At 37.6% G+C, this 139,050-nt stretch overlaps 6 protein-coding genes across 19 annotated transcripts; 3 read left to right on the top strand and 3 right to left on the bottom strand.

Annotated features, from left to right (window-relative positions):
- Positions 1-18,999: 18,999 nt before the first annotated feature.
- On the bottom strand, positions 19,000-31,454 carry LOC109016706 (GEM-like protein 4). Of its 2 annotated transcripts, XR_004801749.1 has the most exons (5): positions 31,196-31,454; positions 31,032-31,112; positions 30,412-30,686; positions 30,066-30,318; positions 19,000-19,009 (listed from the first exon to the last, which is right to left on the bottom strand). XR_004801749.1 is itself a non-coding variant. In XM_035691141.1 (4 exons), exons 1-4 carry the CDS (start codon positions 31,320-31,322, stop codon positions 30,142-30,144), a joined length of 660 nt encoding a protein of 219 aa, XP_035547034.1. In that variant the 5' UTR covers positions 31,323-31,454; the 3' UTR covers positions 29,949-30,141. The 2 variants fall into 2 exon arrangements, 1 of the variants encoding a protein (XP_035547034.1); XM_035691141.1 differs by lacking the exon at positions 19,000-19,009 and having other exon boundaries at positions 29,949-30,318.
- Positions 31,455-34,976: 3,522 nt separating this feature from the next.
- Positions 34,977-41,517, bottom strand: LOC108981184 (transcription factor SRM1-like). Of its 2 annotated transcripts, XM_035690994.1 has the most exons (4): positions 41,258-41,517; positions 40,822-41,023; positions 38,877-39,633; positions 34,977-35,896 (listed from the first exon to the last, which is right to left on the bottom strand). In XM_035690994.1, the coding sequence occupies exons 3-4, from the start codon at positions 39,257-39,259 to the stop codon at positions 35,395-35,397; spliced, it is 885 nt and encodes a 294-aa protein (XP_035546887.1). In that variant the 5' UTR covers positions 39,260-39,633; positions 40,822-41,023; positions 41,258-41,517; the 3' UTR covers positions 34,977-35,394. The 2 variants fall into 2 exon arrangements, with proteins under 2 accessions (XP_035546887.1, XP_018807816.1); XM_018952271.2 differs by lacking the exons at positions 40,822-41,023; positions 41,258-41,517 and adding an exon at positions 39,821-40,181.
- Positions 41,518-45,355: 3,838 nt separating this feature from the next.
- Positions 45,356-55,760, top strand: LOC108993286 (reticulocalbin-2). Its single transcript, XM_018968151.2, has 7 exons — positions 45,356-46,236; positions 46,952-47,054; positions 47,158-47,223; positions 53,372-53,545; positions 53,634-53,730; positions 55,085-55,222; positions 55,391-55,760. The coding sequence occupies exons 1-6, from the start codon at positions 45,678-45,680 to the stop codon at positions 55,208-55,210; spliced, it is 1,125 nt and encodes a 374-aa protein (XP_018823696.1). The 5' UTR covers positions 45,356-45,677; the 3' UTR covers positions 55,211-55,222; positions 55,391-55,760.
- Positions 55,761-72,888: 17,128 nt separating this feature from the next.
- LOC108993292 (probable protein arginine N-methyltransferase 6) lies at positions 72,889-98,748 on the top strand. Of its 2 annotated transcripts, XM_018968155.2 has the most exons (13): positions 72,890-73,245; positions 79,884-79,949; positions 80,421-80,489; positions 81,506-81,541; positions 82,694-82,759; positions 94,395-94,463; positions 94,644-94,721; positions 94,901-94,979; positions 95,768-95,862; positions 96,541-96,625; positions 97,453-97,649; positions 98,249-98,367; positions 98,462-98,748. In XM_018968155.2, exons 1-13 carry the CDS (start codon positions 72,973-72,975, stop codon positions 98,502-98,504), a joined length of 1,275 nt encoding a protein of 424 aa, XP_018823700.1. In that variant the 5' UTR covers positions 72,890-72,972; the 3' UTR covers positions 98,505-98,748. The 2 variants fall into 2 exon arrangements, with proteins under 2 accessions (XP_018823701.1, XP_018823700.1); XM_018968156.2 differs by lacking the exon at positions 79,884-79,949 and having other exon boundaries at positions 72,889-73,245.
- A 4,421-nt stretch (positions 98,749-103,169) lies between these two features.
- LOC108980914 (protein ASPARTIC PROTEASE IN GUARD CELL 2-like) lies at positions 103,170-105,154 on the top strand. Its single transcript, XM_018951975.2, has one exon. It carries the CDS (start codon positions 103,365-103,367, stop codon positions 104,865-104,867), a length of 1,503 nt encoding a protein of 500 aa, XP_018807520.1. The 5' UTR covers positions 103,170-103,364; the 3' UTR covers positions 104,868-105,154.
- Positions 105,155-105,212: 58 nt separating this feature from the next.
- Positions 105,213-126,435, bottom strand: LOC108980913 (helicase-like transcription factor CHR28). 11 transcript variants are annotated; one of them, XM_035691155.1, is made up of 16 exons: positions 126,264-126,434; positions 125,741-125,939; positions 125,033-125,199; positions 124,728-124,933; positions 124,445-124,635; positions 124,001-124,366; positions 122,964-123,035; positions 122,807-122,884; positions 121,806-122,715; positions 120,462-120,592; positions 114,868-115,089; positions 113,493-114,056; positions 112,968-113,177; positions 106,402-107,164; positions 105,800-106,106; positions 105,213-105,719 (listed from the first exon to the last, which is right to left on the bottom strand). In XM_035691155.1, exons 3-14 carry the CDS (start codon positions 125,140-125,142, stop codon positions 107,060-107,062), a joined length of 3,165 nt encoding a protein of 1,054 aa, XP_035547048.1. In that variant the 5' UTR covers positions 125,143-125,199; positions 125,741-125,939; positions 126,264-126,434; the 3' UTR covers positions 105,213-105,719; positions 105,800-106,106; positions 106,402-107,059. The 11 variants fall into 11 exon arrangements, with proteins under 11 accessions (XP_035547048.1, XP_035547049.1, XP_035547050.1 ...); XM_035691156.1 differs by having other exon boundaries at positions 124,481-124,635; XM_035691157.1 differs by having other exon boundaries at positions 124,613-124,635; positions 126,264-126,433.
- Positions 126,436-139,050: the final 12,615 nt, after the last annotated feature.

Genomic DNA, 139,050 nt, shown 5'->3' with positions numbered 1-139,050 from the left:
CCTTCTCAAAATTGCCTTGGAATTTTGGAGCCATGCTCAAGTGACTCACTTTGGTGAGCTTTTTGTCGATGCCAGATACATCATGCAAGAACCTCTCCGATAAACATGATTAGGAGCACAATTAAAGTACCGTAACTCTAGTTTTATCTGCTTCTCAAATGCCACCTATTCTAATTTGGTTTCTGACCGACAAGTCAACCTACAGAAGTTGGGAAATGGAAAGACTTGACATGGGATTTTTGATTCCATGATGTTTGGTTTTGTTTTGTTGATTTTTCGAGGTGGGCGTGGCAGTAGTGCTCATGTAGTACTCCTCGTCCTGTATGACATTGATACGTTAAAAGCTTTGTTAGAGCTCTCATCTAAAATGTAGGCAAAATTAAAAGCTCTGTCAGCTGATCTCAGCTACCTATGTTCTAGAGGTTGGCTTCTTGAATTGTTCTATGGGTATTAAATGGCCCTGCCTTCTCATTTTGCACTTCAATGGGATTGGATATTATTTTTGATCTGCAGATATGTCAGGAAAAGTTGATCAGATTGAAATAAAATGATTTCTGTACTTAACGAGGCCTTAGTTATACGTGATATTACAACTAAAAACATAAAGCAATTGAAGAGACAAATTGTAAGAGCTAGGCAAAGCCAAAGCTAAAATTTGGCTGAAACTGATGTTTTGGCTTAAAACCAAAATCATTCAAGTATAACTCCATATTGGTCTAGGTAAAATTAAGTTAAAATAATAATATAATATTATTTTTTTAATAATAATTTTTTTAATATTTTGCTATTACACTAAGCATATGTTAATTAATAATTTAGAAATTATTAAATTATTAACTAACATATGATTAGTGTTAACATTAGAATGCAAACAATCAAAAATTTGAAAATTAAATATGTTAATTAATAATTTAAAAATTATTAAATTATTAATTAATATATGCTTAGTGTTAACATTAGAATGCAAACAATCAAAAGTTTGGAAATTAAATATGGATTTGATATGTGAACAGTGACTAACTCACTACAAGAGATTGGGTTTTTTGACACAAATAATTTTGTCTCTAAAAATTCAATTTTCGTCTCAAAATATTTTTGGAGATGAAAAAATTGTCTCTATTTTGTCATGAAAAGCCAGTCTCAAAGGTTTTTGTCTCAAAAAATAATTTTTAAGGAAGAAATTGGGCAGAACCATTCGAAATCGTTTGAATGGGGTTTTTTTTTAGACGAACCATTTTTGTCTCAAAAACCCGTTCGAATGGAATCCTATCATTTTGAACTACAAGAAATTTTGATTCGAACTAATGACCATATTTAATCATGTTCGCACAGACGGAGTGTTCGAATAGATTTTATGTGTTCGAACTAATAAATTTTTCAAATGATTTATATTCGAACGTAAATTCTATCCATTCAAACAAACTTTTTATTTTCAGAACTTCTGTCCGTTCGAATGGAATTTTGCATATTAATGCTGTTCAAACAAATATTTTATTCTTCGAACTGTCATACGGACTACATTTCTCAGTTGTCATTTGAATGAGTTAGATTTTATTCAAATGAGTCTTTTTTTGTTCGCATGGATTTATAAATGATAATTTACTATTCGAACTAATTATTTACCATTTGAACGGTATTAATCATACAAAATAGAATTTCATTAAAAATATCATACTAATATTACACAAATTTTAATTCAAACATCACAATTGTTCAAATATTTTGGAACATCATACTAGAAATACAATTAAAGAAAAAATAAATTTTAAGATTGTGGTGGTGGCATAGAGTTTTGAAACATTATTGACTGCCACTGTTTAAACATTTTTTGGTTATTCAACTATAGCCTCTTCTACATGTTCTCTTCTAGTCTTGCCTCAAAATTCATTGTTTGATCTAATCGGCTCAGCAACTTTTTTTCCTTAGATCTCAATCGTTCTATCTCAAGTGTTGTTTCCTCTAATTCCTTAGTCTTGTTGTCATTCGATTTGACTTTAGAAGAGGACGTTGAGGATAGCTTCACGCAACGTTCTAAGCCCCTCAATATCCAGAACGTGATCTAAGAAACTGAGAAAGGATTTGAGCTTCGTTGACAAATGATTCATCAAATAGATCCGCAGCAGTTTCCTTAAGAGATATCATCTTGCCTAAAAAAAAATTAAAGTCAGTATAAATAACAAAAATATTATTAGACAATGAAATTAAAGAAACTTAAATTTACATAATTTGCCTCTGCTTTGTAACTATATTATATTGTTAGATATAATTACCTTGATCTAATTATAATTATGATATTTTGTAATCATTGTCCTTAATTTTATGGATTAAATTTAGCGTAATTCATTTTCAGAGAAAGAAGTGGGCCACGTCAGGGCAATCCTCTAGTAAAGAAGTCTAAGAGAGGACTGTTTTGTTGGAGCGGCATGTGAATATAGATGATTTTAAGGATCTTTTGTGGGAGAGACATTTTCTCACATCTATCTTTCTCGATCATGGTTGGACACTGATCATCGACCATAAGGACGAAGGGGCGGACAAGATCGTTTCCTACATCAATATTGCATCTAAATTCTATAGAGAATTTGGTCGTGCCAGCCAGGATGATGATGCATACACATTCTCCGTCCAGGGCATCTCAGTATGATTTTCAGTTGATGAAGTTGCCGATTTTCTTGGTATCCCTCGACTGCCAATTGCATATCCTAGAGTGGTGCCTAGGGAATCTACACCTGCAGGTGATAATGAGATTGCTGAGGATGAGGATAATGTTGTAGTAGGTGAGATCGATGGTCTCACTGATCATGAGGTTCGTCAGTTGGTTGTGGGTCCAGATGATCCTTCCCATGATGGGAGCAAAAGCATTAAACATGTGGACTTATCTAGTTTTTTCAAGATCATGAACATTATAATAGCCAACAATATTAATCTGCGACTGTACAAGACTGATGTTAGCATGGACCGAGCACGATTTATATTATGGGTCGCTCGTGAGGTGCCTATCGACCTAGCGAGATATATATTTGCTAGGATTCGATCAGAGACAACCTATATTACGACAAATATATTGACGTTTGGAGTCCTACTCACACGATTTCTTTTGGCAAAGGGAGTCAAGTCAGATGTGTTTGAGCTTGTACGGGAGCCGATTGGACCGATCAATTCCACGACCTTGTCTTGTAGTACGAGACACTTCAGATTTTGTATTCGTGCACCCACTACAGAGACGATTGACACTCAGGGAGATGTATAGGACTTATCGGGTAATGCATTTACACAGGATGCATCACACACTGCTACTTGTGAAGAGATTACAGATATTGTGCGTGCAGAGATACGCGCACAGGCATCAGAGATCATTGATGCAGTTCGGGTCGCTCTCGCAGAGACTGAGTCGAAGCTCATGTCTCAAGTGACAGATATTGAGACACGTATTGCTGGAGTCGAGGCAGTGCTACACGATCTAGCCTGGTAGTGTATATCTTTTATTTACATTAAATGTAGTTTTTTGTATGGACAATCATGACTATTTATATTTTGTATAATTAATTTAAATATTCAAATAGTCATACATTATATTTTTAGGATACAATTAATGTATGGTTTTTATTTTTAGTGTTTGCTAGCTTGTTTATTGTTAAATATCATGTTTTTTTTTGTCATTTGACTTACCACTCATGATAATATAAAAAATGACATTATCTTTAAATATTTATTTAACTAAAAATCTTATTTAACATAAAAGAAATTACTAAAATATTTTTATATTAATTACATAAAATTAATTTATGAATTTGTAAATATTTTATGTTCCGTTCAAACAGGTTTAAGAAAATCCCTGCCAATTTTAATTTAATTTCCCACCAAATTATCCATTCGAATACATAAACGTTGTGTTCGAACAAAATATGTGTAGTTCGAACAATCTTGCAACCTTCCTGCCAAATTTTCCCACCAAATCTTTTCCGTTCGAATAAACTAATTGTGGTTCGAACGATTTTGAACTTTTTTCGGCAAAATAAATTACTTCACTGCCAAGATTATTATTTGAACAGATTATAAATCATTTGAACATACATTAATTCCCTGTTCGAACAGATTTTTTGTCATTCGAACAGTTTTGACTTTTTGAGATGACCTAATTCGTCACAGAAGATCTAGTTGAAACAGATATTTAGCCATTCTAACTTTTTATAAAGTCATCCATGTTTTCAGACTGAATTTAAACTTCATCTCCAATATTTACCTTTAAGGACGAAATTTAGTTCATCCCTAAAACTAAAATTTGTTGTAGTGTAGCCAAGTTTAGACTTCAATTTCTATTTATTGTAGCTTAAAGTTTTACTTAAAAGACTTTATCTAGTCCAATGCAGTTCATTTAAGTATAACTTAGTTATATTTTAGACTTCTTTAGCATCTGGCTAGTCTAATGCTAGTACTAATTTTCAATCTAGCTAGCTATCTTGAAGAAGCATTATATGATTAATGGTAGGATTCTTGGGCAATATATTTGCGTGCAAAGCAGGTTGAGGTTGAGGTTGATCTCCAATTGTTTGATCGGATATATGTCCGTCCTCGATCTAGCTGTCTAGTAGGAGTAGTTCCTTGTCCAAGCTGCATGCATGGACGAAGAGGTTGCCTTAGTAGTCGCGGTCAGAACAAAACTACGTTTCCAAATTAACTTCTTACAACAGAAAAGAAAAATGATCTTCTCCATCGTACCGTGACGTGATGAAGTTTATCTTCTTGGGATCTTGAGAAGGGGAGAGGAGCCGCTAGTTTTTCTTTCCATATACGAAGCGCATGCGCGCAGTTGGTAGAGATTGATCATCAAGATGCAGATGTTAAAAAGGGCAAGAGTTCGAAGGATTAAGAAATTGTTCGAATCATGTACGTAATTATATATCAAAGTCTTAAAAACCATTTGCAGATAATGTTTGATTACTTTTATGTTAAAAATTATACTAAAATGGTAATAACTTTTTTGAAACAGATCGAATACTTTGGATGAATTAGCTATATATATGTTTATCTATTCCATCTGCTTTTCCGGGTGATGATCGATGTGACCTCTTGATCTAGAGATCAAGGAGATGCCTGCCAGCGACTAGTTAGGAAGTCGTTGAATTTTCATCCCCTGTTTTGTTGATATAGAAAGGCACCAAATTACAACGTACGTACAGGCTACGGAATGATCAGAGACTACTACTACGTCTGTGAGATCCAATTCGATCCAAGAAGCGAGATATCTATCAATCTATCTATCTATAACAGTCATATATATGCATGCGAATCAAATTCCCTCTCCTACTCCCTACGTTAAAGTTTCATTTATCTCAACTAATTATTATAAATTTTTTAACTTTATACGGACCCACGAAACCTACCTCTCATGTCTGGTGATTATTGCTACCACTCAAGCATTAATGGCATCCATGCATGCTCCAAGCTGTCTATTCCAATTTTCCAATCACAACAACAAATACTTGGGCGGTGGGTCTTGCTCATGAAGTCGAATTCATTTATGCATGCATGATCCCATATATAAATCTGTTTGGCCAAATCATTTATTTTATAAAAAAAAAAATACCTACCCTTTTTTATGCATGCACAAATATCGATGATAATTGAACAGAATATACCTTAAACAAGCAAGCATGCATAAATACACGTACAATATACAAACCACCCCCGGCCCCCCTTGAATGGATCGGACTTCCAAATCAGCCAACTCTCTGATTAACTTACTGTTTAGATATTGAATTGTGTCAAAAGAGGAATTGAATTCTTTATAAATAATAATGAGTTAAAATAATATAGTGAGTTTTATAAAATTTATTTAAGATAAATTTAAATATATTTAAATATTAAGATGAATTTAGATATATTTATAAAAAATTAAAAATAATTATGAATCATACGTATAAAAAGATATTAAGTTAAAAAAAATTATAAATTACAGATATAAAAATATTTTGAATTGAGTGATATTTAGATCCTATTTAGACTAAGCTTAAAATTCAATATCTTTCAATATTTTGCAAATGGGCCCGAGAGTACTACTTAGATCATATATAGCTAGGCATCTATATTGCCACATGCGACATGTCACATGACAGGATCAGCGAGGCAGCCCCACAGACCAAGTCTGAACGCACTTTGAAGCTTGAACACGACCAAGCCGTAGGTACACTACGTATATATATATATATATAGATGTCACGTATTACAGAACCGATCAAAACTTGTGCTCCACGCTTTGCTAGCTTACCCTATGAACTTAATTCTCTGGTCCGAGATCCAAGTTGCAAGTAAACCTTATAATACATTAATTAATATTCTGCATAAAAGAAAAGAAAAAAAAAACGAGAAAACTTGCAACCATTTATGATTCGTTTGATTCTTAAACTCATATCAATTTATTGTTATAATTTTTTTAAATTTTAATATAAAGTATAATAAATAATTTAATTTTTTAAAATTTTAAAATAATAATAATATTAAAAAATAATATTTTATTATTTAAATTCAATTCAATTTAATTTAATTCAACCTCTAAACGCAAACTAGTCTAAACACGTTAGATGTATATATAAGAACTTTCCCATCGTTTCAAACCACATTGTATGCACCGGCCATTACCCAATGGCCAATTCCATAAGATCCGGGTCTCCGCCTACACTTATGCATGTACGCGCGTATACCTGCTCCCAATGACGTTGGCCTCTTTCATTCTCGCTCATGATCATCTTTTATTTCCTAACAATTATCTTTTTTTTTTTTTTTTTTTCTCCTACTCGGTTGATTAATCTTAATGGAACGGTTGAGATGATGCCAATTACGTTGACATTTGACATGGAATGGGTCGTAATAAATGGCGTACCAAACCACTGGACAAGTAGTGCCACATGTACGTTCAACACGTAAACCTCGTTCAAAGTGATCACTAGGACGGAGACGGTGGCTAGACCAGACCGCCTACTTTTTTTTTTCTTCTATTATATATTTTTATCATTCCCCTAAATTATTATTTAGACATATATATGGATTTACAGTTGTTTGGTATGTTTGATGGTACCGGCAACGCAGTTTAGGCCACATTGAAGAAGACCTTTTGTGAGTTAATAGATATATATATCAATACGGCACGCATAGCATGAAGACTTGTGATATAACTTAAATACTTTTCTTATCATCTCGACCTTTTTTTCTTAGAAAAATAAAAAGAAAAGATCATCATGTATGTCACTCTATACGTACGTGTAACTTACTGGGATTCTGTATGTACCAATTATAATCCAGAGCATGCCTTTCATGATCTTTGATCATATATGATATATCATGTTAAACAATTAATTAAGCTGCTAGCTAGCTAGTTTAATTTGATGGACCCCCGTACGTGAAGCTTGTTAATTTTCTTAGAGGAGCTAGCTTCGCACGCAAAAGATCATTACCAGATATCTTTCTTCTTCTTTTTTTCTTGAAGAGGTTAACCCGTGCGTGATATTTATGGCGCCGCATATATATAAGATATATGCCATTATTGTTATTATTGTCTGCAAATAATTTAGGGTTCAAATCACCATGGTACTTATATATAGGTTTAAGTGATCGATCATGATAAGCTTAATTCCTCATGACTGCCTGCAGATCAATATGCATGGATGCATATATGATCACACACACACACACACACATATATATATATATATTTATATATGTAGTAATTATCTATAATTAATAATTTTCCATGCATGCAGTCAACATGTGCCACCAGATTTTCAATAATTCACAAGTAGTAGTATACGAGGCAGGTAAATATTTTCAGGGAATATCGTTCCAAACTTGACCAAAAGCAAAGAAAAATGGAATAAGAGAGAAAAATTCGGGCAAGTTAAGTCTAAGAGCCGGCACCAAATTCTTGTACAACTGAAAGATCATATATTTTTCAAAGCGTTGACATTCGATAATTCAATAGTCGTTGGTGTTACCTTAGCGTGCACTTTACTCTCCTAATTCCCAGCAGCTTCCTCCTCTTTTACAATGCCAAACACCGAACTTCTCCTATTTCCCCCATGCATAAACACACACACACACACACACAATATATTATATATATATATGTATATGTAAGACCACGCCCTATTGTTTCACTACTTTGAAGATCTCTTTCCTTAAACCTCTCTATCTCTAGCTAACTCACCAATTAGCATACTCTCCAATGGCTTCTTCTTCTTCTTCTTCTTCTAAATCTTCAAATCTTCAGCGCAATACTCTTTGTCTCATCCTTGTTTTCCTTGTTATTAATGGATCCTGCACTGCAACAAGACCTGGCGTAACAATAACGGTGGACAGTACGAGCTGGCCTCTCAAGGAAAAGCACAGGACCGGTTTTCAATACCACGGCCAGGTATTCAGCTTCTTCCCCAAAGGGACACCTCTGCCGCCTTCCGGGCCCTCTAAGAGGCACAACTCGGTGGTGGACTCTACGCAGAATTGAGAAAATTAAAACATGTTATTCTTCTTTCTTTAATTATTTAGTGTTCCACCATTCTATAGTTTTATATTTTTGTCTTTTTATTTTTTGGGTTTTCTTGGAGCTGTTTAAAATTAGGACGCGAAGTTTTGTATCCGATCGATGTGAAGCAGATCGGCAGAGATCATCATACGATCTTCAAGGAGTCAATTTCTTGTTTCTACTCTGATGTTAAGTTATACTGTATATAGAGAAACTTCTTCTTTTGTGAACAAGTTAAATTCATTATTTCATATCATGGGTTTGATTAATACTTCTATACCATTAAGATGTATCATTAGGTTTATATATGGCACTGATCAAATTGATTTAATGTCAATGTGATAGTGATATATATCTCTTTGCATATATATTTACGGTTCAATGTGCAACAAGAGGGAGATCTTGAGCAAACCTCAAGGAGTACTCTCTCTCTCTCTCTCTCTCTCTCTCTCTCCTTCCTTTTGACTTTGGAGATCATGGCTTAATTAAAGCAGCAGGCCGGCGTCCGTTTCATACTACTCATGTATAAGAAATCCCATATATAGTACAATTAATGTTAATTGTTCAACATGCATGCCTGCCTGAATTTGGGGAGGATTGGCCCTCTCATTTTGAGTCTTCTTTGGTTAATTTATTCATAAATATGTTATATGTTCCACACCAAATCTGTTTTTTTTTTTTTTTCTTTTCCAGCTTCCGTTTGTTCTCCGGCCTTAGCTTTATGGTTAGAGTAAATTAATCGGACTGGTATATTTAATATTTCCCAGATAGATCATTACATACGGTGAGCCATATATATATGAGTAGTAGTCTGTCTACATTTGGCTGATCAATCATGATCTCTCTTTGATCCTTAATTTGGAGCCTGCATATATGTTGCAATATTTCCCCAGTTTAATTAATTAATGGCATTTAATAGCTAGCTAGGATGCCAACTGTAAATGGATCGACTGATCTATATTTTTTTAATTTTGTCATGAACAAGTACATATATCATTAATCTTGTAACTGTATAAAGGTTGACGACTACGTACATAAAATATATAATAAAGACGAATTTAGTAAACGCATGCACAGTCATACATGAAATTCATGCCTCCAAAAGTCTCCAAATTAAATTAATTACTTATCTTGTGCAAGTCATGTCCCCCAATTGCTTTCAACTTCTGTAATATTCAAATCGATTTTTTATTTTTTCTAAATATTTCATGCACGCATATTTGTCAGCTTTGACCATCTCGCTCAGACGCCTTAAATTTCCAATTACCTAATAAAATATTAATGTAATAAAGAAAGAGGATTAATGGGCTAATAATATTAATTAATAAAATCATGTGCAGGCCGCTGCCAGTTTTGCAGAAATTCTATGGTAGTAGTTTAAAGGAACAAGTGACATATATATATATACGTACGTGTCTCGATAATGCCATCATGTTGTCATGTAGCCAACCAGGGACTTGCAAACGGGACCCACAATATGCACCCCTTCCACGCACATGAGGTGTATATAAATTCAACCATAATCTGTCAATTAAGGGAAATAATAAAAATACGAGGTCATACGATTGATGCAGTAGTACCATAATGTCATCATGTAGGCCTTAATAGACAACAAGCCAGATGGGATTATGTGGGATTGGTACTATTAGATCATGATACTGCCCATTGATCTCTTGCTAGCTAATTAAAAAAAGCTTTAGATCTTAGAGTGGAATCTGAACAATTGGTTCTTTCTTCTCATCAATGTAATGCATGGTTATCCTGTATTAATGCTACACTGATGTATGAAATTGTTAGTTAAAAAATAATAATAATAATACCATAATGTCGGTCGGCCAAAATGGCAGAAAAAGATTCTGTCATATCGTTTTGTTGACTTTCTTAATTGTATGTAAAATCTGCTGCATGCATGCATGCTGGGTCGAATTAAACATATATATATATATATATATATATATATATATATATATATATACCGACGGCTGAACAAAAATAGTTTGAAATTTTGATTAGCTAACCAATTAAAGAGAGACACATATTCATACCATCCCGGTTTTTCTTACGTACATTAATTAATTAATGTCATGCATGCCCTGATCATCGATCATCCTTGCCTGTACGTTTCGTGGTAATTGCTAGTTAGATATGATCAATCTCCGTTAGGTCCCAGAATTAATATTATTGAGTGGGCAAGTGTACATTTCGTGCCTATTATTTTCAGCTAGCTGTTACTTACCTATATATATATATATATACATATATATATAGAAACACATTGATGACTAGGCCGATATATATGTTTTGAGCTGCTAAATTATACTGAAAGAGGAATTAGCTTGAATTGTGAGAATATCGACAAGTTTTAGGTTTGGAATTATACCATTTTTTTACACACACACACACACACACATATAGCTAACCAACTACATTACTAACGCTAAAATTAGAAGGCCTGGGAAAAAAATGCAAGGCTATAACAAAATGAAACACGCACGTATGATATTCTCATGATCATGATCTCTAGTTTTGCTATATGGACCACAAAAACACCATCAGATAAATTCTCTGGACAAAGTACTATATACTAACATTATCTTGAATTAATTAATGTTGGAAATTGTCAGTTTTGATGGGAAATCGAAATCCCAAGAACTACTCCAACTCTGGAAAGTGAACAAAAATAATTGATATAATTATATAGTGTTGTACACGGTACCTTTTTTTTTTTTTTAATCCTTTATTAATTATTTCAAGAAATTAAGTGATATATAATATTAATTAATTAGAAATTTCGTATTGCTGAATGCTGGATTGAAAATGATCTCATGTCTTTGGGATTCGATCTTAGACTTCTGATCACCTGATCACGTGGATTACGTACATGTTGTACGATATTTTGTAAAATTTTTGAATCAAATGATCAAGAGTTGACAAAAAAAAAAAAAAGAAAGTAAAGTAATTGGTAGTACTACTCTTGGCCATGGGAGGCAGTACACAATCATGGTCTTTGGAAAATATTAACTCTTAGCTATAGGCTAAGTTGTTGATCCCTAGCTAGACCCTAAATCTAGTGATCCAGATCATGACAGCTCCGATCGATCCTGCATCCATTGCTGAGTTTATTCACAAATTGCATTGGATTTTCCTGATCATGTGGAAGTCTGAGAGTACTCCAGCTCATTGCATGCATGTTAATTATTACGTACTGATATATATATATATGCATCCCATCATATAAATATTAATGTTTAGCTAGGTCCAGATCAATATAAATATTGATCGGTCCATCGATCCTCTATATATATATATGGTTTTAATTAGAGTTCGCATTATTATTGAGGCAAAACAAAGACATTTAAGACAGATTATTGAGGCAAGAACGTGTTAGAGATATATGTTCTGATAAACCTCCTAACAAACCATCAGATGAGGATAAGCTTAAGGAATACAAAACTGTTGCTGTTACTTAAACTTATCCTCTGTTATGTTCACTTATCCTTTGTTATTCAAATATTAGTTACGTGACTTATCCATATGTTGTAATTCAAAACTTTGTAATCCTCTATATATACATAATCAATACAAGGTGCCTGGTATCAATTTTGAACCAGCTTTGCTTTTATTTTAACTTGGTATCAGAGCATTTTTGCTCACGCACTTTGATCCTATATGGCCCCATCTAATTCTTATGTTGTTTCTTCCTTTGTTATTCCAAACATTACCCCTTTGGTTTCTGTCAAACTAGATGGAACCAATTATTTGAATTGGACTACTCAATTCATTCCTGTTCTTAGAAGTCATGACTTACTAAGTATTGTTGATGGCTCTGAAGTCTGTCCTCCTCAATTTCTGGTTGATTCCACTGGGACATCTACTTCTGATCTAAATCCAGATTATCTGATTTGGCAGAAGAAAGATCAATTCATTTTGGCATGGTTAAATGCCACTCTCAGTGAGAAAACACTTTCCACAGTTTATGGACTTACAACGTCCAAAATGGTTTGGAATGCATTAGCTAGCAGGTTTGCCCCTCAATCTCGATCTCGTATTTCCCATCTCAAAAGACAACTCCAAACTTTACAGCAAGGTTCCAAAACTTGTTCTAATTATCTGTTGCTAGCCAAAAGCTGGTCTGATCAGCTTACAGCAGTAGGGAAACCTGTTGATGAGGAGGACTTGATCACCTATGTGATTGGAGGTCTAAACTCCACCTATAATCCTTTTATCACCTCTCTCAGTTTTGCAACACGAGATAATCCCATTTCCTTTGATGATTTCCAAACTGAATTGCTCAACTATGAGCAATTACTTGACTCTCAAAACAAAACACTTCCCACTGATGGCACTCAGTTTGCATTCTTCACCCACAAACCAAAGTTCCACCATGGAAAAAAACACAAGTTCTCTCATCAGCAAGGTAAATCATCAAGTTATTCTAGACCTTCTCCTAATTCCAATTCTGGCTATCAATCAGCCAAACCTCAGTCTTCTAGTGGTCCATTCTCATCCAGCAAATTTCCACCATGTCAGATATGTGGCAAACCCAATCATCAGGCTCTTGATTGCTACCATAGAATGGATTTTTCATACCAAGGTAGACACCCACCATCACAGTTGGCAGCTATGGCAGCACATACTCTTGTTGAACAAGAAATTGAACAGCCTTGGTACCTTGACAGTGGTGCTAATAATCATATTACAGCTGAGCTAGAGAATTTGACCCTACAGCAGCAGCCTTATAAAGGCACTGACAAAGTTACAGTAGGCAATGGAGGAGGTCTGCACATCACCAACACTGGTTCCTCTATGCTTCTCAACTCTAAAACTAAATTCTTTTTGAACAATATCTTACATTGTCCTAAAGCATCTTCTAATCTACTCTCCATCCAAAAGTTTTGTAGCGACAATAATTGCTACTTTGTTCTCACTGCTTCTCATTTTTTTGTGAAGGACATACAGACCAAGGAAATTCTTCTTCAAGGGCAGAGTGAAGCAGGTCTATACCCTATGTATCTCAAGCAGTTGAAAAACAACAAATCACTTCCAAAAACTGCTCTTGTTTCCTCATTTACTGCATTGCAAGGTGTCAAAGCTCCAATTCAGATTTGGCACTCGAGATTGGGTCATGCTTCTGAGTCAACTGTCTCTAGAATAATTCGAAAATCTATGTTACCTGTTTCTGGTTCCATAAAACTTCTTCATGTCTGTGAGTCATGTCAAGTAGCTAAGAGTCACAAGCTTTCTTTTTCTGAGTCCAATAGCAGATCCACATTTCCTCTTGAGTTAATACATTCTGATGTTTGGATCTCACCAGTTTCTTCAGTTAGTGGCTGTAAACTTTGATAAGCTTAAGGAATACAATGCTCTACTAGCTAATCAAACTTGGACCTTATGTCCTCGGCCTGGTCATAAACAAGTTGTGAGAAACAAGTGGGTGTTTAAGATTAAACAAAAATCAGATGGGAGTATTGATCGATACAAGGCTAGATTAGTGGCAAAAGGCTTTGATCAAATTGATGGAGTTGATTTTACTGAAACTTTTAGTCCTGTTATTAAACCTGCCACAATCAGACTAGTATTGGCTCTAGCTGTGCACCATGACTGGTTTATACGCCAACTTGACATCTCTAATGCATTTCTTCATGGGTACCTTGAAGAAGAGGTGTATATGGAGCAGCCTCAAGGGTTTAAGGACCCTGAATTTTCAGATCATGTATGCAGGTTGAACAAGTCCATCTATGGACTTGAACAAGCTCCTCGAGCTTGGTTCTTGAGGCTGTCCCAAGCACTATTGGCACTCGGGTTCATTGGCTCAACTGTTGACACCTCTCTATTTACCTTTCATCACAACAACATCTCAGTCTTGGTGCTTATTTATGTTGATGACATAATTGTTACAAGCAATTCTTCCTCTTATATTGATGCTCTTATTACTAATCTTGGGTATGAGTTTGCTGTTAAAGATCTTGGCCCACTCTCTTATTTTTTGGGCATTCAAGTTACACAGACTTCTGATGGCCTCCATCTCAATCAAGGGAAATATGCTACTGATTTATTACATCGCACCAAAATGGCTGGTGCTAAACCAGCTCCTTCACCATGCAACTCAGGTGCAAAACTCTCTAAATTTTCAGGTGATCCATTATCAGATCCCTTTGAATACCGCACTTTGGTGGGAGCTCTACAATATCTGACACTCACAAGGCCAGATATCTCATTTAGTGTGAACCAATTATGTCAATTCCTCCACTGCCCCACTACAGATCACCTTGTTGCGGCTAAACGAGTGTTGAGGTACCTTAAGGGTACATTACATTTTGGTCTTCAGTTCAGTAAAGGCACCCTTCACCTTAATGGTTTTTGTGACTCTGATTGGGCGGGATGTCCTGATGACAGGAAATCCACCTCTGGCTACTGCATCTATCTTGGACCCTGTCTAATATCTTGGTCTGCTAAGAAGCAACCAGTCATAGCAAGATCGAGCACTGAAGCTGAATATAGGTCTATGGCTTTTACAGTGGCTGAACTTTACTGGATTAGAATGTTATTTCAAGAACTCCATATTCCACTTACCAATGCTCCCTGTCTCTGGGTGGATAATATTGGTGCTTTGGCTCTTTCTTCTAATCCAGTTTTCCATGCTCGCACTAAGCATATAGAGGTGGATTATCACTTCATTCGGGAAAAAATTTTCAACAAGGATATTCAGGCCAAATATATCTCTACTGCTGAACAACCATCTGATATATTCACTAAGGGCTTAACTTCATCACGCTTCCTATTTCTTCGTGACAAGCTAATGGTTCGTGACCTTCCCATCACCTTGAAGGGGGATGTTAGAGATATATGTTCTGATAAACCTCCTAACAAACCATCAGATGAGGATAAGCTTAAGGAATACAAAACTGTTGCTGTTACTTAAACTTATCCTCTGTTATGTTCACTTATCCTTTGTTATTCAAATATTAGTTACGTGACTTATCCATATGTTGTAATTCAAAACTTTGTAATCCTTTATATATACATAATCAATACAAGGTGCCTGGTATCAATTTTGAACCAGCTTTGCTTTTATTTTAACTGAACGATCATTTAGGATAAAAATAGATTTATCTTTATAAAAAATAATTATTTTTATAAGAAATAATTGTCAATAAATAAATATATTTTTTTTTGTAGTGTCAATATATATATATATATGTATATAATGTAATTAGCTAAATTAATAAATAAAAAAAAAACAAGTGAATATGTCTTTTCAATAATGATCACGTTCATAATTTTGTTGTCATGTACCGGTCGGTCTGCCTTTCCACATTTAGACGTATGCACGCATGCACCGGCCACGTTTATTTGCAAATTAAGGGAATGAAATAATATTCTTTCAAAGTTTCCGGCTGCAGGTGAAAGAAAAACTCTATCAATACATGGAGTAGTAGTCTGAATGCTGGAGATTTATCCCTGCACCGAACAAAAAGCCATCATTCCTGGGAAAACAGGCCGTACGTGAAAACAGCCTCAGCAGCTTCATGTTTAGAGAAGAACAAGAATAATACATACATTAATGCATTGCATGATCAAGCAGGCCAGCAGCTTCCAGTTCATCGTGAGCCAGCTTTTTTCTCCTTAAATATTCGATCGTACGTACGTACGTACGTAGGCCAGGCCAAGAACGAAAACACGTTCAAATCACGTGGACGTACAGAAAATGCACGGACGATATATCTACACTCGATCGATCTCCTTCACATGAATAATTCAGACTTTAAACTAATTGCGTGATCAGAGTCATCATGATCACTACTAGCATGCATGCATTGGTTGCTATATAATTATCTAGTACTCTATTGTGCAAATAGTAGTTTTTGTTATTTTTTTATTATTTTTTTTGTCAAGTCCGTTAAATTTTATTTTTTTAAAAGGTTATTAAAATTTTTGATCATTTGACATGTAACTCTATTATAAAATTTAATAAAGGATCATATTTTACTAAAAAGTCTTTAAGACTCTTAACCATTTGAAACGTAGCTCACTTGTAAAATTTAATGAAAGATTATATTTTATCAAAAGACCCTTAATAGCCCTGCGGCGTACATGAATTTATATCTCTTTTTCATGTCCTTTTTGTTATGATAATGTACTCATTTTCATTTCTTTTGTTTCAATTTTTTTAAAATAAAAAATTAATAATGTTTTATTATTATATAGAGAGTAAATAAATAATCTAATATGGATGGAGACCAATGTTCATACTTTGCTGAAGTTTAAATTTTTTTTAATTTTTATTTTTTATCTTTCTAACCTTATATTTACTTTTTCCAAATAAATAAGTTACTGACTTTATCAAGATTAAAGAGTGCAGCTGAGCATATAATGCCCACGGTTCCACCTGATAGAAATGCAGCAATCACATGAGGCCATCGTGTTATACATTCACGTTCTGTTATGCTTTCTGTTATTTTCATTCTATTTGTAGTAGTCTATAAATAGCAAGTATACTGCCAATGCAGAACAGAGTATTTTCCAATACAACCAATTGTTTCTTCTTTGATTTCCGTAATTTCCTTATCTTCTTCATCTTTCATTTCTGCATTTAATGCTTTCGGCATTACTGTTAATATGGTATCATGAGCCAGGACAGAAACACCTCTAAACAAAGATAACAATATGTTCTCCAATCCAGAAAATAACCCACACCACCCTGCCAGTCCCTTTTATATCCAACCCGGTGAAGGAGCCTCTTCTCCATTGGTTCCTGATCTTCTTACAACTGAAAACTATGTCACCTGGGCAAGGACCATGCGCCGAGCTTTGAACATCAAAAACAAATTAGGTTTCATCGATGGCAAGATTCCTAAACCATCCACTGATTCTGATCCACTATATACTGCTTGGGAACGTTGCAATGATATGGTGATAGCTTGGATTCAACATTCCGTTGGTTTTGAACATCGAGCAAGCATTGCTCATGCAAACATTGCAGCAGCTGTTTGGAATGATCTACGTGAGCGTTTTTCAATCCAAAATGCTCCACGAATTTTTCAGCTTACTAAATCGATCTCAGCACTTACTCAAGATGAGGAATCGATTAGTCAATATTATAACAAACTCAAAAGTTTCTGGGATGAGCTAGAAATATACGAACCTATGCCATCCTGTACATGTGGAGCTTTGAAGACTCTGCTGGACTACACTCACCGAAGCAAGGTTATGCAGTTTCTCAATGGACTGCATGAATCATTTGATGCCATTCGTGCTCAGATATTACTCCATGATCCTCTCCCAGCATTAAATCGTGTTTTGTCTCTTATACAACAAGAAGAGAGGCGACGTCAACTTAATCTACCACCTGCACCTCTTGCAATGGCAGCAAGAGGACCTGATCAACGCAACCATTCCACTTCACGTAAAGATAAATTGTTCTGTACTCATTGCAACATCCAAGGCCACTCGTTGGAACGATGCTTCAAAGCAAATCCTGATCTTCCTGTGTGCTCTCACTGTCGCATACCAGGACATACCAGAGAAAAATGCTACAAGCTCCATGGATTTCCTCCAGGTTACAAAAACAATTCCAAAATTAAATCACATGCTAATCAATCTTCTCTTGAACAGGAATCAATCAGCAATGGATCATCAATCACTCAAGAGCAGTACACTCGTCTCCTTGCCTTACTTCAATCTCCTCAGCCCTCAGTTCCTACATCCGCTGCAAATCACACTTGTTCAGATTCATCCTCTTCTGGAATCTCTCCCGTTTCTGGTACCACTTGTCATAATTCCACAAACACATCACACACCATCTCAAAATCCACTCACTCATGGATCATAGATACTGGAGCTACAGATCACATGATCTGTACTCCTGCTCTATTTACTCATAATATCACCCTTATTTCACACACAATCAAGTTACCAAACGGCACCACTACACCTGCCACACACGTTGGTGACATTCATCTGTCTGATCAACTTATTCTCAAAAATGTGCTCTATGTGCCTGCTTTTTCACTTAACTTACTCTCTGTCAAATCCTTATCAGTTCATTCCCATTGTTGTCTTATTTTTTCTTCTACTTTTTGCTACATTCAGGACCTTTCCTCTTGGAAGACGATTGGCATGGGGACACTGCATAATGGACTCTATCATCTTCAAAATATCAAGCCAGATCCCACGGCTTTACATTCTTTTTTTTCAATTTTCTGTTCAAGCTACGTTAACACTGTAAATGCTTCAAAATTTGATGAATTCACATTATGGCATTACAGACTTGGGCATAGTTCCATGACACAGCATGTGTTGAGTGATATTCACAATTCTGATTCAAAATCCATAATTCCTTCAACCACTATTTGTGAAATTTGTCCACTTGCAAAACAACGCCAGCTACCTTTTCCTCAATCCCATACCACAGCCTCTAGTCCATTTGAATTAATTTCTGTTGATATTTGGGGACCTAATCCAATCCAAGCATACAATAATGTCAAATATTTTCTCACAATCGTGGATCAATTTACTAGATGCACCTGGATCTATTTACTCCAAAATAAATCCGAGGCTCGTATATCTGTTCAAAACTTCTTTTCTCTTGTGACCACCCAATTCAATACACAGATCAAAACTATCAGATCTGATAATGGTGCCGAGTTCAATATGCCCTCATTCTATGCTTCCAAAGGAACATTACATCAACTCACTTGTGTGGCCACTCCTCAGCAAAATGCTCTTGTTGAGCGCAAACATCAACACATCTTAAACATTGCAAGAGCCTTGAAGTTTCAATCTGGTCTACCTATGAAATACTGGACTGAATTCATCAACACTGCTGTGTACTTAATCAATCGCACTCCATCTCCAAATCTTCAAGGAAAGTCTCCATTTGAAATGCTCTATAACAAGAAACCATCATATCTTCACCTCAAAACTTTTGGATGTCTTTGTTTCGCTTCAACATTGACACATGGACGTTCCAAGTTTGATGCTCGGGCCACAAAATGTTTGTTTCTTGGTTATCCCTATGGGGTTAAAGGATACAAACTCCTTGACATCACCACAAACCATGTATTCCTTTCTCGCAATGTCATCTTTCATGAAGATATCTTTCCCTTGAAGCAAACCAAAACTCAAGAATTGCAAGTCTTATCTCCTAATTCTTCACCTACGGCATTTTTTGAAGCCAACCATCAAACACCTTCCACGCAACTCAATCCTACACCCCTCATTTCCAACCAAAATTTTCGTGACACCTCTCCAATTCACCCATCCCCACCAATTCCTGATTCAGTATCTTCTACTCTCCCACTTGATAATCAAAATCTTGCATCAAATCCATTACCCTTGCGTCGATCAAACAGAACTCGAACTGCTCCTAGTTACCTCAAAGAGTTTCATTGCAATGCATTATCTCCATCCTCTTCTGAGTTGAAAGCTACTGAATCAAGCAAAAGCAAAGGTACGCACATCCTGTTTCCTCTTTCTTCTGTGTTATCCTATGACTCTTTATCACCATCATTCAAAGCTTTTACAGCCTCCATTTCCATTCACACCGAACCAACATCACATATCCAAGCTCTTAAAGATCCCATTTGGTGTAAGACAATGGATCAAGAGCTCACTGCTTTAGAGCTAAATGAGACATGGTCCATTGTTGATTTACCTCAAAACAAGAAGCCGATTGATTGCAGATGGGTGTATCGATACAAGTTCAAAGCTGACGGCTCCATTGAACGTGCCAAAGCAAGATTAGTTGCAAAGGGCTTTACTCAGCGTGAGGGAGTTGATTTTCATGACACTTTCTCACCGGTTGCTAAAATGGTATCCATCCGAACTCTTCTTGCTGTGGCTGCCATGAAAGGATGGGATTTACAACAATTAGACGTGAACAACGCCTTTTTATATGGAGAGCTCAATGAAGAACTATATATGCGACCTCCACCTGGTCTTGCTTTGCCCCATGCAAACAAAGTGTGCAAATTACATAAGAGTATCTATGGTCTGCGACAGGCATCTCGTCAGTGGAACACAAAGCTTTCATCCACTCTTGCAGAATTTGGTTTCATGCAGTCTAAATCTGACTACAGTCTATTCACCAAACGCACGGTCTCATCCTTCACAGCCTTGTTGATCTACGTTGACGACATTATTCTTATGAGTTCAGATCATAACTCAGCTAATGAAGTCAAGCAATTCTTGTCCACTAAATTCAAAATAAAGGATCTGGGTGCACTCAAATTTTTTCTTGGCATGGAGATAGCTAGATCACGGGCTGGAATCAAGATTTGCCAACGCAAATACACCTTGGATATTTTATCTGAAACATGTATGCTTGCTGCCAAGCCTTCGCCTATACCAATGGAGCCAAATATCAAGCTTCAAAAAGAAGAAGGAGCAGTCTTTCATGATCCAACTCTGTATAGGAAGATAGTTGGGAAGTTACTCTATCTGACTAATACAAGACCAGACATCAGTTACAGTGTAAATTTTCTAAGTCAGTTCATGGAAGCCCCACGGATACCACACTATGATGCTCTTCTTAAAGTCATTCGGTACCTCAAAAATGCACCAGGCCAAGGACTTTTTTACTCAACCAATTCGCCATTGACACTTACAGCTTACTCAGATGCCAATTGGGCCAACTGTCTTGACACTCGGCGATCAACTACTGGTTTCTGCATATTTCTTGGTCAATCTCTCATTGCCTGGAAATCCAAAAAGCAGAACACAATCTCACGATCTTCGGCTGAATCCGAATATAGAGCCATGGCTGCTGTTGTTTGCGAGCTCACATGGCTGCGATACTTTCTCAATGACCTCTGCATTCCAATTCATGATCCAGCTACTCTATTTTGTGATAACTTGGCTGCATTGCACATAGCTGCTAACCCGGTATTCCATGAACGCACCAAGCACATCGAACTAGATTGTCATCTAGTTCGAGATAAGATTTCAGCTGGCCAAATAATTACTGCACATGTCCCTTCTTCTGATCAGTTGGCTGATCTTCTTACCAAACCAGTGCACTCTCCAGCACTTGCTCGATGTCTGTCCAAGATGGGAGTTTTGAATATTTATTCTCCATCTTGCGGGGGGGCTATCAAGATTAAAGAGTGCAGCTGAGCATATAATGCCCACGGTTCCACCTGATAGAAATGCAGCAATCACATGAGGCCATCGTGTTATACATTCACGTTCTGTTATGCTTTCTGTTATTTTCATTCTATTTGTAGTAGTCTATAAATAGCAAGTATACTGCCAATGCAGAACAGAGTATTTTCCAATACAACCAATTGTTTCTTCTTTGATTTCCGTAATTTCCTTATCTTCTTCATCTTTCATTTCTGCATTTAATGCTTTCGGCATTACTGTTAATAGACTTTGTATATATACACACATTATATCTTCTTACCCAACGGCCACCGTGCATGGAATTAATAACGATAAATTCAATGTGTTAATTATTTGGAAGCTTCAATTAACTAATCATTTATAAGATTATGGAAGAAGAATGAAGCTCATTGTAATTTGTAGCATGCAAATATTTCCAACTTCAATTCCATTTCATCTCCAATCGGGATTGAGTTAGAATTCGTAACTTTGTCTCACCATCTTCCTATATTCTATCGAGGTAGTGTCTCTCTCTCTCTCTATAATTAGTGTGATTTTTGGAATTTATTTTGTATATGCTTGGAATAGTTATTTTCCATTCTATTTTGCTGTTGTTTTGTTCTAATATTCTCTGTTCAAGTTTTGATCCGTGTAGTAGCATTTTTTTTTTTCTACAGAATTTTTTCTTTTTGGTGACTCTGATTGTATTCTGAACTTCAACATCAAGAAGGCAGACTGGAATAAGAGTTGGAGTACTCCAAACTTGACACTAACAGTACCAGAGGTCGGAGTACTATCATGGATTCCTGCGTAGTGCTCCATCGAACAGAACAGAACTTAAGCCATCCACCAACATTAAAAAAGGCTTCCCATTATAATTCAACTCTTAAAACTTATCACCAAGGGGCCATGCATTGTCAGTACTGCTGTCGTATTTATATATAAATTAATATATGGTTGGTTAATCTATATATGAACCAACCACAACATCGAATGGTAAACAATTTAATACTACTGCCTGCATTCTCCTCGATCGAGGGCCGGGGCTTGGTTTTATGGTGGTGATATTTACGTGGACTAGAACCTCTCTCTAAAAGATGTTTGGCTGCCGATGAGATTGGGATGGGATCATGGGATGTAAATGTTTCTTTGTTCATGTGTGCTGGAAATTCGAGCATGGAGACAATGCATGAGTGCAATGTTCTCAACCCCATATATTTTGCATGCTTTTATTATTATTATACTATTTTTTCAAAAACGCATTCCCAGAAGTTAATTTGATAGAAAATTTAATTCCATATCACGCACTACAACAAATGAGTTTTTTTCATGAATTCTTTTTCCAAGATATACGATCGCGGCAAATAGTAAGTTTATGACACGAAAATTGGTCATGGGAAAAAATACAAGTGTTTGGCTACGAGATCACATCGGTGAGTCTAACTTTGTGGGAAAACGACTTTTTTTTCCACAAAATAAAAGTTTTTTGCAGCGATTATAAGTCGCCGAAAATAAATTTACCAAAAATATCTCTCTTTCGTGGGTTATAAGTCTTGGCCTTATTAGTTTTTTCCGGCGACATTATCTCGCCGCAAAAAACTAATACACGAATTTTTTTTGGTCGTGGGTTATTAGTTTTTTTGACAAGATTTTGATCTTTTTGTGGCAACGCTTGTCCGCCGCAAATATACTAACTATTTTAATTCATGTTATTAGTATTTGCGGTAGTGTTATGAGCTTTTCCGACGATAAAAACCTACCGTAAATACTAATAAAATTAAATCCCCTGCTCCTTTCTTCCCCTCCCCTTTCTCCCCCCTCCCCCCAAAAATACACGCGCGATACTCTCTCTCTCTCTCTCTGCTACTGTCGAGCCTCTCCTCCTTGTTGCGCCTTCGCGAACGGCTCCCCTTGCTGTCGAGCCATCATGGGTTTTTCCCCGCAGCCCCTCACCCTTTCGTCGATTCTCTCTCTCTCTCTCTCTCTCTGCTACTGCCGAGCCTCTCCTACTTGCTGCGCCTCCGCGAACAGCTCCCTTTGCTGTCGAGTCTCGTCGATTCTCTCTCTCTCTCTCTACTACTGCCGAGCCTCTCCTCCTTGCTGCGCCTCCGCGAACGGCTCCCCTTGCTGTTGAGCCATCACGGGTTTTTCCCCGTAGCCCCTCACCCTCTCGTCGATTCTCTCTCTCTCTCTCTCTCTCTCTCTCTCTCTCTCTCTCTCTCTCTCTCTCTCTCTCTCTCTCTCTCTCTCTCTCTCTCTCTCTCTCTCTCTCTCCATCTTGGATCCTAGCAGATTCGTGCACCTCCGTCGTCTCCAACCATGGCCATGGCCACCCTTAGCCGCCCTATGGTTCCGCCAGTCTCCAACTGTCGCTCCACCCCAGCTCCCACATCTCTCTCCTTCGCACAATCTCTTTCGCTGGTCTCCACCGCACACCCCCACGGTTTTCTAATTATAGTGGCCTTCCCCGCCGCCGTGAGCCACCATCACCACCTCCAGCCAAGACGCAGCACCACCACGAGCAACCCATGGACGCAGCAGCACCTCCCGCACACCTGCTTCGCTGTCCAGCCCTTAAGCATGGTAAAAATCCTACCTTTGTGTCTCAAGTGCATTATTCTAGTGTATATAGACGTGTATGGCTGGTACACTGCATTGCCAAAACAGAGAATTATAGGTATGGAAGTATTCATTGTGATGTGATTTTATTAAAGGAAATGATGAAAGTATGTGTAATCTAATCATGTAAACTTGCCTGTTGATAAAATGTGGTTCTATTGGAATCATCCTTTAAACTTCTCGTCGTAGACTGACGATCTCTTTTATGGAGGCTTTTTTTAGGTGGGTTGCACTTTCAATTTTGGGGATATAAGAATTAACATACGTACCTATATTTGTGTGTTTTTGTCATTCATTTGCTTGTATACCTTGTCCAGTCCAGTGTTGCAATTTTGGGGATTTAAGAGCAATTTGGTTTTTTTACTCTGAAATTTCTTGTAAAATTTGGATCATAGTAAATGATGATCTTTGAATCTGTGCTTGTGAAACATTATTAACATGACAAGAGTTGCCACTACTATATTATATACTGATTCCTTTGTTATTTTATATGTGGTCACTGCTTTTGCTCTTCTTGTGGCGTTGGATTTGGATTCGTTTTGCATTCTTTTCCATCCCCAACTCCCTTAGGAGAAACAAAGAGGAAGTTTGAAAGTGTGTACACAGGAGGTACCATGGATACTCCCAACTCTGGCAAAGTTGTTCAATACTGGCATTGTTGTGGGTCTGAAGATCCCTTTGACCCTGGATGCATTGCGTCTCCTCATTCCTCCTATTTTGACTGATGAAGTTAATTAAGATCTGGTTCACTTCTTTTACCCAAGATTCTGGACTCGTTCCTAACTTCTATGATATGTTTGTCATACATATTGTTCATGTGTATTTTCTGACTCAGGCCTTTAATTCTTTACTATTTTATTATCTTCACCTAAATGAGATTTATCTCATTCACAGAGGACCCTGTGCCGGGATAATCTTATTCTAGCTTGTAAGGCTAAGCTTGAATATGGTAATAATTTCAGAGTATTGTAACATCCACTCATTTCATCAATGCCTTCATTAAAATTTTAACTAACCAAGTAGAATACGCAGTCATTTTTATGGTCTACCCACAGGCTAACCTCCACTAGATCATAGGCTAGACAGTGTTTTTCCACTGTCTTAATTTGTTATTTTTCCCTTCTAGCTGTGGTGCCTTTTACTTGATCTGTCACGAATAATTGAAACTATTCCATTCATATCTGTTCCATTTCAAAGGTTTTTCAATTTTGAGGTTCTAAGCGACAAGGGAAAAGTCTATAAGGAGATTAGGGTAGTGGAAAATCATGTCACTACTTCAGATTTATCATAGTGGTGTTTCATATTTTTTATCGAGACAGTAAATCTGCGATTTTGGGGCATCTAAAGAGTGGAATGTGTTAAGTTAGGATGTTGAGTCTTAATTTCAGCTAATTACACTCTGATGTGACCTTGAATGCGATGTGCTAAAGCCACCATCTTTGGGGAGAAGTAATGTTATCTGGTTGTAGGAGCTACTCTTGGACTGGCTTCTTATTGTTTTCTTCTTTTCACTTGCCTCAAATCTGCTGTTGTACGTGTTTCATTTATGTTTTCATCATGTGTGACTTGCAGGAATCTCATACTTGCCATCTTTCTGGTGCTGTGTCACTGTGTAATCCTTTCAATTTGGTCATAGCAGACGAGGACTTCCATAAGGGCTTTAACAATGTCTATGACAAAGCTCAATAAAGCACGTTCGCATACCTTTGCTTTGCATTCAGGTAACTAACTTCTTTAACACTACATTTCTATAAGCATATATCTGGAACCTCAACCGTAACATAGAGCATGTGCATTTCTGGTAGATCATTTTTATTTTTTGTTTTGCTTTTCCATCTTTTCGTGCATGTATAAATTTTGGTGATCAATTTTCTAATAGACAAATACAAAACTCATGCACTTGCATGATTGAGAACCTATGACCTCACCCTATGTTAAATCTTGAATATTTAATATATCTATTTCTATTCTCTTTCTATCTGTGTTGATATTTCTTTTTAAACCATGCCCCACTATTTTATGTATTGCACTTCTCTTTCATATTTTTGTTTTTATGAACGTTTAATTTGGCTGCACTGATTAGAAGCAATCATATTTGTGCATTATTTTATGGTTTTGAAGTGGATTTATTTTTTGTTTGTTGGTTGGGCGATAGCCTATTTAGATTGCAATGGAGTGGATGGAATAAAGTGGCTTTACTAGTTGATGTTTAAGCATGGAATGGAGTTGGGATGGAGATGAATTGTTTTGAAGTGTTGGGATTAAGTGATGGAGTTGTAGTGAGTTTATAAAGTATGATGATGATGTTGGTTTAATAGAGAAATTTGTGTATATTAAATGTATTGGGTATGGATTAAACTTGTAAAAACAAATGAGTGCTTTGAATGAATTGTATGATTGTGGAGCCATGAATTGTAACTTATAAAGTTTTGTGGTTGTGTGGTGTATGTGTATAAATTGTATGAACAGTTTCCTCTCTTGGGTTCTCATTAGAACTTTTTCTTATGAATATTAGCACAATTTTACATGTTTTTTTAAATTATTATTAGCATGAATTTGGATCTCCAAAGTTCAGATATATTTATTTTAGCCTATATTAGACTATTTGTTATAATTATTTTTGGCTCAGTCTCACTTTTTTATTTTACATTTTTTTTTTCTGAAGTCTCTTAGTATTTGCCGCAAATGCAACTCGTGGTAAATACTTTTTTATTTGCGGGAAGTGATTATTTCCCGCGATAATAGTTCTTTGTAAATAAGTATTTTATGAAAAATATTATGTCCCAGAAATATGTTATGGGCAAACACTCTTTGCCACAACCTCTTCTCATGAGGAATGTGAAGAGTTTTTTCCCACCACATTATACTAGATGATTGTGGTGGGAATTGCTTATTTCCAATAGAATTGATCATCCGTAATAATTTTTCGCCACGATTAAATTGGTGGGTAAAACTTAAAAGACACATCTTTTGCCACAAAGGGAATTTATGGATATACTTGATTTTCCACAAACTTCTATGGATAAAGACATTATTACTGACCACGAGTTGATGTTAGTGAACTTCGTTGCCACGAAATTAAAATGTTTTATCCACAATTCATGTTGTGGCAAAAATGATGGCTTTTCCCATGAAATCAGAATTTGGTGGAAAAAGAATTTTTCCTCACCAGTTTTATTCCACGAGTCTCCCACGATAGAAATTGGTGGGAAACATACAATTTTCCACGAAGTCAACACTTTTTTCGACCACAATCCCTCATAGGAAAAAACAAGATTTGTTGTAGTGACAGATAAAGGTTGATGAGGGGACCCATCTCATGGCCATCTTTGAGGATCACATGATCAATGTACGTACATTTCAAAGTTTTTCGTGTGTGACTAAACCTGTAAACCATATCATACCACTTAATAAGTTAATATTATTGGGATTGTGACGACTGTTCCAATCTTTGTGTGTCCCGCATGCACTTACATCTAGCTACATATATAAGATTAATATACATACATGCATGCATGCATACATATAGCATCTGCACTCCATATTTATAGAGGAAACATTTTTTTATGAAGTGTTAATGCTTTTGTGATCGATAATTCATATGAAGATTACCTACTAAAAAATCAAAATATTATTGGTGCTGCCAAGGATGAGTGAAACCATTCATGATTGTTCACGGGGAATTAGTAATGCATTAAATAATGTGGACCATCCATTCCATTATTTTCCTCTATTATAAACTTGTCAAATTAAATGGCGATCGAACTTCACAATTTAATACGGATCTGTGCATATAATTTATATATATAATATATATATATATATATTATCAAATCAAGTTGGTATTCATGATGATCTTGTCAATATATATAATTCATACTACTTGTCAAGTTCTCTCATATAGAAGAGCAATTAGTCAAGATGATTCCTTGTCTTAGATACTCGATATCTTCCCAGCATTAAATCATTGTACCCACTAATGTTGAAAATAAAAAGTAATATTAGATCAGGTATTATAAATTTACTACTTAAACTTTATTAAAAATGTTTTAGTCATAAAGAGATTTTCACAAAATTAAACTCATAAATTGATGTAGTTTGTTGTGGTGCGTATAATTATTTTTATGGGATCTCTTTGTGATTGTAGTACATGCATCATTATTCATATGATGTTCAAAGTTTCTTTTAATTAAAAGTACTTAACGTGGGTTTAGTATATTTTTTAAAAAAAGTTCTATAATTACACTGTTTGGAAGGGCTAATCCATATTTCAAGATTACTAATTATCATAACCCTCGTGTGTATAATATATATATATATATATTGTATGATTTATATATGTTTCATTATTTCATTTCCCAAAATTACAAGAGAATGAATTAACCTTAATTATAACAATCTTGTCGGTGGACAGTGCGCGCCCTACGAATTAATGAGAATTATTGGCAGAAATTTAAACATTTTGCACTGTTAATTATCGAGTAATATTTATAAATATTGATCACATCCATCATCCATGCACCATCATATCATATCATATCATATCATTTGCACGGTTTAGATCAAACCAATTAAATTAACGTCGGGAGATTCATTTGTGGGGTCATGAGCTAGCTAGTTCGCTTTAAAGAAGAAAGTAGTATTTTGAAGGATGAACCTCATTAATCTTCTTCATGTGTTTTCTCTTTCGTTAATTTAATTGATCAGGTCTTCCACGCTATCTAGCTGGCTTCTACACGTACAATTTTCTTACCATATTTTAAAGTCGGTACTATATTATATATATATATATATATATATATATATGCACAAAATTAAGCCTTATATTCCTGTCTGTGACGTGCATGGGAGCCGATATGTCAATCAAATTATGCTAAAAAAGATGATATTATATCGTCAATAATTCAGAAAAAAGGTTATTTCCCAGCGGATCTTATAATTTCAAATTGAACAAAAGAACGAAACTAGCTGAATTACTGATATTAATTTCCAAGTGGGCCAGATGATCAGCATGCACATATGGTACAAAGAAAATAATCTGAGTTTATTTAATTCATGAATTATGACCGTCCAGTCCAATTCGATAATACGTACCTTATATGATGATTATATATTAATCTCATTCTCAGACTGATCATCAGAGGCATCTCACATATCATATCTGATGAATTTCATTTTTTTGAATAATGCTACATACAGTCGTGGAATGCGTAAACGCCGTGCAGTCGCTTTAAATTTTAACAGGCCTGCACATTAGCCCGCCCAAGAACTTTTTGGCCAACCCGACTTGGCCCGCAGCCATACCCAGGAAAATATGAAGAGATTTATCTTATATATATATAAGTAGATATTTGATTTTCATAATTAGGTCCCTGATCCTCTTTAAATTAATTTGCTGGTGCCATAATTTGCCGGTTTGAAGCTTGAAGCTAGGCCTTCAAACCGGCATTGAATTGCAGGACTACAGAGAAGAATTGAGCAATTGGTAATGCAGGAAAAATCCATACAACACTCTTCTGATGCTATCCGGTTTTTCATAGCTAGGGTTCATGTATTAGCCCTTTTCACTTGTCATAGGTTGAGCCTAGATTGATTACCAGTATTTGAACCAATCAAGGGGCAAAAACGGATTCAGCCTTCATTGTCATCATGGATTAATGAAAAACAAAAGGATTAATATCTCACAAAATTGACGGTGACCACAGCAGAATCTGATTTTTGTCTCTTAATTAATGTTAAGCCGATGGTTGTGAAGAGTCAGAGATCAGCATTTTATCACCACAAAATTTAAAACAATGCCCGAAATTTCATTTGAAGTTTTCCTAACTGTACATAAATATATATCTCTGAAGCAGATGGGAATGAACATTTCTGCTTCTCGAGTGACTAGTTAATTGATCCTCTTAATTAGCTTGTGAAATTGCTTCCTGCAGATGCTTGAAAGCTTTCTTATAATTTAAGAAACCCATAAACCAAAAGTCAAAATTGTCTACTGTAACTATTTCCATGTACTTTTCCGAAGGCTTCTTGACATTCTCACTTTGATCAACTCTCTCTATCTTCCTCAGTGGAATCAAGACCTGCATCATATATATATGGATTTTACTTGTTAGCAAGCGGAAAGCAAGGGAGCGAGAGGCAGAGGAATGAATAATTTTTTGCAACTTAATTACCTTGTAATGGATTCTTATCATCTCTCCATCTGGAGAAGAGATTTTCATTGATCTTTCACTGCAGAATGCAACCTTTTCCGTGGAGATAAAGAGGAGGCCAGCAATAGGACCAGCAGTGGTTGATAAATAGCATTGGGAAGCCTTCAACATTTTCTCTCCTTCTTTAACACTGAAGAACCGCTTAAAGACTCTATCCATACCACCTACTTTAAGAATTCTAGCCCCCAAGCTCAACTTCCCTTTCACAGTTTCGGAGATCTTGGGCCCATGTCTCACTGCAGTTTCACACCAATCAAAAGAAATTAGAATTTGTGATGTGGTGTTCGGAGGATTATAGATGCATATGTTCAGAGTGAAACATAAATTTTTTGAGGAAAGTAAAACCATCCTATGTGTTCCACCATTTGAAGATATATTTTGTTTTTCCTTCATCTTTCCACCAATTAAATGGAGCAAAATGAAACTTGAACCATGAAAACCACGTTCCATTTGAAATCTAACTTTCAAAACAAGAGACTTGAAGAAATGAATGACATTCAGGCACTTAATGATCCTAGCAGGCAGAAAAGCAAGGGTTGAAATATATCAAAAATAGACAAGGTAAAATAAAATCTGCTTACCATGCTCTCGGAATCCATGCACAAAACTGTTTCCCTTTTTACTAAGCTTGTTCTTCCTATTAAGCACTGAATCTGCACTACCTGCAATAACAAGATTGTCTCGTTACTGAACAAGCGTAATTTTAACAAATTAATTGATAAATTCAGAGAGATTAGAGACGCACTTTTGAGTGATGGAATATGGTATTGACTAGCAGGATCAGGCAAGTATCTCTTATGTGGCCTATCCACTCTGTAGGCTGCTGAGCTGATTGGCATTCCAAGAACAAGTTCCTGAAGTGAGATGTTCATGTCTGAAATATAGCGCAAAAGTTCACTTATAATCTAATTGGAACAGCTGGTAATTGTGTGAGGGAAGGGGTTTCAAATGTTCTCCACTATCAGAAAACAAGGAAGAAATGCTACTTGGGTTTATCAAACTTTGCAGTTTTCGAAGGTATTTAAAGGGATGAAAATGGTAGGTTGATCTTAACTTTTCGTTGCATGAGTCAGCTGTGGCTCATCAAGGAAAATAAAGGTGCATGCATGGACTGTTAAAGATTATCCTTGAAGAACATGGATTATGTTTTGGTTGCTTTTAGAAAATGCATGGTATAAAAGTGCTGCTCTCACATTATGAATTCTCCAAAACGGCAGAAGGTTGATTCTTGTTCTGCAAGACTTCAATATTAATAAACCAAGACTAGCTAAGATGGTTGAAGTTGGAATGCTGCCCTATTTTCACAGTTGAGTTCCTTTTCAGTAATTCGCCCCTATTATTATGTAATTCGAACTCTCCAATCGAACCATTCTACAGCCCTTTTTACCATATTTCAAGTTCATTGCTTGAAAGGGGGCCAAGGAAATAAATTTCTTGGAAGATTTTTTCAATCACATGATCGTGGTAGGCGTCATATGTTGCCTCCTTTCTCTTATGCTGACTGTGTGAGGGTGTGCCATTGAAGCTTTTGAGCTGGCATTTGAGCTTTCTGATGCCAGCATCTTTGGTTCAAAGATAAGATAATTAAAGCAATTGGGCATTTTCATACTATATGTGTTACGTCGACCAACCACTATCCTATAAGATAATAGACATCAAACTTCCCAAAATGATAGGCAACTTTCACCTAAATGGCTATAAGTTGAATGAGCTTGTGCCTTTTTTGAGGATTCATGATCTTTAAAGTTCTCAGGAATTGCCTCAACTTTAAATTTTTGATTGAGTAATACTGAATGAAAACCTCATCATATGGTCTCAAGTGATTAGGACAAGCGCCCATACGCTGATCTGGAATACCACCAATCTTTGCAAATCCCATGTCAGCATTGACCAATGAAGATGGAAGGCCGGTTTTCAACTTACAACTGTTGGCAGACAAGAGGGGAAACCAAACTTTTGCGTTTATGGGAAAGGGAAATGCCACCCATATCCATGTAGTCACTTTTACCTTCACATGTCAGTTGCCATGGAGTTTTCAAGATATTACAATTATGTTAATGGGGATTTGGGAGGCAAAATGCTTCTTAGTTTTTAAATAAAGACCCCAGGAAATGTGGAAGTGGCCAATAGAAAACTCAAAACGTCACTTGACTCTAAGCAAGATCTTGTCTTTCTTCTAGTCGTGGAACTGCAAAAAAAAAAAAAAAAAAAAAGCTAGCTAAAATTTAGTTAAAAAGGAACAACAAATCTCAACTGTATGTCTATATCTTTTCAAAAGCTCTGATCCCCAGAGAGAGGTAACCAGCCCCTTTTTGATGGCGAGATCACCAAATTTAACATGAAATTAGATCCTCTACTTTCCCCTTTTGTTTGTATTTGGAAACTTTTCTAAATGATTAGGAATATTTCTTAACTTTCAGGATATTCCATCCTTAAGTAGTCAGTGAGTATTGAAGTGAATTTCAGTTAGCAACATTAGAGTTACTCAACTGTGTACATAGGGGAAAAGACATGATGCGTTTATCCATTTCTCTTGGTTGGATTAAGCAAATGACTTGATTGCTCGTACCATTCTGGCATTCGGAACTTGATTGCAACCAAATGTAAGCGTGACATGAGTTGGTCACGATATCTGGATCAACCCAGTTGGAAACAGTACTAATCTAAATTCTGGGGGAATGACTGAGGATCGTAATTTAAGCATCAACTGGCAAAGCACTGAAGCTATTGGTTGCTATACTGATATGAATCTAGATTGGAGTTGACGTGCCCGGCTTTGGACTTTTTAGATTGTTGAAAAGCTTATTATGATTCTGATTCCTAGTGTTAACAGATTAGATACAGAATAGCTGTAGAAAGTAGCCCACAACCACACATTTTCATGAATGCAAGCATAACGAAGTGCAAGGGTGCGCAGACACAATAAATAAACAAGACGAGCAGGTCCTTGTGCCTTCTGATTTGATAAAAGGTAAAACGGATGGGGGCCTTTATGGTTCATCTGTTTCCCAGTTTTCAGGTCCAAATTGAATTACATTCTTGACTAGAGAAATGACATGATCTGCAAAATTTATCTTCAGATTGGATAGTAGCATTCAAATTAAGGAGCATTTCATGAATATGGATTTTCTCTTTATAGAAAAATATATACATTATCCAAAGCTGAATCGTTGGATTTTTTTTTTTCTAGCTTCACATAACAATATACATCCAATGAAACAGAGAGGAAGACGCATCTGTTCAAATCATGGTGATTCTTTAAGCTTGAGAGATGATTTGTTGAAGATACTTAATGCCCTCTGATAATGTCTGAAACATAGAAACCGAAACGCAAAAGCTATATCTAGTATTTCTTGGAAGCACTTGGAATACTCTGGTGATTCTTTAAGCTTGAGAGATTGCTTGCTGAATATACTTGAATGCTCTCTGATGATCAATGAAACCCATAAACCAAAACTCAAAATTATCAACGGTAAGTAACTATATCTATGTACTTCTGCGTAGGCTTCTTCACATTTTCACTTTGGTTGACTCTTTTTATCTTTCGTACTGCTGAGCTAATTGAAACTCCAATTATATGTTGCTGATGGGAGGCTTTCATGGCTGATTATAAGTAACTAAAGTTCACTTCTTTCTCTACCTGAACAGCTTCTAATGTTGAGAGACTGGTGTAGAATGTTCTCTCTCCTCTATCAGGAAAAAAAAAAGAAAAAAGATGGGAAGGGTTGATTATACCTCGTTTCCTGCTTATGGAATATAAAGGGATCAAAATTTTAGGAATCTCAACTTCATTTTGCATGAGTCACTTATGGCTCATCAATGAGAATAAAGATGCAGATAAAGAGTTGTAAAGGTAATTGCTCAGGAATATATATTGAGAAGATCACGACATGTTTAGTTGCTTTTAGAAAGAGAATTTTTAGAAAGGTCCAGTCTTCTTTTTCAGGATTCTCCTAGAGATATATACAAAGGAGGATTTGTGATGCCAGCCCTCTTTAAGACCAAGTTACACAATGGGAATGGGATCAAAGGGTGAAAGCTAATATTGCAATCAAAATTTCTCATCAAACAAGTTGAGCATAAAAGATCAGATGATGTGTTAGTCATTTCAAAGTTAAGTCTCACTTTTTTTTTTTTTTTTTTGCCAAAAGCGATAGCTTTACAAATTAAAGTGGACTTTATACTAAAAAGAGTTTTATAACAAATTACAAAATACCACATCAATTTGTAACTTCATTTTTGTGAAATCTTTTGGTAAACCAAATGTTTCTCTTTCTATATCATTTTCTTTATTCTCATCGAGTCACCTCGATCAACATCTTTTAATTATCTTAAAAATGACAATCCAATCGCTGAAGAATATGGAGATTCAACAAATTGCGCTCATCACATATTCCAGCAGTTGGAAGAGAAATGCAGCCATTTTAATAGCGATTAGAGATACAGAACAAATATGAAGACGTACAAATCCTAACGTCTTATATGGCCATCTGTCAACAATAATCTCGCCTAATCAGCAAAGAAAATTCCAGTCAAAAAGTTACTTCAAACAAATATATTTGATACTCAGAATAGGAGAAGATTTAAAAGGGTTCTTTACAACTTGTGCCATAGAAATTAAGCACTGACTACCTCTAAATACTAACAATGTTGCTTAAATTGTTTATAAGAAGAAACAAACAAGAATGCTGTCCTAATTATAAATACTGCCACCAGTTGCCTATACAGATTCAGGTAATTCCTACCCAAATGCCCTTATTTATAACGGATGCAAAAATAGACAAATGACAGTTAAACATTAAACAGCTTGTGCTAAATAAGCAAAAAAAAAAAGAAAAAAAAAACTCAGGCTCTGATCTAAAGGCTCTCGATAATCCAACAAGAGCACAAGAAACAGTCTTCTGTCTTTTGTTCGTGTTGCTGCTGTAGCTCCTAAATTGCACATTACCTATGTGCAGAAGCATGCGGCATTGGATATGCCATTGGACCCATGTTCATTGGTGCACCAGGAACCACAACTCCGGGTACAGGGGCTCTCACACCGTATGCCATATGTGCTCCAGTAGGAAGACTAACAGGGGTACCAACTGCTGAGACAAGGGATCCTCCTATAGGTTGCCCCATAGTCGGAGCACCATACACGCCAATGCCAGCAGGCCCAGCGGACGGCTGAGGTGGTTGTTTGGTTGGTTTTCCAGATGAACCTCCTGCAGAGCCATTGGTTTGGCCAGTGATTGGTCCTTGTGGAGCTGAAATGTCACCATTGCCAACACTGGTGATGTCATGAATGCTTGATCGCCTCCTATCTTTGTTCATTGAGTTCAATCGAATGAAGTACTTTTGTGCATGGCTTGCCACTTGCGTAGGTGTTCTAGTCACCACAAAGTTTCGGGATATACTTCGCCAGTCCCCCTTTCCATATTTGTCCAAACCAAGAAGAAATAACCTGATGATCAAAGGATACAGAAATCAAAGCTAGCTCCCAAAGAATAATATAACACATAAAAGCATTGAACACAATTATGGCATTTGAATGAGTATCTAAACTGCAACGGCGCTACTCTAGAATCTCTAGACACCAATTCATCCTTCTTTCTTTTCTTCTTAAGCATATCAACATATAATCATTGCTCAACAGAAACCCCTCTATCAACGGCCTCAAAGACATTTATATCTAAACAGGCAGTTTATGCTCAAATGGATGTATCGACTATATATATATTCTGAAACTCCCACCCATATTCAGCAAAGAGTTTATAAAGGATGAATTAAATCAGCCTAAAACGTGACTATGATTACATCAGATCAAAATATGACCATATTGCGACCATAATTATAGAAAAGCAATCAGTCTAGGCAGACACTGACTTGAATCATTACTCGTAGCTGATGCCATATCTAAGATGCTCTACTAAGGTGCTCAACGAGGTTTAAAATGATCCCTTCTAAGAACTTTTCCACGAATAACACTCTCAGTACTATTTGATATCCTCTGTAACTGACAATTTCAACTGATTAGTAACCTTGAAGAGATGCATCGAGCATACAGAATTCAATCCGCCTCAAAAAAGAATAATGAGAAAGGATATAAGAAAGGAAAAGGGCCAAATAGAGAATAGTGCAAACATTTTGGAGCGAAACAAAGGATAAGAAAAAAGGCAAAGAAAAAGTGTAACAAGAGGAATACTGTAATGCCCCAATGGAAGGTCCAAACTATATGGCCTATACTCTAAAAGGATTAGTGAATAATACAATTGGAGCCCCATTGGAACATTATAAAGAGTAAGAACTTCTCCTTCCCAAGCAACATAGGATCCCATACACCACCTATCTTATCCTCTCATCATATGGGATATCACAAATACCTTACCCCAGGGGCGAAACCAGAAAATCTAGTTTGGGGGGGCTAAGTTAAAAAAAAAAATTTGGGGGGGTCAAATACTAATTTTTATATAGTCTACTTTATAAAAACACCTTCTAAAACTTAATTTTTATCAAATTTTAAAAACTTTGGGGGGGCCAAAGCCCCCCCAAGCCATAAGGTAGTTCTGCCCCTGCTTACCCCCATCTCAGTCTTAACAAAAGGAACAAATAACTTCTACTAAATTCTGAACTTGGATGTGTATTGTACACCCTCATCCAAGTATCTTTTTCTGCATCATATCAGATACTATCTCTAATCTAATGTTTCAAATCAACAACCTTCAGGAAAAAATTCATGATCCCAAACGAAACCAAGTTTCTAAATGCAGATCACTAGATTGATACCAACTCATTAGGTCAAACCCACTTTTCCCTGAATTTTGTTAAGTACAGACATGGAACAAGATGACAAAGCACATAAAGTGTCATTATATTTAGCACATACCCTAGGGCTGAACCCATCAGAAGAACAATTGCATGGCCTCAAGTCCAGATCCGAAGCTACCACAACAAATTTTCCCAACGAGGTATGCAGCATCCACAGTAATCTTAAGCACTTTTCAACTTGATCATGCCTGTCTCGTTCACAGAACTATTTTTTCCTTCACATTGCCTAGCAACCACATTGCCTAGCAACCAATTCTAATTGTTTAGTTCCTCTTCTATCCATCCTTTTAATTTTACCGCTGTTCATCTGTCTATTCTTCAGCCTCCTTTTTTTTGACAAGTCTATTCTTCAGCCTTCTATGATCTATGTCACCCTCAACGCCACAGGAAATATTAAAAAGTCCTCTTTTCCTATCATTTCAAGGCAAGTTCAACAAAAACTCAGTATTTTGTTGGCATATTTATCTGTCATTCTTATCCAAAACAAGAACATTTTGAGTTCCCCAGTCAATTCAATATCATTATGGAAAGCAGTAATTACTTCAAGCAAAGGAAATCAATTAACTTTAAGTGTGCTGGATGCACTTCAAAATTGATTTCTAAAACTTCACCGAGGCTTAGGACTTGTATGTAAATCAAGATTCAAAGTTCTAAACCCTATGAAGGACAGTTCTAAAGCTGAAATATATGGGGAAGCACCCAAGAAGATATGCTTTTGGTAGAGTGGTAACTTAATAACAGAGAAGCAAAACCTGAAGCCTCTAACATGACAATTCAGAAAGTGAATGCCCAAAAAAAAAAGGCAATTATGACAAAAGAGAACAAATTCCACCATAACAACATGAATTGAACTGCTCTTTTTTTTTTTTTTTTTAATATAAGTAGCATAAATTGAACTGGTCAAAATCAAAAACAACATAAGCCCATTAGAGAAATAAAAAACACAAGGGAAACATAAAAACTCCAACATTTGCAATCAGCAATCAGACTCACCTTGTCTTTTAATGGTTTGAAGTTTGTGGATAGAAACTTCATAAAAAGATTCCACATCTAAAGGAGAATGAAAATGTTGTACACCAATCTGGAGCGAACGAACATAGAAATCGGTATAATTTCATAGGGATGCTTCAGAAATTGACGAATCATCCTTTTCATTTCTTTTTTCTTTTTCCATATTAAATCCAGAGAAAGCATCACTTTCTATTCACTTTCTATGCCTCAGTAAAGGCTCAAGGCTCTTTTATGCCCAATTCATTGAGATCACAACCATAAAAACTGACTGTTCATAAGTTGCCTACCCTTATCAGCTTATTTGTAATAATCATTTCATTAGAACCGCAGCTTATTTGTAGAAGTTATCTTGAGAAAGAATGGAGTCCAACGTACCGTGTGCAGGATACCACACAGGAAGATAATACTGATCTCAAAGCACACTATTAATGTATAAAAGCATATAGACACGATAATAACTAAAGTAATGCAACAGTAACCAATCTTAACAATTATTTAGATAGTTCCACATATGCCAACCATCTTAATTTTTTAGATACTTTTGCATCCAACGAACTTATGCACTGCCAGACAATAAAAAAAAAATCGATAATAACTAATCTTACCTATGTTCATCTTCTGTCCAAGCAATCCCTTTACGACGTTCCTGATCTGACCTTGAAGCCTTACTTCCATGATTAGACTCACTGTTATAATTCCCCAGATGGCCACCCTTCTTACCGTTTCCTTCATCACCAGCATGGCTCGCTGAACCCTCTACAGAACTATAGGAAGGCAGAGGCACACGACCAGATTCAATCAGGCTAACATCATCAACCAATAGCTCATAGTGATGTTTAATCTCTTCTATGGTTTTCCCTGGTACATCGGCTGAAATTTTCTCCCACCGATCTGAAGCATCTTCAGGATGAGTTGCTAGGGCATTCTCAAATGCCTTATCTTGCTCTTTACTCCATACGGAGTTACTACCCGTTTCATCCACGGTCATCAAGTTTATTCTGAATCCACTACCCAGAATATTAAACAGAGGAAAAAGGGAGAGAAATCTACCAAACTGCTCAATATCTAGGCTAAACCCATCAACAAAGTCAAACTTTCTGGACCTGCTCCTGAAATTTTGATATGAATTCTTTTTATAGTGGGATTCCCACAAGAAGTTTGACGGCAGGCTAAATTATGGGAAGCAGATATGTCTGACGATAGAAGTGAGGAGGAAGAGAAACAAACAGACCGGAAAAGAGGCCAACGAAACCAAAGCAGAGATCACCTCCAATAAAAATCACAAAACTTGGTGAAGCATGTGAAGAATTCAATGGTGATTTGCTCCACAACTCAAAATTTGGACTCTTGTGGATTGCTGACCTATTGATGAACGAAAAGGCAACAGTTCAGTTAGACCATGAGAAATATCTGAAAACCATAAAATCAGAGATGCAATAAATGGCAGTTTAAACAAGGTGGGAAAAATAGGAATTAATGCTGCGGTGAAGTCCATGGAATGGTAATTAGGGCTTTGGATGGTGAAATATGAAAGAGACCACGAGGATACCTGGATACCAAACAAAGAAGAAAAACCCAGACGTCTCTAATTGATGAGAAAGATGGTTCAAATTTCTATTTCCAATTCCAACAGCAAACCCAATTAATCAATAGCCCTACTGATAAGAACAGCTTTAACAGCTCAGGTCCACAGAAATTTATTCTTCCTTTAGAACCCTTGCAGAGTAAAATCTCCACGGACGACAGGTATGCTCCTAAATTGCTAGTAAGAGACGTTATGAAAGTTCGAACATCTCAGCTCAAAATGGCACGAGAATGCCAGAAACCAATGCACACAATCTAGGTCCCAACAAAAACTAGGTCCAACATCAAACAGATTTAAAATGCGATTATCGAAAGAAAAAAAAATGGGAAGCTGAAAAAAAAAAAAAAAACTCTAGTAAAATCCCTACTCTGAATTTTTAGATCATAATTGCCCACCTCATTTTTTTTTTTCACTCGAGAAAACCCAAACAGTACACACCAAAAGATTCGGGATTTTGAACCATGGGTTTAAAATGCACAAGTCGGTGCTTCCTGAGATTTTTACCCTTCTTTTGAGATACCCACCGTTCAATTCTCGAAACAGTGAAGCCAGTAACTACGCAAAATGATATTTGGAGGGTGGAAAAACCAAAATTAAGTACTACACACACTATCTAGAATCTGACAGTTTAACCAACTATCAAAACCTTTTTTTCCGTGCTCTTCCAAACGGATTGCATTAACAGGAAAGTAAGAACCTAACACTGAGTGCGTACAAGACCTTTACTCTACCTCTTCTCTCTTTCTAAAAAGACTATTAATACAGATTAAGATCTTTAATCAGAAAGTTATCTAATTGATGTCCCAAAACCACTTTCATATACACAGAGAATACATACAACAAGGAAGAATTAGGATCCTAATAAGAAAAAATTAGGAGCATCCATAATCCAGATAACTGATAAACCCAAAACAAAACAGTTTAGGAGGATAAGAATATGAGCTTGAATTGGGGGGGAAAATTACAAGGGCAGACAGATAAATTATGGGCGATGTTGACCCGTTATCCTGAAATATCAACAGAGGAGGTGCAAAGGATGGGTCAGTTGGTCCCATCCTCCTTTTATTCTGAACGATTGGTCCCATCCCCACCAACTACGATGCGCTACAAATCGGACAGCTGGGATTGAAAAAGGCCTTAACCCCAAGTTGCAAAACCCACTGGAATCTGCAGTACCCATTAATATCTGACAGATAAACACCACAGAGAGAGAGAGCGGAAGAGAGAAGAAAATACAAATGCAAATTTCTTTTCATTTCTTTTTTCCCCAATGAAACGAATATTATATGTCAGGAGATGAGATAACTATGCCCAGTTGCAGAGGACAAAACACACAGAACAAATCGAAAAAAAAATAGAAGAGAGAAAAAAAAAAAGTGCAGCGTGTTAGTAGGTCATTACCTGTTGCTTTATTTCCGGCGCAGGACGAGAGAAAACCATGGCAATACCAATATTTTTGCCGCTGCTGCGTTGTTTCATGACATCAGTTCTGAGACTATTGCACAAGAAGAGTCAAAAGGCCATCTTTATCTATCCATCTGAGGGGAGCTGGACATCAACAATCCAAATATCACGGACAAACTTGCCACCAGTTTGGACTATTCGTTTTAGGAAATATTAGAGTCTTAGCCAGATTTGGTCAGAACTTGTGGAGTTATTTATGGTACGTACCCTTTAAAGATTTTTATTTGGAGAACTTAAAAGTTTCCTTTAACCATTAATGGAAATCAGTCATCATTGCTTTCCTCCCGGCACACCTCTTTCGCGATGATTGAATTTGTGCAAGTTGCCACGCTTTGAAGTCATGAACTCCATAACCATTGTATTTGTATGCCAACGCCAAAGTCCCGTTTGATAAGAAACGATTTATCTCTCGATATAATTTTCTTAAATTTTCATTTAAAATATAATAAATAATTTATTTTTTTTAATTTTAAAATAATATTAATATTAAAAAAAATATATTATTTAACTTTTAATTTTCTTCGACAACCATTTCACTTTGCGGAGACCAAGCTTCATTAGCTAGTCAATTGACAAAAGCACATGATCCACTTGTGGGGGTTAAGCTCGAGGCCCATGCAGCTCAATTTGCCTTTAATAGTCGGCCCACTTTACAGGGATGTCTGATCAATTTTATGCTGTTGCGTTTGGGTGGAAAGGAGGTTTTGGGTTTAGTATTTAAAATTTAAATTTGAAATAGATTTAAGTCCAAATTCAAACTCAAATTCTTATATCTCAAACGTAGGGGATTTTGTATGTTTAGTGGCTTGAGGGTTCTTTCATGTCTTGAGGTCTTCGCCAGGTCAACCTGTGACCTTTTTATTGTCATCCTATATATAAGATGTCCTTTATAGTTTCTAGTTTCATCTGTCCAAAGCGTTCAAAACTGAAGTTTAGGACCCTACGAAGTACAACATTATGTCAGGCCCCACACATGATTTGTTAATAATTATGTTGTAGAGTACATAGTAATTGAATAATACTATTCATCATCTCAATTCTCATAATTTTCTTATTATTTTATAAAATATACCTATTATCTAATATTATATTATTAGATAATAAAAAAATAGATAATGAATAAACGTGTACCGATTTAATAGGAAGCCCAAGGGTTGATCGACAGGCTCGAGAACTGTGGCCCAGCTTTAAAAACGTCCTATACTACTCAAAGTCTGGGCTAAGACAAAACCCATTCCCAGCCTAGTGGATGCGTCCCAACCTTCCAGATTATGGGCACCAAACAATACACAAAAACTCGAGGCCCGGGTCCATAGTAACTTAATTAAAATACTAAACAAACAATATAATGGAACTTCTGCCCTTTGTGGGATCCCATGGAAGAAAATTAGAACAACTTTAATTGAAAAAAGAAACAGATAATTGAGACTGAAAAGTCATAATTTGTATAATATCATATAATTTTGCATTTGGCTATTTTATTTAAAGTTTATTCTCACATTAGATTATCTATCTATCAGTTAAAATAATAATAACTTAATTATATTTTTTTCTAATTTATTTTTAAAATATTTTACAATTTTACCAATTATATGTTAATTACTAATCAAATTATAATTAACGTATGATTGATAGATACAAACGGTAAAAATCATAATTAGCCTTTTGAAAGGAAATTGGAGGAAAAGAAGATAGAGATAGAGGTGAACATTGTAGTGGTTTTAAAAAATTTGGTTTTAGAAAATTATTTCACAAAACAACATAATTTAAATTCAATAATCTTTACACTTGCTTTGTTTTCCAATCAAAGTGCAAAGAGAGAGGGAGTGTGTTTTTTAGGGAAGAAATAAATTTTTATTGCTTTCGTCTAGCTACAGTAAATACCAAATATGATTAAATTGTTTTACTTAGCTAAAAGTTTTTTTTTTTTTTTTTTACATTTACATAATTCAATGTTGTACATTTGTATACTCTATTAATCAAACTTCTCACTTTATTTATATGTATATAATCTAATGAGATAGTTCTAATTTGTATAAAAAGGAAAGGTAAAGACAGTATGGCACCTCTTCTTTTTTTTTTTTTTGAGAAAAAGAAGATGGTATAGTACCTCTTGGTTGTTAGCATGGGTAGCCATCTCAACCAATACTATAAGGGTATGTTTGGATGTTGAAAAGTGTTGAGAAGTGTTGAGAATGTTTGTGAATAGTTATGAGTAGAGATTGTAGTGAGTTTGTGGGTCCCATTGAGAGTATTTTGAGTTGTTTGGATGTGTGAAGTATGTTGAGTTGTTGACTTTTGAGTAGGTAGTTGAAAAATGTGTGGGTCCCATAAATATTATAGTGATTTTATTTTTAGTAATAAATATTATAATGATTTTATTATAGTGATTTTTTAATATTAATAAATATTATAGTGATTTTATTTTACTTTATATATAATAATGATAAATATTATAATGATTTTATTTTTAATTTATATATAATAGTGATAAATATTATAATGATTTTATTTATATATATATAATAGTGATAAATATTATAGTAATGTTATTTTTTATTTATATATTATAGTGATTTTATTTTTAATTTATATATAATAGTGATAAATATTATAGTAGTTTATTTTTTATTTATATATAATAGTGATTTTTTTTATTTATATATAGTGATTATTTTTTATTTATATATTATAGTGATTTTATTTTTATTTATATATTATATGATTTTATTTTTTATTTATATATTATAGCGATTTTATTTTTTATTTATATATTAATAGTGATAAATATTTTTTATTTATATATTATAGTGATTTTATTTTTTATTTATATATTATAGTGATTTTATTTTTTATTTATATATTATAGTGATAAATATTTTTTATTTATATATTATAGTGATTTTATTTTTTATTTATATATAATAGTGATAAATATTTTTTATTTATATATTATAGTGATTTTATTTTTTATTTATATATTATAGTGATTTTATTTTTTATTTATATATTATAGTGATTTTATTTTTTATTTATATATTATAGAGATTTTATTTTTTATTTATATATAATAGTGATAAATATTTTTTTGTTTATATATTATAGTGATTTTTTATTATTTATATATTATAATGATTTTTTTATTTATATTTAATAGTGATAAATATTATAGTGATTTTATTTTTTATTTATATATTATAGTGATTTTATTTTTTATTTATATATTATAGTGATTTTATTGTTTATTTATATATTATAGTGATTTTTTTTATTTATATATTATAATGATTTTTTTATATATTTAACAGTGATAAATATTATAGTGATTTTATTTTTTATGTATATATAATAGTGATAAGTATTATAGAATGTTTGTGAATAGTTATGAGTAGAGATTGAAGTGGGTTTGTGAGTCCCATTGAGAGTATTTTAAGTTGTTTGGCATGTGAAGTATTTTCAAAAGTACGAAAATACTTGGAAAGTATTGAGGCATCTCTGTTACCCAAACACAGCCTAAATGAACTATAAATGAGAGTTAACATTTATAAAAACAACAGATTATGCACTGTGGTTGTTGTTTTAGAGTATTTTTGTTAGGAATCTCACCCCTCGAACATATATTATCTTTTATTTTAACGAAATTTATTTGTTTAGGAAAAAAAAATGCACAAGTTCAATAGAAAAAAAAAATCATTTGAAACTGTCAAAGAAATTAAATAAAAAGTATTTATTGTACCAATAACTCTTAAAACTTGTTCAATAATTACGGTTGATTCATAAAAAGAACTTGCATGCACGCTAATGAATCGAAAATATTAGCATTTCTTTTGATCAAGAATGGATTCTATTTTAAAAAAATATAAAAAAAATTATTATTTATTAATAAAAATTATTATTTTATAAAAAATTTATATAAAATCTATCCATTTTGAAACTTATATATAGCATCAGTCGACAATGATAAAGGTCGGTCTATAGTAGTAGAGCTAAAGATAGACTCAACGTATAACTATAAACTAATGCCCAACAGATCTGAATTCTGACACACCTACGAACAAAGTTTCCTCTCTCTCTCTCTTAAAACCACGACATTTTACAATCTCGCGTCTCCCACTGCACCTCTTCCATTCCCAGTCAAATTCCCTCTCTCTCTCTCTCTCTCTCTCTCTCTCGCTCTCCATCTCCAGTTGGGGCTAGTAGATCTCCTTCTCCCACACACCCCCAAATCTTGAATCTTTGAACAATATACATAAACCCCATTTCCAATCTGAATTGCACCGTAAAACATTTTGTCGCAGAGATATATACATCTCTCTCTACCTACATATATATATAAATATACGCTGTAGAATAGAGAATGGGCAAAGTTTCCATTGTGATATACGTAACCATAGCAGTCCTCCTCCTCCTTCTCATATCCCACTCCCCTAAGAAACCCCCTAACCATCGCCACCGCCGCCTCAAGCTCCGCTCCAACTTCACCTTCTCTCACCAGCACTCACATCACGAGCCCGTCCCCTTCGACCCCATTGTCGCCGACCTCGAGCTTCGCCGCGAGGACCGTCAGTGGGAGAAGCAGTACATCGAGCACGCCCACCCCGAGCTCCTTCATCCCGATTCCGCGCCGGCCGCCGAGTCCCAGCCCGAATGGGAGGACTTTATGGACGCGGAGGACTACCTAAACGACGAGGAGAGGTTCAACGTGTCCAACAGGCTGGTCTTGCTCTTCCCGAGGATTGATGTGCTCCCGGCTGATGGATTCGTGACCGATCACGAGTTGACCGAGTGGAACTTGCAGCAGGCGGAGAGGGAAGTGATGCACAGGACGAAGAGGGAATTGGACACTCATGATAAAAATAAAGATGGGTTTGTTTCTTTTGCCGAGTATGATCCCCCCAGTTGGGTTCAGAATGCAGGTCAATAAAAAAAATCTTTGCTTTTGCTAAATTTTCCTTTTGTTTTGTAGTGTGATATGTGTTTGAATCATGTTTTTTTTTATTCCTTTTTGGCGAATTTTTTTATTGGTTTGTACTTCGTTTTTAATTCCCAATTTCAATCTGTCGTGGGATTTGAGTTTTTCTTTTCTCATTTTTCTGACATTGCACTTTTAGTGAGACCTGAAGTGTTTTCGTTTTGATAAGGAGTGAGACCTGACGCGTTTCTGTTCTGATTTCACTGGTATTCTTTGTTAATCACGCTGTATTATAGCGGATTGATGAAGATGGTATGTTTTCAGGGAGTAAGTCTGTCTGCCTTTTTTCTTAAAAAAACACTCGTCTGTCTTTTTCATAAGGAGCACAATTGATTGATGTATGCGACTTTATATATACTTGACTTGAAGAATTCATTGGATTTTATTATGTTTACGAAAATAATTACCTGGCATCGTTATTATTTCTCTCTTAGTTCATTAACAGGTTTTAGCTATATAGTTTTCCTGTATATATTGTGTTTCACAGTTTGATCAGTCCTCTTCGGGTAGGCAGGAGCCAAATTTGCACTTCCTCATTACTCCAAGTGATGATGGAGTTTCACTTTAGGTTTTATGGTGCTATTAGTCTCTACATGGTCCATCATGACCTTGTTTGTATATAAATTTGGCTTGGTGTTGATCCCTATCTCATTTACCAGATAATAATTCTTTTGGCTATGATATGGGTTGGTGGAAAGTGGAACACTTTAATGCATCGGATGCGGATGGAGATGGTCTCTTAAACATAACGGAGTTCAACGAGTGAGCTCATACTGTTTAGCAAGATTCTTTCATTGCAAAAAGGCTTCTTTATTTTTATCTAAATGGGTAATGCTTTTCCTTAACTTTTCTCTTGATTTTCTAGCTTTCTGCACCCAGCTGATACCAAAAACCCAAAACTGCTTCAGTGGTTGTGCAAGGAGGAAGTGAGGTGAGATGAGTTTTCTCAAGTTCTCTTCTCTGAAAGTTTAAATTGCAGCATCATTTTAAACCATTGGTGCATTTGATAAAATCTTTTGAATCATTATTTTTATCTCAGTTTGTAGTCATGCCATTCGTGTTTTGTGATAAGCAACTTACATAAGTGTTGACCAACTAATTGAGATCATTTCCCATTGGCACCAGATAAATATATTTCTAATAGTGAAAAGGAGTAGACCATCAATTCATATGTTGATGCCAATCTGTTCCTACCAAACTAATTTCTCCCTCCTGTTAAACTCTTTTAATCTAGATTTTCTTGAGTTCTTTTCAGAATAAAGACAGGCTGATTAATGCATCATGCATCATTGATGCATGAGTTGGTAGTATTTTGTAGTCTGCTGCTTAGAAGGGACTTGGCACGTGTCTCACTCGCATTGATGTTTGTTTTGACTAACTTGGTTGAAAACCTTTCTTTCTTAGGCTCTCAACTCAATTTGCTTCATATGGACCTAATCATCTAGTAGTTATAATTTAGACCATCTAGGTAGCTAAATTGTCTTATTGAGAAGATTGAGCAAAGGCTGGCTGGCTGGCTAGAAGAGGTTGTATTTGGCCAAAGATGGTAGTTACTTTGAACAAGAGCACTCCTTCTAACCTGTCTATATATTTCATTTATCTATCTCTGCTCCCAACGTGGCTAATTGCTCTGAGAAACTACAGCAGGATTTCCTTTGGAGCGGATTGTGAAAAGAGTTCAAACTTGACCAGGTAAGATGCGCTAAAGTATGTTCTTTGATCTTCAAAGGAGGGCGGGGAGTTTGAAATTTGCTTTTCGTCAATTGTGCACTTCTGGAGAAATGGTTTTGGCACTATCAAAACAAGAGAGAGGCCTTGTGGAGAGTAGTTGTAAACACTAAATATGGATCTCGATGGGGTGGATAGTGTTCTAATGAGGTACAAGGACCTTATGGGGTGAGTCTATGGGAGAATGTCAAGAAAAGGCTGGGGTAGTTTTATAATCATATTAGATTTGAAGTAGGCAACAAATCTATGATCAAATTATGGCATGATCTGTGGTGTGCGGGTGGTATTCTAAAGAAAATTTTCTTGGATATGTTCATCGTGGCTTGTGCAAGGGATGCTTCTGTGTCAAGCTTTTGGAGATTTCTAATAGTTCCTTTATGTGGAATGTAAGCTTAATCTGGACAGCTCATGATTTGGAGGTTGAGGCTCTTACTACATTTTCTAACTTGTACTCCACTAGTATGTGAAGAAGAGGCGGAGACAAGCTGCTTTGGCCTTGTCTAAGAAAGGGAGTTTCAGTGTCTGTCCTCACAATAACAACCCTCTCTCTTGAAAGAGAATATGACAAATCAATATGCCTTAAATAGCTGCATTTTTTGCATGGAGAACCTTTCTAGGAAAGATTCTCATCATAGATAATATGAGAAAAAACACATCATTACGGTGGAGTGGTGTTGCATGTGGAAGAAGAGTCAAGGGTTTGTAGATCACCTTCTACTACATTACAAGGTGGCTACTGCTCCGTGGAATGATTTCTTTAGTCAAGTTAGTTTGACTTAGGTTATGTCTAGCAAATCTTTTTCGCTCATGGAGAAAATTAGGTGGTCGCCTACAAATTTCAGCTATGGAAAATGATTTCTACTTGCCTTATTTGATGTCCTGGTGGGAAATGAATGGTAGAAGTTCTGAGGCATCAAATAGACAATGGAGGGGATCAAGACCTTCTGTGATACCCCATATGATATGGATAAGGGTAGGTGGTGTATGGGATCCCACATTGCTTGGGAAGGAGAAGTTCTTGCTATTTATAAGATTCTAGTGGGGCTCCAATTGTATCATTGATTAGTCCTTTTGGAGTATAGGCCATGTGGTTTGGGCTTTCCATTGGGACGTTACAAATGGTATCAGAGACTATCCCAACCAAAAATGTGGGACTTGAGCCGTACCACCTACAATGGACAGGCCCGACGAGGATGTCGGGAATTTAAGGGGGGTAGATTATGATACCCCCATATGATATGGATAAAGGTAGGTGGTGTATGGAATCTCACATTGCTTGGGAATGGGAAATTCTTGCTCTTTACAAGGTTCCAATGGGCTCCAATTGTATCATTGACTAGTCCTTTTAGAGTATAGGCCATGTGGTTTGGGCCTTCCATTGGGGCGTTACAAATATTATGATACCCCCATATGATATGGATAAGGGTAGGTGGTGTATGGGATCTCACATTGCTTGGGAAGGAAAAATTCTTACTCTTTATAAGGTTCCAATGGGGCTCCAATTGTATCATTGACTAGTCCTTTTGAAGTATAGGCCATGTGGTTTGGGCCTTCCATTGGGGCATTACAAATGGTATTAGACACTATCCCAATCAGAAATGTGGGACTTGAGCCGTGCCACCTACAATGGACAGGCCCGACGAGGACGTCGGGAATTTAAGATGGGTAGATTGTGATACCCCATATAATATGGATAAGGGTAGGTGGTGTATGGGATCCCACATTGCTTGGGAAGGAGAAGTTCTTGCTATTTATAAGGTTCTAGTGGGGCTCCAATTGTATCATTGACTAATCCTTTTGGAGTATAGACCATGTGGTTTGGGCTTTCCATTGGGACGTTACACCTTCTTTCTCAAACACTTTCCTCTTTTGGACAGCGTCCATAGATTTTAATGGGCTTAGCTTTCACAATTTTCTTATATTTTCCTCTCTATTTCTAGGTAGGTGACTTTTGTGTACACATCTCGTTGTACTTGGATTGTGCCTTATTTGCTTAAAATGAAATTTTATTACCAATAAGAAAAGGGTAGCTAACTGGATCCATACCTTAGAGGTCTAAAGTCACTGGAATAAATGAAGGTTCTACGCAAATGGGCCACTCCGTTGGGCCCCAAGTAATGGGTTGGGATAAGGGGAAGTCTTAAATAGGGCCGGATCTAACTAATATAACCTGGTCTAACGCAGTGTGGTGGGTCAAACTTTCAAAGGAAGACGCGAGAGTGTAGCAGGGCCCCTCTATTGCTGGTAGCCAATTAATTATGCTGGAGATTGCTCCATTTGATTCACAACTGACCTATGAATTGTCGCTAGTGGTCCAAATGGAGAAAATAGTGGAAGAGGAGTCGTAGTAGAGTGTGTAACGGGAATAGAATCGGGTCAACATGAAATGTTTCTCGATTTTTCTATGGGTTTCTTCCAATCATTTTGGGAAGTGGTGAAGGATCATATGATGAGGGTCTTCCAGGAATTTTTCTTGTTTGGAAAGTTTGAGAAAAGTCTCAATGTCACTTTTATTGCGCTTATTCCCAACAAGGTTGGGGCCTTGAATATCAAGGATTTTTGGCCTATTAGCCTTGTGAATGGGATGTATAAGATTATCTCCAAAGTTCTAGCAAATCGACTAAGGGAGGTCTTGGGGAGGACTATGTCGAGACCCCAAAACACGTTTATAAGGGGAAGACAAATATTAGACCCATTATTAATTGTCAATGAATGTTTAGATAGTAGAATAAAATTGGGCGTACCGGATATTTTATGCAAGCTAGATATGGAGAAGGCTTATGATCATGTTAAGTGAGACTTCCTACTTAGGGGTGTAACCGGTCCGGTCCGGTTTTGGATAAAATCTAGGACCGAACCGGTATGTACCGGTTTTGTATTTTTCAAAACCGATTACGCACCGGTTACCCTCCTAAACCGGTACTTCTGGTTTTACCGGTTTCCGGTCCGGTTTTTTGATTTTTTTAAAATGTAAATTTCACAATTTGTCATTAAAAATTTGTTTATAAAAAAAAAAGAAATTAATTTTAAAAAAAACTGTTTTATACTTTTATTAATATATTAGACTATTGATATAGTTATAAGTTATATATTAGTATTAGTTATAAATTTTTAGTGATTTAGTATTAACATTTTATGTAATAATTTATAAATTATAATAAGAAATTATTTCATAAATGAATATATATGTTATATATAAAATTTCACATAAAAATTTATAATTATACATTATATATAAAACTTATATATATTAATATTTAATATATATAAAATATTTTGTATAAAACTTATATATAAAAATATTATTTTTTATTTTTTTTAATCAACCGGTTCCGGTCCAAAAAATCTCGGAACCAGAATCGGTCCGGAACCGGTTTTTACGTTTTAAAAACCGGTTCTGGACCGGACCGGTTCAAAACCGGTAAAACCGGTCCGGTCCGGTTTTCCGGTTTGAGTTTACACCCCTATTCCTACTATACTTTCTTGGGAGGTATGAATTTGGGGAACGATGGTACTTATGGATTAGGTATTGCATCTCCACAATAAGGTTCTCAGTTTTGGTAAATGGCAATCCAGTTGGTTTCTCTAACAATTCTCAAGGGCTAAGGCAAGGGGATCCTTTGTACCCTCTTTGTTTTGTCATTGTTATGGAGGCGCTTAGTAGAATGATATCAACTATGGTTGGAAGTGGCTTGGCTGGGTTTTTTGTTGGTGACACCAATCGGGGTACTCTTAACATTTCTCATTTGTTATTTATAGATGATGCTTTGATTTTTTGTTAAGCACTTAAACCCACTCGATCCTACTAGGCCATCGTATCCAACGTACCCACTCAATCCTGTTGTGTCGTTGTCGGGCCATCAGAAGTTTGAACATGCAGCCCCCCGCACACTGTAGAGACAAGACGAGAGAGAGAAACGAGATCTGCTAGGTGACGTCAAACCTGTGGCCACCACAGACAAAACTGATGGGCTCTGGTGACCCCTTGGAGGACACTCTAGCGATAGCCCTCCCTCCGAGATCCTCACAGAATGCGTTCCTTTAGGCTTCGTTGACGCATATCTGGTTTGTCACAGACAAGGTCGAGCTCCGGCGACACACTTCGGTGACAAGGCATATCCTTCTTCTTCAGCCATATTCCTCTCGGTTTCCTCAGAGATGCATAGAAGGCTTGTGCATGTAAATGTTGCATGCTGTTTTGGTATTTTCTAGAGCTGTTCTAATGGAGGGTGATCTGCTTTCTATTCCCGTATAGAAAGCAGATGGATGATCATGTGATTTGGGATCAGAGGATGACGACGTACAATGCGGATTCGCCTCAGATGGATGGTGAGAGATGGTTGAAGGTGGAATAAAAAACTTCCGTTTTTACAAAAGAGGGAGGAAATAGTTTTTGCATCTTTGAACGTAGTAAAATGATGGCTAAGTTCATGTGTCTATGTGGGACAACAGCTTTATAGGTGGCTAAGGGGATAGAGGATTGCTTAGAACTCATCTGTCATGAGGGATTTTTTAAGGAGCTAAGGATGGGTAATGAACTTATCATCATTCAACATCATATTAACGCAAGGGTCAGTTTTTTGCAACTCTCAGATTTTTGGAATGGAAGGAGGAAATGTTTGTTGGTTATCCCGGAAGGCTCAAATAGCATCGGATGGAAAGGTTTTCTGCATTCCATTCGAAGCATCACTATGTCCAAAGCCATTGTTCTGAATCATGCAAATAAATGGGAGTTTTTTTTATGGAAAGACAATGGGAAGGTCTCCCTCGGTCAAAGGTGCCTTTTACGCCTTGGTGTTGAGGTCACTGACGGTTAGTCCGATAGAATGAAATGATCAGACTTTTGAAGATAAGGATGCTCACTAGAGAAGATTAGATTGTTCTTTGTTAATACTTTATTCCTATGGGCTAAAGTCGTTGATTTCAATGGCCTTCATGATGTTCTTATTTCTCTTTCTCCCTACTAACTAAGTGTTACCTCTTGTATATTCTTTGTGTACTCGGGCTATGCCTATTTTTATTAATATAATATTTTCCTTATAAAAAAAGGTTTGCTTAGTGTCAATTTTTTGATAGTTGGGACTTCCCCTTTTAGTTTCTAGTGACATGTACATGAGTTCATTGGCAACCAATTATAATAAAAGTCATATAACCCTACTTGTAGATGTTTAACTGCTTTTAACACAACCAATTCTTTTGCCTTGGTTTGTTTAATGACTTTCTCCGTTAACTGTGCTCTCATCCTATATTGCTTTACATTTCCTCCAGTCATCTGTAATGGGCCTTGGTTTTTATCGTGAAGTTATTAATTTGCTTGTCTACTTGTTCACTTTTCCTTTTTGCCTTCTTAGAGAAAGGGATACCGACAAAGACGGGAAGCTTAACTTCAAAGAATTTTTTCATGGGCTCTTTGACATGGTGAGAAACTATGATGAAGAAGGTCACAATTCTTCACATCATGTTGGTGATTCAACAGAGGCCCCTGCCAGAACATTGTTTGCTCAACTCGACAAAGATGGTGATGGGTACTCTTCAAAGATATATTTCTCGTGTGAACATTGATTGGTGAATGATATATACTGTAATCACTTGCATTGGACTTTTCTTTAACAGATACTTGTCAGATGTAGAACTAGTAACAGTCATTGGAAAACTTCACCCATCAGAGCGTTATTATGCGAAACAACAGGCAGAATATATCATATCACAGGTATTCATATGGTCGATAACTAGTAACATTTAATTTATGAGAAATTTATTTATTTTTGCTTCTTTATTATTTTTATAAAAATATGAGTCATTCAAGCACTAACTATAGTTTTTTAGCTTGGAATTTTTTTTTTTTTTTTTACCATGCAGAAGAGTATTTTGCTATGTATTAGAATGAGTCAATCTTTTTGATGGTGATAGGCCTGTAAAAGGATAAGTGGTTAGATGCATTTTAAACAATCAGGACATTTGTTTTGCATTATCAGTTAAGCTTCTTGTTGAAAAAGTGCCATTAAGATTCCACTTTTTTAGACGAGCAGAAATAACTTGTCATTCTAATAGATTTCTTACCCTTATCTGCAACTGCTATACCATGTTCAAGTTGTGAATGATATTCTGACTATAGGTTACTAATATCCACAAGATTTCGTAAGATCCTCTATGAATGTTATTATTTCTCCTAGCGTGATTATCCATTATTCAATGGCCATACTTAAGATTCTCTTGAATGGACATTTTTGGCTTCAAGTGCACGAGGATTTCTGTCATCAAATTGTCCATGAGGCTTCATGGGCAAAATCTTAATTGCCTTATATTTGGAGCTTATTGGCTTTTGTGGAATTGGCACAATGAGTTTTCATGAGGTTGATACAATAAAGCATGCTGGAGGATTTGGTTGGAGTCTGCATCTTGTGCTTTGCATTGGGAATCTTTTGGTCTGATGGGTTCCGGGAGATAAATTGGTATGCTTAAAGAGATAGATGGTCTTCCAAGGACCTTTGAGGACAGCGTTCTTTTTACACAGAGTTTACCAGACTCCGAGCCCATTTCCTAGCTAAGAGGGGAGCTCTGACTTGGACACACACACATATGCACACTTGAAATCTTCTTCCTGTAGATCTTTTCTTTTGTTACACTTGAAAATGTATTGTTCAAGAAGTGCTGGCATTGTCTGAACTTCACTTTTAGAAGTTCATGGACATACATAAATGATATGCTTCAAGCACATCTTGAACGCTAGGGAAATTGGTTAATTCTCTGTTTGGAGTTTGGAGTTTTTTTGGGCATGCTGAATAATATGGGATCAAACTGCAAGTATGTCTGAGAGGTGTGTGCCTCCAGAACTTCAAGTTCAAAGGTGAATTTTTGCTGAAACATCATAATATTTTATGACTTAGTAATTAAAATCAAGGATGTGAATCTAACCAATTAGGAGAATTTGAAGATATTGAAAAAAATTTGTAATAATTCTTTGGGTCTTATATGGCTTATTTCCTGCATGTGGAGTTATTCTTTTTTGGGCAATAGTGTGGAGTTATTTTATTATTGAAACAATGTGTTGGTTTCTTTTGCAGGCGGATGCTGATAAAGATGGGCGTCTAACCTTGACAGAGATGATTGAGAACCCTTACGTATTTTACAGCGCTATATTCAACGAGGATGATGAGGACGACTATGAGTACCATGACGAATTCCGTTAAATTTTAGACTAGGTGAGGAAAGCCTTTCCTTTTGTTTCTCATCCTAGTTTATATTACCTGCCTTGTAAATGATATTTTTTATACAAGTGATAGAAGACTTTATTAATAAATGTGAAGGGCGCAGCCTGAGTCCACAGGGTGCCTTGTAAATGATAAGATGTTTTAATATCATTCCTGCAGGATACTAGGGAAACTTTGGTTAAACAGGGAATTCTTTTGGCTTGACAGAACCAGTAAGAGTCACCAATCTTGGTGAGAACAACCTAAAAAATCATATTTCGTTGTCTCTTACCAGTTTTGCAAACAGATGGTTCTGGTGTTGTTGCTCTTCATCAGATTATGAACCTCAGCTCATTGTATGATTTATACACTGAATTGATAGTTGAAATGTTTATTTTGTGGGCAAAGTTGTTAAATATTCTTTTCCCCCTTCATATTCCTGATTTTTTTGGGGCATCAGCACTCCATGTTTACCTAGTTGTTAAAGCTGTCATGTAGGACATAAAACATCTATGTTTGCTAGTTGTTGGAAATGGAAGTGTGAATAAAATTCTCTCTAAAATTCTTGCCCATAGGTTGAAATTGGTGTTGGAGAATGTTATCTTTGGGACACAATGCCGTCATCAAGGGATGTCGGATATTAGGCTCAGTCCTTATTCCCAATGAATGGCTTGATAGCATAATCAGATCAGGGTTTCCAGGAGTCATTTACAAATTGGATTTGGAAAAAGGCGTATAATCATGTTAATTGGGGCTTTCTAATGTGTATGCTGTGAAGGTATGGTTTTGGGGAGAAGTGGTGTGAATTGATAGCTCATTGTTTTTCTACGGTCTGCTTTTATGTTCTGACAAGTGATACCCCCTCAAATTCTTTAATAGCTTTCAGGGATTGAGAAAGATCACCTATCCTCCTACCCTTTGTAGTGGGCATGGAGGCATTGAATAGGAGACTGATATCGTGCTTCTCAATGAGATCCATGAATAAGAAAGAGCTTGTGTTTTCTGTGTGGATGATGCCTTGATCTTTTGTGAGGCTTCTTTGGATCATCTGTGTCACTTGCTTGTATGTTATTTTGCATTGAAATTGTGTTGGGGGTGAGATTTAATCTTGCCAAATCAGAGTTCTGGCTGAATCTGTGAATGATAGAGGAAGATTGACCCATGTCTTGGGATGTAGGGTGGCTTCTCTGCCTATGAAGTGCGCATGTCTTTCTTGAAGTCTAAATTCATTTGGGATGGCATTATTGAGGAAATGAAGCGTCAATTGGCTGGGTAGGAGTGACTATTTTTCAATTTATCCAAGGGTGGGTGGGCCACTCTGATTAAGAGTACCCTTTCCAATTTGCCTTTTGTCATAATTCCCCATTCCTGTCAGTGTCGCTCATTGTATTGAGAAACTTAAGTTAAGCAGGATTTCTTGTGGAGAGGACTCGGTGATGAATTCAAGTACCACGTTGTACAAGTTGTCATGGTGTGATGACATGGAAAAAATGCATTGCAGAGATTGGTGATAGAAGTCAAATACAGTAACCTGTTGGGAGTTTGGTGTTTGAACGAGGTTAGGGGGTTGTTCGAAGTCGGGGTGGGGAAAAACATCAAGACACGGGATTTCTCTCATCCTCAATTTGAGGTGGGGGGTGGGTCAAAGATGAGATTCTAGCATGATAAATGGTGTGGAGACCAACACTTGAAGATAGACCTCTGAGGATTCTAGCATGTTCCTTTATTGGAGCAGTACATAATTGGGTTGGTATGATCTCTTCGTTCTTCGATTGTTTGTACTCTTTCAAGCAGAGGGAAGCTGTTGATAGCATCTTATGGGTTCCTCCCAAAAGACGGACTTTTGGTATCAACTCTGTCTACAACGCACTCTTCCCTCAAGATAACGTCTCTTTTCCTTGGAAGAAGATTTGGAGAAATGGGTATCATCAACAGTAGCAATAGCATTATTTGTTTGGCTTGGTGCATTAGGAAAGATCTTCATAGTGGATAACCTGAGGAAGAAACACTTGACCATCTTTTGCTTTTACCGCAAGATGAAAGGGCATCGATGGTTGGTTTGAATGGGTCGGTGTAATCCTATTATACCCATAGTAACTCCGAGGTTTGAGTGGAGGGAGAGCTCGAGCACAAGCTCGTCTTTTCAACCTTTCTTCTCATGATGCTCGATTAATTTTATAACTTACAAGGCAATATAAACTAGAATCCATATCATCTTGCCAATACCTCCTGCTGGGTAATTAATGAGAGATCAATTACCTGCTGTCTTCATGTTTCCTATTTTGGGGTTATCATTGTCTTGCTACATGGTTTCCCCTTTTCAATCATTTAAAACACAAACAAAATGAAAAGCCTGTACTCATAATACGTCTGCCGTTTTCATGAAGCATGCTCATTTAACAACGTAATATATTAAAACCAAATGATCTTCAAATCGCACAATGGACAATATTACATTTCACATTCCAATCTCACCAAATCAATAATACAGCTGCCATAACATACAACAGACAAAGTCGAAGGGATAGGAACTTTAACTGCCAAACAATACATACAGCTGCCATAACTATTGCAGGAGCTGATGCTGCCTCAGGAATATATTTATATAAGATTACACAAAAGTATTCCTATAAATTGATGTAGATTCATGTAGTCCATTAAACCTACTTTACAATAAAAGTAAATTTACAATTTGACGAATCACATCATGTCACATCAATTTGTGAGATTATTTTTGTGTAATCCATTTGTGGCTAAAGTATTTTCCTTTATATATATACATATATAAACAAAAATTGTAGCTCAGAGATGGTGGCATCCGAATTTTTTTTCATCTCCATTTGGCCTACTTGTCAGCAAGTGTTAGCTTATATTATGTGTAAGAAGCATTGGAGCTATCATTGCTATTCTCCAACTGTCAAACCAAACCCAAATTTGAAATTTGTAGTCTTTCTTGCTGCGATCTATCTGCAAAACCCAAATTCAGTAGCTTAAGAAATGTGATTCTCTAAGGGGGGAAAAGGTCAATTAAGAAAATCTCCTTCTCAGAGTCCATTCCTTGATTATAACTACTTTCGAAGGATAGACCAAGTGATATAAACCAAGAAGGTGCTGCAGAAGAAAAGGCATCAGCATAACCAAAAAAAAAAAGATTGCTGACCTCTGCCGAGAGAATAAAAATAAGACCCATATTTAATCGCTCTTCTGTAAAAGCAGACGTGCAGCCATTGGAATCAATCTTCCCTCTAAGCCGACACTGAAACAACCACAATATATAGTAATACAATTTGTGTATAAAGTTGTTACGAGTTCTAAATTTTCTAACAAATCCAGATTGACCCTCATTTGGAAGAGGGAATCATAACAATCATTGTAACAGATCTCTTTCTGCATCACTAGTTTCAAGAAAACAATATGCAAGAAACTGTGGGCTTTTGATGGTACTGGTTGGGAGACAATTGCCAACAGTGATTATGATAGGATTATGAACCTTCTTTAGCTTTTGTCGTTAATGCACAATAGCTCGGATAGATATATTGATAGAACAATGAATTAAACAAAACATTCCTTTTGTTGTAAAACAGTTTATACAAATTAGCTTGCTGGTGCAGAAGTTTTATCAGATTGAAGTAAACAATCTTTTCTGAAACCCATCCAAGTAGATGCATCTATTATCAATGCAAGCTAAACAAACATGGCTGACTCACACCTCATGCAATTGAATCTATGATCGACTAAAATCATATTACTTATGCAGCACCATGGTGAGTTTACCAAGTAAAATAACGCTGAAAGTCTTGACATAAATATTGCATTCTATTTTCACTAATGGCCTGGAGAAAGCAAATGAATAGGCAATTATAATAAATAGGGGAACTAATTTGGGCCCTGGCTAGAGTATCCACCCACCATATGAAATAGAGGCGTACTCGATGAAGTGCTAACTTCACAATGATCTACGACAACAGAGATGTTCTCATTTCACGTCATTGCATTTGGATAGTGATGATAGAATATTGAATAGTAGTGAATAATAATAAAAAGTAGGTCCAAAATAATAATAAAATAATAAATAATAGTAAAATATTCTCAGAATACTTAAAAATGCCTTGACACCCAAACTATCATGATTGAAAAACAACACATTGTTTAATAAATAGACGACGTCACAAGTAAACAAGACATTTGAAGTTGTATTTGTTCGAGAAAAATTCTTCCAACTCTGTTCTTCAATTTCTTGATTCAAATATTCATATTTGGTGATCTTCTATAAAAAGTAAGAATGATAGATGCCATGAATGCGTGAAAGCAAACTGACAGAGTATAACGATGCCTATGAAGGCAGTCTTGTTTTCTAGCTATTATAACATTTGCTAATGATAGTTTAAGGTCAAAAGTAACAAGACATTCTTAAAAGTTGTCTGCCAATTCTTCCAAGTATGTTCTATAATTTTGCGGCTTTAATTTATATATTTGGTACTCTTCTGTGAATTAAGAATGGCAAGTGCCATGATGCATATAAGTACACTCCCAACGTTTAAATCACCAATGCAAGAAGTCAAATTTCATATATATTAAAGATTTGCATAGAAGAATTTACCTGTCTGAAGATGTAATCATGGCCAAAACTTCTTGTGACATCTCTTGACATGTAGTTGTACATCAAGTCTGATGCTTGAGACACCTGAATAGAAGGGGGAAAAACAGCATAATCAGCAACCATTCCATTGCAATCAACTTGTCCAGTGGCAACTTGTAGCCAAAATGATGAGAAATTTATAGATTTTAAAATGAGTGAAAATGCAGGTCCTTGGTCTCAAATTGACGCTAGTCACAATCAGAACCAGAAATACATCTCTCTTAAACGCCCCTCCAATTAGTAAAACCTTTTAGGTCAGTTGGCTAATTACTTCAATTAATGCCCGTGTATAAGTCCTAAAACCATTCCCAAGCTGTACTTAACGGTGGCTATTTTAATCTCGATCCAAGGGGCCAGTCCAGACAAATTCATCTATTATTTCAATGCACATTATTATATGAGAAAACAAAAGCAAGCAAACATCAACACATTAAACATTACCATCCCAAATTGATATTGCCCCAAATTGTATCTAAATAAGATGATTTTTCTTCCAAAATTAAACATGTGATACAGGATAAAAGCAAAGCTAAAGTACCATCTTGTCTATGTTGTAACGAGCAGCATAACCAAGACCCGACTTTCGATGCTGACCAGCCCAAAAAACTTCACCACCCAAAGACAAATGTGGGGTCACACTCTGCAAGTAAGATGCAGATTCAGTTCTATATTGAAATTTTTTATCATGTTTCTCCCTCGTAATTGAGAGAGAGAAAGAGAGAAGTTTTGCCATCTGTGTTCTCTTAGACACTCTATTATGGGCATGTTTCACTATCACCGTCTCACGATCACCTGCAATCAAAGAGTAAGACGGCTTGGGAGTTCGAGGGAATACTTCCGATGCATAAGTCAGTGACCAGTTAGTCCCATTGCCACTGTAAGTTCCATAAAACTATTAGACTAATGAAGGAATAATTGGTTTTATTCTTCTTAAATTTATTGAATTATTCTACTTATTATCCATATATCACATATTTAGTAAAATAAAAAAATAAAAAAAGTGTGGTGTGTGGAGATGATCAATAAGTTTTTTCTTAAAATAAAACCACCAGCATGTACACATCTTTACATTTTCTGATATGTTACAAGTGTGTTACATCTTTACATAACATAACTTGAGTAATAATTAAATCGAATTAACCTCAGCAAGGGAGATTCTGTTAACCAATGGGAGCTCAGTCATGAGTGGAAAACCTAATAATGGCTTAGACGACCACAATAGTAGTAAAATTCTAATAATCTCTCCTTTTGAAGAAAACCCATATTGCGGGTCTACTTGGACTCGGTAAAGGAAAGCCTCCGAGGAGAGGTTTGTCTACATTGATTTCTACTTGCATTCTTATGACCTTCTCATGAGGGTTATTCCAAAACTTGAGATCTGATCAACCTGGATAAGATTACCCATTACATTTCCTATTTTCTCAGCATTGGGATTGGTCATCATTTCTAGAGGAAGACCATAAATTTACAGCTAGAATATTGCTATGTTAAGTGCGATTTCTTGAATGCTTAGGCCAGGGGGCCATTCAGAAATGAGCATATGAAACCCTTTGATATTCCATGGTCGCTGGGTTAGTACACGATGTTTTTTCTGATGTGTTGGGAATGTGAAAAAAAAGTTGTTGGTATTTTTAGATCCTCAATTGTGAGACTAATGACAAAGCTCCATACTGCCTTCATAGTAGCATGTAAGGTATGTTTATTGAGAGTTTTGGATGATATTGTATGTCCAATGAGAGCATGGTTGGAAAGATAGGTTGCAACTTCTGTTTCTTGTTCAAGATTTAAATCATTTCAAGTTAAGGCTTCAGCATGGAGATAATGCTCTCAAGATCTGGTTGAGTAGTCATGGTTTAGAAGTGAATGTTTGGTTTGGCAAATAAAGAGAGAAGGGTGGTTGCAGGGAAAGGTAGTTTAGCAAGTAGAGAGAAAAGGTTGGTTGCAGGGAAGGGGAATATTCTACAAAGAGGGGTTATGCTCACTAGGGAGAGGAAGAAAACTCATATAGAGAGAGGATTGGCCTGAAAAGTGAAGATATTTTTTAAATCCTCCAGCTTATAAATTAGTTTAGTTCAGCGATTTTAAATCTTTCAATATATCTTATGCCAACCGTCACTCTAATTTTGTAGATTTTGTATGTATGTCTCAAAGTGGAGGCCACAACCAAAAGAAAGGGAGTTTGGCATAGTTCAGTTCAATGAAAGAGTTGGGAGAACATATCAGGTAAATATATTATAAACATGAAGCTTAAAACTTCTATGACCAAAGATTGGCAAGTTGGAATGATATTAGTGCTTGCTCTCTAAGTTCATCCTTTGATCCAAACACACGGAGATCAATCCAATTAGCATAACTGATGAGAATGCAAGAAAGAAAGTGCATGAAAAGTAAAGCAAGATTCTCCACATTACTAGTCTCATTAATAAAGAGAACCCAGACTGCCTTTTATTTAGGCTAACTTATTCTGAAATACATATCCTATAGAAGCTGGCAACGAATAACTAATTTTAAGAGATACAGTGTATGCATCATGTTGGGTTGCATGTGGAGCCTAGTTTGTGAGCAAAAAAGGCGTAGACAGAAAGTTCACTCGGCTGTCGCTTGAGCGAAACTTAACTCGTAAGTTTGCTCGAGGTGCGCTCCATAGTGGGCTCGAGCGAAGATCAAGTAGATTTTTAACTCAAGGTTCGCGTGATTCTGGGCTCGAGCGAAGCCCTAACCCTAGTGTTCGCTCGAGCAGCCCTCGACAGACCACTGAGTCAATGTTCAATTGGTTGTTCGCTCGATGCTTGATCAACACTCGCTTGAGCAAAGAATCCTGTTTTTCATTTAGGGTTTCCAGAGCCGTTTTTCACTATATATATGTAATGTTTATTCTTTTGTGTGTATGTTCGACAAATCAAAGTGAACAAAAGAGGCAAAAGTGTGAAAGCATATTGAGAGAGTGAAAAAGTCCTAGAGAGTGAGGGTTGAGATAGTCTAAGTAGAGTGGTACTCTTGTAACTCACTATGTATGATTGTAATCTCATATAGAATAAAATCCTCTGTAGCTCTTTGGACGTAGGTGTTTCCAAACCACGTTAATTTTCTGTCGTGTGATTGTTTGCTTTTATTTTGTTTGTCATCATTAGTTTCACAACAACTGGTATCAAGTGTTAAGGTTCGGGGTATGACGGAGAACGACAGCTGGAGACGAAATGAAAGCACCTGGGATCGAGAAGTTTGCAGTCACTGACTTCGGGTACTGGAAGATGCAGATAGAGGACTACCTCTATGGCCCTATAGGAAGAGACTCCATCTTCCACTGTTGGAGAAAAAGTCGGAGAGCATGGACAATGCTTATTGGAACCTGTTAGAGTGATAGGTTTTAAAGGTTATTGGGCTGACACTATCAAGATCGATTGCACACAACGTTATCATGGCAGCTTTGTCAAGGATGTATGAAAAGTCGTCAGTTAAGTAGGTGCATTTGATGAAAAAGTTGTTCAATTTGAAGATGTCAGAAGGTATGTTCGTGGCCCAACACTTAATGACTTTAATATGATTACAAATCAATTGTCTTCTGTAGAGATTGAGTTTGATGATGAAATCATAGCGTTGATTTAGTTAGCATCGTTGCCAAATAGTTGGGAAGCTATGGGGATGTCGATGAGTAATTCAGCTAGCAAGATGAAACTGAATTACGATGATGTACATGACATTATTCTTGCTGAGGAGGTACGTAGAAGAGACTCTGGTGAGTTCTCGGGTTTGGGCTTGGCCCTGATTATTAACTATCGAGGCATGAGACACGGTAGGTCAAACTCCAAGAACAGGGGCAGGAGCAAGATGAGATATGGGTAGCAGATCACTTACTGGAGTTGTGGCAACCTGGACCACATCAAGAGAGGCTGCTAGAATCAGGAAAGTATGTGAACGTGGTTGCATGTGGAGCCTTGCTTGTGAGCAGAAAATGCGCAGACAGAAAGTTCACTCAACTGTCGCTTGACCTGGCGCTCGAGCGAAGCTCAACTAGTGAATTTGCTTGAGGTGCACTCGATAGTGGGCTCAAGCGAAGATCAGACAGATTGTTCGCTCAAAGTTTGCGTGATATTGGGCTTGAGTGAAGCACTAACCCTAGCATTTACTTCAGCAGCGCTTAACAAACCGCTTGAATCAATGTTCGATTGGTTGTTCACTCGAGGTGTGCTCACACCCGCTTGAGTGAAGAACCCAGTTTTTCTTTTAAGATCTCCAGAGCCGTTTTTCACTATATATATGTAATGTTTGTTCTTTTATGAGTATATCTAGCAAATCGTAGTGAACAAAGAGACAAAAATATGGGTAGTAGATCACTTGCTGGAGTTGTGGCAACCTGGACCACATCAAGAGAGGCTGCTAGAATCAGGAAAGTATGTGAACATGGTTGCATTTGGAGCCTTGCTTGTGAGCAGAAAAGGCGCAAATAGAAAGTTAACTCAACTGTCGCTTGACCTGGCACTCGAGCGAAGCTCAACTAGTGAATTTGCTTGAGGTGCGCTCGACAATGGGCTCAAGCGAAGATTAGAAAGATTGTTCGCTCAAAGTTTGCGTGATACTAGGCTTGAGTGAAGCACTAACCCTAGCATTTACTTCAGCAGGGCTCGACAAATCGCTCGAATCAATGTTCGATTGGTTGTTCGCTCGAAGTGGGCTCACACCCGCTTGAGTGAAGAACCCAGTTTTTCTTTTTGGATCTCCAGAGCCGTTTTTCACTATATATATGTAATGTTTGTTCTTTTATGAGTATATTTAGCAAATCGTAGTGAACAAAAGAGTCAAAGATGTGAGAGCATATTAAGAGAGTGAAAAAGCCATAGAGAGTGAGAGTTCAGATTGTGTGAGTAGAGTGATACTCTTGTAACTCATTATACTCTTTTAGTTCACTGTGAGTGATTATAATCTCCTATGGAATAAAACTCTTTGTAGCTCTATATATGTAGTCATGTTGATGAACCACGTTAAGTTTGTGTCGTGTGATTGTTTGCTTTTATTTTGTTTGTCATTGTTAGTTTCACAACACATCCAAGTATCAAGTGTGGTTTGGTTTCTCAAGTTCTTACTGCTTTAGCTCACCTGGTTGTAGTTTTATACAACCGACAAAAAGCCACACTTGTAAAGAATACATGCATACATACATGCATACATATATACGTGCGTGTGTGTATATTCTAACTTTCATTATTTTTTAGAAATTAGGTCAAAATATATTTCTAAACCTTCAACTCAAACATATTCTTTTTATGTTACTCATCTTCATTACAAGATCCACAAAAGATCCATAATTTTTATTTTCAATAATTTCATAAACTTTGAAGAGCAATTTTTGATCAAAATTATTATATGAAATTGAAGAATATAGGATTTCACACCAAGGCTTAAAATTTAAATAAGTGCTCTAAAACTTAAGTTGATATTTTTTGGAATTTCTATCCAACTCTAAATTAGTAAAAGAAAATAAAATCTCACTTTGACAACACAAGATTATAAAAAGATGATGTTCTTTCTAAAAAAATAACTAAGTTAAGAGTTATACTATATATTACATTCTGTCTCACTTATATAATATTATATTGATATGAAAAACTTATTAATTATTTTTAGAGTACATATGACATAGTACTGTCATTTTATCATAAAATTTCATGTCATTAAAATTATTATATAAGAAAACTTAGATTATAGGACTGACATCCGTCGTATAAAAAGTAATTATAACATATTCTTACCTCAAATTTACTTAATACTTATGTTAACGCCGTGTTTCGTACGCTTTTAGGTTGGGTTCCAGCAACTCAAGTCTTGGGCCTTTCACCTACACACTTAAGAAAACAGAGAGAGGGGGGGCCTTGGTGGAGGCTGGAGAGTCTCCAAATACTTAAGTCAATATATATCATTTGTAGTTTGTGTGTAAGTTTAGAGGAATCAGAGAGAGTTCTTCGTACCTATGATTAACTTTTATACTAGGTTTATGGGTGAGGATAGCTCATACTTGGCCTCAGGGAATTCATGTCACTTCAATTGTTCATTTAATTAGAATTCTTTAATGTAGCGTGGCTCATTAGACGCCGTCATTAATGCGACGTAGAATTCGAGGAGTGGCGCCATTAATGCGGTGTGGCTCCCTGACTCACTTTACCCTGCAGACTTTCATTGTTAAGGCCCTTCATGCCTGCTATGAGGAGATCAAGGGATCCCTGAATCTCCCGTTCACCTGCCTACGCAGATTTCTAAGGGTTGGGTGTCATAGAGGGGGTGTCAGGACGACGAGTTCCATCTGTCCCTACCGTCCGTTTTTCCCATGCATGTGTTGCTTCATGGACGGGTTTTGCTCATGGGCCGAGTACTCTGTAAAGGCTCACTGACTCGTTTTAGAATAGGGTCTTTGGGCTTGACCAAAGTCTCTCACTCACTTCCCCAGAGATCCTCATGGGCTTGCTATACAGGCTAGTAGGGGGAAAACCCCTTACAATTATCCTACCACCTGCCCACCTATTAACCCTTATGGGGAGGTAAGTTTTTGAGCAATTTGGGACTAGACCCGCTCTGACCTGCTAACATCACCTAGAAGGTAATTGTTGGGTTAGGCTGGCGCCGATCCCACTCTTCCTCGTGGCAGAGGTTGGGGTAGATTGTTGGATAGCCGAGGGGCTGGACTCACTCTTTATCGCGGGAGGGATAAGATGGTCTTAAGACATATCTTGCCCTTTAGGGCCCCGCGGAGAGGTAAGTTACCCGGAAGTTTGGGACTAGACCCGCTCCCACTTGTTGATGCTCACGAGAAAGGTAAATGTCAAGCAGCCGAAGGCTGGCCCGCTCTCCCCCGCTAGGGGGTTAAAGTAGCCTTTAGGCTTAACTCATCTCTTTGGAGCCTCAAATGGAGGTAAGTAGTTGGCGATGGAGCCTACGTTGTTGGAGTAGGGAGTCGAGATAGGCAAGACATATTTTATTCTTGAAAAGCCACACTTTCATTAATAGAGTATACACTGTTAACATGAAAATGTAAATTACAAGTCATAAACTTTTCTAGCAACAAAATTTTCGTAGGTGCATGATGTTCTAGGGGTGTGATAGCTAGTTTTCTTGGGAGTCTCAAAGCTAGTAGGAGCCCTAGCAGTTGTTGGCGGTGACCACGTAGGGGCCTTCCCACTGAGGCCCAGCTTTCCTTCGTCTCGGGTAGTTGTTCCTGTCTGTTTCAGTATGAGATCCCTGATCTTGAATACCCTTAGGCATACCCATTTGTTGAAACATCATTCCGCTCTTCTTTTGTTGATGATTATCCTTACTTTTGCTTCAAGCCTAACCTCCTCAAGCAGGTCAAGTTTTTCTTCTAATGTTCATTGTTGGAGTTGTGCTTGAAATGTTGCACCTTGTAGGTAGGGATCCCAACCTCGACCGGTGGCATCGCCTCATGATCATAAGTGAGAGTGAAGAGGGTTTCTCTTGTTGGGGCCCTTACTGTGATCCAGTATGCCCATAAAACTTCAGAAAGTTCCTCTGCCCAGGTGTCATTTTTGTCGCTCAATTTCTTTTTGAGTATTCTCATCAATGTCTTATTTGTTGCCTCCACCTGTCCATTGGACTGAGGATGTCCTAAAGACGAGTATCGAAATCTGATCCCCAGTTCCCGACACCAATCTCGATAGTGGTCAGAGTCAAACTGCCTCAATTATCCGATATGATGACATGGAGAATGCCAAATCTGCAGATGACTGTCTTCCACAAGAAGTGTGTGATGTTGCTCGCCGTGATTGTTGACAATGCCTTAGTCTCTACCCACTTGGTGAAGTAGTCCATTGCTACTACTACAAATCTTATTTCTCCTTTACCTAGGAGGAAGGGGCCTACTAAGTCAATTCCCCAATAGGTGAAGGGCCACAACGAGCTGATTAACATCAATTCTTCTGGTGGGCAATGGGCCACTTTGGAGTATTCTTGACATTTCCTACACTTCTACACGTACTCCTCAACATCCTAGAGGGAGCGAGGCTAGTAGTATCCCGCCCTCATTACTTTGCCTGCCAGCACCTTTCCCCCAGAGTGGTCACCACAGATTCCTTTGTGTATTTTTGCTAGCACGTATTGAGCTTCTTCAAGTGAGACGCATCTCAGGAAAGGTGTGGAGTATCCTATTCTATACAGGATCCCCTCGAGCAGAGCATAACGCGCTGCTCTATTCCTGAACTTTCTAGCTTCCCATTTGTTGTTGAGTAGTTCATTGAGATCTATGTACGTGATTATATCCAACGCTCATTTTGGAGCTCTCAGCTTTACTTCTACCACTTCAATTCCCACGATGGGTATCATGACGGATATCTCGACAGTCCTGATCATCGTTCGTTCTAGCAGAAAAAAATCTTCTTGCTCGAACTTCGCTGGCACTAATTTATCCGCCTTTCGATTCTTGGCTCTCGGCACTTGTTGTATATGAAAGTATCTGAACTGGGAGCGTTTGGCCTCTATCAGTGTTAGATGCTTCTTCAATTTTTCGCTCTTCGCAGTAAACTCCCTTCATACTTGATTGACCACTACCTGAGAGTCGGCTCGCACATCTACTTCTTTGGCACCCAAAGACCTATTGATCACCAAACCAGAGAATAGTGCCTTGTACTCTGCCTCATTGTTCGTGGTTTTGAATGCCAACTTAATAGCATAATTATGCTCCTCACCTTCGTTTGTAATAATATTCACCCTCACTCCCCCTCTAGCCCGACTGGACTCACTATCAATGAAGACTTGCCAGGACTTCATGGGAGATGCATGTTCGACCAATTCTGGAAAGCTGGAGAATTATGCCACAAAATTTGTCAACACTTTCCCTTTAACAAAATTTTATGGTGCGTACTCGATGTCGAACTTGCTCAGCTCCATGACCTAGTTCGTAAGGCAACCTGAGGCATCAGGTCTTTGTAGGATCTTCTTTGGGGGGTCTCAGTGAGGACCTTTACTGGATGAACCTAGAAATACGGGCGGAGTCTTTGGGTGGTCACTACTAAGGTGAATGCGAGCTTCTCTATGCGTGGGTATCTAGCCTTTGCTCTTCGATAAGCTCGGCTAGTGTAGTACACGAGCTTTCAGGTCACACCTTCATCTCGTACCAAGGCCAAGGAAGCCACCTGCGGGGTGACTGATAGGTATAAGACCAAAGCTTCTCCACATCTGGGTTGGCTGAGCAATACCTTAAAAAATGGTAGGCACCTTTCGGTGGACCTTAACACGAATCTGTTAAAGGCCTCTACCCATCTGGCGAGTTTCTGCACTTTATTTTTGCTTCGAGGAAGGGCCATGTGGAGTATGGCTTTCATTTTCTTCGGATGAACTTCTATTCCCCTTTCTAACACCATGAAACCTAGGAATTTCCTGGAGTCTACACCAAAGGCACACTTCATTTGGTTCAACTTTATCTGGTATTGCCTTAATACTGTTAAGGCTTCGAGGAGGTCATCCAGGTGTTGCTCAGGAGTTCCGCTCTTGACTAGCAAATCGTCCACATAGACCTCAGTTTCTCAAGATCTGATTCTTGAACAAGCGGTTGATCAGCCACTGGTAGGTGGCCCCCGCATTTTTCAGCCCAAACGGCATGGCAGAGTAGCAGTACAATCCTCGATCAATGATGAACGAAGTCTTCTCCTCATCGTCCGGGTTTATGCATATCTGGTTGTACCCGGAGTAGGCATCCATAAATTCGAGCATGCAATGAACCTTCGTGGAGTCGACAATCAGGTCTATGCGGGGTAGCGAGAAGTTGTCTTTTGGCCAAGTCTTATTTAAGTCGATGAAGTCAACACACATTCTCCACTTACCTCTTTGCTTCTTCACCAACACCACTTTGGACAACAAGTCTGAGTAATAGGCCTCTCGTATGAAGCCCGTCGTGAGTAATTGATTGACTTCTACGGTGATGGAAGTGTTCTTCTCAGTGTTGAAATCTCAGCGTTTCTACCTTACTCCCTTAGCCTTTAGGTTCACGCTTAGGTGGTGCTGTATGGTCCCTGGGTCGATTCTAAGCATGTTCTCGTGGCTCTAGGCGAAGACATCCTAGTATATCGATTGTCATCCTACTACCAATCCTAGTCGTGGCTTCCAGACGGCTTGGGTTCACGGGGATCAACTCCAGTGGCTTATTCGGCTCCACCTTTCTGTGCGTTTGTTCATCTCGGATCTCTCCATCCATTGTGGTATGTTCAGGCTGGAGCGGGAGAACGTGGTCGTTGCTCAAGGTGTGGACCACATGCACCCCACCATCCTTCAGCTTCAATTCCTACACGTAACGCTCCCGTGCAAGGACCTACTCTCCTTGAATTTTGCCCACTCCCCGAGATGTTAGGAACTTCATCTTCAAGTGGTAGGTTGACGTCACCGCCCTTAGATTGTTGAGGGTAGGTCTGCTGACTATGACGTTGTATGATGAATGAGCATTTACCACCAAGAAGTCTACCATGACAGAAGCCGTATAGGGGGCGCTGCTTGCCAAGACAGACAATGTGATGGTTCCGATTAGCTGGACCATGTCCCTAGAGAAACCCTTCAGTGACATGAGAGCTGGTTAGAGTCGAGCGGTATCTATCCCCATCCAGGTAAAGGCTTCCTAGAAGAGGGTGTCTGGACTCTGCACTAGGGCATCATCGTGTGGATGGAGGACCCTTTTCTTGTCGTCTTCTCCAAAGGAAATGACAAAGGCTGGTTCGCTTCTCCTGTATTTGGTTGGGCGGTATTCTATCGAATACACTTCTCTGTATCTTACTTGCTTGGTGTGTGCCTTCCGACTGGATGAGGTCATGCCCTCGTCGGTGAATCCTCTCGCAATGGTCCTGATTTCCCCCAGTGGCAGTCCTTCCTGTTGTGGTGTGAGGGGCCAATCGTGAGGGAGTCCCCACGTACCTACCATTTATCTCGGGCTCCTTTCCCTCTTTGGCCTATCGACCTTTTCAACTCTTTTTTCTCGTGATCTCCTACTTTACTCTTGCCTTTGTCTCCGGGCAGGAGGATGTTGCGACCTCTTTCAAGGAAATGCAATTTTCTGTGTTATGATGTTGGACTAATGGTAGGTGCAATAAGGACGACTAGTGCTCCTGTAGCCGTCTTCTTGGGTGGCTTGTCGGCCGTCTTTTTGGATGGTGAGTGCCGTCCAGTCAAATCGAAATCCCAAGCCTCTCGTAAGGGCTTTTTCCCTCCTGTTGTCACGTTGTTCTTTCTTCTGCTTCTTGAGAGCTTTGCTCTTGGCCGGTTCCTTTCCTTTCCTGTCTGCTTGTTCCAGTTCTTTTTTCATTGGTTCGGTTAGAGCTTAGAGTGTATCTTCAACGTTGATGAAGTTGTCGGCTTGATCCTTGAACTCCCTTAACGTGTCGGGAGTTCTCGTTGCCAACTTTGCCATGAAGTGGGACTAGGGTCATACCCCTCCTAAAAGTGCTGCCAAAGTTATCTTCTCGTTTTGGTTATCTGTAGTCATGTGCTCTTTATTGAACCTGGATAGGTATGCTTTCAAATCTCTGTCTTTCCCCTACTTGATGGTAAGAAGATTACGCCACGGGACATCTTCTTCTTCTGCTCGCCATAAATTGTGTGAGGACCAGACGAGCCAACTGCCCAAAACTATCTATGGACCTGGGTGCCAATGACTCGAACCATACTCTTGCTAGTCCCTTTAGGATCAGCGAGAAAGCTCTATAAGCCACTTCCCCTGGGAAACCATATAAGGTCATGTGGGCTCTGAAGGTTTTCAGGTGTTCGAGATAATCTCTAGCCCCATCGTACATGTCCATGGGGGGAACTCGAAATTTTAGTGGTAGGAGCACAACCATCACCTCCTCACTATAGGGTAGACTCGAGTTGGTGAGCAAGTGGTCTACTGAAGATGACATGCCCATTTTTTTCTCCATCTCTTCGTACTTCCCTTTGAGGTTACATAGCTTGTTCTGCATATTTGTCCTTTCTTCCTCCGCAGCACCTTCCTTTCTTGCATTTCTGGAGCCTACGTATTCTTTGTCGCTTGGTCCTGCATCATTCTCTGGTCCATTAGTAACTACTCTGAGTGTCTTGTTCTCTCTTCGGAGGGTCTCCACTTCGGGAGTTAACTTTCCTACCAGTTGTTCCATCGTGGCGAGCTTTGCCTTCATCTTTGTTAACGTTGCTTCTTCTTGTCTTTGAGTTGTCTGAAAACGGGTTGTCATAGGCATACGAAAGACACGTGACGTCTATTGAGATCTCACTGTTAACGCTGCGTTTCGTACGCCTTTGGGTTGAGTTTCAACAACTCGGGTCTTGGGCCTTTCACCTGCATTCTTAAGAAAACACAAAGAGTGGGAGGCCTTAGTGGAGGCAGGGGGTCTCTGATGCTTAAGTCAATATATCTCTTTTGTAATTTGTGCGTGACCTTAGAGGAATCAAAGAGAGTTCTTTGTACCTGAGGCTCGACTTTTATACTAGGTTTCTGGGTGGAGAAAACTCATACCTAGCCTCAGATAATTCATGTCACTTCAACTGTTCACTTAGTTAAAATCCTTTAATATGGCTTAGAGTCTGGAGAGTGGCGCCATTAATGTGGCGTGGCTCCCTGACTTACTTTACCTTGCGGACGTTCTTTATTAAGCCCTTCCACCCCTGCTCTGCTTTAAGGAGATCGAGGGTTCCCTGTATCTTCCACCCACCTGCCTGCTCAGGTTCCCAAGAGTTGGGTGTCATAGAGGTGTCAGGGCAATGAATCCCATCTGTCCCTACCGTCCGCTTTTCCCACACGTGGGTTGCTTTGTGGACGAGTTTTGCTCAAGAGCCGAGTACTTTGTAAAGGCCCACCAACTCTTTTTAGAGGAGGGTCGTTGGACTTAACCGAACTCTCTGACTCACTCCCATAAAAATTTAGTTGAAAGTATTTATTTATTTTTTTGACAAATTTAATACAACATGAAAGCGAGTCCTATAATAATAATAAAAAGTTACCTTTGTAATTATAATGAAACTCATAACAAATTTGTTGAATTTAGACAAAAGTCACAAAATAGCATAGTGCTTTGATATAACCATGCATACAAAACGCCGCCGTACGTCAAGTCTCCTCCCTTGTCTGTAAAGTTGGGTGTGCGCACAAGAGCAGACAGTGGAGGCAGCAATGCATTCGAGTTCGGGTTACGGTAACGGCTACCACCATCAGCATCAACAACACGCTGACAAGCATTTCGGTCCGAGTCTCAGGGACCGAGCTCGCAGGGGAACTCGTCGTGGTTCTGGTGCTAGGTCGCGTGACTCGAGGGACGGCCATGGCCCCAGTGGCGGTGCTACTGTTGGCCTTAGGGTTTGTGAGCAGCAGAGACCCCCTACGGACTTCGACATGGCCTACTTTCACTCCTACGCTCACGTTGGTATCCACGAAGAAATGATCAAGGTTTCTTTTTTTCTTCTCTTCAAATTCCTTTTATTTTCTGGTATGAAAAAAGATTAGCATTTTTCCTATGTAGGTTACCATTATGAAATCTTATCGTGCTATTTGGATATTGGCCTACGATTGTTTTTCCTTTTTTAAGTACTGGGTTCCGGGAATAGAGTATTAAATTTCGTAACTTCTCAAGTGTATTTGCTTGTGTATTATGGTGTTCTACAATGTTGTATACTTTATTGGGTCTGCTGTGATTGAGCTTGTTTTTTAGCATTATGATTTTTGCTTTATGTTTATTTTTCTTTAGGGAGGGCGGTCGAGTGTTCTATTTGATTATGGCTTTATGCTTGCTAATCGATTTTGTCTCTGGGATTTTCAATTCTTTTTTCCTGCTGTATTTTCCTTTTAATTTCTATCATTATGTTATTAGCAATAAAATGGTCATGAACATATGAGGAGGATAAATTAGACGAAACAAGAATGAATGAGTTGAAAGACATATATCTACATGTATGTGAAAGCCATCTAAGATACTTTGTTCAATCAGTGTTGGATTTGCATGAAAAACGAGAAGTTTTTCTAATATGGTTTAGTATCTTGCTCATTGTCAATGTTTAACAGACCAAAATATTTTATGGTAAAGAGGAGTGATCTTTTTCCCTTTTTTCAAGTTTAGGGCACAACAATGACAAGACATATGTAAAAAAGTAGTATTTTTTAAGGTTGTGAGGGTAAAAGAAATGGTAGCATCCACCTATAAAAAAAAAAGAAAAGAAAAAAAAAAGAAATGGTAGCATGACAAGAATTTCTTTAATGCACCAGAAAGTGTGATTCAATTCAATTGGCAGGTTGCAAGGAGGTGGAGGGAACCTAAATTTGTATGTGTGGAAGTAGTAAAGAATGATATGTTGATCAGAGAGGCGCAAAGAGTATGTTTTTTACTAGGATAAACTGGCAGAAAATAACATTTGTGGCTGATTTACATTACTTGTTGAGGATCTACTTATCAAAAGAAGTTGATGAGGATCCATAGAACCAACCCCCAATTGGAATTAAGGCTTAGTTGAGTTAATTATGGGAGGTTGTCGATTGTAATAGATTAAATGGCTTGAATAGCCATTATTTTCTTGTATAGCTGGACCACTCATGCTTAGTCGTCACTCTTGATATGTCCCCTGTACTTGGGCTATGCCTATTTATATCATCAATGAAATCCTTGTTTTATTGATAAAAAATATATATATGGGAAGCAGATTTTATCCAAGCGACAAAAGATTGAGAGGAGTATATATTTACCTTTTTTTGCTTGGTTGTATTCTTTTTATTGAGATAGGGTGACAACAAGATGACTTGCATCATTCTATAATGCGTTAGCTCCACGACAACATTACTTTCTATGGAAGACCATTTGGAGGAGGAAGGATTCCTTGAGCGTAACTTTCTTTGTTTGGATAGCCACACTAGGGAAGATTCTTACTGTTTGGTGCTTCTGGATCTGCCACCAAGGCTCACTTTTTTTAGTGTCGAAATCTCCTATTGAATCTCTCTCTCTCTCATGATGGGGGAACCACCCCACGGCAGAGCCCTTTGGACTCATCCATGACACCTAAACCCCCTGGTAGGCTAGCACAACAATCCACCGCCATGGCCTCTCACTTAAATCGCAGTTTGATCCCAGGGGGAATCGAACCTGTGACATGGGGCTCATGCACACAAGTTCGCCCTTACCACTTGGGCTACCCACGGGTGGGTTTGAATCGATCTCTTGCATCCAAAGGTTCTTCCCCTGGCTCATCCAAAGTCTCTTTTTGTCCAGAGGTACCCATCTTCGTAAGGGTTGTGTCATCCGTCAAACTATCTTTCTCAATGGCTCCCCTGAGACCTTGTCTTACGCGCTCCCATATATTTTTAGTAGCTATCAACACTAGGGAAGATTCTTACTTTGGATGACTTAAGGAAGAGACCTTTTATGGTGATAAATGTTGTTGTATGTGCAAGAGAAATGTGAATCTATAGGTCATCTTGTACTCGACTAACAACTTAGCACATCATGATAAGCTGCTTTAGTCTTTTGGGGCTAACATGGGTGATGCCCAGATGAGTGGTAGATCTGTTAGTGTGCTAGAAAGGGTAGCTTGGTAGTCATCAAAGTGAGAAAATTGTTTTTTTTTTTTTGATATGTATCAAAGTGAGAAAATTGTGGAAATGATCCAATGCTTGATGTGGTGCATGTTGGAGAGAGAAATGACCCAAGTTTTGGGGATAGCACAAGGATTGTGGAGGACCTCAAGGCTTTCCTTTCAATTTGCTTTACCATTGGATTATAACGCACATATTTTTTTCTAGCTTTATCTTCTAAGATTTTGATCACTTGACCTTTTCCAATTAGGTGTATCTAAGTATACATCCTTGCCATTTTAATCATTAATAAAACTTATCTTACTTATCTTACCTTTTTTACTTGATTTAATAAGATTTTATTTTACCTATATTTACTTGCCAAAAAAAAAAAAAATTATTTTACCTATTAAAAAATATATAGAGCCTTTCATGTTTGCCTTCCAATTGAAACTTAAAAATTCTTCAAGTTGTTTGCATATGTAGAGACGCACCGGAGATACATATATGTATGTATATATGTATATGAATGAATGAATGAATAGTGACATTTCTAAGACTAAGTAGCTGGAAGCAAAGTGCCTAGATTTGGTGCACAATTGGATTGAGTTTACGCCTATTCATTTGTATGATGAAGGCTTGTTCTTCATCATTTATAGTGTTAAATTTATCATGTAGTTGAATGCAATTTGTGAGATCATTTAGTGCAGATGATATTCTCGCAGTCATGAGTATCATTCTCTCTCTCCCCCTCTCTCCCCTGCTTTTTTTTTTTTTTATCGGTAAACAAATTTATATTGATCAAAAGAGTGGCAAGAGCCCAAATATACGGGACATATACAAGAGCAACGCCTAAACGTGCTAGTTTAGTGATACTAAAAATTCATGGAAGGTCATGCCATGAAAATCAATTACAAGCAACCAATGTAGTAAAGTATTGAAAAATAAGCTTCTAAGCTCAGCCATTGACCGCTCTTGATTTTCAAAACTTCTTGCATTCCTCTCCCCCCAAATGCACCACCATAGGCATGTTGGGACCATCTTCCATATTGATGCAATTTGAGAGTTGGCCCAAGTGCCTCTCCAAGAAGCTAGGAGGCACTTACCCTTCACGGTATCACCCAAGCTAGTCCCAACTGAGCAAAGATTTCATTACACAAAATCATGACAGTCTCACAATGAAGTAGTAGATGGTCAACGGACTCTCCACTCTTCTTGCACATAAAACACCAATCCATGATTATGATTCGACGTTTCCTCAAATTGTCTAGAGTGAGGATCTTCCCCAAAGAAGCCGTCCATACAAAAAATGCTGCCTTTAGAGGTGTCTTTATCTTCCAAATGCTCTTCTATGGGAATGGATTTGTGTTGTGCATGGTCATGGCTTGGTAGAAAGAGTGGATTGTGAATATCTTATTTTTAGAGGGGCACCAAAAAATCGTCTTCAACTACCCTCGATAAACGGGTGGAATACACAAGGTCAAAGAATGCAAAAAAAAAAAAAAATCAATTTCCCAATCTTGTGCATCTTTGAGAAATGTAGCATTCCATTGGGGAATACCATTGGAGATGATTAATAGGTCCGCAATTGAGGCTTCTTTAATTCTTGCTAAACCATAAACTTGTGGATAAGTTTCCTTTAGTGCCCTATTGTCACACCATACATCATATCAAAATTTGACCTTGGCTCCATTATCCATAGTAAAGTGGATATTACTTGCTTATGTATCCCAACCTCTTCTTATGTGCTTCCACAACCCCACTCCATAAAGCCCACTCACCTCATTAGAACACCATCCTCCCCATGCTTCAATTTGATGACAATTCTCCACAAGGGCGTTCATAGTGATATCTTCACAATCATTTACCAAGCAAGGCTTTGTTGAAGTAAAGTTCTGGATAACCAAACCTCCTTCTTTGATGGGAGAGCATATTGTGGCCCATTTCATAAAGCGATTTAATCGTAATTAATCCCCCCCCCCCCAGAAGTCACGTTGGAGTTTCTCTATGCGATGAGCCACCTTGGCAGGGAGTGCGAATAATGAGAGGAAATAAGTTGGCAAATTGGAAAGAGTACTTTTAATTAAGGTGATCCTACCAACTAGCTAATTTCCTCTCCATTTTTTCTAGAACATAATCCCAAATAGATTTCGATTTGAATGTAGCACCCAACGAGAGGCCAAGATATTTCATGGGTAGCTAAGATATCTTGCATCCCAAAATGGAAGCCATACTCACATTAGGAGAGCCCTCAAAGCTCGAATTTGATCATGGCTGGCCCCACGAAAGATTAATGTATCATCGGCAAATAATAGATGAGATATGTTGAGCCAGCCAGTAGTTGCCTCCCCCACTAAGAATCCAGATATGAACTCATCATTCACGACACCTAAAATCATCTAACAAAAGGCTTCCATCACAAAAACAAAAAGTAGCAGAGATAGAAGGTCTCCTTGTCTTGATTCTCGTGAGCTTTTAAAGAAGCCTTTTGGCTTTCCATTCACCAATATAGAGAAACATGCCGTAGAGATACAATGATGGATGCATGTACACCATTTCGTACCAAAGCCACATCTCTCGAGCATGTAAAGTGAGAAACTCTAGTCGGCATGATCATAGGTTTTTTCCATATTCGGCTTGCACATAAGCCTCAGCTCTTTTGACTTGAGTCTACTATCTAAACATTCGTTGGCAATAATCACCAAGTCAAGGATTTGCCTAACTTTTGACAACGATGCCTAACTTTTGACAACGGCATTCTGAGGCTTCGATATAACTTCTCCAACACCTTGCTCAACCTATTCGCCAATACTTTGGAGAGAATTTTGTACAACCCGTCCACCAGGAAGATGATCTTTTACCTCTACCACGTCAGACTTTTTTGATATGAGCGCTATAAAAGTTGCATTTAGGTTTTTTTTCAAACTTTCCATTTTCATGAAATTCATGGAAGACCTCCATGATGTCTTCTTTAAGCACTTCCTAGCATGTTTGAAAAAAAACTATAGAGAAGCTTGTGTCACCCGCCATGTGTTTTAATACTTGCCTGACCTCTAACTCGTCAAACGACCTTTCGAGTTGTTCCATTTCCTATGAATCAAGGACGTCAAAAGCAAGCCCATCTAATCTTTGTCTCTTAAGAAAATTGTTTCGTGAGCACGTTCTCATAGTAATTGAGAATGTGATCTATGATCTCAGTTTGGTTGGAGGAGGCCACCCCATCAATCATCAACATCTCTATAGCATTGTTTCTCCTATGTGAGTTAGCCACCTGATGGAAGAACTTGGTGCATCTATCCCCTTCCTTCAACCATAATGCTTGCAATTTTTTTCTCTAAGATATTTCTTCCAATAAAGAAACCCTTTTAATGTCTGCAGTCGCTTGGGTTTTACGAGCCCTCTCTGCTTCAAATAGTTCCCTCTCCTCTTCCACTCCCTCCAATCCCTTGAGTTTGTCCAAGAAAGTAGTGTTGCGGCCGTCCATGTCACCAAATATGTGCTCATTCCACACCTTCAAATCTTTCTTTGGGGACTTCAATTTGCATGCCAGGGTTTCCAAGAAATTGGTAAGATGGCCACCATTTTCGGACTTTGTCAAGAAATCCATTTGACTTCAACCACATGTTCTCAAACTTGAAATACCTTGGGCCTCTATGAAGACCTCCACAATCAACGAGGATAGGAAAGTGATCAGAACACAACCTGGGGAGTCTCTTCTGAATAAGGTTCGTATAATGTGCTTCCCATTCCGGTGATCTAATAAATCTATCGATCCTTGACCAATAGGGATCTTCTCGGTTGCTTGACCAAGTGAAGGAGCCACCTGCAAGAGGATTATTCAATAAATCTTGTTCAAAGACGAAGTTAGAGAAGTTTACCATAGCTGGGTTGAAGCTAGAACTCCCCCACTATTTATCAAGAACACCACAATATGCACATTGTTATACATATAAGAAATGTACTCCAAGTTTCTAGAAGCAAGGTCGAGGCATCGAATTCCTCCTAGAATCTTGTAAAGGCAAAGTGAAAAAAGCTAACCGCTAGGAGATTGCTCAAGTGGTAATGGCCTTGATCTTGGGAGTTTGCTAGGAGCCACATTCCATCAGTCAAAAGCAGATGATTTACCTTATCCATGTGATGTGAGCGTGTTACATGGGTTCGGGTTTTAACCTGGTAAAGGACATGTTGCGTCTGCACAGTCTCCAGGTTTTCTCGTCATAAAAAAGTGTGAAAAAGTATGGCATTATGTATACAAGGATCTGGGAACTATATTTTCTAAATTGAAACCTTTGTCCTTCATTTAGGAATGGATTTTGCTTCCATGTTCTTGCTCTTGGTGGGTTTTCCAATAGGTCATTTCTATTATTTTCAAGTATATCTATTGAAATAATTTGAGTTTTTACTGATCAAAAAGAATTAATTTGAACTTTTGACTGTGAGGAGTTAATTCATATTCTATGGTTATAATTAGATTATTAGGACATGCTATTGACTACATGGTGATATCTCATTTTCTTTGAGCTATACAGGATCGTGTGCGGACTGAAACCTACAGAGCTGCAATCATGCAGCATCAGAGTTCTATTGCAGGCAAAGTAATGATGTTCTTCTGATTCAGTTATGGAATTATGTATCAATATTAAAGGAAAAAATATATGATATGTTTTGTGATATATTTATCTGAAAATGTTGCCTATTTCCTTATGAATAAAAACACTTGATTACCTATAAAAAAGATATATTTCTCAGAAAAAAGAAATGTGTACTTGTGAGGACTTGGAAACTTGGGTTGGTGCACTTGCTTGTTTCTGTCATTTATTTTGGTAAGCTTTATAATCGGATATTATCAAATACCTTTTCAAAATACTTCTGTGAATATATGCACATTGTATTTTATTATTTGACATTTACTACAATGGGCTGTTCAAACATAAGTTGCCTCTGTATGGTTTGAAGAATCTGTTTGAAGAAACACAGCTTATACAGTTCGCTGCCTACTTTCTTTTACGCCATAATGCTTTGTTTTATAGGTAAAAAGAATTTCTTTTATGCAATAATGGTTACAGGTTGTAGTTGATGTTGGGTGTGGCACGGGCATTCTTTCTATATTCTGTGCTCAGGCTGGTGCAAAACGGGTAAGTTCTCTTTGGGTTAATATGTGCTAAATGCTTAGAATATGCTAAACGTGCATATTTTGTTTTAGAAAATTATATATGGTAAGATTCACCATAAATGTATTTGATTTCTGGGAAATGCTTTGTGGAAAAGAATCTTATGTATTTCGTCATATTTAGTCATTTCGAAAAGTTACAAGTATCTTGTTAAACTAAAAACAAAGGGATTGCAGCATGTTGGAGTTTCAAAATATTTGATGGATCGCTATAATGTTAATAATATCTTAACATATATATTACCGATCAAAAAAAATATCTCAACATATTAATGTCAATATGTCCATGTTGTATACTTTTGCATGGTTGGCAAATACTTTAAAAAAATTGATTAACTCGTCGTTGATAATAAAAAGTAGTTCCTAGTAGGTACTCTTGAGAAGCAGATGGAGTTTTGCCAGACTTCTTGGTGTGGAAACTGTTGATTTTTACTTGCAAAAAAAAAAAAGAAAATCTTTTGATTGTTGACAAATGAAAAATCTGTCGATGCTGGATACTTGCTTCAAAATGATAATGCTGTTTTAAATTTAATTTTATTATATTCAATGTAATTTCTTTCCTTTCTTAGGTTTGTACTTCTCCATTTATTTCAGACTCTAGCAATTATATATCATATAATATTCCCTGCAAACTGTTTCTTTTCAATTTCTCTGTTGTGGATTACTGTGGTTGTTCTTTTTCACGCATCTGATTTATTCAATGAACAACTTAAATTTCCTTTATCATGGTATGGATTTGTTTCCATGTACAAAGAAATACAATTGATCATGAATGAAAAAGAAAAACACGGCTTAATGCCTGGCCACATTCCTCATTTTGTAAGGACTAAGTGTTGCTTGCACCTGCTCTTTTTCTCCTTTAGAGATATTGATGACTTCCGAGTTCGTTAATCCTAGGTTACAGAATTTTTTTAGTAAGTAATTTTAGATTACAAGTATTTAACTAGTATGACATACTTCAATTGGTTATATTTTTACCAGGTGTATGCAGTTGATGCAAGTGAGATTGCAGTGCAGGTATTTTGTGGTAGTAACGATCATATCATAGGTGTTTCATTTTAATTCGTATAAAAATGCTCATAATTTTTGCCTAAATGTGGTCTGTTTTATTTGAGTATCTTGGTCTCTATGGTCTATGGTTGAACTCTCTTATATTTTATAGATAGACTATATATCATTCAAGAATTTGGTTACTACAGGGGAACATGTAATAATCCGATGTCACTTTGAAAAGGGAGTAAGATAATATGATTATGAGTTGGTTAATTCATTTGATTCTCTAGAAATAAAAACATGTTGGTTGTGACCTGTGACCAGTATTTGAGTGATGGGATACAGTTAGAACAACTTTACCTTTAGATGAGGCGAGAGAAATTCTTTGTAACCCACACTCAACTAAACTCTTATTCATCCTATTATTTTACCTTTAAAGAGGTCAAACTATTTGAGGAAAAATTAGGCAAGTTAAGCAAAACTGCAGTTTCAAATAATTAGTATATTTCATTCAGCCTATACTCTCTCTCTCTCATGATATTATTTCTGCTTTTCTGCCTGAATAACTTTTGAATTTAAGTTAGTTTAGTGTTTCATATTTGGTTAGGGAGGTATGGGGTGTTGTGTAGAGACAGACTATAAAATCTAGTTGTTATTTGCTGGGGTACATTTTCACTTTTGATTCTGAAATTCCCATTTATTTAAAGTATTAAATAAACTAACTGACCACTGAAAACAAAATCACCTGATTTCAATGCAGCCCAGTTCATTGTATTTGTTATTGATACGTTAAATAAATTTTATTAATACAAAAAAAACCAGTTCATTCTTTAAATGTAATGTTTATTGCTCTTTCCATTATACACCAAAGATGAGTGTCAGTCCTTACCTCTCCTTATATGTGACCTCTTGAAAAATAATAGAATTTCCCCCCAATTTTCTTTTGGGGTGGGAATTGGAGGGTAGATGTGTTAGTTCTTGCTGATTCCCTTTCATAAGTATTGTGATCATTAGCAATAGTGTATTGACGAAATGTAAAATATCTCTTCGTGTTTGCAATGTGATGCACCTAGCAATTGGCTTGGGAATTTGATTGTGTGAGTGGGTGGGTGTTGGTGTTGGTGTGTAAGTGGGTAATGAGGCTGGCTTGGATTGATTTCTTTCTTTCGTGAGCAGGCAAATGAAGTTGTGAAAGCGAATAATTTATCTGATATTGTCATCGTGTTGCATGGACGGGTTGAGGTAGGCTTTTCTAAAAACACTAATATGTTGCTTGTTCCTCGTAAGAGTTGCTAGAGTTTTTGGCATTAAATGATCTCAATGCTCAGCCGCCTTTTAACTAATTTCTTCGTATTATATGATTATTATGTATTTATGAGTTTTATTCATTTTGAGAGATCAAGTCATTTGACCTTGACCTTTGGAATAAGGAAGTTCAAGATTAATAAAGTGGAATCGAACATGCCCTTTGTGTATTTTGTGGAAAAAGGGCTGTAGCCAGACTTTTTCTGATTAGTAGGTACAATTCATGCACCCTTATGGGATCGAAGCCGTGAGCTCACTCTCTTCCTGTTGTTTATTAAGGGAGGAGATACCCTTGGGTTATAAGGTGTAACTATCCAGGGAAAGCACTACCACTTTGCACCATAACCCGAAAAAGACTAACCAAATTGAAGCTTCTTTAGAATCCCTTATAAAGCCCAGTTTCACCTAGTAACCAATATAAGACTTGGCACTCATGGCTACTTTTATAACTTATCCATTCTATGTGAGTTATTCTTTTTCCCAATGTGAACTGAGGTATTACAAGCTTCCCATTTTAAATTCCTGTTGTCCCCGTTAGGGCCATATCACACAATGTTCCAATACCTCATGACTGACCTTACTAGATGGTTTTGATGCCATATCTAATGAACTAGGGGAAGCGCTAGCCACATCTGTGTTATAATTCCAAAAAGACTAGTTAATTTGAAGCTTCCCTAGAATCAATAATAAAGCCTAGTTTCACCTAAGATATAACCTATGTAATGCTTGGCACTTATGACTACGTTTATAACTTATTACCCAATTAGTGAGTTATTTCTTTTCCAATGTGGGACTCATTTTTTTTTTATAAGTAAGAAGAATTTATTAATCCACGTAATTAGGCAAGACCCAAGTACATAGGAAGTATACAACAGATGAACCTAATTACATGCCAAGTGCTGTAAAAAACAGCATAAAAGTCATTAAAAGTAATCCCATTCAATACAATAGCCGAAGCTCAAAGTAACTATGTATGAAAGAAAAAGTCCCTAAACCCTCCCATTGAACGTTCTCTATTATCAAAGCAATGACCATTCCTCTCGTTCCAAGTAAACCACATTAAACATAGAGGCACCATCTTCCAAACAGCTGCAATTTGACGATAGCCCTGAATTCTTCTCCAACATGACAATCTACTTCCCTCCTAGGCATCACCCATGCAATACCAAGCTTAGTAAAGATTTCATCCCATAAAGCCTTAACCACATCACAATGAAGAAGAAGATGATCCACTGATTCTCTGTTTCTTTTGCACATTAAACACCAATCCATTGTAAAAAGACCACGCTTTCTCAGCTTATCAATAGTCAATATTTTCCCATTGGAGGCCAGCCAGCCAAAGAAAGCAATCTTGAGAGGAACATTACTCCTCCAAATGGTCTTCCAAGGAAAAACAATGGAAGAATAAGTCGACGTAACCATATAAAAGAATCTGACCAAGAAGTTTTTATTCCCCGAATGAGTTCAAAGAAACCTATCGTCCCCTCTAGCCTTTAAATTCAGCACATATAACGCACTGTAAAATTCAGGAATATCCCCCACCTCCCAATCCTGGACAGCTCTAATAACCCCTCATAGACCATTGAAGAGAACCAGGAGAAATGTCCATGTTATCAGCCACTAAAGAACCCTTATTCAATGCAATCCTATAAAGAGAAGGGAAAGCATTCCTCAAGGCAACATCACCACACCAAATATTGTACCAGAATCTGATTCATGTTCCCCTTCCCACCTCAAATCTGAAATTACTGAAGAAATCTTCCCTTTCATTCCGGATAAATTTCCAAACTCCCCCACCATATGCCCCTCTTACTTCATTTAAGCACCAACCTCCCCAAATACTCTCATATTTAACATCAATAACATTCCTCCAAAGAGCATCCCCTTCCCGATGATATCGCCATAACCATTTCCCTAATAGTGCATTGTTGAGGTTCTCAATTTTCTAACCCCCAAACCACCACAAGATAAAGAGGTACAGATCTTATCCCATTTAATCAAATGGAGTTTTTTCTCATCCTCTAAACCTCCCCCACAAGAAATCATGAAAAACCTTCTCCAATCTATTCGCCACCCCTGCAGGCAAAGGAAATAAAGATAAAATGTATGTTGGGAGGTTAGATATCGTGCTCTTGATTAAGGTGATTCTACCACCTTTGGACAAATAAATCCTCTTCCAACCTGCCAATCTACATTCAATCTTTTCAAAAATCCCATCCCAATTAGTCATGCTTCTACAAGGATATTTTCTCTCTCCTAAATTTTTTTCTCTCCATACAAGCTCCTCATTTTTTGTCTTCCGTTTTCTTTTGGTTTTTCCTGATGTTGGGGGTGATTCGTTAATGGCTTTAGCTCTTTCCGAAGATTAACGTATCATGGTGCACTAGTTAGTTTTCATTTGATAGGTATGTTACCCATGAAGCGCATCAGTATTGAATCTAAATTGTTTGAGGTGGCTGGGGATAGGAGATACGTGAACATTACAGAGAGGGGATGGAAAGTTGTAAAAAATTTGAGGTTGGGGACAGTACGTTGGTTCTCTAATGCGTTGGAAGAGTGCTTATTGGTAGAAGGAAAGGGATTCTATAACGCATATCGGGATGGGGACAGGGGGTACATTGCTCAACGGTGTGTATTAACTCCAGGGGAGAATATATGGCGTTGGTGGAGTATGGTGGGGGGGGACGTCAAAATTTCATCTTCATCCCAGGCGACAAGGACAAAATGGGTTGGAGAAAACTAGTGAGGTGCTGAAGGAGGGCAGCAGTGGTGGTGTTTCAAGGCGGTCGTTACCATTAACGACGATGCAAAATTCAAACTTTCCTTCGTACAACGACGTTCTTCAGGGGGGTAGAGAGTTGGTGAGGCCTCGAGATATGAACAGTGCAGAGAAAGTAGACCTGTTGAAGTCAGGACCCGTCACTTCTTTGAGGAGTGCTTAGTTGTGGGATGGAGGTGGCAGAGTTGTTGCTGGGCTGAAAGAGGAAAATGTGCTGCAGGTTTTGTGCGAAATGGAGACGCAGCTGGGAGAGTTAACTTATAGGGTGAGATGCTTAAAATGCTGCGTTGAATTTAAAGAGAGGGAGGGATTGAGTCTGGGCCAGGGGAGGAAAGTTACAGCCTAGCCGAGTGAGCCCAAAGGGAAAACAAAGGTCACGGGCCGCGATGGGCCTTAGCCCACTAAGGCCCAACAGAACGTTGGATCTTTCTGGAGGAAGAAAAGTCCTCGTTCCCAAATGGAGGACGATGGCCCATCAGGGGATGGGGCCGAGCCACCGCCGGCGGTGAAGGGTCGGGCGACCCCGCTGGAAGTTGCCATGACGCCGATGGATGGCTCGTCGTCGGAAGATGCAATCTTGGAGCATGGAGGAGGATTTTCTGCTGCCTCGAATGTCCATGAAGACCCAAAAATTACACAGATCATAACGATGGAAGCTTTCGACGCACAGACAACTTCGCTGATGCCAATGGCGACGTCTGCGAGTAGTGGAAAGGTGGGGAGTTTCACCTTAGAGGAAGGGGAAATTTCGGGACAAAAAGTGTCGATTGTGGGCGAGCCTTTGCCTTCTAATCAGACACAGATAGTGTTGACTGAAGTGGAGGAAGTTATGGATGGGTCAAACGAGAGGTTTTTGGGGCTGGAAGTGGAGAAAATGGTCTCATTTTTGGCGGGAGGGGACTCTGTCGATGGACAGGAGATGGGTACTAATCAGTTGGCTCTGGTTATGGATTCCGTGGGTAGTGAGGAAGAGAATATGGGGAGCCCGTCACCCTTACAGATGATCCCACTGCTAATAGCACCTCAGGCATCAGATTGGGTACTAAAAAAAGTAAAGGAGCTTCATGGTTGGGTGGGAATTTCCTGTGATGGGTATGAAGACCAATTCATGGCCCTTCTAGTAGCCATGGAAGCTAGTAGATCCACAGTAACGAAGTCAGCTGTTAAAAAAGAGAGAGAGCTGAAACGGTTGCAATGCTCCATTAACTACGATAATAAGGAGGGCGCTTTGGGGAGAGATAGAACAAAAGGGAGGGATGTTTCTTCTGTTAATGAAGCCTAAAATAATGTATTGGAATGTGAGAGGGATCAATGAAGTGAATAAAAGGCTATATATTAGATCCCTCCTCCGAAGTTGGAAAGTAGACATTGTTTGCCTACAAGAAACTAAATTGGCAGTTATTTCTCTTTGCATCATTAGGAGCTTGTGGAGCTGTTTGCAAGTGGGATGGTATTACTTACCGTCCAATGGAGCATTCGGGGGTATATTAGTTATGTGGGACAAAAGAGTGGTAGAAAATAAGGAAAATTTCATGGGGGATTATGTGGTGGCATGTTCGTTTAAGAATGTCATGGATGGCTATCAGTGGGCTTTTGCAGGCGTATATGGACCTAATCTTGATCGGTCTCGAAGCTTACTTTGGGATGAGTTGGCCGGTATTAGCAGTATTTGGGACTTACCTTGGTGTATTGGAGATGATTTTAATGTCACCTGTTTTCCGAGTGAGAGATCGGGTGGAGTGGGCTACAACCAACCCATGGTAGAATTTTCTAACTTCATTTCTGAGCAGAATTTACAGGATATACCTCTTGCAGGTGGTTCCTTCACTTGGTCTAACAACCGAGATCTTCCATCTTGGTCAAGGATAGACAGATTTTTAATTTCAACGGATTGGGAGGCACACTATCCAGAGCTTATTCAGAAGAGACTACCCAGGTTGTGTTCAGATCATTTCCCTATTCTATTGAATTGTGGGGGCATTAGAAGTGGCCCAAGGCACTTCAAATTTGAGAACATGTGGTTGAAGTCAGAGGGGTTTCTGGACAGAATAAGACAATGGTGGTCTTCCTACCACTTCCATGGAACTGCTAGTTATAAGATGGCTTGCAAATTAAAGTTGTTGAAAAAGGATTTAAAGGAGTGGAATACACAAGAGTTCGGTAATGTGGAAAGCTAGAAATCTGTTCTAATGGAGGAGCTTAAGGCTTTGGAAGGTGTGGAAGAGGTGAGGCTTTTTTCTGAAATCGAGCGGGCCCGCAAATCCCAAGTGGTTGCGGACATTGAACAGCTGTCTCTATTGGAAGAAATATCATGGCGTCAGAAATCACGGGCGTTATGGTTGAAGGAAGAGGATAGAAGCACCAAGTTCTTTCACCAAGTGGCCAATTCACATAGGCGGAACAATGCGATAGATACCTTATTGATAGACGGGGGGGTCTCATCCAACCATACCGAGATCTCAAACCACATTGTTCATTTTTATGATACATTGCTTTCGGAACAATTTGAATGGAGGCCGAGACTTGACGGGATGGCCTTTGATGTTCTTGACCCACAAGTTGCGGAACGACTCGAAAGGCCTTTTGAAGAGGTAGAGGTCCGGTCGGTGATCAAGGGTATGGCGGGTGATAAAGCTCCAGGTCCGGATGGTTTCTCCATGGCTTTTTTTCAGACGTGTTGGGATGTGCTTAAAGATGATATCATGGGGGTTTTTCAGGAATTTCATGGAAGCGGGCGGTTTGAGAAAAGTCTTAATGCTACTCTCTTAGCACTCATTCCCAAAAAGCCAGGCGTGGAAGAAGTGAAAGATTTCCGCCCCATTAGTTTGGTGAGTGGTCTGGACAAAATTCTATCTAAAGTATTGGCAAACAGATTGAGTAAGGTGATGGAAAGATTGATTTCGAAGTCTCAAAATGCATTTGTTCAAGGTAGGCAAATCCTTGATTCGGTACTGATAGCCAATGAATGTCTGGAGAGTCGAGTTAAATCGGGAGAGCCTGGACTCCTTTGTAAGTTAGACATGGAGAAAGCTTATGATCACGTCAATTGGAGTTTCTTAATTTATATGTTGGAGAGATGTGGCTTTGGTTCTAAATGGTGTTCTTGGATCCTTTATTGTATTTCCATAGCCTGTTTTTCTGTATTGGTGAATGGGACGTCCAAAGGTTTTTTTAAAAGCTCCCGAGTTCTGCGACAAGGAGACCCCCTTTCTCCTCTTCTATTTGTTTTTGTGATGGAAGCGTTCAGCAAGATGATTTCAGGGGCGGTAGAGGGAGGGTTCATATCAGGATTCTCAGTAGGAGAGGCAAGTTCAAGCTCGCTTAACATTTCCCACCTATTGTTTGTTGACGATACTCTAATCTTTTGTGAAGCCAGACATGAGCAAATTCGAGCTGTGAGAGCTCTTCTATTATGCTTTGAAGCTGTGTCAGGTTTGAAGGTGAATTTGGCTAAATCAGAGATAGTGCCAGTGGGACATGTACCCAATGTGAAGAGTCTGGCGTCCATCCTGGAGTGCAAGATATCTCAGTTGCCTATGAAATATCTCGGTCTTCCGTTGAGGGCAACATTCAAATCGAAAGCTATTTGGGATGACATAATAGAAAAAATGGAAAGGAAACTAGCTGGTTGGAAGAGAATGTACTTATCTAAAGGGGGCCGGTTAACTCTCATAAAAAGTACTCTTTCTAACTTACCAACATACTTCCTTTCACTATTTCCACTTCCCGCCAATGTGGCTCATCGCATGGAGAAAATTCAACGTGATTTCTTGTGGGGAGGGATCAAGGAAGAGTTTAAATTTCACTTGGTGAAATGGGCCTCAATTTGCTCCCCCATTAAGGAAGGAGGATTATGTATACGGAATTTGAGATCATTCAATCAAGCCTTGCTTGGCAAATGGTTATGGAGATATCACCATGAACGGGAGGCCTTGTGGCGAACCGTCATTGCCTTGAAGCACGGGGAATCATGGGGAGGGTGGTGTTCCAATGAGGTGAGTGGACCCCACGGAGTAGGGCTTTGGAAACATATCAGAAGAGGATGGGACATCTATGCAGCACACACTTGCTTCAAAGTCGGCAACGGTGTTAAGGTAAAATTTTGGCATGACTTATGGTGTGGTGATCGGGCACTCAAGGATGTTTATCCAGGAGTTTACAGCTTAGCAAGACGGAAAGAAACATCCATTGCCGATCTAGTTAGCTTTTCAAATGGCTTCTTCCAATGGAACCTTACTTTCAATAGAAATGCACAAGACTGGGAGATGGATGACATTTCGGCCTTTTTTGACCTTGTGTACTCCACTCGGATGTCGGGGGAAGGAGAAGACAAGTTATATTGGCGTCCCTCTAAGAAAGGAGTTTTTATTGCCCGCTCGTTTTATCATTCCTTAAATGTGCACAACTTAGTCCCGTTCCCATGGAAGAGCATTTGGAAGACAAAGGCAGCTCTAAAGGCAGCTTTTTTTGTTTGGACTGCCACTTGGGGAAAGATTCTTACTATAGATAACCTAAGGAAACGTGGCATCATAGCTATGAATTGGTGTTATATGTGTAAGAAGAGTGGTGAGTCCGTAGATCATCTCTTACTACATTGTGAGATTGTCAGGTCCTTATGGTCCGAAGTCCTAGCACAGGTGGGGTTAGCATGGGTGATGCCAGAAAAGGTACGTGAGTTTTTAGCCTCTTGGAGAGGTATTAGGGGCAACTCTCAAATTGCATCCATATGGAAGATGCTACCTATTTGTCTATAGTGGTGCATTTGGATGGAGCGGAACGCAAGATGCTTTGAAGATCAAGAGAGATCAATGGAAGAGCTTAACTTTGTTTTTCAATACTTTACTCCAATGGTCAATTGTAATTGATTTTCAGGGCAGGTCTTTTCACGATTTCCTTGTATCCCTAAGCTAGACTTAAACTTGCTCATGTATATGTCCCGTATACTTGGGCATCCTTTGTATCACTTTTGATCAATAAAATTTTGTTTACCAATCAAAAAAAAAAAAAAAAATCCCATCCCACATTGCCTTGGATTTATGAAGAGCCCCCAAGGGAAGACCAAGATACTCCATAGGCAAGGATGACACCTTGCAGCCCAAGATAGCGGCCAATTCGCCTAAATTATGAACTGAGCCTACAAGAACCATTTTAGATTTCAAGAAATTCCCCTTAAGGCAGGAGATAGCTTCAAAACAAAGCAATAGAGCCCTCAAGGAACGAATCTGGTCAGGATCCGGCTCACATAGAATTAGCTGTCATCAACAAAGAGGAGATGGGAGACATTTAAGCTACCATTCAATGAACCACCCATCAAAAAACTTGAGATAAAGCCCCTATCCGCCACCGCCTTCAACATTCTACTCAACACATCCATTACTAAAACGAACATGAAAGGAGACAAATGATCCTCTTGTCTCAAACCCCGAGAACTATTAAAGAAACCTTCAGGAGTGCCATTAACCAGAACCGAAAATCTGACGGTTGTGATGCAATGTTCATCCATTGACACCATCTCTCCCCTAAACCATACCTACCAAGAATATACACGAAAAAATCCCAATTAACATGATGAAATGCCTTCTCCATATCCAATTTATAGAAAATACCTAGGGCGCCGACTCTTACTCTACTGTCCAAGCATTCATTAGCAATGAGGACCAAGTCAAGGATTTCTCTTCCCTTGACAAAGGCATTTTGTGAGTTAGAGATGATCTTCCCCTTAACTTCACTCAACTGATTAGATAAAATTTTTGAAATGATCTTGTATACCCCACTCACCAGATGTAACACCCCTTTCTCCAATAAAATCATTTTTAGAAATTTCGGAGAACCGGTGTGCTACTAAACTTAGACTAAAAAAAATTTTTCTTCTTAATGAAGCGCCAGATACGAAAGATTCCATAAATAAATAAGTCAATCTTTATTAAATACTTAAAATCCAAAAGAGAGTCTGCGGAAACACTTATTTAAAGTCAATAAAATCTCATGTGCTTATCAAAATAACTTATTAAACTTTAAATCATAAAAACTGAGCATGACATAAATTGTCTAGGCCTCTGCCTTGCCTTCTCAGGTCAAGTCATGTCCTGCAGTTCCATCCTCAAAAAGATCATCACCTGGGGTGGTTAGACATAAAAAACACAAAAATAAGTCGAATACTTAATAAGCAACACATAATACAGTAAACATAATAAACATAAGGTTTCTTGAAAAATATGCATACTCATAAATACATACATAACTAAAATCAACATGAACCTGATTTGTACATGAAATGCATTAACTTTTCCTTCACTTGTCGTAAGCCGATATCTACTGTTGACCGCCTTGAGTTAGGATTAGCAAATCTAAATAGATTCCGATTCCACGGATTGTGGAATCCATACATAAGGAAGACACACTGGGTGCACTACCAACATGTACAACCTGACAATGCAATATACCCATAACATATGGTACCGTCTTCATATCATAAGATAGATCGTTTCGTATCTTATCATTCATACTGCATCATAATCATACTTGCATACTTGTCATATCATAGATTTCAAATAAAATTGCATTTTTTCATGAAATTTCGTGATACATGTTTCCACACATAAAATCATGATTTTTCACAAATCTTTCAACGCATAACTCATTTCATAAAATCATGAATTTTCATATATATTTTAATCTATAAATCTTCACATAAATATTGGATTTTTATAAAATATTTTATGCATATTTTGCAACTTACATGAAACTTATGCATAAAATCATGATATTTACAAATTAATCATGACTTGGGTACATAAAAAGGGGTTTCCAATAGAGGGCGTACATGCATAATACTTTTATAAAAATATGTCTTTTACCATTCATAAGTATAAGGGTATGATCATCCTACTTACCTCGTAGCATTAATCCAATATTTCCGGCATAAAATAGATCACGTGAATTAGAATGAGAGAGAAATCGTGAGGGATGTTGTGAGAGGAATGAGGCAGTTGGCTATTGGCGTGGTGAACGTGGGACACTCACAGTGCTGGACTGGATATCTTGGGTTCGGCCGTTGCACTTACGGAGGTTTATGGTTTTTTCCAAATAACACACGGAAGGAAGATATTTGTTAATTGGGAGAGGATGTCGACGAGTTCAAGTTGGACTCGGTCTCGATCATTCAATAAGAGAGTTTGAATCTAAAAACATGATCTAGTAGTTCATTCAATGTAGAATTGGCAGTGACTAAGACTGCATAGGGGACTTCAATGAATGATATTTTAAATTGAAATAAATTTCTAATGACCGATTTTTAAATTCTAAAAGGAGTCAAACTCGTTCAATAAATAATAAATGGGATTTAACCTAGTTATTGAACCTAATTAAAACTTCTAATCAATCTCAATAATTTATCGCTCGTGGGCTTATCCAATATGGCCCATTAAATATAATTTAAGCCCAATAAAAATTATCAATATTCCCACTTTATAATTATTTGTTGGGTTGTTACACCAGACTTATGAGACGAAAGTCTTTCACCTCCACCGACCTTGCCCTTTTTGGAATAAGGGCAATGAATGAAGCGTTAAGACTTTCCTCAAATTTCATTAACGAGTGAAATTCAAGAAAAACCTTCGTGAAGCCATCTTGATCCCATGCTTTGTCTTTGTCCATCCCTCTTAACACACTAAGCATCTCAGCCACTTCAAACTAACATTTTGAAGGAGTTTCTGTAATAAAAACCTCAGCCATTGGGGGACTCGCATGTTAATAAGGCTTGCAATGGATTGTAGCTAGACTTGTGGAAAAACTAAAATTTTGGTATTCTAAATTGATCCTTGAAGGAGTTTTTGTAAAATATGGATAAGTAACATATACTACTGGGCCATGATGATGATGGTGATGATGATAATATAATTATTTTTATTATTGAAATGATTACACTTTCTACTCAAACTACTATTTTTGCAATTTGACCACCATACTATCAAAGGTGTTACTGTGCCCCCCCAATTTGGAACATAAGTTGCAATCTACCTTTAGTAAAATCCAATCATTAAATGAATGAAAAACTGGTGACATGGCACAATCATAATTGTTGGATCTCAAACCCCTAGGGGTTGGCTCAAGTGGTAAAGGCCTTGGGCTTGGGGGTATGCTCCCCCCAGATCCAAGGTTCAAATCTCCTTGGGTACAAACAATTTCTAGGGGTCACGCTCCCTGGTGAAAAGCCAGCGATTTAACCAATTCCTTGTAGGGAAACTTCCGAGGGTGCGGTGCACGAGACCGGGGTTTACTTTACAGGGGTGGGTCCGAAGGGTCCTTCCTTGGAGAGGTTCCCCAACATAATAAAATAAAATAAAATAAATAATTGTTGGATCTCAAAGGAGGGGGAAAATTGCAAGGGAAGTGGTAGTTTGGGTGGGAAATGACAAATCTGATGGTTTGGTAATAAGTGGTAGTTTGAAGGGGACAGTGTAATTTTTCCTTTTTTTTTTTGGTGGGGTGGTGGGGGGCAAGGGTGAGAGGGGATTAAGACTATGGCTTTGAATTATGACTCCACTATCTAAAACAAGAAAGCAATGTATAGATGGTAGTAATTTATATGGGTTCCTCATTTAGCTTTTACTGACGTCAGAGTAATGGATCTATATTTTCCTATTGGCAGAGTAATGGATCTATTTTCGTGCTTGCCCATACTAATCCACCTTTGCCAGCCAGTCCTTTAGATTTGTGATTTACTCCCTTTTTTTATAAGTAAATTTGTTTTGATAAGTAGATTTATTTAACCTTGGACTATGGTTTCTGCAGGATGTTCAAATAGATGAGGAGGTTGATGTTATAATTTCTGAGTGGATGGGCTATATGCTTCTCTACGAGGTGAGTATTAGGACTTTATATGCTGGTTTTTCTATCGAAACATAGTATAACACGTTAAGAACTGTACTAGGAAATGGGAATACATTGGCACAAGCCCATATTTTTTAGTTCCTCACCTACTGAAAGTAGATTTACTATTTTATTCTCTCTTATTTTATGAGGAACTTGCCTTTATTTTAGAGTATGCTAGGAAGTGTGATTACCGCCAGAGATCGGTGGCTGAAGCCTGGAGGTCTTATACTTCCTTCGAATGCAACGGTATCTTTTCCTTATTGTTTTATGATTAATATAATCCTGTATGGTATTACTTATTAAAAAAAAATAATAATAATCCTGTATGGTATTAGGGAGACTTGGTACTCTGGGGCTGCCTTAGTTTTATTGAATAGACAATGAATCCAACTTGATGATTCTGGTTTCAATTTTACTGCTTGCAGTTGTACATGGCGCCTATTACGCACTCGGACAGATACAGTGAAAGCATTGATTTCTGGCGTAATGTTTATGGAATTGATAGTGAGTTCACATCATACTAGCTAGCATGAAATCCACAATCCCTGTGATAACACAACAAATGAAAGTAAAAGCTTATATTGCAATTTTACTTATGCATGTGGACTCAACATTTCCTAAAAACCAGATATTTTGTTTGCTGTGATCTCGAAGGAAATTTCTTGGTGTCTATCAATGGAATATTTTCAGTAAACACCTGCAGTTTCATGTTATTTTTGCTTCTTTTTAATTGTTGATGGCATTTGGTATATGATGGAAATTATATTCATTGAATGTATGCCTTGCCTCTCTCGATGATCACTTATTTTGGTTAGGTGTATAACGTCTTTGACCTTTCTCAGAGTCCAATACTTTATCGTTTTCTATTGTGCGGTTTTGTGAACTAAAGGTTGCCAGTTACTTGATTTATTCATATTCTCAATGTGGGACTGAGGTGTGACAAATATTGACTTATCTTTTTGAAATGTAAGTTCAAATGTAGCTTGGGATTTTCCTTGGGTCACTACACTGAAATTCTTAAGGGAGCCTTTTCCCCTTTGAAGTTTCAGCTTCTTCTTGTTGTTTTGGGATGAACCCAAAGATAGGAAAGTTTATTCCTCATATTTTGCAACACTCTGCATTCCAGGTCCCCAACCTCTGTGTGAAAGCTGCAAACATATACTAATAGGCAGTATCCTTTTGTATTGCGTTAAGATATTGTATCATAAGATTTAGTTGTGCGAACATTGAATCATTGAACAGCAAGTAGTGCATTGGAAGAATTATGGTTATGCTGTTGTATTTGGGTGCAGTGTCTGCCATGTTGCCACTAGCAAAACAGTGTGCATTTGAGGAGCCATGCGTGGAGACAATAACAGGCGAGAATGTTTTGACATGGCCACATGTGGTGAGTCTTCTCTGTTCTTAATTCCAGGTTGATTACATTTGTTGTATACTTTTTCAATGTATGGACTGCCAATTCAAGAAAATTAAGCTGTGGTATTATAAATATATTACTAAAAAAATGCTAAAATATCTTATATTTTCTATCTGCCCAGTGTACTTGGGCTATGCCTAGTTCTCTCATCAATAAAATTTTTATTTACTGATCAAAAATATATTTTCTTTTATCTACAAATACATAATTGTGAACTGCATGCCTATTCAATGTGATGCCGATGTCTCCTCAGTCCACAAATTCATTAGTGCATCTGTAGGATTTCATCGTCTATTCCGCTTTTCCTTTGTGGATGATTGGGATGAAAATATCAATCAAACTTTCATAGGCAACGTCTTATATTTTTATTTGTGATTTTGGTCTGTAATCAATTGATAATCTCTATTTAAAATTTGTATGTGTACAGGTTTCTGATAAGTAATGGAACTAAAAAGGAATAAAGTGGAATGAAATGTCCTTAGGTCTCTAAGCAAATGCCCCCCAAAAAATAGAGCTTTTCATGTACATATATGCTTCTGAATTTCTTTTTGATAAGTATATACGTTTTTGAAAATTATAGTTATATGCTATATATTTTTTCTTTTTTTAGGGAGAAAGTTGTTGACATGAAGCTTTGACTGCTTACAGGTAAAGCACCTTGACTGCTATACAATTTCAATTCATGAGCTAGAAACCGTTACAACTAGATATAAGTTCAAGTCAATGATGAGAGGTAATCTCTATCCTCTCTTGGCTCATAATTGTATCTGCATATTTTCTGGTCTTTTGTCCCCATTTACTAGATGTTTCTTTGACCTTATATTTCCAAGATCTGTAATAAGTAGGGCTAAAAACCGATGGGTTCGGTGCTGTTTCGGTGCCGAACCGACACCGAACCGACGTCTGCCATGAGAGGAAAGAACAGGCCGAAACTGGTTGATTGGGGGAGAGAAAACCGATATTATCGGTCTCAACGCGGCGCGGCGCAGTTCCGTTCCTCGGTCTGCCGTCGGCATCTTTGTGACAGAGGAGATTTTTAAGTTCCAAGGGGCAAAACAACGCCGTTTTATATACATATATTTAGAATATATATATATATAGGGTCGGCCGGTTCAGCGGTTTTTCAAGGGTTTGAACTGGCTCCGAACCTGCCGATATCGGTTTTCATCAATTCCTGCCGCCCTCTGACTGGTTCCTTGCCGGTTCCTTACTCCGGTGGCCGGTCTGATCGGTTCCCGGCTGGTTTAGGCGATTCCTGTACACCCCTAGTAATGAGTTCCATCCTCATCATTTGAAAGAATATCTGACAGGCTTTTGTGTTTTGTCTTCTGAACATCATTGCTTTTTACCGTGTTTGTATTATCATAAGTTCTGCGCGTCCAGTAGTCATAATGCCTGCTAACCTTCAGTCTGTTTTTACCATACATTTCATAATTGGAGGTTTTCATTAATGATCCTGTTCCAGGTCATTTCTCTTAAGATTCTTAGTTGATTTTTGCTGCCACTCCCATGTATGTTTCTCTATTTAATTAAAGTTTGGTCTGAATGTTCATTTTTCAGCTCCACTGCATGGGTTTGCATTTTGGTTTGATGTTGAATTTAGTGGACCTGCTGTATCTCCTACCAACAACCATACACCCTCGTCCCATGTTGACGATAATCCCCTAGATGGTAGTCAGAGGAAGAAACGGGCAAATCCCAATGAAGCACTGGTGCTGTCTACTGCACCCGAGGACCCTCCAACACATTGGCAACAGGTACTCACTCTACCCCACGCGGGCCTCTTCATGTGTTGAATCACACTTACATGCTCATGTTTTGAACACCAAGGTCTTATCTCATCCCATTTCATACTAGTAAGTGAAGAGAATTATATTGTTTTGTTGGTTTAAATTGTCTGCAAGGCCATAGAATTTTTGCAAATGTAGATATGACTTTCGGGGTGTCAAAAAGTGGAAAAGGTGGCCAAAATGATCTGTCCTTTTTCTTCTTCTTAATGGACGAAATACAAATTTGAAACTGGATGAAAACAATTCTCTTTTTGAACAGTTATTTTCATAATTATTGTGGAAGAAATTGCGTAGTAGAAATGTCAGTGTTGTCAGGATATCAGTGACTGATGACAAGTAAAGCTGATTTTTTCATTTAAAAGGTCAAGAACACATAATATATCAGCAAATTCAAAAGTTTTCCAGGAAAGTAAAAAGAAAATAATTCGGTCTTTTAACATCGCATTCTTGCAATAATTTAGTACTCAGCTCTGCCCCAATCAGTATTCTGGAGTGATGGGCGTATAGCTAATCTTTATCTTATGCTGTGGATTCTGTTTCAATTAATTGATCTAACCAACTTGCAGACGTTGATATACTTTTATGATCCAATGGAGGTTGAGCAAGATCAACTGATTGAAGGTTCTGTAACACTATCACAAAGCAAAGAAAATGCTCGATTCATGAATATTCACCTTGAATATGCGTGAGTGATGGCAGCTCCCCCCCCTCCTTTCAAAGCTATTGTGTCTCTTCTATGGTCAAATTTCTCATTGATGATTGATCTTTTGCTCTTGCAGCTCGGGTGGCCGGTCCTTTGTGAAAGAGTTGGTAATGCGGTGATCATCTTAAGGACTCTTGTTCTTCAATATTGTGCTTCTTGGAGCAGAGCCACTATGAGTAATTATAAGGCCTATCCTGTCTTTATTTCAAATTGAAACTCTGCATTTCTAAGTGGATTTCCCTAATTTTAACCTGATATAGTGGCACGAAGACAACTCATTAGAATATAAGCATAGGTGAGGCAGTTTAGGAAAATTTGATGTTGCCCTATTTGTGCTTTTAACACATTGTTGATTTGGTTTTCTCTTTGGGTTGTATTTTGTTACTTTAACACCCCAAACCCACCCAAAAAAAAGGTTGTATTTTTTTTTTTTTTTAATTCATGAGTTGCTGGATCAGCGGGCCATTCAATTCTCTCAGGTTCAACGATCTGTTCCTCGTGATGCCACACTCTGGAGCCTACCACTTGGTGGCTACCAGTGACTGGTATAACGATGGAAGTGTTGTATCTGGAATTTTTTTTAAAAATTCTTTTGACAAGTGGAATCTGTTTAAATTTTATAGAAAACTTTTAGCTAGACATTATTCAAGTCAATTGTGTTTACAATTACAAGAAGTCAAATATGGTTTGTTCATAATTAAATGTCGCTTATCTGTGCTACTCTATGGCCTAATTTTGCATTAATTCTGTGATGAAGGTCGTTTGAAAGTGGTGTTTTTGCCAAAGGTCCTTTGGACCAGACGGTAGGTACAAGGCCTGGTTTCCCCCTGTAGCCGAAAAAGAAAATAGTGGGGTTTGATCAACTCACGCTGCTACGAGACAATTAGGAGTATAGATTGAGTGCTATAATAAAAAAATAATAGCAACTTTTAGGTACTAATTATAATGAGTCAGTCAATTATTGGGCAGTGGCGCACATCTTATGTGTACTTCCAACTCCATTTTTTCTAGGTGTGTTTCACAAGCATTGCCCGCTTCCTGTTCTTTCTTCCTTTTTTTCCTATCCCATCATTTTCGGTTGGTGTTGTCGTATTTCAGAGCATTAAAACATGTGAAAATCCTCCATATCTTAATGAATCGACTCTCCGCGACCTCAGATATTACCTTCTTTAATTACATGATCAAACTAACGGCATGTAGTGGTTTCCTTCAATTGCATCCGCGGGACAAGCAGTGGTATTAATTAGGGGAGACATGCTTAGATTTTCTTCCCTCGATTCCGCCACCAGATCATATAACATTTATTTATTTTTCTTGCAATATGGATTTTCATGTGGGCGGCCAGAAGAGCGCCTGGCTAGCGTTGCCATTACATTTGTAACATTGTGACAGGAAATGTTCTTCCCCTTGAACACTAATCTTTGATTAGTTTCAATCAGTAGTCCTTTTTTCTTTTCTTTTTTTTTGTAAAATTCTGGCGTTTGAATTCTAATGGCTAATATCTCAGAACCAACTAATTTAATTTATGGGATATTATTATATATTGCCGCAAAGCCTGCCATGCAACGTACGTACGTGTGAATCTACTTTTATATATGCGAGAATATTTATATTTATATATATAAGCCTTGATTGCCTTTTATATAAATAAATCTCTTTCAGCTAACTAGGATTGTTCCAAAGTGAGTGAGCTCAGCCGCCATTATCGAGTGAAATAAATATGTATATCAGGTTACGATCGAGCAATATTCTTTGCTTTTAAACTGAAATCCCACTCATTAAAGGAAAAAGGTAGTCTTAACCTTATAGCTATCTATATATAGCTAGTTATTTCATGAATATGCATGCAGATCATAAGATATGTTCAATAATTCATGCAGAAGCTGCAAAACGTAAAACACACGAAACACTTCCTTCTGTAGCAAGGAAACAAAAACCCAAAACCTTTGTGAAATATATGTATATATATTTGGCTTGATGCGCCTAGAAATTTATTCAAACATCGAGGAAGATATATAATTAGGGCAACATGGGAATTGGCTCAATATATTGCAGAATGATTTCGAGGATTAGATCTGGTAATCAATGTGGAAAGTTTTGAAGACGCGGGGGAGGGGTCCTCAGCCATCCATTAGCATTGAATGTAATGTTCTTAATTTCCTTGTTGTTTATCATTGATGTGGGGGAAAAGTTCGCTATTTGAATATACACAGTAGTATCTTTTTTAAAAAGACAAGTAGCTATGAATGCTATTCTATTGGCTCTGTAAAGAGATGTATCTTTGGGTTTATGTCAAAAGAAAAGAGGTTACTTTTGCTAATATCTAAAAAGGATAGTGCCTAGTGGGCTCATTAATTGGCGTTATATATTATTGTTACTTTCCTCATACCAAGGGTTTGTTTGGAAAGGCTAATACCATGAACTTGATCAATATATATATATATAAATACCCATGCATGCAGTATATCTTTCACTCCTGAAGCTCCACTCAACTCATTATGGTGCTAATTAGAAAGAGAAATGGTCTTTTTCTTTGGTGTTTGCGGAGGAAGCAGACCACAAAGTACGTATAGGCACATATATATAATACTGCTACCACAAATTAATCAAGTTACCTTGCTATATATATATATATATAGGATTTGATGCCAAAAAAAGAAGCATAGAATTCCCATCCCTCCAAGACTAATATATATATATATATATATATATATATAGATAACAATCAATCAAGTTACTGTACTACCAAACCTTTGGATCTCAATCAATCATATAGAATGGAAAATTTCTCCAACTAGCATATCTCCGGTAGCTTTCATGATATCTGATATGGTAACAGGGTGTTTCTTGAAATAAAATTTGAATAACACCTTTATGAGTTTTGATTACACTGATCACCCAATTTTCAATATCATTGATGCCGCGCGCGCGTCATGTTGTGCATGCACTTCGATCGCTTGCCAATAGAGGTCATATTAGTTACTACCTACCTTAAAATTAATAAATGCGCGCAGTAGTAGTAGTACTGCTTTTCATGGATTCTAGCTTCAGAGGTACTTCAATTCCATGCAATTAATCCCAGTTAATTCAATTTATTCGAGAAGAAGGTTGAGCTGATGATCAATTCCTATATATATATATATGTTCGCTAGTAGTTTTTATCTTCTTTTTATATAATTTCCTGGATAGTCGACAGTAGTACTGTTAATGCGTGGAATTGGTTTGGGATATTGCCAAATTTTATCGACAAAACTTAGTCCAAATTAATGTGTTGAAATTTGATTCGGGAAGTGCTTAATTAGTTCGAAATTGCATGGATAAAAACTTGAAGAACCGGAGAGAGACTAAGTACTAAACTTCCAAAATAAGTATTAATTGATGACAATTAAGTACCATTCCCTCCCCTAATTATAATTCTCCATTATTGTAACATGAGCGTGCATGCATGGAAGACGTACAGCTTATAGAATATGATAAAAAAAAACTGATTTATTTGAAATATAAATAAAATAAGTGTACGCATTAATAAATAATTAATGATGTCATGCATGCGTACTGAAATGAGCAATCGGGATGCCCAGTAATTAGTGTGAAATAGTAAAAGGGAATTAAGAATAAAGAACGGAAAAGACAAAAGACATGAGTTTTAGGGTTCATATGTATATATATGAATATAGTCGGTCGAGTTAGTATTCCTTCCTTTCAACTTACGGCCATTCATGAGTTCAATCTTTAATTGCTATATAATTTATGGCCTGGCGTTCATCGTTTGGAAGAGAAAAAAAAAAGCTTTCTGGGCTGGCGTGCCGCATATGATCATGAGTTTTATGGCACTATATATATATATACATATTCACAAGCTTAATTATATAAACCAATGAAATGAGTTAAGTTAGATTGCTGGCTTTTGGAGCGTGCATGCAGTAGTGCTGCTCCTACTCAAATTGTATTGCGAAAATGAAAATCAACCACCTACCTACCTACCACCTGAGTGGTGCCAAACAACTATAACCAATAACTAAAGCAACAACATGGAAATGACAAGTTTGACATTAACCAAGCAAATCTTCTGCATGCTTATAAATGACAAAAATGCTTATCAAATTCCTAGCTAGCTAGATATTAACTACCCCCCCAATTTATATATATATATATATATATATAAAAAAAGAAGAGAGAAACGAAATCGTGTTTTAATTGTATATATACTTTCATTATTAATTGCATCATATCACTCAATGAAACAAAGAAATTATAAAAAGACCAACAAAAGTTACTTCTTTTTGTTCAATTAATGAATTGCTGAAAAGTGATCATCTAAGACATATATGGAAGATAAAGAGATATAAAAGTGGAATAATTCTTTCTAAAGGGAAAAAAAAAAAGAAGAAGAGGGAAATCTGTCATCAATAATTAGGATAAACGCATATGGGCATCGATCACACTTACATTGAAGAGCTTAATCGTAAAAGAAGAACAAATTAAATATGGCTATGAAATTAAGCAAGTAGGGTAAAGCTGATAATAATATGAACATATATCTCTGATCTCCCTCCCTAGTCCCTCTTTCTTTCTTTCTTTCTTTTTTTTTTTTTAAAAAAAAAAAATTAACAGCTAGCTCCACGATTATATACTAGCCAAATCCAATCACTCCAATATTCCATGGCATGCATGTGGTCAACACTATGATGCGTGTTACTCATGTAAAGTAAAAGGGACGTGGAATTAGCAGTACTCTACTCTTACAAATCAAGTTGAAGGAGAAGCAAACCACGAGACATCAATTCAGCCAAAAACTAATAATCCATCCACCCCAATAATTTAAAAAAAAAAAAAAACACATCACTCAATTATTTCCCCGACCGGCACTCCCCTTCCACCTTTTTCTCCTCTATTAATGAATGTCCCAAAGCAAACCCAAACCAAAAATATAGATCCACTCCACCACCACCAAAACCCAAAACCCCATCGCCACAACTATGGTTTCCACCTCACCAGTGCTAGTAATGGTGTTGATGCTGCTCCACCTCCACCTCCACCTCCACCTCCCAACTATCATCACCTCCTCCGCCTCATCGGCAAACCATGGATACACCATACCTCACCACCCTGATTTCCAACTCTTCAATGTAAAAGAAATCATCGCCGAGACCAAAACCCCGCCTACCCAATTCATATCCCAACACCAGGACCTCTGGGAAACCCATGATGAGAGTAGTCATGATCAGGGAAAGTGGGAGCTGAAACTACTTCACAGAGACAGAGTAGCAGGCGTAACAGCATCATCCCTCCACCACAACTACCACGATCGTTTTCTTGAGCTCATGAAACGAGACGCAAGAAGAGTCACTGGCCTTATTCGCCGCCTAACCGCAAACACTAGTACTGGGACTGGTCCTTCTCATCATGAGGTGGATGAGGACTTCGGGTCGGAGGTGGTTTCGGGGATGGACCAGGGAAGTGGGGAGTATTTTGTTCGGATAGGAGTTGGTAGTCCTCCAACCAGTCAATACATGGTCATCGATTCCGGCAGTGATATTGTGTGGGTACAGTGTCAGCCTTGTAACCAGTGTTACCGCCAAGCCGACCCAGTGTTTGACCCTGCCGATTCTGCTTCCTTTGCCGGAGTGTCTTGCAGTTCAGTTGTGTGTGACCGCCTCCAGAACGCTAATTGCCATGCCGGTGGGTGTCGATACGAGTTGTCCTACAATGACGGTTCCTACACAAAAGGCACGCTTGCGCTGGAAACGATCTCATTGGGGAGCACCAAGATTCAGAATGTGGCCATCGGGTGCGGACATACAAACCGGGGAATGTTCATTGGAGCGGCAGGTTTATTAGGACTTGGAGGTGGGTCCATGTCCTTTGTGGGTCAGCTTGGCGGTCAGGCGGGTGGTGCCTTCAGTTATTGCTTGGTGAGTCGAGGCACCGGGTCGTTAGAGTTCGGGCGGGGAGCGATGCCCATGGGTGCTGCATGGGTGCCCTTAATCAGAAACCCAAGGGCTCCGAGTTTCTACTACGTGGGGCTGTCGGGTCTTGGAGTGGGAGGCGTGCGGGTGCCCATACCCGAAGATGTGTTCGGGTTAACCGAAGCAGGGAACGGAGGAGTGGTTATGGATACAGGAACAGCAGTGACAAGGCTCCCAGAATTGGGTTACCAGATGTTCCGCGATGCCTATTTTGCACAAACCGGGAATCTCCCTCGGGTCTCTGGAATCTCTATATTTGACGCGTGCTATGACCTATCTGGATTTGTGACGGTTCGGGTACCAACAGTGTCATTTTATTTCTCGGGTGGGCCGGTCCTAACCCTTCCGGGAAAGAACTTTCTGATTCCGGTGAATGATGAGGGAACCTTCTGTTTTGCATTTGCTCCGTCGTCTTCTGGACCTTCTATTATTGGGAATATCCAGCAAGAGGGCATCCAAATTACCATTGATGGGGCTAATGGGTTTGTGGGATTCGGTCCAAACGTTTGCTGAGCGAAAAGAAAACGACACTTTCCTGATTTTTGGCTATAAGTGAAAGTGAAGAAGACACTGTGAATTTTGTTAGACCTAGTTTTATTCGTGTTATTAGAGTATATATACATATACATGTACGCATGTACATGACATGTGAGGGCTAATGTGTTTGTGGGATTTGATACAAACATATGCTATGAATTTTGCTGCTCGTAGTTGTATTCTTCTCAATCGCATTGTGTAACACAAGAAGTTATCAAGGTATTAATTAATGCTGTAATGCGTCTGGCTACCTTTCTGGTTAATGTAATTAATTATGGACTGTGCTTTGCTTTGTTCAACTGAAGTAAGACGCAGAAACGATCTCCAAGTTATAATGTTCTTTAGAAGAGCCCATGCAAGAGAAATCTTGAGAGAAAAACAAAAAAGATCTGAAGACGGTCCAAACAAATCGCAAAATCAAGAGTCATTAAACCCTTTTATGTGCCATAACAGCGTGTCTCCAGTGCATCCCTTTCATTCAATATAAGCAGTCTCTATTCTCTACTGATGGTGGGTGGACAAGACTCTCTCTCTCTCTCTCTCTCTCTCTCTCAGAGAGGCTGCTGTAGTGTTTGAATAATGAGACAAGGGAGCCCCCACCAATGTAGACATGTGACTAGGAGCTTTGGTCGACCTCTGGCGTGACCCTTGTTAAAGTGCATGCAAGCAAATGACTTTTACAAAGGCACTTGCTTTTCCCAATTTTGAAAGCTTGATATTAACATATATTACTTTTCCCCCTTTTCAGATTGGGGGGTCAGATTGTATCTCGGAGGACTTTTCTACCTTATCAACCCTCTCCTTGGGTCTCGTGAGAACTTTAGAGGCCTACAAAAGTTGGAATTTTTGTTAGTGAAATTAGTAAAAGTGAATCAATAAAAGGTAACTTAGCATCATTTAGGATATACTTTCCGGTTTCAGACTGGACCTGAGCCTTAAACCAGTACCCTTCACAATAGAGCATCCTTCATCACCTCAACTATTTCTCGACTGCTTCCTGCCCTTTGAGCTCATTCTACCGGATCTTAGAAAGGTAACTTCCATTCCAATAGGGTGAGAGGCTTTAAACTCGACGACAAGTTCCACGTATGCAATAATTTTCTCGACTTTCTGATCACTCTTAACGGATAGATACTTGACAAATGCTACCATGAACACAATCACGAGATTACCCATCTGTAAAGTGCTTCCTTTCCTATCAAACTTTTTTTTTCCCTGTATTCCGCAGTAAATGAGTTCATTACTAGTATTTTAGTTTAAAATTACCGTACGGAGCAGATTGTGTGCAGGCGCAAGTCCATATATATATATATATATATATATATATATATATATATATATATGTGCGCGCGCGCGCGTGCATGTGATCCACCAGTCATCCGATCAGACAGAGGCCACCGTTCTAATTTAGTAGGGTCCACATACCCTTTACCCCACTTTCCTCCCTACCTAGATGTGGGCATCTCATAATTTTCATAGACAACTAAAAGGTTATGTAGTGAAAATGTACCTTCACCTAGTGGAGAGTGGAGACCACCAGTCGTCTTTAATTTCTCTTCCATCTTTTGTGCTCCTTCAATCCAGCCTTTCATTGCAAAGTGATGATTCAATGAAGTTGTATCCATCAACGTTTATACCGGAGAACTTTACATTTTCTACCAGGAATTGAACAAACAGCAGCCAGATTGGAACACCCTTAAGTTTTCTAGCCACTTGAGAAATCATAGAAATTTGTGAGTGAGAGTAATCATCTGAGCACCTCCTATGATTTCGTCAAATACATTACAAGGGCAACAAAATTATACACAACTAACATTTTAATAAATGGAAAATGTCAACTACAAAACCTAGATCCTCCGAGTGCAAATAAATTAGTTAGAATATCTACAGGTGGCTTCTCGCCATTTTACCATCTATGAGAACAAAAATGCCCTTTCTGGGAATCAAAACTCGTGTAAGTTACCATCAAGATCACCAACTCATTAGGCTGATGGGCCACAGGATGAGAAGGCCCTTATAAGTGCAGCCACATAAGATCTCGCTGCCACCTATACTGATCAAGATTCAAATTCGACTCTTCGAACCTCCTCATTTTCCCTTTTAGGCAAATATCAAGAGAGCATAATTACTAAAATCTGAAGAATTCGGAGGAAATGGGAACATGGAGTTTAGACCATAAAGAGATATTTAAGATCTTCTACTGTTAGGCGAGTTGCAGAACCCCCACTTTGGTCTTCACCAAAAGCAGATGCGACCATTTTTCTCTTCTCTTCCTGCAACAAAGTTAAAATAAAATATGTTAGAATTTTAATTGCGTAAATTCAGCACATGATTTAACACGTACTAGAGTACTGATCGTGAGTTCAAACCCTGACACCTACCTACTATTCAAAAAAAGTTATCAATCATGTGTCAAGCCCACTCATTGAGGGATAGTTTAGACCCACATAAGGAAAAGTGTTCAAATCTGGACTAACTGATTAAATTCCCTATTTCCTATCAGCTTTAACTTCTGGGATAATGGTACATTTAATGAAACACAAGGACAACCATTTCATCTCTCTGTTTGTATTTCTGCACATGTTCGACCTTCTCACACCTACCAACCCAACCTCCAACCCTGACTGTCGTCAATTAACCCGATAACAAAGGCAAGAGTACTGAAAATTCTAATGTGCAGGCACACAAGCCATACTAGCCCCTTGCTCCATAAACTCACATCTAAGATGGTGCAGCAAGTCTGATATATGATGACGTAATTGCAGCATTGACCTACATCTCTCTCAAGGCAGCAAATTTGGTGGCTTGATGAGAGCTACTGAGCAGAGGAAGACCTTCTAATACCACTCTTAAATTTTTTTTTTTTATTGGTAAACAAAATTTTATTGATCATGAGAATCAAGAGCCCAAGTATACGGAACATATACAAGAGCAACACCTAGGCATGCTAGTTAGTGATACAAGGAATTTATGATTTAGTCATGCCATGAAAATCAATCACAATCTACCTATGGAGTAGAGTATTGAAAAAGAAATTTCTAAGCTCATCCATTGTCCGCTCTTGACCTTCAAAGCTTCTTTCATTTCTCTCCCTCCAAATATACCCCCATAAACATATTGGAACCATCTTCTATATTGCTGCATTCTGAGAGTTGCCCCAAATGCCTCTCCAAGAAGCTAGGAGGATGATTACCCTTCTCTGCATCACCCAAGTTAACCCAGTGAGACTCTCCACTATTTTTGCACATATAATACCAATCCATGATTATGATCCAACAATTACTAAAGTTGTCTAGAGTGAGGATCTTCCAAAAGGAAGCCCTCCATACAAACAATGTCTTTAGTGTGCCTTTGCCTTCCAAATACTCTTCCATGGGAATGGATTTGTATCGTGCCTATGAACTTCCCTTTCTTAGAGGGGCACCAAATTTTTTTTTGATAAGTAAAATAAGTATATATTCATCCAAAAAGTGTCAATTACAAAGAAAAGTTCTGCTGCTCCCATCCTAACTAGGTGGGAACATTAGAAACTAGAAACTCATGAAACTCCATGCCATTAAAGTCCACAGCATGAGCCCAAGTACAAAGGGTCCTAAAAAATAACATTTTTAGCTCTGCTATTGATCTCTCTTTGTCTTCAAAAATCCTCTCATTGCGCTCCTGCCATAAGCACCACAAAATACAGTTTGGGATCATCTTCCAAACCGCTTTAATCTGTCTCATTCCTCGAATTGAAGTCCAACAGGCCAAAGCATCCATCACAGTTTCTGGCATCACCCATGCTAGATCTATTCTGTTAAACACCGCATCCCAAATAGTCCTGGCTACCTCGCAATGTAAAAGTAAATGATCCACCGATTCACCCCCTCTTTTACACATACAACACCAGTCTGCTATGATTATGTTTCGTCTTCTCAGATTATCCGTAGTAAGAATCTTCCCCAAAGCCGCTGTCCACACAAAGAAGCTTTGAGAGGAGCCTTATTGCACCAGAGCTTTCTCCAAGGAAATTGACTGTCAGGCACTTGTGTGAGTACCTTGTAAAAGGAGCTAACAGTGAAGACCCCTTTCCTTGTTGGACACCACCACAAATCATCTGTATGCTGGGTATTTGGGCGACAAGAGTATAAAAGGCTATAAAAGTCTATAAAACTCCCCATCTCCCAATCCTGTGCTGCCCTGAAGAAATTGATATTCCAAAGGATGTTTCTACCTACAACTTCCATTACCTCCGCCACCATGGCATCTTTAGCATTTGCAATCTCAAAAAGTGTAGGAAAACTGTCTTGTAGAGTACAATTGGTACACCAAACATCCTTCCAAAATCTTATCTTTGAACCTGTACCCAATTGCAATCTTGTATGTTGATGAAAAACCACCCATCCTCTTCTAATGTGTTTCCATAATCCCATTCCAGCGGCCCCTCGCACCTCTCTAGTACACCAACCCCTCTCGAGACCACCGTATTTGTTCTCAATCACAATCTTCCATAAGGCATCCGGTTCCTTGTTATACCGCCACAACCATTTGCCAAGTAGTGCCCGAATTATCTTGACTTCGACTCCCCCATCAAACAAGTAGAGTACACTTAAGTCATAAAACTCAGAAAAAGCATCAACTTCCCAATCTTGTGCATCTTTGAGGAACGTAACATTCCATAGGGGAGTACCATGACCAACATGAGCTCTAAGTTTCCTTCATAAGAGGTCTGCATTGCACAAAAGCCCCAGCTCTCCCAACTTGAAACTACAATACAAGCATTCATTGGCAATAAGCACCAAGTTAGAATTTGCCCACCTACGCAAGGCATTTTGAGGCTTTGATATTAACTACTCCATCACCATGCTCAATCTATTTGCCAAAACTTAAGAGAGAATCTTGTACATTCTGCTCACCAAGCTAATCGGACGATAATCTTTTACCTCTACAAAGCTGGGTTTTTTTTTAAAGAGCGCAATAAAAATTGCATTATTGCTTTCTTCAAACCTTCCATTTTCATTAAATTCATGAAAGACCCCCATTATGTCTTCTTTGAGCACTTCCCAACATGTTTGGAAAATTTTCATAGAGAAGCCATCCAGACCTGGAGCTATCACCCGCCATGTTTTTTAACGCTTTCCTGATCTCTATCTCGTCTAACGGCTTTGCAAGTTGTTCTACTTCATGTGAATCAAGAAGTGTGTCAAAAGTAAGCCCATCTAAGCTCGGTGCCCAAGAAGATTGTTCTGAGAGCACATTCTCATAATAGTTGACAATGTGATCCGTGACTCGGTTGGTTGGAGGAAGCCACCCCACCAATCATCAACGTCTCTATGGCAATGTTTCTCCTATGTGAGTTAGCCATCTGGTGGACGAACTTGGTGCATTTATCTCCTTCAACCATATTACTCTCAATTTTTGTCTCCAATATATTTCTTCCAATAAAGAGACACTTTCAATATCCGTTGTCACTTAGATTTTACGAGCCGTCTCCACTTTAGATAATTCCCTTTCCTCCTCCACTCCCTCCAATCCTTTGAGTTCCTCAAAGAAAGTATTCTATTGACCTTCCACCTTGCCAAACCTTCAAATCTTTCTTCAAATACTTCAATTTACATGCCATGATATAGCTTGGGTTTCCATAGAGTTGGTAAGAAGACCTCCACTGCCGGACTCTGTCGAGAACTCCTGACTTCAACCACGTATTTTCAAACTTGAAGTACCTTGGACCTCCATGAAGACCTTCACAATCAAGAAGGATAGGAAAGTGATCTATACACAATATGGGGAGTCTTTTTAAATAAGATCTGGGTAATGTGCTTCCCATTTCAATGATACTGGAAATCTATTGATCCTTGACCAAGAGTGTTCTCGGTTGCTTGACCAAGTGAATGAGCCACCTAGAAGATGAGCATCCAATAAATCTCGTTCAGAGATAAAGTTCGAGCAGTCTACCATTGTTGGGTTAAGCTAGAGCCACGTGAGCTTTCACTTGGGAACCGAGTGACGTTGAAGTTGACACCAATACACCAAGGTAAGTCCCATATGTTGCTTAGTCTTGCCCACTCATCCCATAATAAATTTCTTGAGCGATCTAGATTAAGACCATGAACTCCTGCGAAGGCCCACTAATATCCATCCACAACATCCTTGAATGAGCAAACCACCATAGAGTCCCCCCAAACAATCCTGTCTTTTCCACCACTCACTCTTTTATCCCACATCACTAAGATGCCTCCAAATGCTCCATTGGATGGTAAATAATGTCACCTCCCACTTGATTACAACCCCAACTCCTAATAATGCAAAGGAGGATAAATTCCAATTTCGTTTCTTGCAAGTATATGATGTCTACTCTCCATTTATGTAGTCGATCTCTAATTTTACAGCATTTTTTTCCTTCTCTCATTCAGGCCCCTTACATTCCATGAAACAATTTTTTGTTTCATAAAAAAACCTCCATTGCCCTTCCCTTCAATCTTCCACGGTTAGAGCTCCTCTCTCTTGCTCCATCATTGACTGTCTGGTTAAGCCTTTTTAATTCTCTAGCTCTCTTCTTAGCTGAATTGAGCTCACCGGGTGAGATAGAATGGGTCTGTCCAGCCTCTATAGTTGCAAGGAGAGCCATGAATTGGTCCTCAAAACAATCACACAAGATCCCCACACAATGTTGAATCTCCTGTGCTTTGTGTAAGACTCAATCTCAGACCCAGAAGCCACTGCTGTTGTTTGGGTGTAGAGAAAACAGTGAAGTGGGTTCTTCCCAGTATACCTCCTCACTGACACGGGACTTGTTGTAGCTCACCCATCTTATATGAGACAGGACACAACACCAGCCAAAACTCTCCCTCAGCCCCATCCAAGTCAAACACTACCATCGCATTGTCTGGAATTTCCCTTTCCCCCATAATACACAGTTCACAAACAAATCCCATCCTCTGTTTGTACATTTCCCAGACTCAATATACCTTCTATATCTAGCGATATCACTTTCTCGGGTGAAACCAATGTGTTCTCGTCCATTTCTACAGCCTGGGCAATGATTTCTGCATCAAAAACAGCCCAGCATCTATTGTTGTTGTCACTGGCGCTGGTGCCGCCACCCCATTGGCTGGAATACCGGCTCGCCTTCCTCTGTCGGTTGTTTCTGTGTTGTCCCTGTTTGGTGTAGCATGGGCTCCGATGGGTTTTTTGCACCCGCTTTCGAAGATTGAGCTACCCGAGTATTTGACTCGCCATCGCAGTGGGGTTATGGGCTTTCATCTGCCCTTTCTTGGCCCACAATTTTCTTGTTTCTTGTTTGTCCCACTCTTAATTATTAGAGGTCTTTCAACATTAATAGAAGATATATGTCTTTTTTGCTTCAACTAAACTAAAGCATCAATTGGCACAAAGAATATTCTGGAAATAATGGAACTGATTTAAGATATATAGAAGGTAGGAAACTCACAAGTGAAGTGAAACAGTAAGAAAATTTTAGATTTTCGCTGGAGCTGGAGACCTTATTGTCAAAAGTTATTAACTATTAAAAAGGAACATATATGATAAATCATACGGGGCCAAAAATCTTAATTTTTATTGAAGTGAAAACCCCCAAATCAAAAGTAAATTCATCCACGTTTCACTAAAGCCTAAATTAAAAATAACATAACCGAAATTACAGACATTTTTCTCAATAACTAACTACTAATAAATTTGCTGATCATCCTCACTAATTCATCTCACGTGTAAACCTTATGCATGCAGAATAGAAGAATCTAAAACAATGGGGGAAACAACACTTGAACCGATGACCTCGAAAGGAGACTGATACCATGTAGAAGAACAACCAATCTCAAAAGCTTAAATAATAAAGTGGATGAATAGTGTATAGCAAGCTCACAAACAAACAAGCATAAACAGTACAATTGAAATAATGAAAACTACTGAGAACACATTCTTTTCATGCAAACTGTCTAGGCACTTGGCATTTCTGCACCTTGAAACACTTTCAATGAACCACTCCAGAATCAGACCAACATAAAAGGTACTAACCTAAATCTCCCGCGGGGGCGGGGGGGGGCAGGAAGAATACCAGTATAACAGGACAGACAATACCTGAAGGGATAATATCCTATCTTCCACAGTGTCCTTGATTGTAATCCGTGTTACAGTAACAGGACGAGTCTGTCCAATCCTATGTGCTCGATCAACAGCCTGATCTTCAGTAGTTGGATTCCACCAAAGATCCAAGAGAATAACATGACATGCAGCAACCATGTTTAACCCAAGGTTTCCTGCTTTTAACGACATCAGCATAACGGTGACCTGCGACAAAACTTGGTCATTCAGATACTGAAAGTATAACACAGGTTTAGGCGATAAGCGACGAAAGGGAAACAATCAAGCACGATATCAACAATTTGTAATACCAAGTACCAAAACAAAGCAAATCTAGCAAGGTGCTGTCACAGTAATCTAATATTTCTAAACAGCATTTTATCAGCAAAAAGCATTATGACTTTCAGATAGCTTTATTACTAATACCCACCCACCTTGCCAAAGCAACACAGGATATTAGAGGAAAAAAAAACTAAAAGCATTCCAGGATTGCTTTCACAGTTCCCAAGTTAGGGGCCAAACCTCTGAGTCAGTGTTGAAATCTCTAACAGCCCTGTCCCTAGCACCCAGAGTCATTGTGCCATCAAGCCTCCTGTACTCTATACAAGAATCATTCAATGAAATCTCCACCAAGTCCAACATGCTAGTCCACTGGGAAAAAATAATTGCTTTTATTGGTCCCTCAGCTGGTGGTTTTGAAAAAACTGTAGTGTGCTTTATAGCACCAACACCTGAATGGCCATTCTCTATGTATGTCATTTCTTGAGACAAAGGGCTTCCATTGCATTCCATGGATTTAGGCCTTTTACAATGTGTCTGCAGAATCTCAAGAACAGCTCTGATTTTAGACGAACCATACTCATTCTGCAGAACTAGTCTCTCAGTGGACCGAGAAATCGTGGGACTATCAACATCATCATAAAGACAACTACTCAAAGAAGCTTTGGAGAAAACAATGTCTGAACCAAGTTGTTCTTTACATCCAGGTGCAGGGCACGTATTATCATCACCAGTCAAATATTCTGATACACACTGATAGCAGAAAACATGACCACACACGGTAACAACAGGGTCCTCAGGCGGATCCTGTAAAATAATCAGATACTAGAAGAATTAGAGAGGAATTGACATATGACATCTCATTCTTCCGATATGGTTGAATATTGTGAGCTTGCTAAAAGATAAATGGCAATGATGATAAATACATAGTAATCAGTGAATGGCACAACAGAGGAAACAATAAGTGAAATGTGAAATGGTGAAGAAGATTAAGGATTTTTGTGCACACAAACAAAGGTCTATAAGAACGTAAAAGGAACATAAAGATGTCTTCATCACATCTAAGTCAACTTACAAATATGCCACCAAAAGAGAAAACCCTGATATAAGGTTGCTTAGACACCAAAATCAAGAAAACATGCAAGTTTCGAACTGAAGTAATTGAGTGCAGGAAACAATCATTAGAACCTTTATCGCAATAATCACCAATACTTTATCACCAATTACATCAGATGCCCCTAACCAAATACTAACTTCGTTTCCAGGTTTTACTAGGCTGCTAAACACCCTAATTAAAAAAGAAACCGAGCCATAAATATGTTGATATTTGCTCCTGCATCACACATTCCTTGAAATGCTGCCCATACGCACTGCAGCCAATAATAGAAATTGAATTAAAAAGCTCAAAATGCATACACCAACTACACATCTATAATTACCCTTGAAAATAGGCAACATAAATCTACAAAAACATTGTATAACCATAGCAATAACAACAGCATTAGGGCCACACATTGTTGAGCAGCTACAAAGAGTTTCATCAACTCTTAAAACTTGTATTTCAAAAAATCACAGAAAATAAGGAAAAATCAAAGCATCCCATTCTGAGAGAACTCACATCGCATACACGGCAGATGGCAAAGGAAGTTTCTAAGCAATTCAATAGATTGATCAGCATGTCCCTGGGTAATTTCTTCGCCATTTTAAGAGAATCTTTTCCAACTGAGTCAGAATTATAATCTTTAACAAGACACGGATGGTCACAGGCCTGGCGGAGGCGCAAAAGCATCAAAAGGATATTTGCATAATTCTGATTCACAGTGCCAGCAGCAGCATATGCCTGAAAAATGCAGATTCATAATTTTTTTTTTATTGGTATGCAAAACTTTATTAATCATTTTTATTTATAACTGATAAGAGATTTTATTATAGACGAATGTATAGGTGAAGCCCCATGTACACAGGAAGTATACAAAAGAAAATACCTAAATACATTCTAGGATACGGAAAGAGACATCACAAAATCATGAACGGAAGATCTGTTATTCACTAAAACTGAAAACCAAAACAGCAAAGTGTACAAAAAAATTCTAGATATGTTCGAGAGAACGCTCTGTCATTAAGGTTAGGTTTGGATAGCGAGTTGAGATGAAAGTTGAAAATTGAATAAAATAATGTTATAATATTATTTTTTAATATTATTATTGTTTTGGGATTTGAAAAAGTTGAATTGTTTATTGTATTTTGTGTGTGAATTTGTAAAAGTTGTAATGATGAGATGAGATAGAATGAATTGAGATAACTCTCTATCCAAACTGAGCCTAAAACACCGTTCATTCCTTTCCATCCAAATGCACCACATAAGACACAAAGGAATCATCTTCCAAGCCGCACCCACTTGAGAACAACCATGAAGCTTGTTCCAACACACGAGAAGGTCAACCAGTCTCAACGGCATCACCCAAGCCAAGCCGATTCTACAAAAGATGCCATTCCACAAAGCCCTTGCCATCTTACAATGCAAAAGAAGATGATCCACGGTTTACCCACTCATTTTGCACATGAAACACCACTCCATAACTATGATACCTCATTTCCTCAAATTATCCAAATGAAAGATTTTCCCGAGAGAGGCAGTCCAAATGAAAAAAGCCACTTTGGAAGGAACATGGGACCTCCAAATACACTTCCAATGGAAAGGAGGACTATTTTGAGAAATCAATAGCACAAACGGACAGTGAATTTTTTACACCCTTCCAACGTCCACAACATCCTATCCACAACATTACCATCAAGTGCATAGCCTGAGCATGCTAGTTCAATGATACAAGAAATTCCTGAAAACTCATTCCATTGAAATCAATTACAACCGACCAATGAAGTAAAGTATTGAAAAACAATTTTCTAAGCTCTTCCATTGATCACTCTCAATCTTTGAAGCTTTTGTTGTTCCTTTCCCTCCAAATGCACCACCATAAACAAATTGGGACCATCTTCCATATTGCTGCTATATGAGAGACACCCCAAAGGCCTCTCCAAGAAGCTAGGAGATCGATCAACCGTCTCGGCATCACCCAAGTTAGTCCCACCCGAGTGAAGAAATCATTTCATAGGGTCATGGCAATTTCACAATGAAGTAATAAATGATCAACATACTTCCCACTCTTTTTGCATATGCAACACCACTCCATGACAATGAATTGGCATTTCCTTAAATTATCAAGTGTGAGTATCTTTCCCAAAGAAGTTGTCCATACAAAAAGAGTGCCTTTGAATGTGCCTTTGTCTTCCAAATACTCCTCCAGGGGAGCATCACATGAATTAGAACTAAGATCATTGTTTTATATATATATATATATATATATATTTTATAAGTAAACAATTTTATTAATCAATGAATAGACAAAGCCAATTACACAAGGAGCTCTACAAAGGTATGCCCTAACCATATGGACGCAATAGAGACAAGAAAATCATGTAAATCAAGGCCATTAAAGTTAACAGCTATGGCCCAGGTACATAGAGTTCTAATAAATAAAGCTTTTAGTTCCTCCATTGATCTCTCCTTGTCTTCGAATGTCCGATCATTGCGCTCCTGCCACAAACACCACATGATGCATATAAGGACCATATTCCACACAACTTTAATTTGTTGAATGCCTCTTTAGATTTCTCTAGCTAGCCAGAACTGCCACGACTATCACATGCATAACCCAAGCCAACTCCAGTCTACCGAACACCTCATTCCATAACTATCTAGCTATCTCACAAGGTAGTAGAAGATGGTCCACAGACTCACCCCCTTTCCTACAAATGCAGCACGAATCTGCAATGATCACCTTGCGTTTCCTCAAGTTATCGGTTCTGAGGATCTTACCCAAGAAAGTTGTCCACACGAAAAATGCCGTTTTGGGAGGCGCCTTATGTCTCCAAATCCTTCTCCATGGAACCTGAATATTCAGCTCTTGTGTGAGAGACTTACAGAAAGAGCGAACCGAGAATGAACCTTTACCTGCAGGTATCCACCACAACATATCTTCTTGTTGGTTGCTCGGTTTTATGGAGTACAAAAAGCTGAAAAAGTCTTCAAAGCTGCTCATTTCTCAGTCTTGTGCCGCCCTAGTAAAATTGACATTCCACTGGATTTGCTCCCCTGATATCACCATGACTTCAGCCACTAAAACTCTTTAGCACTTGCAACTAGGAAAACTGAAGGAACTAAAACCTTTAAAGTATTGTTACCATACCAAATATCACTCCAGAATTTAATCCTAGAACCCTCACCCAGAACAAATCTTGTGTGTCAAGTAAAGACCCCTCATCCTCTTCTTATGTGCTTCCACAATCCCACTCCATAAGCCCTTCTCACTTCTTTAGTACAAACCCCCCCCCCCCCCCCCCCAAAAAAAAATAGGCCTCCATATTTGCTCTCAATCACTAGCTTCCATAGGACTTTTGATTCCTTATTGTATCTCCACAACCATTTTTCAAGTAACGTCCAATTAAAAATTCTCATATTTCTAATACCAAAACCACTGGTGGAGATAGGAAAACATACCTTCTCCCAATTGACTAGGTGGAATTTGAACTCCTCACCCATTCCACTCCACAAGAAATCACGTTGGAAGTTTCTCAATTCAGAACGCCACACTTGCTTTCGACAGGTACATTCTCTTCCATCCTCCCAGTCTCGACTTAACTTTCTCAATCACTGTGTACCATATTGAAGAAGTTCTTAAGGTAGCCCCCAACGGGAGATCAAGGTAAGTCATAGGAAGAGAGGCAATCTTACACCCCAGTGTGCGAGCCAGTTGTCTTATATTATGAATACCTCCAATTGGCACCATCTCTGAATTGTCAAAGTTCACTTCCAATCTGGACTCTACTTCAAAACAAAGTAGAAGGGCTGTGGAAGAACTTCGTGCTTCGATCTCCTTCCTTTAACCACAATGCTCTTGATTTTTGACACCAAGAAATCTCTTCTAATAAAATAATCATCTCAAGATCTGAGACCAACTTTGTCTTCCGAGCTAGTTCTTCCTATGTGAGAGCCCAATCCTCTTGTATCCTCTCTAACTCCTGGATCTCCATCAACTTGATTTTCTTGTGTTCCTCTATATCACCAAAAGACTGAATGTTCCAAAGTTTTAAATCTTTTTTGAGAGCTTTTAGTTTACAAGCAAAGATGAAGCTAGGGGTACCCTGTATCTGATATGAGGACCATCACCGTCTGACTCTATCCACAAAGCCTTCAAATTTCAGCCACATATTTTCAAACTTAAAGTACCGATGCCCTCTTTGGAGACCACCACAATCCAGCATGATAGGCCAATGATCCAAACAAAGACAATGCATTCTCTTTTGACATACATCCGGAAAATGACTTTCCCATTCCAGTGATATTAAAAATCTATCAAGTCGAGACTACGTCTAATTATTAGGCCATGTGAAAGAACCCCCCACTAGAGGCAGAACCACTAGGTTCAAATAAAAAATACGCTTTGAGAATTCTGTCATTGTTGACCGCAGTCTTCTATTTCCGAAACATTCACTTGGAAATCTTATGACATTAAAATCCCCACTAATGCAGTGAATGCACCATGGAAGGTCCCACTAGCTACGTACTCCAGCTAATTCTTCCCACAATCGTCTTCTGTTGTTGTCTGAGTTTGGTCCATAGACACTTGCAAAAACCCACAGAAAGTTATCTCACACTCTTAAAGGAATATGCCACCGTGAACTTCCCTATAAATTTCTCCATTTTCTCCACCACCCGTCTATCCCACATCACCAATACACCTCTTGATGCCCCATTAGATGCCAGGTACACCCAATCCACATGTACACAACTCCATATACTTCACACAATTCTTCTAGTAATTAATTTAAGCCATCTCTTGTAAATAAACAATGTTCGCCTTCCACTCACGAATCAAGTTTCTTATTTGGAGAAGCTTATTGGCCTTGTTGAGCCCGCGAACATTCCACGACACAATTTTGGGTTTCATAGGAGGAAGGCCAGCCCCTTCCCTTTTGATCTATCCCTGCTAGAATTGCCCTCATAATTCAGCGACCATGTTAACCTCTTAAGCTCCCGCTGTTTTTTTTAGCTAGCTTTCTTGAGTTGCTGGTGCCCCACGTCAATGGCGATAAGCAAAGCCATAAGCTGTTCCTTGAAGCCTTCACACTCCATCCCCACACATTGTCGTATTTCCTTCACCTTGTTGTATTTTTTCTATATATAAATACATCATTGTTATTAAACACACGAAGGAGTGCTACCCAACCACAAAAGGCTACCAGAGGGGCGGCCGACTCTATAGGCATTGTATTGGCTTCCATATTTTCATCCATTACCATTCTAGCACCATTTTAAAAACTTCATTAGGATGTAAGCATCATTTGAAGGCAACAATACATAGATCATCATTTGCAGTCTATTTCTTCATTCATGATCTTTCGTGCTCATTAAACAACTTCATAGTCTCTTCTACAGGTACTTTTGCTTCAAGTTTCTTTCTTGAGATTTTAATGATTTTACCATTTGCTAGCAACCAAAATACAAAAATTATAAAATAGTGAGAGAAAGTAAGCAGAAAAAATTAATTCAATCCTCACTTCATCGATCATACTTACATTAACCTTTTTTTACATGTGAAGATTTCATTAATATGAATAGAAGACTAAACGAAGCCCGAGTGCACAGGAATCATTCTTACTTTAACCTTCTGAAGCATAAACCAAAAATCCAAAATGTACACGCCATTTCACTTAGAGAACCCCTAAAACTGGGAATTTCAAGACTTTCTACATCAATTTGCTCAACATGCATCTTATCAAAATAAAATCTCAACATGCACAATAGGTGAAGCAATCGCATTTTAGAGCTCCCAAAATGTCATATAATGACCAATATTATGTCCTAAGTTTCCATGTAGATGACATATCATAATGAAGCGAACATACGGTACAAGTGCAATGATGAAAGCTTAAATGATTTGATAAATAAATATGAAAAAAGGTGCATAAAACAAGATCATTCTAATTTGCTTCCACTAGCCAACAAAGTGCCTTATACGAGGCTCTTTAACTCATTAGCAGCAGCATACTTACTATAGTCAGGAATGCAAAGTTAATTCAAAAGACAACATTCAAGCACAATCATAACCTAACTTCTAAAGCAGAAACAAATCAAATGGAATGAGTAGGAACCTTGAATTGAGTACGTGAATCGGCTTCTAGCTTGGTATAGAAGGCTCGTTCCTCAATTGAGAAGTTCACCTTAGTCAAGTTAATTTTTTTTTCTGGTAACTTAATTATGGGCTCCCCATCAATCAACGTCCCTACACAATAAAAACTAGCAGGAATCAGAACCAAACAGAAAAATGAATTTATCAAATTACCTTCAGCAAATAAATGTGTATTGTATCTATAGTGGCACACATAAGGCAAAATCCACATAATCACATTTGTGAATGTAAACCCTTCTATTTGATCAAACAAAAATGTTGGGCCTTGTGTGAATGATAGCACCCCACACCATGCATGCAATTCCTTCCACATAAAATCCCTCCCTTTTCTCTCATTTACCCCTTCAGATTCTTCACAGAATAGAGCCAGTAAAGGGAATGGTATGTCTATAGGTCAATAAATTTTGAGGTAGAGATAAAAAGCAGCCCAGAAACTTCAATTCCGTTAAAATTTTTTGGCAGGGTGGGAAAAACAGAAGGCACTTTGTTGTCGATCAGCAGATGTTTGATATTCAAGTGTGACCTGCACTATGAACAAGCTGTGCGAAAAGCCGCTTCTCTTTTCCAGTTTTGCAGGCAAAATGGGTGTTACCACGATTACTTACAAACGCTTTTTGACAAGCATCGGTGGCGACTTGTAGCGTTCAAATATCATTCTTTGGCATTTAGACTAGCTTCAGCAACTTCGCCCTTTAATTGCAATTTTGATGCTAACAACGTGTATGTGTGGGTTCATATTAGGACTTCTTTGCTAGGGTGAAGAGGGAGAAGTTTTCAACTCTTTCAAACATGTCCTCATTTCGGAGGGGCACAAAATGTCAGAGAAAGAGACATAAGAAGTAAAGGCACATTGGTTTCGTCTTCCACTATGTCAAAATTTTGAAAAAGTAGTTTACAAGCCATATAGACATCATTATGCATAGAGGGCATAATCTGAAGTTAACGTGATTCTGCACAAAATTTGCACAACTAAAACAATGTTTGAGAGTGCACAATGTTCATGCATATGTTTACTAATATTTTAATATTTCACCCAGAAAACTTGACCTCTCTAATGAAGCTATGATCATTCAAATAAATTAAAACATGCATATGTGATGAATTAACACATAGCAAGTCTTGAGACACATCTAGAATTGAAAGAAATAAGCAGACACAGAGGTAGATCCAAAAAAGCAATAAAGAGGAGAAATACAATCCAAATATCAGAGCATGCATAGTGAGACATCGACTGTAGTTGATTAAAACATGCAGAATAAATATTTATCACCACAAAACAACTTAAAACACAGGAGAAAGTGGTAACCTTTTGTACGACGCAGCATTATAGCTCTCAAAACTGCTTGAAGCTTCTTGTACCCATGTAGCGAATTTCTAGATATTGGTACCTTTATTGTATTGTAAAATGATTTGTACACAGCATACGGGTCATATTTTAGGAACCTGAAATAACTGTATAAGTCGTCAATCGCATTTTGAATAGGTGTTCCAGATAAGCACCACCTTCTTTTGGCTCGAAGGCTACAGCAAGCTCTAGCCACTTGAGTTCGGTGGTTTTTAATTGTTTGAGCTTCATCTAGTATCACCCTAAACCAACCCACTCTTGCCAGTGGACCACAACCACAATCAATAGAAGAGTTATCTATTCCTTTTCTACCCTTTTTTCCCCGCTTGCTTACATAAGATGTCTTTTTCCTCTTTTTATTAGTGGAAAATTCGGCTGATAACCCATACACTTCACCATTTTTCTCATCAGCATCATCCTCGTCAACTAAAGGTTGCTTTGGAACTTCATTAGTTACAATAGCATATGTAGTGAGAACAACATCATGTTTAGCCAGTTCAACAGGATCCTTTGTCCTACTGCCTCCATGATAAACCAAGACAGAAAGTTTAGCCTCATCTGCAACTTTGTCGTCCAGCTCCCTAGCCCATTGTCGAAGAACACTTGCTGGGCACACTACTAATGTACCAGCTGCTGGCCTCTGCCTACTAAATGCCCGCATGGAGGTACTCACTTCTGGAATAGGTTTTAAACCATCAGTTTCTTCAGACTTCTTGACTTCATCCACAACACCACTGACATTATCATCATCATCATCATCAAGATTCAATGCTTCAGTTTTGCGATTGCATAGATCTTCTGATGTTGGTTTTGACTGCAAAGACCTCTGCATTTGTATGAGGGCAATCATAGAAATGGTCTTACCAAGGCCCTGTAAGATACAAGCACAGTGAGTGGAGAAAATTCACGACCAACTTGTTCATCAGCTAAAATAAAGAGCAACTAGACTTTTCTTGACTAACTTGATCATCGGCTAAAATTCCACCCAAACAATGCAAACTTCTAGTCTCCTTTTGCAGCATCCAAGCCAAGGCAATTTTCTGCAAACAATACAATGTTTAAGCTCAGAACCATATAAATAACACCCAAGAAAGAACCAATAATAAAATATATAGACACCTGATGTCTGAGAAGAGGAACAGACAAAAGATTATCTGGTAAAGTAGCTTCAACTTTTGGTTGATTAAGATCCTGCAAGAACCAAAGTACATGATATTTAATATCAAATCATTGATCATGTTCCAAAAACAGAAATAATGACAGGGAAAATCTAATCCCGTTGTTTTATACTCAAGCTCCATGCTGGGCAAGCAATTACACTAAACAACTCTTCCCTAAAGCTACATTACACATTCAAATATTTGTGTCAAGTGTGAGGGCGTAATGATTGATTTTTATGGCTCCCTGAAATTTTGGAGTAAAGAGTTGAAGCAAGGTCTAGAAGTCTTCCAAATTTCTAATATATTTTTAGGAAAAAGATAAGGCCATTGGGAGGATAAAGTGCAAAGACATCATCAATATCGGAAAAAGGAGTTATCGGGGAAAAGATTAACAGTTGTTGCAAATAGAATATGCCACGGTTCCTTTTCCAAAACAGTTGTTGAGCATATAACTGAGCACCTGACAAATTTGAGCTAGTACTAGAAAGTTGTGATTCAAGCACCAGACTGCTACATGAAGTATCCAGTTCTGACTCTTCTGACCCTTCTAAAAAAAAGTCAGGACTTTCCATTACAATTATAAATATTTTTCAATTGCAGGAAATTTTCTTTCTTTACATTTTTAATTAACGAATAACGAACTGTAATAATGGCAAGTTAGAGTTATTTAGAGACATGAGTCAAAATGCATTATTAACTCTGCTCAAGGAAACTGAAACTACTAACATAATAGGCCCTTGGAAGCTCGGTATACAAGAGGATCTTCTATATTACAACCAACAGTTACAAGATAAATAAATTGAATAACAAAGAGCACCGACTAGTACCTAAACAGTTATATACATCCAATGAATCTTAAGAAAATGAACTTGAATTAACAGAAAGCCCAACACTATTGAACGTCCATTTAAATAAATTGTTTACAAACTAAACATGAATTTAAGAGCAAGAAAAGATATTAATCAAAATTAAACTGAGCATAACTGCAAGGAATACCTCCAATGCTGCTTGATAAATCAGTCTCTCATCATTTTCAGTTTGCCTTTCTTCACCTACCATGGGACGGAATGAGGGATTGATTGAATTAACAAACTGGTTGGAGGAAATGGCCTTTCCATGCATCAAAGATGGAGGTAGGATCCTAGTTCCACTGTTTTCATTCGAAATAACTTCATCATTCTTTCCCCTGCTAAAATGGTCTTGCAGATTGCCCTTGCTTTTGATTACACTAGGCCCTGCTGAATGGTGAGAATTGTCATAAGTATTACGAACCGTGCTATTTCCCATGTTCTCTGCTATATGGTTTAATCTAGTACTTGGCACAAATGGCTGTAGAGATGGCGGAAGGGTCCTCTTCAGAGCCTGTTGAGATGAAATTTTCTCATAGTCAGCACCAGAAAGATTAGCAATTCGGGAATTAACAGTCCAAGTCTGACTTGCATTTCCATTATTTGTAAAGTACTCCGAATCATCCACCTGGGCACTCTGATGATTTGGGGCCCTAATATTGTCGCTAGAACCAGGATGAAAACGGAGTTTTTCCCGTGAATGATTATTAATATTTGAAGAGTTGCCATTTGAAGCATATGCTCTTTTAGGAGAATTAACCTTTCGAGGCTGTACACTGTGACCTGCAAATTTAATAAATGGATACACAATTAACCATACAAGGAAGTTTTGAGGAAGAACCTAGAAGATTCATAATTTACAATATTAGTCGAACCTGCAGCACTTGAATTTGTTCCGCGTGTAGAAGCCCATTCAGGAAGAACCCTAGAAGAAGTAGATCCCCAACCATCTGTTTCCCAACTCTCCAAATCATCATCAGAGGAACTGATATCTATAAAATCCATCTCAGGCATAGAGTCTGAATGGTGACTTTCCTTTTCTTCAACCAATTTAGAAAGAAAATTACCAGGGTGAGCCAACCTGCACTTCAGAAGCATAATCGACATCTCATGAAATCTCAACATAACTGAAAGGGAAACATCTTTTCATTAAAATATCAGGTGGTATATTTGAACTCACCAGTTTTGTTCAATGTCTTTAAATTGGCTGGAAATCCAACCACCTAAAAGAGAGCAACATCTCCATGCTGAATTAATGAAATTGCGAACGCGATCCTCATGCTCAGGCATCTAAATCAATCACAACCCCCACTTCCTCTAAAAACAGTAGCTTGATGAGCAGGCCAGCTTAAAAAATACACATTCCAAAAAGGGAAAATCAAAACCAAACTATTAGAAAAACCAGTTGATACAATAAAGCATGACTCAGATTTCATGTTGGAAGTTCATTTCTTAAAAATGGACTTTCAAAATGAATCACATCCCTACTTCCTTCAGAAAGAATAGTCTAATCAATCAAACTTATAATAAGCCATAACCAAAAGTGATGTTGCAAGTCTTAAATATGAAAAAGCTTGACATTACATCCAAGAAATTGTATATGCCATGAAGTGTTACATAAACTTAAATTATAAAGGAAAATTTAAAAATAAAAAAACTTCGGTGAGACAAAGCATGCAAAGGCACTAGAGACATTCGGCCAACCGTTTTTGTTGCAAGCTCACAATACCACGAAAAGGAAAATGGGAGAGAGGGAGACAGAGAGAGAACTAGGGTTTCATACTAGCCCGCTACAGAGCCATCATAAGACCATTACTAAACTAATTGTCAAATGTCAGCACGTTATTCGGTCAAAAAGAATGCGAAAAAAATGGACAATCTGAAATACCTCAAAATTATAGAGCCCAACCATATCGTACTGCAAACACTTGAACTCTCTTAACACGCGATCACCCGCATCAAAATGCGCACTTTTTTCATTGATATTCACGGTAACGAATTGGGTAATGAACCATACCATCACACAACCAATAATCAGCAGCAAACTTGCAGGCAGGCCCTCAACAATTCAACAAAAGTCACACTACCTTAAGTGAAATAAACAAAAAGTGAAAATTACCGAACAAATTTGACTACATTAGCCCCCCAAAAAAGTAACGAATTTCGAAGATAAGGCGACCAAGAGCTAAAGAAAAAATGCTAAGGAGAGTACAAAAACTTCCATGAAAATTTACTAAAAAAGAAGTAAAAACAAACGAAACCCGTTAAGAAAAAAATAAAAATTTTTACGCTTTGATACCGACAATTAAGTATATCAAGAGAGTAATCGTGTATTGAAAAAACGGGTAATAAGAGAAACTTTGGGTGATTAAGTAGCGGAAGAAGTAGAAAAGGGAGAGAGAAAGCCCTACCTGCGATAGTCGATCCTCATTGTACAGTTCATAGGGTTTGCAGTCACCGAATCAGAGACGCAGAGGCAGCGAGGGAGAACAGTAGCGTTTGGAACGAGGAAGGAGATCTCGTTCAATGATGTGGTCAAGCACAAACAATAATCATTTTTTTTCTTTTTTATCAAAATACAACAATAGACTAATATTAATCAAATTTCAAATTCAAATGCCAACAGATTAACTGCAAAGTTTTTAATGTGGTGTTGTTGTCCCGAATAAGATTTGAGCCTTTAGTTCCGACGGACGTAATTCGGAGCAAGGCTTTTAAGAGTGGCGGGTGATGTTACGATCGGTGGTTATATAATCGGGTTATTGTGGTCCGTATGTACGATGAGTGCTCGTTCCACCAGGACTTAAAATGACAATGCTTGTGGTGGGCGTGACGTCTGGGGTCTCACCAGAGCTTGTGATCTTGTAGTTGTTAATGTGGTTATTTGTAGTTATTTGTTAGTTTAGTTTTTAATAAAATAGGAATAAGCTATTGGATTTGATGTCCATAGTAGTGTCACGTACTCTTCTTCCCTAGGAGGATAGAGAGGGTCATTAAGTTCTATTTTTACATAGCGCTTTCTCTGTTACGAGAGAGTTTGATTAGAAGTTAAGACAATATACATCACAAATGTATTTGTGTGTGAGGAAGCCCCAGAGCTGTTGCGTTAGTTGGCTTATAGACTGGATTTCCTATGTATTAGAATTTCTTGTATTGATAAATCACATTTGTAACTTCGGTTTATTAATGAAATAAGTATGTTTCATTCCAAAAAAAAAAAAAAAAAAAAATTGCAAAGTTTTTAAAAATAAATGACAATTGGGCTTGGTTACCTTGTTTGGGTTCAACCCAGAGACAGAAAGGAAAAAGGGCCTCCTTTTTGGCCCAAAATATATTACTTTTTTTTTTAACAAACTATATTACTTGCTCTATACACTAAAGTTCCCTAAATAAATATTCTTCAACTAACTCGGAGTTACATATATATATATATATATATATATATATTTTGAAGAAAAACACCTCATTCATTCATCAGTAAACAATTCAGACATTACCATCAATCTAACACAGTCAGGAACAAATTCCATATCAACACACAGAATTACATAACAAAGCATCTTTTGCTTGCAAATGTGACACTTGATTGAATTCCCTCTTAATATATTAAATTTGCCAAGCAGCTGGACCTTGTATGAATAGCTTGAGTTCCTCCACAAGATGTTCATACTTTTGGATGTTGAGATTATCTCAAATAATCTGTGAATGGTAATAAAAACAAACAAACAGTCAAAGCTGCCCTAGCTATCTAGCTTCTAATCTGCACAAAAATCTATTAGGTGCTCTCATAGTTGCCAAAACTTTCCCGTGAATTTCTAATTATCACAACCCCAATACTTATTCAAGTGTACGTGTTCTTTCTCAACAGCTACATGATCACAGTTAGCCTTGACCCATGCATGGACTTACAGGTGGTGGCCAAACATATTGTTGTTCAGATCATGTCCCTAAACTGCTTTGTTGCACCCTCTCTACTTTGGCAGTTATCTATTATATATGAGAACTCTTGTAATTGATCCATTGCTTGGGCCAACAAGTAGAGTAGGATGAAGAAATAAGTTTTCATATATAATAGCATTGATGAAATTATATATAGTACTATGATTCTTTTGGTTGATCAAGTTTTTAAATAATTGTAAAACAATTATAAGTGTATCGTTACATTTTTCTAATAATTTAGAAAGACGCTATTTCATTAATGCGATAATGCAATTCACTCTTTTTTTGCATTATCTTAATTATAACGGATGTATTATATAAATTGGTCGAGTTCGAGTTAGTGGTGGGTAATGAATTAAGTTGTATTCATTTAATTTATATTTTAACCTGAGTTAATGGATTAAAACTTACCACCATATATATCATAGTACTTGATGTTCACAAATATATAGTTTATTTATTTGTTCAATTAAATTCAAATGTATTCACGAGTTACTTAATTTTGTATTCAATTAATCTATCTTATAACTTATTAATTTTGATAAGCAGCTCATGAAGTTGGTAGGACGATACTTAATTATATTGAAAAACAGTTAAGAATGGTAGTACTACTTATGAGTTTGATAAGGATTGCAACCAATGTGCCAAGAGCAAAAGTTGCAGAACATGATGGTGGCTTCAGTACGTTGCAGCTTAGCTTCGATCATACCAAGGTTCTGAACCCCAAAATCAAATCGAAGTATTGTACCTTAACTCAAGTGACCATAACTTGGTACAAATATGGAGGTTTCGCGTTTGTTCTAACTTAAACAAGTATACTATAGATATAGTAAAAGATGATCAATAGAAGAAACATCTGACTCCTTCAGGAAATGTTGTAGGTAGATCTATCCTCTCATGCCTCGACCATTGAAGGTAGTCCTAAATTGGCTTGTAGTTGGGACTTTAATGAAGGCTGGCCTAGTAATGTCCTCCTAGACCTCCAAGTTACCAAGATTCACCAGGTTTGAAGGAGAGACGTTGAGTGAAAATATATAATATGGGGATGTTTGGTTTGGAAATGCAGCGTCCAATAATATTATTAATTGCTTGCGACTGATCATTTTATTACCATTGGGGGGGCCGGAAAGAGAAAAAGCATAAGAAATAGTATGGATATTATGGAGGGCTAGTGAAAGACGGTCCCTAAGCTACCAAGCGTTTTGTCAACCATTCTGTGCTACCACTCATACCAAAACAGCCTCTCGTCCTAGTGGTGCTTCTTGCGGCCAGCCCTTATCGTCTTAAACTCAACTCGAGGAGGCCATACACACCACATCCTTCCATCTACTTGGGGACATGCACTGCCCTAAAGCGACGGCTCCTACTTACTGCTGCACCATTAAATGTTGCTTATATGGATCAGTTGCATGGTTTCGAGATTCCTCGAATGCCCTTTGCATTTAACTCAAGGAAAACTACTTGTCCATGCTCTTGAAAGTTGAAACAACCTTTTGTCCCAGAGACCAAAACAAAAGCCAAAGATCTCAATGAAAATTGCCCCCAACATAAAAGACCAACTTAATTTAGAGCTGGTTGACCACGCAGATCAGATGCATTGGTATTGACTCTTTAAGTTTTGGCACTTTTGCTCTATTATTATTAGTATTATTATTATATATTATATATTTCATGACCATTAATAATGGGATCGCCATGCAGCTATGCGATCCTATCTTCCCGAAAAAGCTATTCATTATAAACATCTAGTTCTACGATAATTAACATCATCGGATCCAACCAATGCAAGTATACATTCATAATTCAATCAACCACCTGTACTCTTAAAAACTTTATGTTAGTCCTCTATATATGAGCTGACACAAAGATTAAGAACGTTCTATGCATGCATTAAAATGCACATATGGTTTTAGTTTCTGGTAAAAGTTTCCTAAGAGCAACCTGAACAGGTAACAATATAATTTGTCTTTTTATTAATTCTTGTACCATTTTCGAGCTACTTTGAGAAGATTGCTTTCCACAACCATTGGACATAATATATATATATATATATATATATATATTAAGAACAGGACGGTACCTCATTTTCATTGATAGTCCTCACTTGTAATAGGAGAAAACTATGATCACAACCTGACACCTAAGAGATACAAATAAACCGAGGCATCACAAAAAAACCTCAATATCCATATCGTTCAAATACAATGCAAAACCAACCGAAGACAATATAACCTACAAGAAAACGTGGGAAAAACACATGCAAACAAGGATAATGAATTAATTAAACCAAAAGGCTTATCAGGCACAAACCTTATGAGACCTTCAAATAAGGAATATCAAGCTTGTCCATGCGAATGAGACCTCTTAAAAGACTAGGCAACGTATGATCTTCAGATCACCAATCAAAATTCAAATCCTCAACACCACACTTGGTAAGAAAATCAGTCACAACATTTCATTTACGAAAAATATGATTCACAATATAATTCATGCAATTAAGATAGTCATGTAATTCATCTCAAAAATCTTCTAAATACCAAATGTGGCAATCATCCTTAATAATCTAATTAACCAACAATTGAGAGTCAGTCTCAATTTCAACTCAAGAAAACTCAAGATGATAACACCTACGAATTCCTTCTAATAAGCTTTTTATTTTAGCAAAATTATTAATTAGTATAACCAAACCCATAGACACAGAATAAGCCACAAGTAGCCTACCTAAGTCATCATGAATATATATTATATATAGTATATTCGGTTGCTTTTTGTGTAGTAAATATATATGAATTCAAGCAAATAAGTGCTTAATTTAGACAATTAGGTGAAGCAATAATTCTGATATCTGAGTATTGCTAAAAAGAAACAGTAAATTAGGTTGGCCACAAGAAAAAGTAAATATTCATTGATCACCCTTCACGGGGAAAATTTCTGACAGCAATAAGACTTGTTAGAGCCTCTTCAATGGTACTGTCTCACTGACGTGCAATTTTAATCGGTATTACTCAGTTTTGAAGTATAGGACGATGGGAGAAAAAAATGTAGTTGCAGCAGATGGTTTGCTCTTGATCATTATAAAGTGAATTATAGGAACAGTTATGTCAGACAGAGAAACTTTAATGGTAGGCATAATGACTGTTTGCTTTCAAATTTAGCAACATTATTGAGCAATTATTATTACTTGATGGAGTTACCAGTTTCGGGAATTCCGACCAAATGGCCAATGATTTTAGGAAGGAATAGAGAGAGATTATCTATTTGCTTGTTTATTCATTTTAAAATCTAATGCACATTTAGAAATTAGTATATAGCTTTTTATAACCTTTTTTTTTTCAATAAACTAAACTTTTCTTTTTAAAAAATATTAAACTAAAATAAACATTTGTGGACAAATAAATATAACTTTAGTAGTACTTCCACTGATTTTTGTACTCTCGAGCCTCATTTCATAGTTCTCCTTTCTATAAACTTGCGTACGCGATGGGCAAATAAATAAAAACCCAAGTCTTTTAAAGTTTTAATCCATGAATTTGAGCTCTTCAGGGTCAAATTTAGGTTGTGTTTGGATGTTGAAGTGAGTTGAATTGAGTTGAGTTGAGATGATAAAATATTATTATAATATTATTTTTTAATATTATTATTATTTTGAGATTTGAAAAAGTTGAATTATTTATTATATTTTATAAGTAAATTTGATAAAATTATAATAATAAAATAATATTAAATGAAATTGATTGATATAATTTTTGTATCAAACGGAATCTTAATCTTTATTTTTTACTATTTTTACTTCTTTTTTTTTTTTTTTTCCACAAATTTTGTCGAGTTCGTTGAAACTAGTCTTCTAGTTTCTCTTACCCATGTGACATTGTTGCGACCTCCCTCCCCCTCCCCTGGCTTGAACGCCCTTTCCGTCAGAGTCCAGAGTCCCAGACGGCAGACAGCGCCGTAGACTTCTCAAGAGTGGCCGCACGTTGTACAGATAATGTAAAGCTGTCAGTCCCGGTTCCTGCATCACATACACGCACCCAACAAACACACTCAGTTTTCAGGCTTTCAGCCTCGCCAGGCCCCATAAAAGCGCACCCTTTTACACAAGTCTTGTTCTCCAAGCCACCCTTTCCATACCTGATCATACCACACCATACTGCTTAAAATCTCGATCCCCACTTCATTTTATTCACTTTATTTTCTTTCAGCGGGCATTTAGGTTTTGGGAGTAGTGGAGAGAATGGGTGTGATTGGATTTTGCTTTGATCCGAATGTGGTGGTCCCTTGCGGGAGGAGAAAATTGATGAGCTTGTTTTGGAGGGTTAGAGCAGAGGTAAGGAGACAAGTAAAGGCTCGGGCCAGGCAGCAGAAGAGGTTCAGCTTTCACTATGATCCCTTCAGTTATGCCCTCAACTTTGATAATGGGAATTTTGGTTTCTTCTGTTAATAGTCTCTGTCAACAAGAACAGAGCAGTAGAAGAACCAGTAGTAGCTAGTCGGAGTAGATGATGGTGTAGAAGAAAAGGTGCTTTTTGCTTCTTTTTTTTTTTTTTTTCCTTCTTTTTTCTCCTTAGCTGTATATTTGTCTGCTGTTTAAAGACAACGTATGCGACTAGAAGAAGTGGCAAGAACTTCATATGTTTTACTCGCAACACTTCCTTTCCAATATCCAAACTTGTCTTTCTGTTTGGTATAATTGGTAACTTTCCAAATCTCTAGACTCTCAACCTTTTCGAGTCTGAAAATAAAACAAAACCACTTTGAAAGAGCAAGAGCTTTATCAGTTGAATTGCCGCATCCAGAAAACGCAAATTTGTGACGGGATTGCGCCTGTATGATGCTTCGTAATTTTATTTTCCTTCATTATTTTGGTAAAAGGTTTCAATCTTAGGGGATTTGATCATGGTTCGGCAGGCACTTCATGGCGGAGGCTTCTTTCTCTTCAAATTAAAGTCGAGGAAGACAAAGCTCTGAACTTTGTCTACAATGCGATTTCATTATCTCGTAATTACTGGGACTGTCTTGTTTTGTCCATTTTCTGTGTGGCTTTACGAATTCTGTTTCTGCTGCTTCTTCCAGAATGAGACTGTGATGGTGGTGGTCCAGCCTTATACAACAATTATCGTTATTATCGTTTTGCGTGTCCGTATTTATTACTAATGGTTGAAACTTTTGAAGAATGTTTAACTTGCAGTTGCTTTCCTACTGCTTGCGGCCAGAAAACACATTGGAACATTTGTCAACATCTTGTTAATTACTCTGCCACCACTGCTATTTAATTTTTCTGGTAATTCCTTTAACCGCGCTAAACTAAGATTACTGTCCTGAATACCCTTTTTGTCAATTTTAGGGTACGCCCCTAATAATAATGCCTACACAATTATAAAAATCACATAAGAATCAGTTACTGCCATTGGCACCCCTCCTCCCTCTAAACTTTGCTCTTAGACGTTATTGATCTTTTTTTTTTTTTTTTAAATAATTGATCTATTGTTTTAGAATATAGTTCTCCTCCAAACTAGGCCAACAACCCGATTCATCGATGGATGATTAAGGACCGACCCGACCCGTCAACAGCCAATATGAAGATGACCAGACATATTCGGATCGGGTCAAAAGCCGGATGGTGGGTTTCTCTTTTATTTTTTTAATGGAAATGGGAGGTTTCCTATATGTTTTCCATTGTGGTGTGTCGATCAGTCCCGCCTTTTGGGCTGTTGTGGGGTATATGAGCCAAGTACTTGAAGGGGACGAGGAAGAGATCGAGGAGGTTGAACTCGAGGACGACTCGGTTAGCGAAGGGGACCTAAGGGACCAAACTCAGCCTCCGGTTCTCGTGCGCTACCAAACTCGGCCTCCGGTTCTCGTGCGCTTACTTCTAGCCTTAGTTGGAACAGGAGTCTTGAAACACTACCTTACTAGTTCTAGTTCCGGCCCTTCATTCTTAGGCTTTTCCATTAAACTTCCGGTTGGGTAAGGTGTGTAGAATTCGGAAAAAGAATACTCGAAAAATAGCCATTCCTGGTTTTGCTAAATCATTGGTTTGTTAAGAAAGAATACATTGGGTCAATAACTACCATGAAACTCCTTTTAAAAAAAATTGTCTGTTTGTATTTTAAGAGAAAACCAAGCAAACAAAAAGAAGGCACCTTTATCCATTGGAATTTAATATTCAACTTGCAGAAACTACTAAGCCCGCCATTGGAGTTGAATCTAGCTACAGAGCAAAATTCACCACTAAAAACTACCCGCAAGAGCTCGACTTACCCAACTTTACCGAGTCAAAATCCTTCAAACAAAGAGAGCTAGAAACCTCGTCGAGTGCAACCACGATCTCAAGATCAAAAAGAAAGCGGAGCGGCATTTAAGCTCTTTCTCTGGTAGGGAGAAGACGTGCATAGGGGTGGTGCAGGGGCTAGTGTTTGACATAGAAGTGAGAGGTTTTAATAGACGGGTTCCCTGACATTCATCGGGTTCGATAGTTTTGAAACATATTATTATGTTAGCCCCATTTTATCGGGTTGGACCTACTCGGGCTGCACAGGTTCATCGACCCATCGAGCTTCTTGCTCAAGCTTACTCCAAACTATGTTACAAATAAAAATTCTCAAATCAATCAATTAAAAAGTGAGTATTTTTATTCATCATCTCTATACCACACATCACATTTGATTTTTTATTTTATTCTTGTTAAATTAAAATAATTTTTTTACTTATCATCCATACACCAAACATTTAATAAGGAAAAAAATCATATGTGATGTATGAATGAAGAGTAAAAATTTTTTTCAAAATTATGAATTCTTTGATGTATTAATACTTTTAACAAAGAAAAGCTTAGGAATGAAAATGATATTTGCTATAAAGTGTGCAAGTCATATTCTTTTTTAAAAATAGTAAATAAATATAAGATTTATATATAAAAAATAATAATAATAATTTTTTATTAATAAATTATATTATTTTTTAAAAAAAGTGGGACGCTTTGCACAATTATTGAATGTGTCTAGGTCACTGACAAACTTTGTAATCACTTGTCTACTTGATCTGATCTGAGTATGGGTAAGGCTGTTATTTCACCATGCAACTCTTTTGTGTAGCTCGCATCACCGTGTTTAGCAAGGAAATCTGCAACAAGATTTCCTTCTCTAAAAGCATAGACACGTGCAGAGCTAGATAAAGTGAAAGAATCTCCTCCCAAAATCGATAATATCTCCAAGATGGAAAGAGACGTTCGGATCCAAGAACCACCAAAGTAGTATCAGTTACGATAATAAAATATGCAATATCCATTTGAAAGCACTACAACAAAACCTGTTGTAGCAGATAACTCATCATGGGTATTGGAGCCATGACCCAAGTAAAACCATCCGACCCAAATGAATAGTCAGAAAGAAAGAATACCACCGCAATCTGCCTAGCCTGCATTTTCAAAAGGCGAGCCGAGCCACTTGTGTCGTGTTAGGAACGATTTCAGGATTAAAAAAAAAAAAAATTGATCACATATAAGACACAAGTTTTGTATGGTACTTTGATAATGCGACCACATTTACCGAGTTGAAAGAATTTTTTTGATATGATAACCAAAATACAATGTGATGGTTGTAAAAGAGTTTAGTATAATATATAAGTAAACTTTAATCAGTGAGTCCGATCGGATCAAGATCCCAAACGGGTAAAAAACTTTTCTTGAACCCTATCGACCAAAACCTCCACTCCATGGTTGAAGTCTCATTAAAAACCTCCAATAACCATAACAAAAGGCCCAATATGTTGAACTTTTTTTTTTCTTAAGAAAAAATACGATACCCAATTTTATTGATTACTTTCACTTATGATGAATGAATACCTTATACATAAATGAGAAACTTGGAGATTGCTATGATAGAAAGATAAAGCCCAAAAACCAAGTTCTAAAAAGGAAAAGAAAAACATAAAGGGAAAGTACAACAATAATAAGGAATGATCTAGAAAATTAGTACTGAATAGACAAAAGACATGCACGATCTAGAGGGAGCAAAGCAATCGTCTGTTTAGGAAGTTGAATAAGAGAATAAAAGCTTATTGTGTGTCCCATTGCGCCATAATTGGCTAGGTTGTCAGCAAGCACATTACCTTCTCTGAAGACATGATTGATACTAAAAGGAAAATAGATCTTGAAATGTAAAATGTCATCCTAAATATTAGAGTAATTCCAAGGGAGAAGAGTCTTTATTAAGCCAATCAATAACAATAAGATAATCAATCTCAACAATCATATCAGAAATACTCGGTTCATAGAATAAAGTTAAACCAATTCTTACAGTTGACAATTTAGCAAAAGAGTTGGTATGTGTACCCAAAAAACAAGAGAAATTTGCAATGATAGAACAATTATGGGAACGTAAAAACACCACCACAATCAGCATTCCCAGGGTTACCGTTCAAAGCATCGTCAATGGTCAACTTAAAAGTGCCTAAAGAGGAGGAACCCATTTGACTAAAATAGGGCGTTTGATTAGATAGTTAACTGAAGGATGTGTAAAAAGTTGAGAACCTCAATATTGTCATTACGAGTGAGAGCTTTTGGTTTTAGAAAAGAGTTGAGCCACAAAGCCACTCCTTGATCTTAACAATAATAGTAATAGGTGAGGTGTCAGAGCCCTCCAATTTGGTTTTATTGCAAGCTAGCCCTAATTCCACAAGAGGAGCAAAAATAGTAAACAAGTAAGAAGATTGGATTGATCAGGACCTTTAAACGAGGACCACCGATGGATAATAATGTCCTTTAAACAGCTATTGTCTAAAAGGTATGACCAAGAGTTGTAGCGAAATAATACCAAATGGTCTTTGCAAGAGAGCATTCCGAAAAGGCATGACTTGCAGTTTGACAAGATCCTTCAAGATGAGAAGAACACTTAGAGGCTATAGGGATACCACATTGTTGGATTTTATCATCAAGAGAGATACCATTATGCCAAAGCTTCTAAATGAAAATCAAAATCTTGATAGGAAGAGTTTGATTGCAAACAAATCTCGAGGCGTTGGTGTGAGGGAGGTGATCCTTAAGAAAATTCCAAGTGAGTTTAGAAGAGAATTTGACATCATGAGAGTGTTTCCAGATTCTAACATCACGACTTGGTTTGAGCATGATACAATGTTGAATAATCTCTTGAATCTGAAAGGTGTCATTCAAAGAAGAAAGCATTGACATATTCCAACTAGTGAATGTACAAACCTCTTTTACTTGAAGATGGAGATTGGTGATATGAAAGCCTATTAAAGGCTTATGTGGTCTATGGTACCTCTTTGATTACTGGGAGGAAATTCGAAATCATCTAGAGGGAATGGTTTTTACCATTCGGCATGTTTATAGAGAATGTAATGCGGCGGCAGATTTCCTTGCTAGACTTGGTGCAGAGGGGACTAGTGAAAATTGGTTTCATTATATGGATTTACCTCAACAACTAAAAGGAATTCTGAAGATTGATAAGGAGGGTTTGCCGGCTTTAAGGTGCTAAGGTTTGCTTTGTTTTGTTATGGTTTTTCTGGGATTGTCATTTCCCCAAGGCTTTGTCTTTTTGGTCCCCTTTCCTTGTAACCACGATTTCCTTCCGTCAAAAGTGAGGTATTTTCAAATAAATACTAGAGGTGCCGTCCTCCTTTGACCAAAAAATAAAAAAACAGAGAGAGAGAGAGAGAGAGAGAGAGAGAGAGAGAACCAAAATACTAGGTTCTTAACGGGCATTAGAAATCTATTTAATTTAGTAAGCCGACGTGTAGTTTTGAAAATAACAGCATTAGAATTCATCATGGTTCCTTTAAACAATAAAGCAATCCTTGTAAAGTCATATCTCCCAAAGAATCAGTAAAGGTTCCTCACTTGATCACCAATTCTGCTCTAACCCCACCAAACAAAGAGTCCATCTTTCCACTCAAAGTGAAGTGCCTTCCCTATACCAAAAACAAGAGTAAAGTGGCTCAAAACCATGGAAGCAAGCTCATCACAGACAAAAGAGATGAGAATGAGATTCTACTCGAGGATGCAAGAAACAATAAACACACTTAGAAACTAAAACAAACCCCATTGGAAGATAAGAGAAACAAAATCAAAGCAGAAAGGAAGAGAATTCGAACGAAACCTCATAAAAAAATCAATAAAATAGGGTTCAAAAGAGAAAGAGAGATAGTTGACAAAATGAAATAGATGGCACAAAGATTTTGGGCCTGTTTGGACATTATGAGAATTCTCAAAATTTCTCAAAATTTCATTATCAAACATCATTCATATACAAAACACTTTTTAATTCCAAATTCTTAACTTTTTCATTTAATCATTATTCAAACATAAAAATCAATATACCTTTTACAAACTTCAAAAATAAAATAAAACTTTTATAAACTTCAAAATAAAAATAATATTAAGAAATTATATTCAAGCAATTTTTTTTAATTTTTTGATATTTTTATTTAACTTTTTTTTTTCTCTCATTTCTTAAAATCCAATAAATATATTTACTCAAACTATTTCATCACCTACTAGATAAGAATGAGATTATATGATAATTCTGTGAATAATAATTGTTAATGCCAAAAATTGCATGACAAGCCAGAATAGGAGAAATAGTCATTCCAGACCCACGGAGGTGATCCAAGTCTTTATGAAATGATCTGAATCCCATGGTGGCGGTTTGGGATGTCGATACGGCACACATATGTACATCCATAACAATAAATAAAAAAATAATACTGGAAATGTAAATAGAAATAGGGACATAAATTTACGTGGTTCGGTACATGACCTAGGTCCACGGGTTGTTTGGAGAGCAAATTCATTATAATATGAGTATTTTACAGTCTCTCATAATTTTTTTTTCCTCTTTACAATAGAGGTCAGAGATTCATTTTTCTGGAGAAAATAATTTCTTTGGAGCTCTCGTCGTGAGGATGAAGATGATGATCCCTTTCTTGATCTGATCAAATCCCCTTATATTCAGACCTCTTCAGTTTTATGTCACTTACTTCTTTGCATCTCTCATTTTTTTCCTCTCTTTTCTCTATTTTCCCATCAGTTATCTCTTTTTCTCTAACACTCTGTTTTTCCTTTTCGTCTTGCCCCTTCCTTATTTTCCCACTTGCTTCCTGATGATGACCCTTTGATGGGTTGGGCTTGATGTATCTGGACCTGCTCTTTTTTATCCCTTTCAATAGCGAAATGATTTGAGTTAATATGTTTTATTAGGTTTTGGAAAAGTAAAGAAAAAAATTGAATAAAAATGTTATAAATTT

This window comes from Juglans regia, chromosome 6 (genome assembly GCF_001411555.2).
Source record: "Juglans regia cultivar Chandler chromosome 6, Walnut 2.0, whole genome shotgun sequence".
NCBI classification, from domain to species: Eukaryota; Viridiplantae; Streptophyta; class Magnoliopsida; order Fagales; family Juglandaceae; genus Juglans; species Juglans regia.
This window is presented reverse-complemented; position numbering and strand designations above follow the sequence as displayed.

What these genes read in the sequence shown, in the direction of transcription:
- LOC109016706 (XM_035691141.1), bottom strand. Translation starts at nt 31,322, where the DNA reads ATGAACATCTCACTTCAGGAACTTGTTCTTGGAATGCCAATCAGCTCA. An exon ending in CCATATTCCATCACTCAAAA is followed by an intron (nt 31,113 to 31,195) that starts GTGCGTCTCTAA and finishes TTGTTATTGCAG; the next exon opens with GTAGTGCAGATTCAGTGCTT. An exon ending in TGATAAGAATCCATTACAAG is followed by an intron (nt 30,319 to 30,411) that starts GTAATTAAGTTG and finishes TATATGATGCAG; the next exon opens with GTCTTGATTCCACTGAGGAA.
- LOC108993292 (XM_018968155.2), top strand. Translation starts at nt 72,973, where the DNA reads ATGCATTCGAGTTCGGGTTACGGTAACGGCTACCACCATCAGCATCAA. An exon ending in TTTTGACATGGCCACATGTG is followed by an intron (nt 95,863 to 96,540) that starts GTGAGTCTTCTC and finishes GACTGCTTACAG; the next exon opens with GTAAAGCACCTTGACTGCTA. An exon ending in CTCCAACACATTGGCAACAG is followed by an intron (nt 97,650 to 98,248) that starts GTACTCACTCTA and finishes ACCAACTTGCAG; the next exon opens with ACGTTGATATACTTTTATGA.
- LOC108980914 (XM_018951975.2), top strand. Translation starts at nt 103,365, where the DNA reads ATGGTTTCCACCTCACCAGTGCTAGTAATGGTGTTGATGCTGCTCCAC.
- LOC108981184 (XM_035690994.1), bottom strand. Translation starts at nt 39,259, where the DNA reads ATGACCGTGGATGAAACGGGTAGTAACTCCGTATGGAGTAAAGAGCAA. An exon ending in TGGACAGAAGATGAACATAG is followed by an intron (nt 35,897 to 38,876) that starts GTAAGATTAGTT and finishes TTTGATCATCAG; the next exon opens with GTTATTTCTTCTTGGTTTGG.
- LOC108980913 (XM_018951965.2), bottom strand. Translation starts at nt 125,142, where the DNA reads ATGCCTGAGCATGAGGATCGCGTTCGCAATTTCATTAATTCAGCATGG. An exon ending in AATGCTGCGTCGTACAAAAG is followed by an intron (nt 120,593 to 121,805) that starts GTTACCACTTTC and finishes TTTATTGTGTAG; the next exon opens with GGACGTTGATTGATGGGGAG. An exon ending in ATAGGATATTATCCCTTCAG is followed by an intron (nt 107,165 to 112,967) that starts GTATTGTCTGTC and finishes ACTTTGTTGCAG; the next exon opens with GAAGAGAAGAGAAAAATGGT.
- LOC108993286 (XM_018968151.2), top strand. Translation starts at nt 45,678, where the DNA reads ATGGGCAAAGTTTCCATTGTGATATACGTAACCATAGCAGTCCTCCTC. An exon ending in AACATAACGGAGTTCAACGA is followed by an intron (nt 47,055 to 47,157) that starts GTGAGCTCATAC and finishes TTGATTTTCTAG; the next exon opens with CTTTCTGCACCCAGCTGATA. An exon ending in CTCGACAAAGATGGTGATGG is followed by an intron (nt 53,546 to 53,633) that starts GTACTCTTCAAA and finishes TTTCTTTAACAG; the next exon opens with ATACTTGTCAGATGTAGAAC.